Source organism: Pseudopodoces humilis, chromosome 13 (assembly GCF_049639895.1).
Source record: "Pseudopodoces humilis isolate 2021_Gansu_Grassland_sample_001 chromosome 13, ASM4963989v1, whole genome shotgun sequence".
NCBI lineage: Eukaryota > Metazoa > Chordata > Aves > Passeriformes > Paridae > Pseudopodoces > Pseudopodoces humilis.
In genome coordinates this window covers 16,454,960-16,572,080 of record NC_142212.1, presented here as the reverse complement: position 1 = coordinate 16,572,080, position 117,121 = coordinate 16,454,960, and the positions used below count along the sequence as shown (strand labels likewise).

Here is a 117,121-nt window from a genome sequence, read left to right as displayed (position 1 = left end):
CCTTTTCATTCAGATGAAACACAAACTGAAGGCAATGAGGAAATGTGGGCTCCCCCATGACCAGAACAGCATCTGTAACCTCTGAGATGTATCATGCAGGGCTCATTCACTCAAGGACTGTCTCAGTGTGCCTGCAAAGTGTGCAGAGAGAGCCCAGGGCTGGGCAGGGGAGGTGAACAGGATGGGGGAGCTCACACAGGGCTCCTGGCAGCCCCTCTGCAGGATGGAAAGTACCGACACATGGCAGTCATTGGTGCTGGCAAGCACCTGGACTGTGGAAAGTTAATTTGTCAACTTCTCAAATGTAACAGAAGATATTTCAGTGTCCCCAGAATAGAACAGGGAAGTATAAATAGAAAATAAGTAAATGCACACAATGAAAGAGTAAAAGAAGAGCAAATAAGTCTCAGTGTTGACTGTATTGTTATTAATTAGAATAAATAAACAAGATGAAAAACCAGACTTCCTGGCATACCCAAGATTATTCTCTTTTATGATTTAGTAAACAACAAACTCCATTAGAATTGCAGTTCCTGCAGAAAGCAATAAAAGTTGTATTTAGATTGGGAGTTAAAATTTCAGATGAGTATTTGGTAAAGAGGCTGAGAGCTTTAGTGTACCATCTAATCCACACACACAAGCTTTAAGGTGACTTTGGGCAAGTTGTTTCACTTCTGGGACTCTATTTGCTTCTACAAAATGGGGTTAACAGCCTGTCCTCTTTAAAAAACACTTGCCATCTGGAGGTGAAGCCAGCAGTGAGGACTGAAGTCAGGAGTTAGACACTTCTTGAGGAAGGGCTACATGGCTTTGGAGATTTTTGTCGCAGCTCTTTCTCAATATTGATTTTGAGATAGATGAAGGTTCCAAAGTGAGTTTGGCTGCAATTAAGCCTTCAAAGCAATGACACAGCGCTGTCCAATGGGTTCTTTAAGACCCATTTTTTCCTGCCTCTGCTTTTACATCCGATTTTGGTTTTCTTGATCTTTGTTTCTGAACAAGGACAGCTTTCAGAAACATGGCTGAGAAGGTGGCAAAGACAGGTTTGTGCCTTCAGGCACTGCTGGTGAAATCAAAGGAGGATCTTCCTGTGCTCAGCACACAAAGCTGTATGCCAAGGGGATACTTTGTGTGGCAACCTGAGCCTGGGGGCCTCCAAAAGCTCCAGCTGGAAGATCACTTGGAAAAGTGAATTGTGCATCCCCCAGTCACGTGGGGATCAAAACCCAGCTCATGCCCCAAACAGCCCTTCACAAAATAAATACTCTGCGATAATTTTTTTTAAACCCATCATAAAAGCTAATATATATATATACGTATATAGTTTTGTTCCTCAATTGAAGAGAATCCCCAGAATGTGAGCTCAAAAGTTTAACCAGCTGGTATTGATCCCCATGCTTCTGCCCCTGTCTCATCCCATAAGAGCAGCTCAGAGCTGCAGCCAGATCAGAGGCTTTGCTCAGCAAAGGAGGTTCCTGAATGATGTGAAGAATCACACAAACTGCCTTTCATAACTTTAAATTTGCTGTAGGGCATCATGTTGGAAGTTAATGTATGCACTCCTATTGTACATTTTAAGCATTATAAAACCAGCTGATTACACAACCCCATCCTGGTAGCCACACGTGTCTTCAAACATTCCTGCCACCCCTAACATGCATCCCAGATTAGGTAATCTCGGTTTTGTAATTAGTCTCTCACATGGAGACAAGACCTCCCCTCCCAATGCCTGCTCACCCTGGAGCCTTTAAAAAGCACCTCAAAGGCACCCAGTGATGGGAGATCTCTGGATAGGGAGATTTCACCTTCTGACAGCATGCTGGTGACAGAAGAGGCGTGTGCTGCAGCAGTCCCAGGAGCCACCATGCCCCAGGAGCCCCAGCAGACAGATTTCCAGCTGGTGCGAGTCAAGAGCACGTGGTGCCGCATCAAGAAAGGAGAAGCCCTTTCCAACGACGAGGATGAGATCACTCTCTCTGAGGCAAAAATGTGAGTATAGGAAGGAGCCTGTGTTGCTCTGGCTGGCCAAACTGGGCAGTCTTCTTGGTGGGATGGAAAAACCATCTTGGGTGCCATGGCAGCTTCAACCCGCAATGACAGGATGACAGAGATACAGAATACTTCAGGCTGGAAGGGAGCTTTGAAGGCCATCTAGTCCAAACCCCTGCAATAGACAGGGACACCTTCCACTAGACCAGGGTGCTCCAAGCCCCATCCAACCTGACCTGTGTGTACAAACCTGGGAACATGGCCTTGGGAACACATTCAGTATGGCAGAATGGGCGGTTGCGGTGCTCCTTGACACAGCTTGGAGTTACAGAGGGAATTTTATCAACAGCCTCCGTTTTTGTAGACAGGAATGTTCTTTAAACTTCTGAAAAGCTTACACAGGGACATCTGTGGGCTCCACTTGGGCTCCTTTTCTCCACTTCTGTGAAACTGCAATCTGTGTGTGCAAAATCTCACGCTCAGGCATCGGAGACAGATGGGTTTATAGAGGTGGTCGCAGACAAATGAAACGGGTAGGTGGGAAAGATAAACTGTCACTGACAGGAGCAAAACCCTTAACACATCCCTCAAACTGCAGAAGTCACCTAATGCTGCTCCAGATTGAGCAGAGATAAAAATTTCCCCCAGGGATACATACAGCTCTTTGCTGATAGTACATCTCTCCACTTAATTATCTTTTAATTACAGGATACTCCTTTTCATGAGCACATGGAGCCCCATTCATAATGCATATTTTTTAATATAGCTCTCTTCTGCATGTCAGAAGTTTTCCAGCCTTTGTCTTACTCAGATTTTAATGGCACAAGACAAACCCTTTTCTCAGCCAGGTCAGAGGGACCTTCACCAGTGCTGGCAGTGACCGCTCACAAGCATCACCCAGGCAGAGCTGCAGCAGGTAGAGCAGGACTTTGGCAGACCCAAAACCAGCCTGCTGGGCCTCAGCCAACAGCAGGATGAACCCAGGGCCCAAGAACACCCAGAAAAATCCTCAGCTGACATATGCTGCCACCAGGACATGTTCAGCCCCAAATTCACTCTGATTTTCACACAGCAGAGGGGTTGCAGTGGGTTCTGGTTGTGCCCAAAGCTGATTCCACCAAATAATATTCCAAACCATCCTGTCTCTTAGAAGGGTCATACACCAGAGACGACTGCACATGGAGTTAAGTACAGCTATAAGATGGTGGGTTAAAATGTACACTACAATGCTTTTTCTGATATCACATTTGAAAAGCCCAGAAAAACATTTCTGAAAGGTGTCAATCCTCACTGGTTTTCTCTAACAGCTATGGAGTTCAAAGGTTTAGAGACTTTAAGAGTTTAAGACTTAGAGACAATTTGGTAAAGAAAGCAGAGAAGCATCTATTTTGACCTCTAAGTGAATGTTCAGGCATGTGAAAAGAAATTGGGCATGTAGGGAAATCTGATTATCCAATGAATATCACAGCAACTCATTTTTTACCCAAATGCAGCTCAAGAAACAGTCTTATATAAAATACATTTTGCTATTTCCTTCTTTCCTTTTTTGATCCCAAACTTGTTTTTTCCCTGGTTTGCCCATCCCACAGAAAGAAGGGATTGTAGGGTTGTGTTTTTCACTGGTTTAGATAGATAATTAATTTTGGCTTTTATTTACCCTTGAAAACTCCAGTTTGGAAATGTTTTCCAACCCCCAAATAATTTTGTTTCCCTTTCCAGGAGTACTTACTATTTCTATCACACCTATTTTGAAGTAGAGATCTGCTAGCTCAGCTAAAGCACTATAGAAACACTGGTCTGAATGGAGATGTGTGGCTGTTTATAGAGAGGTATAAATTAACTCCTATCACCCAGATACACCACCAGAGGATGCTTCCTCCATAAATATGGAAAATTTTGGCAACCTCTTCTCTTCCCCACTCCCTTTTTGGAAGCTGGAATGATTTGGCTGGCTCCTTATGGGTTTTCAACTTCTAGCATGAAAAACATGTCCCAGCCCTTCTGGACTGTATCTTTTTAATGTAATGTAGGAATCCAGACATTTAACTCTTCACTAAGACCTTGGAGAGCTTCTCCATGAATAAAATTGCTGAGCCTTGATAGCCAAGGAGGTATCCCACCCTCACAGCCCCAAGTTTCTGCAGTGCATGGGCAGGGGACTCCACATTCTTCACCTCCCAGCTACATCCTTAAACTAGTTCAGACATGCAAAAAGGTCAAACTAGGAATACAGTGATTTCAAACCGTGTTTTCTGATCCTTGCCAGAGGCGAGTGCATCTCCGAAGGTGGGATTTCCTGGATAATTGAAGCTCCCATCTACTTTTGCTACAAAGTAGTAGAAACATACAACATTCTGGAACCCTCTAACACCACTCTGCTCTGGGGTCACATCACTGACCCCCAGCAAATAGAGCTCGCCACTGCCAGCAAGAGGAAACTGCGGCGCTTTATCGTCATAGACGAAGTCGTCGACAAACTTTACGGCTCCAAAGTCAGAGAATACTTCGAAGAGAACAACGTCCAGCACAAAATCCTCGCCCTGCCGACCACCGAAGAAACAAAATCCATGGACTTGGTGTTGAACATCTTGCACGAGGTGCAGAACTTCAGCCTCGACCGGCGGACGGAGCCCATCATCGCCATCGGTGGGGGCGTGTGCCTGGACATCGTCGGGCTCGCCGCATCGCTCTACAGGAGACGCACCCCCTACATTCGGGTCCCCACCACCCTCCTCTCCTACGTGGATGCCAGTGTGGGGGCGAAGAATGGGGTGAACTTTCTGCAGTGTAAGAACAAGCTCGGGGGTTACACCCCACCCGTGGCGAGTTTCCTGGATAGATCCTTCATCCAGAGCATCCCACGGAGACACATCTCCAACGGGCTCGGGGAAATTTTAAAGGTATGAACTCTTGCAAGTGCAGTTTTCAAAACTGAAGTCATACAATGGTTTGGGTTGGAAGGGACCTTTGGAGGTCACCAAATCCAAGCCCCCTGCAATGAACAGGGATACCTTTAACTAAGTCAGGTTGCTCAAAGCCCCATCCAATATGCTCTTGAGCATTTCCAGGAATGGGGCATCTACCAGTCCACTGGAAAACTCATTCCAGGGTTTCATTACCCTCCTTGTAAAAAAATTCTTCCTCACAACCAGCCTGAATCTATCTTCTTTCAGTTTAAACTGCTATCCCATGTTCTATCACAACAGGCCGTACTAAAAGTCTATGCTCCTTTTTTTTGCCCCTTTTAAGTATTGGAAAGTAAAATGTCCAGCAGCATCCATGGCACTGTATAAACAACTTAGAGAAATCAAGGTGGGCCATCAAGGGTGCATGGGGATTTTTACTCTCATTACAGCTGCTACATTTGTTAGAACATCCCTTACACTCAGTGTCCACTTCTAACCCTGCAGAGGAAACTCCAAAAATTACAGCCAGACACAGCAAAAACTCACAGGAGACACAGCAAATCCAGGGGAGAAAAGCCTCATCTTTCCATTGAGGCTGATCCATTGCACTCTGTAATGAACTCCTGGCAGAGAATCTGAGGCTCATTATGATGGGGATTAATAATCTGCAAGATCATTTGCACCTACCTCAGTGGGTATGTCGAGTGTGGTCAATCAATCTCCTGTGAGGCAAATTCTACTTCTAAAATTACCTGGAAAGTGCACAGTAAGTGGCTTTATGTCTGGAGAGCTTTGGAAACTTTTGATAAAGCAGAGTTCAAGCTATTAAAGTGTATTAGAGATGAGTTCATCAACAGCAGTTTCCAGTGCTTGCACTGTGAGAAATCCCCAGGATATCTGAAGGTTTCTGGCAGGCACTGTGAAACCCTCAGGTCACCATTCCTCACTTCAGAGGGGGGCTAATGCCTGAGTCAGAGAGGAAAAAAAATATGTACTTTTAACAAGGACATCACTTCTAAACCATCATCTTCTCTACACTGCAGTGTTTTCCTTCCTTCCATTGCCCGAAAAGCAACCCCAAGGATTAGATGAGAGTTGTCCTGGGATTGGCCACCAGCCAGTCCCGAGTTCCTTCCAGGCACACCAATAACCAAAACTCATTCCAAACCACCTGCTGGGCTGTGGGAGCACACAGCAAAGTCCCAGCATGGGCAGAGCTGCACAGCACAGCCCAAATATATTTGTGCTAACCAGGAACTGTGCCTACAGGAACACCTTTTTAGGTTACAGAGGTCCAACTTGTGCATGCACCACATGTATAGGTGCTTCTTTGCTAGTGTACATCTTAGTGCAGTCCAATCTACCGAAACACTCGAGTTTCCAACAGCACATACAAGGATCAGACAATTATCTTTAATTATCTCTTCTATTCTTTGTCCCAGATGGCCCTCATGAAACACAAAGGGCTGTTTGACCTGCTCAAGAACCATGGAAAATACCTGCTGGACACCAAGTTCCAGTCCTGCAATGGCTTTGCTGACCACAGGGATGCTGCACTGCAGACTACCAGGATTGCCATTGAAACCATGCTGGAAGAGCTGGCTCCCAACCTCTGGGAGGATGACCTGGACAGACTGGTGGATTTTGGCCACCTTATTAGCCCAGAGCTGGAAATGGTGAGTGACAGACTTTATATTGCAATACGTACTTCAAAGACAAAATTTTTAAAAATTCAGTAGGCTGCATGAAAACCTTGTGAAAAGGAGTTGAGAGTTTATCAGATTTGCACATGGTCACTCAACACAGCAGCCTGGTGTCAAAGGGACTCCTTCTCCTGCCCCATTTCCCCCACACCTACACCTGTTTCTAATTCAGACCTCACTCCAGTTGTTGCTTCTTACTGGGCACTTTGTGAAGCTCAAAGAAAACCAGATTCCAGTGAAGCCACTAGAAATCACCAACATGAACTGAAACACCACAAAGGCACGGAGGCCACAGCCCATATTGCTGGGGAGAAATTGCCATTGAGGAATGGGGGGGAACACCTACACCTTATCCAATATTCAGAGCTTATCCCTCCATCTCATGGTGCTTTATCAGTGATTTGGATGGGAGGAGAATTAGATCCTGGATCCCTATGGGAGATTTTAGCTGCGATTAATCACGTGTAAAACGGATCATCCTAGCAACCCGTAAATCACAAGATGCCAACATCCAGCAACCGCAGTGAGTCAAATGTCGATTTTCAGGGACACTTTTAGAAATAAACCCCACTTGTTTCCTCTCTGCCACCCCAAACCGTCTCTGCCACCCACCTTTGCTGTGTTGCAGAGGGTTTTGCCATCGCTGATGCACGGGGAAGCTGTGAACGTCGACATGGCATTCATGACGTACGTGGCCCACGCGCGCGGGCTCCTCGACGCCGAGGAGAAGGAGCAGATCCTGCAGTGCATGCAGGGCCTGGAGCTGCCGGTCTGGCACAGCGGCTGCAGCTGGGCCCTCATCCAGAGAGCCCTGCGGGAGCGCCTCAAGCACAGCGGGGGACAGCCCCGCATGCCCCTGCCCACCGGGCTCGGCGTGGCAGGTACTGCCTGAGGCACCCCAGGGAGCACCGAGGGGGCTTTGGTGGGCAGGGACAGCCTGGGAAATGTGCTCTGTGGTTTGCAGTTGTGTTTCTTGTGCTCTTTTTCACATCCTGGTAAACCCATGGAGAGACAGGATCCCTCCTGTGTCTGAGCCTGAGAACCCCGTTAATTAGACCTCAGTCCTTAATTTCATTATGATTGACCAATTCACCTTGCAAAGGGAAATGCAGTGCTCTGGCAGACAAACCAGCAAGGGGAAAAGAGGAAAACAATTCCTCTGCTATACTTGAAAAGATTTGTTAAAGTCCTTGGCAAAAGGAATTCAATGTATTATTGTGCCTAGAACTAATACTTGTAAACTAAGTAATATCTGTTCGGTATCAGGGATGAAATATTCATAAGATTTAAAAATAAAAGCCAACCAACCCCTAACACAAAAGCAATGCATGGGACCAGGTTGTTATCTCTGGCATCTCCTACCCTTTCACACCATTTCCATACAGCTCAGTCTCTACACACAAGACAGAAGGCTCTCTCCAACTGGAGTGACTGCCACAGTCAGTGTGTGCAGGCAGGAAAAGCTCCTCTGGACGTCCTGTTAACTACAACTCTTATTTTCCAGACATATTCAATGACACCAGTGAAGAGACCCTGGAAAGAGCCTATGAGCTGTGGGTTAAGGACTGCAGGACGGTGCCGGAGGAAGAGCTGCAGTCCCAAGGTGATGGTCCTGCCCCAGGCCTGACCTGTTTGCCACTCTAAGGCAGTGGGCAGAACTGAATTTTGAACAAGAAGCACCCGTGAAGATGCATGCACCCCAGAGCTGCGTGGAACAAGCAGAATATTGGCATCTGATGTGATTTACCTTTTTCAATTGCTTTGTTTGAAAGGGAATCTATTATTGCTGAAGAAGTGATTGCTCACAGATGAAACTACAGAGTGTCTGTAGAGCAGATCATAGCAAAGTCTTCTTTCAGGGAAAGTGAGCAGGATTATTCATTTCTTTAGTTAATCCAAGCTAGCAATTGCCATGGCCCTTGCCACTGATATCCCACCATTGCTTGTGCTTGGACCCCTGACACGAGCAGGTGTAGCTGACCCATAGACCTTGGTATGGCACCATGCAAAATTTCTATGCTATACAAAATATTTCAAGTAGGTTATCACCTTCACTGGCCATTCTTTTCTTCTTGGTGTTCTTCTTGTTTTCTCTCATTCAAAAGAGCAGAACCAAGAAGCTCGCCTACCAGCCTTTGCACACTCTGACTAGAGGCACCATCACAAGTCCCTGGCCAGGAAATATCACTGCTGTGAAGCACGTGGGGGCTGTCTCTTGGCACTGTGGCAGCTCTTTGTCTTGGGACTCTGAGGATATGCTGGCAAGTCTCCTCTTGCTGCCCAAATGTTTGTGGTGGTTTCACTTTGTAAACCCTGCAAGCCACCAGTGTGACAAACAGGGCACAACTTGCATCACTGCTGCCTGAGAACAAAGCAGGGCTCCTGGCAATACCCCCTGGTGTCCCCACATCAGCCACAGATACCTGTCAGACCATGGCTCCTTTCTCATCTCAGCCTTTTCTGGTTAGAAAAGGCCAGCTGGGGAAAACCAAGAGAAATTAAAGAACTCCAAGCAAGTTTATCATCTTCAAGCAGCCTCAGAGTCATGCCTCAGGATCCTGGCAGACTCAGAGCAGATTATATAATGGATGCTGATGGTGAAAAATGTAAAAGTAATGCCATCCTTCTCCCTGGAGGTCCAATCAAAGGAATTGCAATCAACAAACAGCCTTTGAATTATTTACAACATTATTTGGTTTTTTTCCCCTGGTGTTTTTTTTCCCACACCAGTTTGTGCTGATGCGCTGGCTTCTGTTTTCCTAAATAAAAGCTGCTAAAATTGAAAAACTTTTGAACTAATGATTGCATTGCTGCCCACAATGTGTGCCTGAGTACCTTTGCACATGCTTGAGAGACAGAGACAGGAGAAGTGTGGCATAGAGCTGACATAATAAATTCCTTTTCCTCTTGAGCCTGGAGAAGCTTAAAATGACATGGAAAGCCCTACTCAGCCTTCCCCAGAGCAGTGCATCTCTCCACTTTCATGCCAGGGTTTCACACAGTTGGTACCATCTTACCCAGGAGCTTTAGAGCACATCCTGAGAGCCACAACTTCTTAGAAATAAACCCATAATTCCCAGAGTTAAATAAACCCAGGGCTGAGGATATCAGTGAACTTATCTCCTTTTCCCAGACCAAACTCAGGCTCATTCAGTGGGTTTCTGACAGCAGCCACTGTGTGGGGAGAGCATCACTGCTTCTCTCAGGGATCCACCAGCACCACCAGCTTTGCTAGAGCAGGCAGGGACAGCAGGAGAGCAGGTGAGGGCCCACGGGTGTCCGAAGGAAGGAGTCAGAGGATGGACAGCAACAGGACAAGAGGACACAGCCAGAAATCTATGCACAGAAAGTTCCACCTGAACCTGGAACAGACTGTCCAGAGAGTGTGTGGAGTCTCCCTCACAGTGGGTATTCCAGAACTGTCTGGGCACAATCCTGGGCTCTGGGATGACCCTGGAGGTTGGACCAGATGACTCACTGTGGTCTCTTCCAACCCGAGACATTCTGTGACCCAAACATTTTGGGAGCATGAGACAGCCCCAGGGACAGCAGTCTGAGGGTAAAAGGTGCTGAGAGCCATTTAATGTTGTGCTTGTGATCACCTGGGCACACTCACAAGTGGTCCTCCTCCTCTCCAGCAGCTGTGTGGGCTGTTTGTCACACCAGATAACCTAGAAATGAATGAAGCACAGGATTATCACCTGCCCAAGTCACTGTCCTGCAGCGGAGTCCTACTCCCATCTACCTCCGTGGAGGAGGTACAATACAAACATCAACTTGAGTTACTCATTTTAAATGTTCAGGGGGAGACTTTCAGGAGCCCAAATGCATTTGGCACTCCATTTCCAGGGAAAGCCAAGGTGCAGCTTCGCAGGATCGAGGTGAACTGAACTAAAAAGAGTTACAAAACCACACATGTACATTAAAAGCCCAGCATCCAGGACTGATGTGTTATGGTGACAGTGACCTGGCTGTGGCTCACCTGCCAGCCATTCCCCCATGCTGGCTTTGCCTCTGCCTTCAGAAGCCACTGGTTGTGTCTGTGACAACATAGCCAAGGAGCTGAAGCACAATTAGGACTGAAAAGTGAACACATGATTATTATTATTTTTCACCCTCCCTTCTGCTGTGGGTGACAGAACACAATCAGCCCCTGACGTGCTTGGTTGCTTGGTAGCAGACAGGCACATTTTTAATTATATATTAAAATATGCTAAAGAACATAAAACAGCTGCGTGACTAATATGTGTGTATCGAGAAAGGCACATGACAGCAGCAAAATTGCTTCAGTGTCTGATAAAAGGTGCCTCTGCCAGGCTTGTCATCAAAAGATCAAGGGAAAGGGGTGGAAAGTATTATTAATAAAACAATGACTTTTTAAAATACCCCTCATTGTTTGAGGTGCATTTTTTAATGTCTAGCATGAATTTAATTCTTTTCCATTTATTCAGCTTTGATTTAGTTCCTGCTTTTTTAAACAGAACTATTATATTAGACCTAAGATCTCTGCTTATTCTCTTATGGTGCATTATTCCAAAGAGAAAAGCAGAAAGTCCCAGCTGGGTCTTTGCAGTGCAAGCTCTTCATGGATTTGTTTGAAGAAAATTACTTTAGTGGTCAGAGAATAAGAAATTATTTTATTATTTACAAGTGCTGAAGTAATTTCTTCTGCAACAACCTGCTCTATAAACTGTTTTTCAGCAGGGAAAAAAAGAAGAGAAATGTTAATGAAGTGCCAACCCAGTCTAAGATTCCGTGGTTCTGGAATGCATAAAGGAGTATCTAAGCTGCAATCTCTCATGCCCAGTGAACAGTACTCAGTGTAAAATGAGAATCACACCAAACTTCTTGAAGACATTAAAAGATTCTGACTAAATGTGTTTGAAGTGGCTAGAGAAACAGTGCTGAACACACGAGCAATGCCCCGTTCCTCAAACAAGGCAGCAGCTGCTCCCCTGCTCTGTGCCTGCCCACCTGGAGCTGATACCTCTGCTGGGAATCACACACTGCATCCAGAGAAAACAATCTGCAAACGGCATCAGTGAATCCCAACTCACCTTGGGTGGCTTGGCTGGGCCGTGCCGGGATGGAGCGCAGGAATCCGCGCCCGGTGGGTCTGTGCTGGGGAGGACACAGCCCCACAAGAGTGTGCTGTTCCCCGCTCTTTAATTCAGCTCTAACTCCTGCTGCTGTCACAGGCACACGGGAGGAAAGCCAGAGGGAGCAGGGAGAGGAGAGGCAAAGCGTTTGAGCAGGACCAGAGCCCCCAGAGCTGTGTGCCCCTTCCACCACACCCAGCTTTGACACAGCATCCTCAATACGTACATCAACCCCAAGGTGACATTTATACATTTTATATATATATATATCTATCTTAAAGAACAATCAATATTTACATGCTTTTCATATAAATATTTTTTATGCCCTGGTCCTTCCTGCTGACCATAGCAGCCTTCTCCTTTCCTTGCACAGCTCTTGGACAGCACTAGCACAAAGGGGTCTGTCACAGGAACCATCACTTCCCTCTATGATGCCAGAGCACAACTCCTGTTAAAGCGTCACTCCCAAGAACTGAGGTGGAAAAGGAGCAGTTTCAAGGAAGGGTGAACCTTGGGTCACAGGCAAAGACCACGGTGTTGTTCAGTGCACCTACATTTGACTTGTGAGCCAGCGTTTTGTCAAGCCTCATTGATTTTAATAACTCAGGAACGCTTTTTCAAGACATTCCCCTGCAACTTTAAACAAGTGTACCTCAAAGGAGCTGGAACAACAGTGTAGAACAACTTCTAGTGCTGGGACCACCCCTAGAAATGAGAGCAAAAGGAGGAGCAGTGCTGAACCCACCGAGGCAGAGCCATCACCACGTCCCTCCTGGCATCAGGAGCTGCCAGGCTCCCAGGTGTGCTGGGAAGGGAAGCACGAGGTGACACGGTGGTGGCAGTGTCCTGCTGTGCCACCACACCACACAGCTGAGCCCTGCAGCATCCTCCAGCCCAGCCACGGGGATTCCCAGTGAACCACAGCACACCAGGCACAGCTGAACTTCCTAAAATCCACTTTCTTATCCTGCACTGAATTTTTCAGGCTTGTCCAACACAACTGAAAAGGCTTCTAAGCAAAGCTGCCACCAATTCTGTACTGACACAGAGCTACTGCCTACAGCCAATATCCCCATGATAGGTGTTCTTCCTGCTCCTCCTGGGTTCTCCAACTCAGCCAAAACCTTGAGCTGCTGCCACCCACAGCAAGAAATTCACTCCAAGCTGACCACAAAAACACAAAAAAAAACCCCAAACTACTGACCACCAAAAGCAAAGTCAAAATACATCTAAGAGCTCAAACTAAAAATACCAATTATATCCTAGGCTGCTAATAAATAGATTTTCAATGCACTACTACTACATTCTAATACTATGCTTAATTTCTAAAGAAATTACATTACAGAACCTGCTGGAAACACTCATGAGCTTTTGCTCAAGTATCTTGTACAAAGAGGGAGTGGGGCTGTTTAGCTGCAGTCCTAGCAGAGTCAGGCATTTTTTTGGGGTTGTTTTTTAAATTGAGCTAGTAATTTGCAATCCAACTGAATAAGGTATTTTTTACTCTAATAGATATCAGACTTTCAAGACACTGGTCAAATTCAGTACTCCTGTTTATACTCAGGGCTCAAGCCCCCTGAGACAACACTCAATAACCCCAATGCTGCTGCAGCAAGGTCCACACGGAGCAGGAACTCAATGCTGTGAGCACAGGAAGCAAAAGGCTGTTGAAGAACAAGACCAGAAGGGATGAGTTCACAGAGACAGGCAGAAATAATGGAGATGGGAAGACACAAGAGCGCAGCTGGTTCCTCACCAGGAGCAGCTGTTTGCACGTTGGCTGAGAGGAGGTTTGGGAGGAGTGAGCAGAGAGGGGATGGGGATCCTGCCATGCCCAGGTCAGCTGGAGAAGGGGGTGAGGTGCTCCCATGTGGCAGTGCTGGGGACAGATGACCTTGCAGGAGTGACAGCAGGGCAAAGGGGGGCTGCTACCCCGAGGCCTCACAGGGCACCTGATGAGCTGCAAGGGGCAGGGAGGGACAGAGGCAAATGACAAGAGCTCACGGGAAGGGAGAAAGGCAATGACATTTTTCCACATTCACCTGTTTCATTCCTTACCCTGGGGACTGTGAGCTCTGGGTCTTTCCACTTTGGCACGTATTTGCAAAGCCCAGGTGGGGTCTGGTCTGGAGCTTCATTCACCTGTGCAACTGACACACAAAACACAGCTGGACAGCTCTGGTGGAACCAAGGATGCCGAACAACACCGGGTCAGGGACATGGACACATCCATGGCCAAATCACAGACAGAAGCACTGCAGGGACTTCAAATGCACAGGAAAACAAGATCCACTCACATGGAAAACGAGTGACTTACACAGATGTATGTGAAAAACCAAATGCTTTAATCCATCTATCAAGAACAACAGTTCAAATTATTTCATTGGATACATTAATATTGATCCATAATTTACAGTGCTATGGACCATACACAAATTATTGCTGCAGTCAACAGCAGATGAATATCAACATTACAGTACCAAGCATCATAGCAAGAGGCAGTAATTAATGTCACTTTTTCAAGAAATATAGGTATTTATACTATTATCAACATCAGCTTCCCCCCCAGTGCATTTTATGTCAAACAACATAAATGTAAGTGCATTATTTTGTGCTTTGTGCTTTCCTTATGTACCTTCTTTTTGCTTTTACAGGTTGCAAGAGTTAAATATTGCTTTATAGGCCAAAAGCAGTAAGAACTTCATGGTACTCTGCACATCCCTGCCTATTGCATGGCTTTGGCAAAGTGAGAATTGGTCAGTTCCCCATCCACCTGCTCAGGGAAGCCACCGCTGCCCAGCGTCACCGTCACCAGACCGGGCAACAACTTCTGTCCATCTCACTCCACCCAGCCCATGCCAAACCCTGCCTGTGACTGCTGCCTCTGTCCTCTGCCACCAACCCCTGCAAAACGTCACAGCCACACCCTCCTCCATGCTCAAACAGGCAAAGGCACCTCCCCTTAGCACCCACTGGGGGTCTGGGTCTCCTAGAGGCGTCCCCACCGCAGTGTCACCATTCCAAGGGTGGGCAGGCTCAGAGGAGGGCTGTAACCTAAAGAAACACGGGGGAAAGAGTGGCATGGACAAGTTAATGTGTTACCCCAGAAAACACAAGATATAGGAGCACACAACACAGCTGCTGCGGCCACAGAGACTCCTGCCAAGGAATCCAGCTCTTGATGGAATGGTTGGCCTTGAATCCTAACTCACCTCCACACAGCATGTAGCCAAAAATCAGAAGTCATGGCTGTCAGTGAGTACCAGTGGTTTCACGTGAGCTTGAAAAATATTCATATACCACAGTCCAGACTCGAATTTCTGAATGCCCGGGGCAGGCACCAAAGCGAAAGCCTCACTCAATACATTCAGTGGTTCTCAGTTACTACACTCCAACACGCACACCCTGATTTGTTGTACCAACGCTGCAGAGCTGCCCCGTTTTCTGGGGAGGGGCAACACAGCCCTGTGTTACAGCTACAAGCAATTCCTACAGCCCAAATTTCCCTGTCACCCCAGCCAAAGAGCAGCACCAGAAGCCTGTACCCCCATACTTGACCAGGAGCTGCCATGCAGGGGCTGGGCATTTCCTGCTCCAGGACCACGGTGACCCCAGCACATCCTGCAGCCTCCTGGGTCCTGCCTGGGCCAGAGCTTCTCCACCCTAGGAAAGACATATTCCCAAAAGGGAATTGGTGAATGAGGGGAAGAGGCATCTTAACAACCCAACTCCAGCTCCTCTTTCAAAAACTGTAAAAGAAAGGAAAAAAGCCACGACCCCGTGGTTGCATCAATGCTAACACATCGCTGGCGGCTCAAGCGGGAAGGGAGGGCTGGACACAGCCACGGGAAGAGTGACAGGAACACAGACCCCGAGTTCCACAGCCCTGCTGAGCCAGAGCCCCCTGTGCTGGAGCACAGGTGCCAGACAGGACACATCAGGAGCCCCCCCCCGGGGAAATGGCTGGGAGAGGGCTCAGCGAGCTGCGCCAGGGGAACTCCCACCACCATCCCCAGCCACCCCATCCCAGTTCACATTTGGTTTCTGAACACTACCTGCTGAACCCAAGGTTTCCTTGGAAAGCCGGCCAAACTGGCACTCAAGTAACTCACCGTTGCACTCATCCTATATAATTTCCAGTGTAGCACAAAGGAGAAAGGGAAGCTCTGGTTTTCTATCCGTAGGCACCATGCTAACCTCAACGCCCTACACACCACCACCCTAAAGCTCTGTCTACGCCACACTTCAGTCAGTGCTAGTCAAGGAAGACTACAACTAGAGTTTAAGGCACTTCATTCTGAACGAGCTACGCCTGCCAGTCAGCTGTAGGCTGCCCTGGAGAATTCCATTCCCTCTGTCTAGCTCGGAACACCACCTGTCACCTCCGTGGAACACCTAGGCTGGATATAATACAAGGAAAACTACCGTTATTGCATAGGACTACACTTGAGTAGATAATGCACCCAACTACTTTTACAACATGGTTGCATGTTAAAAATTAATAACATTGTTATCAAGTAACAGTTATTTGCAGATACAGTAATTTACTCTTTTTTTTTTGTTGTTTTTTTTTTTTCTCTTACGTCAGCTCCAGTGCTGAAATAGAACACGAATTGCTCTAACGGGTATATTAACTACATAGTTATGTTTCCAAGCATATTACTACTTTTTTTCTGTATCACTAAAAATAAATATGTAAGTTCAGTTTCTCTACAGAGTTGTTTTATTACCTAATCTAAATTTTTACTCTACCTTAAATGCGTTTAAAAACATTTTCAAAGTGAGACTGTAATATACAAAATATTCTCAAAATCTCTCTTAAAACACAGAACCCTGCATAAAAGCTTCCTTTCAAGTGTTTACAAAGAACGCAGAAAACTTCCAATGAGTTTTAAAAATGTCAAAAAATCGCTGCAATATTAAGAGGCAAAAATCTTACAAATGAAATACAAATAAATTTAAAACAAAAAGTTGAGGATAACTAAGGAATCCATGCAAATCAAAAGAAACTGTACAATGTAATTAAAAAAAAGAAAATGAGAAAGCCAATTAGATATGTACAACATAATGTGCCCAGCTGATAATATGCATATTTTTTTTTGTCCCGAGAGTGTATCCCAATTTACAGTGCTCCTGCTTGGTTTGCCATTGACAAAGCCATCCACGTGTGTCACGAAACAAAATAAAAATTTAAGAGGAAAAACTTGAACCATGATCAAACGGAAAACCCAGATCAGCTCAGAGTAAAATTAAACAACACTCTGAGACACTCACATCTCCCTGCAGTTTCAGCAACAGCATTTTATATCACAATCAACACAATCAGGATGTCTTAACACTTGGGTTTAGTTTGTTTTCTGAGTGAAGTTGTGTGGGTATTTTCCCTAAACACTTGTCATGTAAGACCAACATTTGAGGGACACTGTATCTTTAAGGCAGCACTATTCAATTAATACAATTACAAGTTGGACTTTTTGTTGTTGTTGTTTCTTTACATTCTTAAACTTTACATTTTGTTTCCAAGTAAATAGGTTGCATTTACAATCCTACAATTGCCCCCTCCCCCCAGTAGAAACAGACTCTTCATCTGTAATTCTATTGCTTTGAGTAGATTTGACCAGTTCAAAGTTCTTGGCGAATCCAGTTCAGAGATTCTGTACATATGCTGTACAATATTTTGGAGGCATTGGTAGTTTTAAAATAGAATATACAAGTTTCTTCACAAAAATTCTAAAAAAAATCCTATATATATAATATATACACACACGCACACACACTGATGAAGCACAAGGGGGGGAAAAAAAATCAAAAAATTCTACAAAAGGTAAATTATTTCATCTACTGATCAAGAACCAAAGCAGTTTATGAAAGGTGTGCCAACAGATGCTAACAAGCATGGTCAGTGTCCTCCATGCTCACGCTGCTCCGCCTGCTACTCGTCTTTGACGCCCCAGGAGACACAGAGGAGAGTAGTGGGTCAGTCACTCCCACGGGGGAGAGGGTATCGTCCATCAGGATATCTTCCAGTTTGGATCCCATTTTGGCAGGAACACCGTAAGTGCCAGCTGGTTCAGTCACGTTTCCCAGGTTGTCACTGAAGGTGATGGTGCCGTCAGTCAGGTCCAGGGTGGTGGTGCAGGACAGGTCTGTGTGGTGTGGCATCATGTCTTGGCTGCAGTTGTCCAGCACAGGCTCCTGTTTGATGACCCTGTTGACCATGTCAGGGGAGCAAAGGCCTGTAGATGGGACAAGGGACAGTCCGTGTGCCCGGGCTTGCATCTCAAGTTCCTGTGAAGGAGAATAACAGGCAAATTAAAAGAAAATCTGCAAGTAAAATCTGTCATCTTATGCTCGTCTTGCGGCTTCCAGTTTCCTTCTCCTGCACACATTTCCTCCCCTTCCCATAGTGACAAGTGCTTGTACCTTGCACACTCCAGCCCTGCAGATTTGCACCTGAACAGCAAAGTCTTGAAGAGGTGGGTGAACACCATCCCACACAGGCCCTTCACACTCCTCCTCAGCACCTACACCAGAGCCAAAACCCAGCACCCTGCAGCACAGACCTGTTCCCCTCAGGCTTCTTCTCAAACCAGTGCCAGGATAGGCAGGTTTGGCATCAGGTAGGGTGAGGAAAACATTTAAAAATAGGGGAAAAAAAAAAAAAAAAAAAAGAAATAGCACAAGCATGTGTTTAGCAATTTTCAAAAAGTCATATGTGAAGGCACAGCATGTCTATGTGATCCTTATCAACCCCTGCTGGGACTCTGGAGGGGACATTTCTCACTCTACAAGTCTGGCAGAGCTGGAAGAGGTCAATCAAAACTGAGCAACAACACTATTCCTGTGCAGGAAAATCACAAGGAAGTCACAGGAAGGTTTCAGACTTCACACAGAGCCAGGATTCTTCAAATTTCCATGGAAAGTTTAAATCCCACCTTCACATTTAATCATACAGAAATGCCCTCTCACAAATACATCAGTAAAAGAGATGTTTTGCTTCTACTTCTTCATTATATTAGGCAATCACAATCTCTGTTGTGATTGTGCTGTTTCTGGATATTCCTGTCACTGAGGCTGATTATTACCCTTTTCCATCATTTCCAGGCTAAAACGAGCTTGTGGCACACTGCAAGATCAGAGGAAGGTGGAATGAGCAAGCACTTCTTCCATCAGCTAATGTGCCAGAATCAGGAGTTCCTTATTCCATGCTTAATCAGAATCAACACAAAAAGGGAAAATACTCGAGGTTATTTGCTTCCAGATGTATTGCCAGTTATTCAAGGGTCTGGGTTTTATGGCATTTTGATTCAAGGAGCCAGAGCAGTTGGGTAATACAAAGCAAGATGAAAGATGTTAAAAAAGTGATCTCACTTAGCTTTGAAACACCACTGCTTGATGCTGCTCTGCAAAAGGCTTCTGTGTTTTTATCATCTCACTCTAGCAGCAGATTGCTCAACCAAGTACAAAACTGTGCTGAGGCTCAACTCGGCCTGTTCTATTTTAAAGCTGTTTACTTCCACGCTTGACTCTCAGGTATTTGCAGCTTCATTATCTCCCTGGTGGATTATCTGGGTTGTTGAGGGGTCTCCTGGCAGGCAACAGCTGCATGCAGAGCTCAGCTGCTCGTGCTGCAGGAGAGCAGCAACACGAGGATATCTGGGATATCGCTCTCTCCACGTTAGGTGATCTTACACCCAATTCTGGTACACTTCTTTAATTACCCTTCTATGGAGAGGGGTGGCTATCCAGAAAAAAAAACCCTGTGTTGGCTTCAAGGTTAAGGTTTCCTATCCAGCTTGAGGTGAAGACAAAGGAATTAGTTAGAGAAATGGAGTTTTCACCCTTAAATTTCTGTGTAGCTCAGAACACTGGGAACCTGAATCTAACAAGGCAACAACCCACAGAGAAAACATATTCATGCCACCTACTGCTTTTCAGTGCTGAGGAGAACTGTTGTACAGTTCTACAGACTTCAAGCAGCAGGGAAGACTCCCAAACAGCTGAACTTAATTTCATGACTATCAACAACGACACGATACATGAAGTCCCAATGTCTCAGGCCTGGCAAACAGAAGAATGTATTACCATATAAATCTTTTTGATGGTATGGTTTGGAACTAGCATTGGCCACGGTAGAACAAAAGCAGACCACTCAGAAGTGCTTTTACTAGAGTGTTAGGATTCTATTTTATTTTTTTTTTTTACCTAAGATATCTTTGTCCTTTCTGGAAAAATCTCTGCACTCAGCACTACCCACCATTACTTTAAATGCTGGTTCCTTCTAACCCACACCCCACGAGTCACCACTATTTGGAATCACACACTGCAACACCAGGAGCATTTGCAGCTCATGTCTCAGCAAACCTGTATTCTGAGCAGCAGGTGCCTGTTGGCATGTTCCAGCTTCTTCTGCCTGTTCTCCAGCTCCTTGGTGCGCTGCTGTTCCCTCTGCAGCTTGCGGATGTAATCCACCGATGCCTTCAGAATCGTGCCCTTGTTCCAGCGCATGTCGCTTTGGAACAACACAGAAGGACAAGGTAAGGCTCTGTTTCACAGCTGTTCCCTTCATACCTGCACCTGTGACTGCACCTTATCCAGACATAACACCCAGCTGCTATTTATTCCGAGTTTGTGGATACAGAAGGCGTTTGCAGTGCACTAGAGGGGGCTGGAGCCCTTTGCTTCAGAGACAGAGAGAGGCTGCTGCATCACCATCTCCTCACATCATCTTACTTTCTCTAAACAGGCAAAAGACACCTTCCAGCAGACTGTCAGCACAAAGATCCACCTGTCCTACACTCAGTAGGTTGTACTGAGACAAGTTGTCTTGGTGGCCTTGGAGGAGGCTGCAGAGCCTCTCAGCAGAGAAGCTGTGAAGCTGCTCCATGAGCAAGTGCCTCAAAACACTGGAAAATCTCCCCAAAATCATCATGGGGCATTGATTCAGATTTAAGTGGACTTTCAAACTCCAGAGCAAGAAAGATTCCTTGCCACTGAATCAGCACTGGGAGAGTGTAAATACAAGCTAAAAGCAGTAAAATCATTGTAGAATTATCGTAAAGAACATCTGGGAAATTACAACAAACACTGACAAATTATCAGTGAACAAGCACACAGTTACACTCTTTATTTTCCTTCTTTCTTCCCTTGGAGGGAAGGGGAATGTGATGGCCTTCAAGGCTTCAAAAAAATCTTCACTCTACCCATCTCCAGCAATTCAAAGTATCACAACTACTCTCCAGATAAACTGCCCTCTGTTTTCACTAAAACAGGGACCAGTTCTGTCTTGTCAAGCTGAAACATCTAATTAATTTTAAAAATCATTTAGCAAGACATGCAACCATCTAAGCAGCCAGACCAGCATAAGGTCTCCCATCCTCACAACTCTGCCTCTGGTAAGGCAGTCAGTCACTTCCAGCACCAAGCCCAGCTTTGAGACAAAAATCAGAATTAATACAAACACAAGCAGGTTCCAAAAGGGGAAAAATGAACGCCTCAAAAAAATCTTCAAAAAAAATAATGGACCCTTTCTGCCATCAAAGAGTGCTAAGAGCAAATAGAAAACATTGGAATTTTGGGGGGAAGTTTTGTAAATTCTCATTCTCCCCTGGGATTATTTCACCTCCTCCCTCCCACAGTCTCCCTGGGCACGTTGTACTTACGGGTCATTTGACTTGGGTATCAAGGTGCCCAGTTCTTTTATACGATCATTAATATTAAATCTTCTTCTTCGTTCAACTTTAGGAAAAACAGCACAAATGTTACAAGTAATATTCACAATTAATTACAACTTATCAAGTGTTTTATCAAAGATTTCTTTAAGCACTACTGAAATGTTTGCCTGAAGCTTAAAATCCAGTGATAATTTATTTTGCTCTCCTACACACAAGCACACTAAGACTGAAGTTCTGTCTGTACTGTAAATTTTGGGACTGCTGAAGTTGCAAAGTCTAAGACTAAATATCAGAATGACTGAAAAGCAAACATTTTTCTAGGGATAAGCACCCCAGACAAATTAAAGAGATGAATATTTAGATATTCGGACTATAATTTCTTTACTCAAGGAAATCCAAGACAGAAAAAGGGACAAAAGGCACAATCTGTTTTTTAAAGTAGTCCTTCATGTGTAACACTTTGAGGATCCAAAAGTCAAATTTAAATACCAATTTTCCTGCATTACCTTTTCATGCTATGGAAAAGGCTTCTGAGTGGCTCAAGGCATGAAACGGTTCCTTTTTTCTACTACTATAAAGTATAAAAAGATAAGTTATGGATCCTTAAATCATAAGATGCTCATTATTTTAAAATGTTTTTTTTTCCAACTTGGAAATGCAAGTTCCATTCAAAAATGAAATTTATAAAATTGCCATACTGAGGACCCACACTATTGTTTAAAGTCACAAATCGACCACATATCTAATATTTTTTAAAAAATTAAAATTATAAAATCAAAATTGTGCAAGGTGGATTTGTTAAAAGCAATTGGGTCACATGTTGAACCCAGCAATTTCATTGATAATAACCACTCATTCACTTGATTTATTGAAAATAAATAAATATGGAGTTAAAATTTAATAGCAGATTTAAGGACACATTTCACATGAATTTGAGGTATTTGATCTGTGGGCATAACACAATGATCTAGTGCTTTATACTACATGCAGTACCTCATCCAGACTTTAAACATCAGTATTTGAACACTCAATACACAAAATCATTCCAAGAATTGGTGCAAAATGTGAGGAACCAAAACTTACTCAAGTTGTGATTGTCTTTCTTTTGCCTCTCCTTAGCCAATGCTCTGGCTTCTGACTCTGTAGGAAAAATACATGCTGTGCATGTGAATGAGGTAATTAGAATTAAAATAATTCAATCACAGCCTTTCAGCCTGTGAAATATCTGCACAGGAAGACTGATGGATATTTGTCACACCAATCATTTCCCCCATTCCAAGGAGCAAGAAAGGCTTGTGGATGCCAAAACACAAGGCTGGGACTGAGCTTCACCTCTGCACCTGCAGAGCATCTCTTCCCACACTTCCCACAGTGACTCCCATGATGGGAATGTTTCCCACGGAGGCCCTGACTCAGCAAGGTATTTGAGGACAGCAAACTGCTGAAATCCAGCATACCTTCTCTCCTACGTCTGCACACGCATCCCAGGGAGCTGGACCTGAGGAACAGCATGCTTAGGGCATTGCTGCCTGCTCAGGATGTGACACAGGCCGGGCTCACAGGCTCTGCTCACCCAAAAATTAAGGCTACATCCTTCTGTGGCACGTGCACACACATCACCACCACATTCAAGGGATAACTCAAGTGACCTATTAAAAATAGTGTATTTTCCAGCTACACTAATTGTTCCTACTGTATGAAGAAAAAAAAAATCAACACCTTTCTTAGCCATCAACTTGGAAAACAATGCTTCTTGCTTTGGGAAAAGCAAAAAGGAAAGTAATGGCAGCCATGCTGCACAAAACTGTCTCCTCAACTCCTCAACTCAAGGTGCCCTTCATCTTACTCCAAACAATTACCTATTCTTTATTATTCTATTATTATTGCTATTATATTCTGGAATAATAATATCATTATCAACTTCAGGATGCAATAGTTCAGGCAACAGCACAACTAAGTATCTTCTTTTCAGTTCTCATTTGATCCTAAGCTTCTCAAACAATTTTAAGTATTTTATCTTTGCTCTACCCCTTTTTGTTTTTTTAAAAGGTGAGGTCCTTAATCCTGGCCCCATTGCATTCAAATCCCCAAACCAGCAAGTACTTTGCAGTTCCACAGAAAGTCAGTGAGGAGCAATGAGTGCATCATCTTTTATTACACATTCCATTGTCAAAATAATCCCTCACTGTAGCCAATAAGTTTTTTTCCTGTATTACTTTATTTTGATCACAAAAAGGCTCACCTAAATTAATTCTGTGTTCAGCTAAGTGTAGCATATAGACATTAAACTTAGTTCTGTTTTGATGCATTTGATGCATTGAGGACTTCCATAAGACCACTTCACTCACAATTTCCCCTCTCTTTCTGCCTTCTTGACCCGAAGTCTGACACAACCACCTGCAGCAAGTCCACCAGTCTCCATATCCAAGTTGGGCTGGGTTTGCAGCCCCTGGAACTTTCTATACTTGGGGCAACAAAACTGCCTGTAATGCAGAACTTTGAGTAGTTCTCCTCCCTTCACACCCTCCTCTTACACAGTTCCATCTCTGTTCAAGCTTTGCCTTTTCCTAGCAGCCAAAAATCATTTTGTGCTCTGTGTGTCTTTTTTTGGTGCCGAGTTCAAATTCTGTGCTGTCCTATAAATGCAAATATCCGCTGGCTCAGAGAGGTGGCATTTCCTCCTGGCCTATTAAAACTGCTCTGCTTAAACTAATTCCTGCCCAGAACCTGCTTTGCAACTGAGTCAGCTTGTGAGTTTTCACAACAGATACCCAGAAAGACGACAGACAAGAAAGAAACCAGGCCCCTACCCTACTGCATGGTCAGTGACTCTCTGCTGGGCTTAAGAACAGGCATTTCTGGGCAATAATCTGAGTTTTCCATCAGTTCTAGAGTGGATCTCCATTTGTTCAGCCTACAGACCACCATACCTTGTAGGTGTACCCTATGTGTGGTTATGTCCTTACAAGTGAGCAGAAATAAAAAATGTGCGAATATGAAACATATTATTTGCTTCAAACTATCTTGCTCCTGTACACATATGCTTGAGAAAAGAGGTTTTTAGTGTCCCACCCTCCTGCCCCTGCCTCCCACAGCTTGTTCAGAGCATTGCTGCAGGAACCAGCATAAAAATTTAAGGAACACTTCATCTTAATTTAGTAATGCATATTCATAGAATCATAGAATGGCTTGGGTAGGAAGGGACCTTAAAGATCATCAAATTCCAATCCCCCAAGTGCCTTATTCTACATTTTAAAAGATCTATATGCCCAGACTTCACATTATAACAGGTTATTTGTTTATTACTGCCCTCCCCTACTGAAGTAAAGTCCCAGTGTGTATCATTCCTTGACATGAATCCCACAGAGACTCCAGATGTGAGATTTTTAAAGTTTGCTGTTGACAGGGCAAGCAGTAAGCCCAAACTAGAAAACAGTTCTGGAAAAGAAGCATGGAAACTTCCTGGAACACAACACAGTGCAGGTGTGACTGTAACAATTAAGGACTTTTTATGAAGTGAATTTGTGACAGTGAATCCACACGCACCCACACATGAACACAGGCTGAACTGTTCACCCATATATTCTTTCTTACAACAGAAATTATGTCCAGTAGCACCTGAATTCAAAACAATGATACTATTACTCCAAGGCGGTATTTTAGATGTATTTACCTGTGAGCTCCCTTTTTATATTAGGAAGATTAGCTGGACATGAGTTGCTGATGTTTAGTCCTGGAGGAGGCATGCTTTGGTTGCCGTAAAGGTCAATCAAATTGCCAGACACAGGCAACTGGAAAAGATAAACAAGGAAAAGGATCATTTGGTTTGCTTTTATGAATGCCTTTGTACAGAAGAACAGAGCCAGGGTATGCTAAGTAAGCTGTGCTCTTTTCCATGTGCAAACAGAGACTGCAAGAAGGTCAGCAAAAGCCACAGATATTCATAGCAATGAGGGATAAAACATCTACACTGGGAAAACTCTGCTCTCACTCCTCTAAAGTATGCAGACTTAAAATATTAAGAGGTAATAGAAGAGGTAAAATGCTGATGATGTTGCTGCACTGTTGCTCCTTATTTTTCACTAAAACTATTACATCTATATCCCTAAAATTTCTCTCATATCTGAAAGAGCCCACAGAACTTTCCCAGAGAAACCCCCCACTTTTTCCAGGGATACGTGAGTGGAAGTACTTTTCAAGTTGTCACATGCTGGAGGAAGAACACTGTATTAATTAATCACATTTTTCATGTGATTTGAAAGCTACCTACACAGAAAACATTTCAGTTTACTTTGTTTTTTTGCCTTACATAACAAGAAAGCACACCAGTAGGAGGAAGATTATTTTTACAGTAAGTTTCCTCAATTACTTGTTCACTCTGCTGTGTTTATTTAGATATTTAAACAAGCAGATTTATTCAGAAATAGGACAGCATTTCAGCAAGATCTATCAAAGCTATCCCTTTATATTGAAACAGTTTTTACGAAGCTTGCAATTATCCTGAGTGGATATATTTTACCCATCTTTTATTTGGTTTTGAAAAGACTGGTATAAAACACTTTGGTATCTTATCTGAGTAGCAACACTTCTTATCATCACTGCTGCTAAGAAAACCAATCCCTCCAAGACACTGATCCTGCAGAGATTAGAGTAGGTATTAACTTTACACCCATGTAAATAATGCTGGTGAATACAATGCAGTGAGTCACAGCCAGGACTATTAAACTCCTACTGATGGGCCTTGCCAGACTGGGGCCTAAGAAAATTTCTCTGCCATATGGAAGCAGATGAAGCAGGAGTTGATATGTAAAGTACCACCAGCTACAAGCTATGCTGATAGTTGTTGAGAACAGATAGATAATGGCCAACAACAAAATCAAAGTCCCCTGACTCAAACTTTAAGACAGAGAAATAAATGTAACTAAAGTCTCACTGTCAATCTTATTTTAAAAAAATTTAAAAAAAAATAAAAAAAGGAAGCTCTAATAATGCTGCTCAGGTCACATCTGTGCTGGTTGTGACCTGCCCACATTAGTGTCAGGGTGACCACTCAATCTCACTGCTCTACAAGGCTGACCCTTGATGTCTTTGGGTCCCCCAAACACATCCCTGACACCGACATGGCGAGAGCGTCACACACTCTTCTGACTTGGATGTGCTCATCCTACTCATGCTCCTAAGCAAGGGGAGAGCACAAAGAGCTTGTTTGTAGCCCAAGGACTTGAAGTTCACAACCAGACATGTGAAATCTAATTAGGAACTTCATGGAATTTTGAAATAGAAAAGATTTTTTGTTAGAAAACTCGAAACTGGCATCTCAGAGCCTGGGTAAAGCTGCCAGGTTGTAATGAAATGTGGAGAACACAGAGCTGCTCTCCTTACTGCAAAATGGGCCCTGATTGTTACAACAGTTTGTGATTGATTTTTTTTCCCCCAAAGGTGTCAAACACTGAGGCAGGAGCAGTGTGAGCAATGATCACAAAAGAGGACAGAGAAGACAGGCAGCAACTGCTGAATGTGCACCAGCACATGGCTGCTAAAGGCTGTCCACAGGAATGCTTATCAGGGAAATTCACATTTTGGGGAGGGAGATGCCAACAGTCTCCAATTAAATCAGTGATCCACGAGCAAAGAGACTGACCAGCTTCTTTCTTTGACCACTTTCCCCAGCATCCAAACTCCACAGGTCAAAGACTCAGTTGAAACATTCTCCTACACACGGTCCACGGTCAGTGTGAGTCCCTGGAGGTCTCTTCTCCAGGCTGGCTGCAGGTCACATCTCTGGGACTAACTTACACTAATTCCTTTCAAACAAAAACATAAAGTGCATGCAACACTCTGGGCCATCTCACATAAAATACCTGCAGCTAGAACTAAGTTAAAATCAAGGCACATCCTCAGTTCACAATTTTATAACAGTTCCCAGAGGAATAAAATCAGTTGACTGAGGTAAACCCAATAATCATTAGTGCAGGGTTTAGGGAACTGGGAAAGGGCAGAGGACCCCTGTGCTGAGGGCACTGGTTTGAGATGCACAAGACAGAAGTGTGATCAGCACACAAGAGCAGCTACTAGCCTTAAATGGGGCCCAAAAAAAGCCCAAAAGGGGATTATTATGTGCCCATTGCAATGACACCTGAGAATTTATTTCAAATGCTTCTTATTTGAAGAAACTGGGAAAAAATACACATTGTTGGCAAACATTTCAGCTCTAAGACAGTCAAGCCTTTCAGCACCATCCTGAAGTACAAGATGGGGAAATGTCAAAACTTCCACAGCCATTTCATAGGGAAGATGGAGTCTCCAACTTTGAGAAAGATATGGAATTTTCTGGAGCTAAGGAAGCTCTTTCCCTGTCTTCTCCAAATTCTAGCATGTTTCCAACCTAAATATGGTTTTCCTTACAGCTTTCTTAGCTATTTCTGGCAAAGAAAGAATTTAAATACAGCATCAGCCAGATCATCCACCTTTACTCTTCCAAAAAGTAAATGAAGAGTGGCTTATGCCAGGTTTAGCATATTATCTCCATTGAAACAGCATGGTTGAAAATGCTTTCACTTGGGAGATTTCATATTTCAAGGTCTTGGCATCACAAATTGCACAAATGCACCAAGTAAAACAAATTTCAATCTTCCTATCACTTTGCATCTGCTTCTTTTTTTTTTCCCTAATAATGGCTTTTATATAACAGAAATTTGAAATATGGTAATTATGACTGCAGATTCATCACAGTGTACATTCATGGGAGTCTGAGGCTTTCATTTCTCCTCCACTACTCTAACAAAACAAGCACCCACATTCTGTCTAAAATCACTGAGACATCAGCTGTGTGATCAACAAGGCTGTTTCTAAGGTACCAGTACACACTGGAATGGGTTCTGCACTCCAGCTTGTGCAGCCCACAGCGCATTGTGATGTTCCCTGACCTACAAGCACACGCTCAGCAGCAGTCCCTGTAACAAAACTCCTCTGCTGAAGAGTTTAAATTCCACAAGAAAGTCACATTTAGAAGTGGAGCTGTCACACAGCTTTCCATGCCAGGCTCTGGCTGGAGTTGATTAGCTGGATGAATTAATTAATTGTCATCTCCACAAGAGCACTTTACACAGTACTCATTAATTCAATTACCAAGTGACATCTAGGCAGAAAACCTTCTCTATAAACTAGTGACCATTTTGTGATACTTTCCACCACAGATATTATTCCACCAAATACCAAAGTTGACAAAGACTCTCACAAGCAGTTGACTGCAACGGGCCATTTTCAATTCAAGGTACCTGGAAACTCCCTTAGCTTGCCCTGCACAGAAATCTCTGATTTTGCTTATCAATTAAGTACTGTTACCAACTGTAACAAACTGCTCCTTTTGTTCTTTGTTGGTTATGGAACAACAACTGCCTTTGTCACCAACTCAGCACAGCTATTTATAGGTTGTGTCTCTTTAGAGACCATTTCCTCTCTTGATTTCTCCTACCTCGACTTAGCTCAGTCTGTAGGCATTAATTCCTCATTAATAAAACATTGCGTGTTTTAAGAGCTAAGCCCTGCCTCAAAAGAAAAGTCTCTGGCTATAATTTCCACCTCATCAGGACTGGTACTAGGCTGATTAAGAAACTGAAATATGCTTTTTTCCCTCCAGTTACTTGAACTTCTCAGTAAAAAAGTCTTAATTTCACTGCTTCGTATCCTTATTTTTCAGACTTCACCACATAAAGTGGTAAAATTCTGAAGTTACACCGTAAATGTGGATCAGGCAGTCTTTACAAGGTTTCTTGCAATGCAGCAGGCACAGCAAAGCACAGGAGGGATGTAGACTACCCTAAACATTGACTACAGGGGCTCCTTGCCTAAAAGAGTGCAGAGTATCCTTCCATCCCTATGTGGAAGTAATGAGCCACTCTGGAGTCCCTGTGAAATGAGAAAAGAAGAAAGCATAAAAATATCCAAGCCCCTTCTGAATTTATGGGTCCCAATCCAATGGAACTTCAGAGAAGGGACTCCAGAAGAACCTCATTAATTAATTAATGGATCCCAATCCAACGGAACTTCAGAGAAGGGACTCCAGAAGAACCTCATCTCTCATTGAAAAAATAAAATTAAAAACTGAAAAACAGATAAACTTTTTGAAAGCTGTCTTTTGACAGTTTCTTGAGGTTTTCTCTCAAATTCGAGGACAGCTGCATTTTGCAAGTTATCTCAGATTAAAGGAAAATGTATTCTCAGTAGCAGGACCGTGCAGCTATTTCCCTGAGCGCTCAGAGGGCACTATTTAGAAAGGCAAGCTGGTGGGCCGCTGCCTGCGTCATCCACCACGTCTCTGACAGGGCTGTGGGAATCTGTGGGAGCACAGGACCGGGTTAACATGACATCAGACAACTACTGTCAGCAAATGTAAACCTGTGCCACAAAATCAGTGCTCTGTGGTAAGCTGTACGTTTTGGCACTAGATGAAACAGAAACAGATGCCAGCACTGGCAGACATCTACTCAGCCAGATCTAACAGCACTTAAGCCTAAGGCAAAAAATTCACTGGAGCTACCCTCCACAGAAGATCAAAATCAGATTATGCCAGAAATATGATTAAATTAATTCCCAAAGCAATGTGAACCAAACCAAAAGAGCCACTTGGAGAACACCTGCGCCGTCCCTCAGCGCTTTCTGCAGCTCTGTGTTCTTGGCTTTTATCACAGGCTTCCCACGTCCCCTGCCTTGTTCAGTTTTCAACCTCCTTTATTCCTTCCCTTTTGTTTGTTTGGAAGATTGCTTTTTAAATTTTTTCCTCTCCTGCTAAATTCTGTAACATCTAGATGGGGACTTCTCCCCACTTGAAATCAGGCAGAGACAAAGCTGTGATGTTAGGGATAACAGAAAAGTGTCTCTGGATACAGATGCTAACACATGGCATATAATTTCTTACTTGAATATGACAACATTCAGGAGCCTGGGATGCCAAAGGTTCCTTCTTTTTTGAAGCCAAAGATAAAGTCCATCACAATTTTCAGTAGCAGTGGGAATGAGCTACTACTGGTAGCAGAGTTTAATCCTCTGCTGCAATCCTCTCACCACTAACTTTGAAATAAGAAAAGCAAAATTGTCCTTTGTATTCTCTCAACCTGACTCGAGCTTGTCTTTTTAAATTCATGTTTTTAATTGCAACTGTATCACCTTAAGCTTCAAAGGGAAACTAATTATTCTCTGTGGAACAAAGCAGTAACTACTTAATTGCAAGGAAGAAAAAGTCCTGCTGCAGTTTTGCTTCCTCTCAAGGAAAACCCATGTACTGGGTTAAGTTAGACTTAACAGGGAAACCAGAAGAAAGGATTGCTGTACCGTGTTTGCCATCTGCAGGGCTGGGTCCACCAAGCCGAGGATTTCTTCATTATAACTGGACTCCAAACTAATGATGTCATCGATCACATCATCCATCTGCAGCAGAAAGGTGGACAAAGAGGAACAGAACAGTTATCAGAACCACTGGGAGCCTGACAAAGCCCTTCAGCCCCACAGCAGAGGTGCCTGTGCAGCTGTGCAGTCCCTCAGCTGTGACTCCTGCTACCCCAGGCAGGATGCTCAGGTCATGGCAGAGCTGAGGCTTCATGGTCCAGCCCCGTCCTCCCAGCAGCAGTTACCCTGCACCACCTGCCCATGGACACTCTGCTCCTCCAGCAGCAGCAGAGGAGGAAGCTGCACGTGGAATTAGTGACTCTAAGGACATGACTCCCTCTCCCCACTGCAGCACTGCTGCCTCCCCTCCAGAAAACGGGACCATAACCTGGTCCCAGGCAGGAACACCGAGCCCTGCACACCTGCAGGGAAGGAGAGGGAGCAAAGATTTGCTGGCCCTTGACAGCAGAATCCATTGGATTTGTGTCCCTCATACACCCTCCCAGCAAGCAGCACCCAGGGGCAGCTCAGAGCCAATTTTAGGTGGTAGAAAATACCTTTTTTCAGGGGCTGGAAGGTGCCTCCATAAACTCCTGCACAGGCAGGAGGAAACAGCCCTTCACAGCACCTACGCAGGTGCTCTGAACTGTCCTGCAGGACTGACTATTTCCTTTTTGCTCATTATAAAAAAGGAGCTTAAATGACAGATATCTACAAAATCAATGCATAACAGTGATGGTAAAAGTAGCAGTACATGGGATTTTTTTATCAGCTCCAGAAAGTGTGATCACAACAAATTACACTGACTGGAAGTGAGGGCAAGAAAGGAACTAACAGTTACAGCCCATACCCGAAGTCTTGTTACTGATTCTGGAAAGAAATAAAAACCCCTTAGTTTTAAGAAAAAGAATGAAAATATAAAAGGGTGATTACTGAGGATGAATTAACACAGATGGATTAAAGTCTTCTCATATAATTTTTTAAAACACAACTGTGATCTGCATAGAAATGTGGACTTAGAGATTATCAGGGCAAAACCACATCCATGCAGTCTTGGAAAACCCAGTTAGAAAAGATTTCCTGATGCAAGACCTTAAAGCATGGTTGATGTGTTCTTATTCTATGGCATTACAGTGCTAGAACAGCATGAGCCTTTTTCCAGGTATCTTCATGCACTTTTGACACTGATGCTAATAAACAATGTTGCTGTATTGTACCTTAAATAAATCATATATTCAACTTCTTAGAGACACTGTGGGGCAAGTTTATTTTTCAACATATCATGAAAGAAACATGCTCATTGGAAAGGGGACCTGTGCTCCACCTCCTGTGTCATCCAGTACCTGCATGCATGATGCTCGTGAGTGTGTATTCAGAGCCGGGCACTCACTCTCAACCCTGCTTTGCTCTTCAAATTTATAAAATCCCTGCAGAAATAAAAAGGAAAAAAAAAAAAAAAAAGAAAAGAAAAGAAAAAAAAAAAAAAAAAGAAGAAGAAAAAGCAAAGCATGGATCTGAGTTCATGGCACAGTCTCAGTCCCAAAAAGAGCACGAATGAAATAGTGTCATGCACACATGTTCCCGATGACACAGCAAAGTGAAGCTGTAAATATCCTCAAGAAAAAAAAAAATGTTTGGGTACAACTGGGACAATAGGATGGAAATATCTGATTTTCGTTTCTTTTGAAACTATGGAGGACAACTATTTCCCTTGCATGTGCAAAATGTGTTCTGTAAGAACTGTTTCTCTGAGCTGTGTAACATTTTGCTCACGGAATGCATCTGTACCAAAAATCTGGCACAAAAGCTTGAAGGGGGAGTGAGGGGACAAGAGGAACTCTACAATTGCCTCCTGCTTTTCATGTTACAAAAATTCTGACATGATTCTTATATTTGTTAATATCTTCCCAACCATTTTCCTTTGCAGCCTGAGCACACATGTAACATCTCAGTTTTTGCCATTAAAGATTAAGACAAGGTTGCAAAGGACTTCTAGACATAGGCTACTGGAGTCTTATATCTGCAGCACTAGAACAGCAATCAGTAACATTTTAGGGCATATTAGCTGGGATTATCTGGCCTTCCAGCTATGCAGGAGACTTGCTCAAATTTTACTGTAAAAATACCTAAAATATCTACAAATAGCTTTATGTTTTTTCAGTTATTTTTGCTATGCTCTTGGCACTTTCTAGACGAACAAGCCATAAATAACATTATTCCAGAAAGCTACAGCTTACAAAGCTGCTTTGTATTCTCCAAAGGTCAATTATTCACTGCGTGCATCAAGCAACAGGGTGGGGAACAAGAAAAGTAGTTTTAATAAGTACAAACTAGCTAAAATAGTTCAAACAAGAGGAAGCTAGAGGGACATGGGTTTTTTGCCAAAAATATCTATTAATCAGGCAGACAGAGAGGAAGCAGTTACATTTTCACAATGAACAGAAAAGATAAACCGAACATCTCAACAGCGAGCAAATGTGGTTTACAACAATTAAAGCAGATTAGAGCTCTGTTTTACTGAAAACATGAAGAGGAGAGTTCCTACCTCTTTCTCACAGTTGGAGTTGAGGGTGAGCATAGCCATGGGGCTGTTGGGTGCGCTGCTCCCCGTTCCAGGTGGCATGACATGGTCCCCAGGCTGGTTTGGACATGGCAAGCTCAGGGCTTGGTTGGCATGTTTATTTGCTAGAGTGGTAGAGAGGTACTGCTTTACCTGCTGCCGCTGGGCCTGCTGAATGTGGTACTTGGTTGGATTCTCAAGGTGAGTCTGCACCTGTACGACACAATTTAAAAAGGATAAAAGGATTTTATTGTTTTACAGCAACCCTGCAGGTGCTCTGGATCTGAGCTATGTATTTGTAACATAAGGACCAGCTATCTGACAAAAAACACAAATCTGTACAGCTCCAAGAAGTCCACAGTACTTCACTAACTTGCATTTGGTGGCAAGAAATCAGTTTACAATTTGGTCTTTCAAAAACTGACTGACTATCAGTACACCAAGAAGTTCCAGCTATTTTTCTGCAACATGAGATTTCTCACTTAAGACCAACGCTTAGGTTTTCAGTTGATACAGATACTCCAGAACAGTCAGTTCTGAGTTCAGACCTTCAGCTATGTGACATTTTTCAGTAAAATATGGAGGAATGATTTATACTGCAGGACTCATTGTACTTGTTAGTAGATAACAATTAAAATCAAGAAGTATGGATGGCTATCCTTAATCCAGTGTCAAATAACAGAGATAAAAGGTCTGCTATTGGTGGTTTAGGATTTGAATGTTTGGGGCTTTTTTAAATTAATGCCTTGGTTAAAATAAATGAAGAAACAAAGACACCTTTTTCTGCCTACAGATTATTTATATCTCAGATATACAGCCTAAATCATATACAAATAAGACAGCCTGTTTATAAACACATCATGCAAATAAGATGCAAGAGAAGAAGTGTTTCAGTTCAGATCAATCACTGTCGTCAGCAACAGCTATTTTGGTATTTAAGATAAGCTTCTCAGTACTTAGGAATTTTTTACATACAAAATATGAAAATCCTCATACAAAACAACTGTTGCACATTCTAAATAAGCAAGAGAAGAAAGGCCATTTTTTCCCCTTAAAAATTTTCCACCATATCCTGGAAATTCTTTGCTGCCTTTCATTGATCATTAACATTATCGGAAGCTAGAAATCAACACAAAATATGGCAATTATATAATAATATAATATATAACTGCTGAGCAATTATTTTGCTTTAAAACAGCTCAATCGAAGTGACTTTTGCTGTTACAAGTGACCATGCATGGCCCCCACTTATTGGTGTGAAAGAAATTAAATAAAGCCACCAAGACACCAGAGGAAAAGGGTTTCCTGTACGCTGTACACCTTCTTAGCAACCAGTTTTAAAACAAATCTCCAGTAACAACTCACCTGATAATGGTTATACTCAAGCATTTCCAGCATGCTACCTAGAGGCTGCAAGAGAAGCAACTGCAATATCCTTTGTCTGTACTACTCCAGTTTGAGGGATCCACATAGGGAAGCACAACAAACCCCAGAAGAAACTTGATGGCCACTGCTCAGACTTTTAGTAACCTACGCTAATTAGCCATGCAAGTGGACAAACAGTTCACACAAGGTCTTTTCTTGGAAGTTATGCAAGTTTAAGTTAAGCTCTAAGTATTGGTGTTTTTTTTTTCCCCTGGCTTTGATGTCATGCTTTTTCATCAATATAAAAGGACCTTTTAAGTGATGGACTATCAAAGTCAGATTGACAGTTCGCTCAAGGCTAATTCGCTATTCAGCTTTAGTTCCAGTCGTACTAACACACAATGGTAGTTTTCTTTAGCAGTAAGGTTAAAAGTTTTTAAGTACAGATAAGAAATAACTGAATAAATGCCCTATGAGCCTAACACATATTCCCTGGCAGTGGGTGCCCTGGATAAATCCACAGGGCTCTGCAGTGCTGTCCTCAGCTTCCCAGCACAATTCAGGACCTGCAGCACAACGTGAAATGCTTGAAAAAGATCTACCCCATCCTCAGCTTCTCTGGTGTGCTTCAAAGCCATCAATTCTGTCTCAATCTAGACTTGCAAGAAGTTTTCCAATTCAGGAATGGCTGACAAAGGGCTAATGCATGTTCCAAGTGCACTTACCAGCACTTGGGCATAGCCCCTATACCCTCCAGAACTTTTTCCTCCTGTCCAACTCCCTGAAGAAGTCTGTACTCAAACACATAAAAACTACCCAACTAGCATTATTTTCTGAAGTCTCAGCTCACAGGGAACCACATTAAGATAGCATTTCTACTAAGTTTAATCTGCTTTGTTGCAACAGACAACACTGTGTTGTGATAAGTACAGCACTTACTTTGTCAGTCCCAAACTGCATTATCAATTTTCCTATCATCAGTGCTAAGAGCTACACTATCCAGGTAAGTCTATTTTTCACAAAATTTTCATCTTCCAAGTAGATGAAGTTGTCAGTAAACAGGTTATTTTTCTAACACTTCTCTTTGAATATGTTATTTTAAAACCAAGCCCTACCTGCCTGACACAATCTGCACGTTCCTTTTCCACCACAGGCATCAGGGACCTCTGCTGTTCTCCATCCCAGGATGCAGCAAAGTCTCTCCTCCCTGCACTCATCACCTGTCCACCCTTCACACTCCCAGGAGAGAGAGCAGCAGAGTTCCAAGATCCACATCTCAACCCTGTATCACCAAATTCTATGTTATTTATAACATATACCAACACATTTAACTGAATCCACTATGTGTCAAGTTTGAAACACACACTGCCTAATTGACAGGATTTTTGTCACAAACTTATTTCACAAGAACATACTCTCCCTGTGACTTTGTTGTGCTATCCTACATTAGAATATTTTATTTTGCTACTCAATTATTATTTTTTTTTAAATGGCCTATGCTGCCCTCAGCATGCCTGGGGAGACGAGTTCTGAGTTCACATGTCACAAGCTCACACAACTCCAGTAGTGAACCAAAGAACACAGAGAACTGCCTTTTCTGTCATTAAGTTGCTCCAAAATGACACAAAGAAGATATTCAAAGACTAAACATTTCTTTAAATCCACAGCTGCTCAAACACACCTTCACATTCAAATAAAAGAACATAAAATCACCCTCAGCATGGAGGAGATGTGATGTAACAGCTCCCACAAGGACAGGGGCTCTCACAGCACTTTACATGTGCTTTTCCTTGGACAGCTGTACCAGTCTGAACTGCTCCTGCCCTGGCTGAGTGTGAGGCCTGGCTACACAGAAGAAACTTGAGTTTGATTCTCGGTTTTGTCACTGGCTGCTCTCTTGAGTTGCCTTAGGAGTTCCATCATGGAAATCTGGTGGAGACTACCCCAATGAACTCCATGCTGTTTGCTGAGAATCTCTCTTTGGCCTAGAGCATCCTGTTCTGCACTCAACATCAAAGGCACCCTAAATGTGCCTTCTTGGGCAAACATCCCACAGTGCCCCAGAGTCACCCTGTAGATCAGCCATAAAGCACTCTTCCTTTTTGACAAAGTATCTCATGAGCAAAGAGCTGCAAAAAAACCCAAAACCCTACAATGAAATTCCACTGCCCTCAACTTGAAACCATGAATAAAAGCTTTGACTTGCAATCTAATTTTGGTTCTCAGCCCCTTCTAGCATTTTGGGTGAAGAATAGTTCTTGTTGTTCATCCGAATTCATGAGACACAAAGTGCAAGATGACAAATTATTGGTTTGGATACACTTCCTAAGAAATGTGACTGAATAAGGACATAAAAGGAAAAATAAACCCACTTGAAACCAAATCCTCTGGATCTCCAGCCCTCTATGTCCAGTAATCTCAACCGAAGATTGATTTTGCTGCACTGTTACTGAGTAAAACATTGGTTTTGGGGCATTTTAGTATTGACAAACAAGAAGTAATGCAAGAATTATTACTATATAATTATATATATTATTATATCTTATTAATGTTATATATTAATAAGAATTATTATTATCCACAGAACTTCAGAAATGAGCTAAGACAAGATGGCAAAAAAGCTAAATTTATCACAGCATAGTAACACAAGAATTTGGCTACAAGAGTAAAACACTGCCTTAGAAGTAGAGCCCCAAAACTGGTTCAGTTCCAGAAGAGCCTTCAATGCCAGCTCAGCAGCATCTCCACTGTCTCCATGGGCTGGCCCCAGCACCAGGCACTTCTGCACTCAGTCTCTCTGTCAGCCACTCAAGCTCCATCTGCTCTTGCCGTGCCGACACTGAGGAGGGTCTCCTTTCTTCAGATGAAGCACATAGAAAGGCAGTAGAAAGAAATAAACTTGACTGCACCCGTGTGTAACCAGCATAGGCCACACAAGCTGGGATAGAAAAGTGTTGGATGGAGCCACCCTGATCACTCAGCACTTGTCCCTCACACTCTGGAATACTCTAGAGAACAACATGATCTGAAGCAGGGTAAAGGCTTTCTCATACCTACACTCATTTTGAAATCTGACTGCTAATTCCAGTGCATACATCCAGTTCAAGTATCTGAGTAGCTGCCTGTTTTCTTCCACATTATGGAAAGAACAGTAATAACCCATATAAATAGAGCAGATTTCCAAACCCTTGGCCCTGGCATCAATCAAACAAACATTTAATCAATGGCTTTCACTAGCTTTAAGCACACACACCATATCAGTGGGAATTTTAGGTGCATTTCAGATGACATTCTTCAAAATTATATTACACATCAGTGACAGAACCTCTGAGTAGACCCACACACTTCCTTCAGTTTCCGAAAGTAAAAATATTTCCCGTTAAGTGATCAGGGGCTCAGGAATTTAAACACAAAGCACAGCTGTGTGCTTAAGTACAAAGCACATGGGTCAAGTAGTTCCTCTGCACGAAGCCAACACAAACAACTGAAACAATACTGCTGATACTTGCTCCTTTTGTCGAGTCTTGCTGGGACTCACTCAGACTTAATTCACTAACGACTTGCTAATGATGGCCAGAACTTGGAACAGTGCTGAACTGACCAAATTCCTTCTGGAGAAGCACCTAGGAGAGCTCACTTGGGCAGGCACAGGCCACAGCAGCCTAATGGCTTGGCAAATGTGTTTTGCACGGTGTAAGCCAGAAACTAAACGGCTAACAATAAAAACTAACAGGGGACTTACACCAGAATAAAAATATTTAATGAACTGTGGCATTACTATCACTCATCCTCTAGGAAAGCTTCAAGGTCATAGAGTCATAGAAATATTTAGGTTGGAAAAGACCTTTAAGATCATCAAGTTCAATCATAGCTGGAAGTCAATTCATTGCTGTAGGCTCAAGCTTTGAGTCACTGGTACATCTGGATGAAGGTAACCAGGCTCAGTCAGTTGGTCTGGGTTACTTACACTGTCCTGAATTTGTCCTTGCTCAGGTTTGATTTCTCTGCAATGGGTAACTTCTGGAAGCAAGCACAAGCCCAGCAGGTCTTGTACTGAGAGTATTTCTTGAAGGTGGAACACCAAGTATTCCTTTTTCCCATCTCAGTTACTACTTCAAATCACATCACCTTACTTGTCACATCTCCAAGTACTGCTGCTTTCAAAGCAAAGTTAAAGATGCCCCAAAATCCTCTGTTGGTGCAGTACAAGTGACCAAAGGCCATTACAATGCCAGCAGCTCCAGGCTGCCCCACGGTTCTGGCCCCCATGAGCTGGGAAGGAGCATATTCCTGTTCCCAAAACCAAACAGAAGGTTTTTCTCACCAAAAATATCCCTGAAGCTTCCTGTGACAGTAAAGCTGGAGCACTAAATGCTTTATTTAGGCAGGGACATACCAGAAATGTTCAGAGGACAGTAAACCAAGGGGGAGGAAGACTCTTCTTCCCACCCCACTCCCCCTTTTTCTTTTTCTCTTTTTTTTAATTAAAAAGACCATTTGTTTCAAGCAAATTGCCTTAGGACTTACAGTTTACAATTACAAATAAAATACTTTTGGGTCAGTTTTCTCAGTTCAATAGAACTTTTTGTTGCCTGGACAGCTAAATGTCATGGGATTTTTAAGAAAGGTTAAAATTCTCTGTCATTTAACAATTAATGGTACCCAAAGAAAAACTATACAAAACCACATCCACTGATGTGTTCTGCAAGGGCTCCAGACTTCAACTGTATCCACTGCACAACCATGCTTGTTAACCATGCTAGTCCTGGGCTTGAAAGCTGCTTCAACCCATCACTTCAAAGTATAAACAACAGCAGGAGCAAGTTATTTTCTAGGACTGTGAATAAAAATAGGGAGTTGTATAAATAAGCGTCTGTTCTCTGTCGCTAGGGAAAAAAAAACATTGAGGAGAATGACATCTAAGAAAGATAATCAATTAATGCCACTTACAGTAAGAGTGATTTATTCTTCTAAAGTTTTCCAGTACAGGTTCAAGATTCTGTTAATCATATTCACCACAGGTTGGTCACTAAGTCTGAAAATCCTAAAGACCATAAAACCCCTTCAATTAACGTCATGAAATATTGATCATGTGTTTCACTGCAATGCCAGGAAGTATCCTCCCACCATGAAACTTGGAGCAATCCAAATAACCAGCTAGACAATGGTTTAACTCATCCTCAAAGACATCTACTCACATGCTGCATTCAAACATTAAACAACAACATCACATTTTCCCCTCTACAGACGTCAGCGGCCTGAAGTAGCTTCACATGCGAAGTTCAGCCCTCTTGCTTTCTGAGATCTTCCCAGTCCTCCAAGATGGAACCTCATTCCCAATGTCATCAAAATTAAATTGATCGGGTTGTGATTCCCCATAGGGCCACTGTGAATTTAGTAATAGATAAACCTTTTCTGTAACTTCTCCAGCTGCCATTCTCCTCTTAATGCCAAGTTTTCTAGACTACATTTGCTCCCCTTCCTTTTAGCCCATTACCCAGGAAAAATGGACAGAACAACATTGACCAGAAAGCCCAAGAGCAAGAAAAAGATGAAAAGTAAGATGTACTGACTGGGGAATTACAGCCACGGTGAGCTGATTCCATCATTTTATCTTAGGACACAGCAAACACAAGGAAACTACATCAGTTAGCACAACAAAGCTCTCTGGTCACCTAATTCACCCCAAACCCCTCTGAACTTGAAAACCAAAGCAGACAGGAGAAAATTGCTTAAGATCTGGCATCATGATTGCAGTCTAAGTGGATCCAACACGTGTCTTCAAGCACAAAGTTATGAAAAAGAAAAGGCACATTGTACAGGATTATCATCATTTACACAACCAGGGATTGTTCAGTCCATCACCAAAAATTCCTCTGTGTAATGTGACTTTTCATCCAAGGGAAAGCCATGAAGCAAACAAGAACAAAGTTTTTGTAGATTAGTATTTAAACACTGTGCTTTAGCTATAGAAGCATGACAATAGCATCTAAGGAAATTAAATAGTTTAGCCAAATGTACTCATGGAGATAGGAATTGATGCAATTTACAAGTCAGTGGCCTGTTTGCTGCCATTCTACAAGCGTGGCTTTCAGAATTAGGTCCTTTGAAGTCCTGCTACTTTTCTGCTAGGAAACCAGTATTTCAGCTGTTTACTTCCCAACACATATCCCTTAATTTTTTATTTCATACAGTTTCTGAGAAGATACCAAAAAACACTGCAACATTTTAGGATACACAAGCAACTGACTCCGTAAAATGCCAAGCACAAATATTTTGCAATGATTTTACCTACCCCAGGTGCTTCAGGGTGTAAGTATTTTGATTTCAAAGGCAACAACAGCAGCCACACAATTACATCTGACACACAAGTTTGAGTTATGGTACTACCATGGTGAAAAGCTTAATTCAAGCACCACATACCGAGGTTCACTTCTGCCACCCCTCTTTCTCTCAGAAGGAAGCAGAGCAGCACTTGCATCAGCACTAGAGGGTTTGAGATTACTCACAGTAGGACACCGATGACTGCTCCTCACAGAATTGTCAAAGATAGACATAAAGTTGCTTCCAAAATCTCTTGCAAGACTTGGCATAGAGATGTGAATTCAAGAGGGAGCACAGTCATAGGACTGCAGATATTTCAGCTGCCTGAAAGCCCAAAACCAGATAAGGCAGATGGTCTGAAGCCATCTATTCTGCCAGCTTCCCCTTGCAAAGCCTTCCATAGCCCGAGCACAATCCCCCACCCTTGCTACAGCCCAAGCAGCACCAATACATGACTGACCAGACCACGCTAACACAGATCACTGCTGGCTTGAAAGAGTCACATTAGAGGGGTAAAAGAATTTGTCCAACCTTATCTTCCTTCGGGGGTTGCCAAGCAGAGCGTTAGCCAGGCCAGCTCGGAGCGGCAGTCACGCACTGGCAGCCTGGGCAGGACTGTCAGTGACATTTCCCAGGGGTGACTGACCCTGGCACTGCTCCAGCCCACAGTAACCCCTGCTAGACCTGAGGGACAGAGCATGGCAGCTCCCAGGCCTCCAGTGCACTCTAAGACAGCTGAAAAATGGGTGTTTTAATGACATCACTGCATTTCCAATAGCAGAGAAGAGGTGCAGAATGCCCATCTCGTTCCCAGAGGGCCCTTGACAGGCCCAATTGCTGCTTAAACCACATCAACCTTCACATGTGCACAGGATTTGGAGATTCTGGGCCTATTTCTGGAGCCCAGATCCAAGAAAGCATGCACTCTGCTATACAAAAGGAGGAACATGAATTTTCTCTCAGCTCTTGAGAAGCCCTGAGTACACAGTTTCCACAAGGCAGAAGAGGCATCCTTCTCCATACCTGGTTTTGCTCAAGTTGTTCATCTATCACTCATTTGTCAATGTGAAGAACACAAACTGGACTGGGTAAAAATAATGGCATCTTTCATACAAAATGAATAATGGAGAAAACTGCAATCAGTTTTATAAAAGATGGTGGCTAAAGTAACCGGAGCTAAGCTTGAATGAGTAGAAGACTTAAATAAAAGTCCTTATTATCACCTTCCTAGAGATGTAGTTACCCACGTGCAGAATGGCACAGGTTGTTTGCTTGTCCAAACTTTAAGAAATAAAATTCAAGTAGCTTCATGATTTTAATGCAGTAAATCTACTTTGCCCCTGCATTAACTTCTCTTAATGTGCCATGCAATACTGATTTCCAGAGGTGAAAATTAACTTAAAATTGTCTGTTTTGCCCGAACCGTAAATAAAAAGTGTAAGAGTGGGAAAAGCACCCAATCTGTTGCCTTCATCAATCTTAAAACCTCATACCCTCAAAACCTGGCCCCATTTGTCACTATAAGGTTTGTGAAGGGCTGCTCAAACTTATAGCAAAAGGACACACACCTCTGCCAAGATAACTTCAAGTGCTGAGTGTAATTGCTGGCATTTTGGGGCTAAACAAGAAGGGAGTTTAATTCACAAGTCTTTCATATCCACAGCATTAGCCTGTGAGAATGAATTGGTGTTCAGAATATTGCCTGTGGGCTATGAAGTATTTATTTACAAAACTTCAACATTCAGCACTGAAACACAAGAGATGTAAAGACGTCACCAGATAAAAATCTATCAAACACCCAAATGCCACACACAGAAACAGGAGTATCCTTGTCTTTATTAAATAAAAGCCATTTGTAAACTCAAATGCAACTCTTGGGTTATTACAGAAAAGAATCTCCTCTTTTTGGGGGCACAGTGTACATCAGCAGGACGTCACAGAATCACTTGGGTTGAAGGAACCTTTAAAGGTCATCATGCCCGACCTCTACACCTTGTTGCTTACTTGCCCAAAGACATCTACACTTCTGACCTACTTGTCTGGAAAAGATCAAGTGAAAGACTGCTCCATTCATTGTTCACATAATTCCAGGACACGTTGGGTTGCTCTCAAGGTCACTTACACAGCATGCCACCAATCACGACCACAGTGAGAAAATACAAACACACCAAACCCAACCAGTGCTTGCTACAACAGCTTTCAACAGCAACTGGAAAGTTTCCCTACCAAAACTTTCAAAGAAGCATACCAAAATATAAGTGAAAGTAATTCTGAAACGATCACTTATTTTAACAAAGCACTTGGCAACACACTGCCTACAAGCACAAAGGACACTAGTCCTGGAACACAACTGTTTGGAGGGGATCTGCTTTACAGCAAACACACAGAGCCACCAGAAGAAGCAAGAGAATATGAAGATGGTGTTAATTCAAACCAGTTTTACACTGCTAACATGCCCTGAGCTTCTACATGTTACAGCTTATAAAGAATTAGAAGGACTTAGCTGGGCTCTATACCACTTTGCCTGCAGCTGATGATGTCTCATGTCAACCCCAATATGGAAGGCTTGAATAAGCAGAAGAATAAAGCACTCCAAATACATCCATTTTATTCACACCACTAATATGATCATTAGACACAGACTAAAATAATAATAAATCGCTGACTTCACTTACATGAAGGAAATGCAAGCTGGCTTACCACTGAACTCCTTGGTTTTTATCCTTCTGCTCAACGAGCTGTGCTATTATTTATGACTGTATTAAAACCTACTGAGTTATAATAAAATAGTTTCAGTGCCTCAGAGTGCTTGATCATCATGTTTCCTAAGGTAAAATAATCCAAGTCACCTTCATGCAAACCCAACTAACTGGCTCTGATCTGAAGCATTCTGCTAAATACCAGAACAAGGATTTTTTTGAGGACTTTGGCAAGCCACAAAGGTGGGTCACTCCTTGTGTGGAGTAGCATGACACTGCTCTGGAGGAGAATTAGCCTGGGGGGCAAAACCGATGCCACACAGAACATTCAAACTGAAAGTCAACACTGTCAGGGTAACTTCTGAATGATGGTGACCCTTCCTTGGCAGTGGAGGGCTGAAGTCCAACGCCTCCATTAAGCAACATCGCATCTTCTCTTTCCTGACATGTCACTCACAAAGTAGATGACAGAGAAGACATCACAGTAGCCACAGAAGATTAAAAGTAACAAGAGTAAGAAATTAAATTAGGACCTAGCCTCTGCACCCCATGATCTTATTCCCACAGGAGTCATACAGTAGCTATCATCTGGCTCCTAGAAAAAAACAAGAGCTCATTTATTAAACAAGGATCCTACAATTTAAGCCTTTAAGATCTCAAGGTTTACATGCATGGAGTCATGGCATCACAATCTATTTTATACCTACAAAAACAAGATACATCCCCTCGGCTGATTTTGTAACCTTCCCCACACCTGCCCCTCCATGTCTTCCTGAGATGAGCTGTTGAAAACCTTCCTCCTCATGTTATTTCACATACGGCAGGCAAATAATTATTTACCCTGTGAAATGAGAAGCTGCTGTCCATATAAATGACACTCAAAGAGGCCAAAGGATGGGGCACTGGCAGGACCATCAACTGAACGAGTGAAATCTTTGACAAAACCCCAGTCAGCTGTCAGGAGCCCTCTTTATATTGCAGCTGCAATGAAGAACTGAACTCGGGTTCATTACGTCAAGGGATGTTGCACAAGTGTGTTCCTTATCACAAAAATTTTAGGACTGAAAAATAGGTTATATAAAGAGATAGTCTGAAATTCTGCTGTGGTGTTTATCCAACATATGCAGAAAACCTGTCAGAGCAGGTTGTGAGCAGCATGTGAGCAAATATAAAACCTCCACCTTGCAAGGGACTACAAGCTCTTGATTCTCTCCTGTGTGAAGTCCTGTCAAGGTAAGGGTTAGTGCTTTTTCTGCAGGACTGGAAACACATTTTAATACATGACACCAAAAAAATTCCACCTTTCCAAACATCTTACAGAAAACTCTTTTTAATGATTTCATCTAAACTTCAAAAAAGCACAAGCCATCGACTCACCAGGGGAGGCACATTCACAAAACACAAAGAGTGTGTGTTATCATTCCAGTTCTCCAAAGGTTAGCTGCAAATATGAAGCACCAAGAAATTCAGAAGTAACAGTTTGTCAGAAGATCAAAATGTCTTTTGAGAAAGAAATTCAGGGCCTCCAGGCTTGGTCTCAGAAGAATCCTATTTTAAACCGCACTTGACCCACACTATCGTAACCCTTGAAGTGCTATTGCAAGAACAGCTTGATGTTCACAAGGGGAAACAGGCAAAGTATCCTTCCCTAAAGTTGTATTTATGCACAAAATCAGGCATCTCCTTTTAACACTGAAAAATACAAACATCATGGCATGTATTTCACAACATACCTCGCACCACTGATTGACAACACACAAGGTTATAGCTGCTCAAGAAACTGTATGGGAACATAACAGAATTCAAGTCAAACAGATGCTGGAGCGAGGGATGTAATTAGAGACTAGATGGGGATTAACTAGATCTCAGCTCAAGACTTCTCCACCTCCCTTGCCCTTTTTTAAACCTCAAGTATAAACCCATTTTAGCATATCACTACTTTACAGGATGGAATAAATTTTTTTAGAGATCTAATTGCTTAAAAAATACAAATAAGCTCACACTATAGATATTATTTTCAATGAGGTTTGAAGAGATGAAAAGTGAAAGCTTAAGATATTTTAACATCTGCTGGAGCCAAGGAGATGCCGGTACATCCACCATAGCCAACAACATGGTCTGAGCTGTGAACAGAACACTCTGATGCGTGTCAAGCCCTTGCTGCCAGACCAGCTCTAGTCTGCTCTCACAGACTGAACTCCCTAGAGTGGCTGAATAACATCAGGTCTCCTCATTTAATTTCCTCTGACAAGAATCTAATTAATGCTCATCAACAGCAGTGGGCAAAAATAAGCTAATATGGTAATACATGTGGGCAACTGGGAATTGACTTCAAAATCGTGTTGCTGCTCCGCACTAAAGGCAGAGTCAGCCCCAGAAGGTGCCAGGGCTGATGTCCAACTGCTTGTTCTTGCCCTGCCACAACAGCTCCCTGTGACACAGGTACACCTGACACAGGTACAGATGTTTGCAGGACTACACCAACCCAGGCAATCAAAACCACTCAATTGATTTTTAAAAAGTCACCTTTCTATGGCAGGGGGGGGTTGGACTAGATGATGTTTAAGGTTCTTTCCAACCCAAGTCATTCTAGGATTCCATGACTGAGTAACAGCCAGAACTGCTTCTGATTTAGCCCATTAAGTTGCCTGTTGACTATGTATAGTTGGCAGCAATAGCTGTCTGGGCATGTTTTCTGGAATTGCAGCTACCAGAGAAGAAAATGCAAAGCTGAACTATGTTCCTCTAACAGTTATCTGCCATTGTTCCCTGGGTCCAGTAGCAGTCAGCACATTCCTCACTCTGCATCCAAGGAGGAGCATCCAGACTCTGTGCTCACATCATGCAGAGCCATTGAGACCCAACTCAGTCCTTCCAGCCTTTAACCAAAGCAGATAAATGGAATTAATGCATTTCCTTGGGGAAGGTGCAAGTTCAGAGAGAAGGGTTTTCTAAGGATAATCCTGCAGAAGCCCTGGCTGGAAGCTTTCTCTTCATGTCTTAGATCAAACACTGCAGGGAAAGGCAGAAGGCAATTTGGAACAGTGACCCACAGAGGAAGTGGCACTTTGCACAGAGTAACCACTGATTACATAAGCAGCACTCCAGAGCAGAAGGAATCACTTTTTGTCCCTCAAATAGCCAGTGTACAAAAAGGATAAACTCTTTTGAAAAGACAAAGGAGCATGATTAAATAGTATTTTTCCTTTTAAACAGCTAACCATACAGGGCTGAACCCTTAAGGAATATATGAACTTTGATGTGAATGGAGCCCATTAAGTGCCCTGCAATGAATGGTGCCTGTGGTTCAGAATTCATTTCCTTTTCGAAAGCAAAGAGCATGGAAGGCTTACGTTTGCTACACACAACTGCTGACTCATTCAAGGTCATTTTATTCCCTCCCTAAACAAACTGTTTCTTTGAGACACAGGTATTTCAGCAAAAAAAGGTTTTGGTGGCAGTCAGGAAGCAGAACTGTGGAATAGACAAACTAATATATAGAAAAAATGCTTTCAGACAGCTCAATGGACAAGTTTTCAATCAGTAACTTATGATAATATAGATGATTGCCACAGTTTTTTAAACGTAAGTTTCATCTCAGAATTTTCTGTTGAAAAAGACAAAAATTAACTTAAAAGCACTGTTGTAATTAATTTTAAAGTAGTTTCTGAAACGTTAACATTGTTCAACAGAACAGCCCTACTTTTCATGAGGCTGTAGCAGAAGTAACAGCATGTCTTTCTCCCCCAGTAAAAACAAGCTGCCTCCCCAAAACAGGTTTATCACTTAGGTGCTATCAGGACAGAGATGCTGGTTAAGGGCAATGACACTCTGGATCACTGATACTGGTAAACTGGAGTAAGTTCTTCCTGACAATATTACTCCCAGGGCTGCCCAAAAAGAAAATCCACAGATTGCTGCCAGAAAAGAAATCCACACATCTATAGAAAAAACACAAGCAGAGAAGTCACAGCCTGAGGAAGTTAGAAGTAATTTTAAAATTTTAAAGTACAGTGTGTTGCCTTCAGGTAGGTCCTTGGCATGAGCTTTATGAAGAGCTGAGAGAGGCAGACAGGCTCTCTGCTACACTTCAGCCTTCAAATGTCTGCAAGGAAGGGACTATTTTCTGAGAATTTCCAGTAGTTGCTTTTTCATATTTTCCTCTGACAGAACAGAAAGATTTAATTCACGGCCAACCATGATGGCCACAAACTAAATTCTGATGGTTTCAACCAGGAACTTCTGGGTGACTTTTAGGAAGGCAGCCTGAAATACAGGCTTTGATTCACCTTGCTTAACATCCAAGTTTCCTCTCAGATTAATGGACCAGTTTTGACTGCAGGTCAGGATAACTTCAGGTGCCTGGCTGCTGCAGGTGGCGCCGGACATTCCGGATCTGCGGCACTGGGTGACCCACGGTACTCCTGGTGAGCAGATCTGCCCCTCTCTGCTGTCAGAAGGAGAGGATGGACACACAAATAGACACAAGGAGCACATTGTTCCAAGACAAAACCAGCTCTTAGAAACTTTGGTTTCTTGAGAGCCACAAGACACTCTCCTGCTGATGTCAGTGTGTCCGCTGGGAGACGGGACACGGATTCCAGCCAGGTCAGTAACACAAACACCGTCAGAAACCAGGGACCCACAGAAGAGCGGTGCCCAAAAACAGCTGATGCCTTCTGTGCTCTGCAAGCCACCTTTATTCAGAAACACACTCATATTTGTTACTGTCTCCACGAGAGCATCAAATACTTCTCTAAATGATTTTTCTTTCACTTGCTGACATTTTCTACAAAATCCAGGATTTGTAGGACAAAGCAGGAAGGGGGTAGAATTTAATGCAGAACAATTGTGTCTTACATAGCTTCGAGGATTGGGGATGCTCAATGGAAAACACTGTCTTTTAACCTTTTTTCAATATTCTAGTCTTCCCTTCTGAAAAAGTTTATTACCTCTTCTGGACACCAGCAGCAGTTTTATTTAAAACAGGCAGCCTGCCTTAGTTTTTGAAAGCAGTAACTATCACATAGAGCATTTTACCTAATTTATGGCTTAAAGGCACATCTGGGAAAATAAAATACAGTAACACAACCAAACAATATGATTAGAATAATGTGTCAAAACAGGCTTAACACCTGAGTATTCGCCTTCATCAGTTAGGAACAGTCTAGAATGATGAATTCCCTGAGAGCTTTCCCAAGGAATATACAGTCTTGGAAACCGTAATGCCATCTGCTGAGAAATTATGGAAGTGCAGCACCATGAATTACTGTTTAATTATTGTAACATTTACGTGGAAGTGCCTGCTGCTGGGGATCAACTCAAAAACAATCTGTTTGCACTATATAACTTACACAAAAATTTTCAAACAACTGACTGGAACTTCCAGTTCCAGTACTGATATTCAGTAAGTCTCGGACACAAAGTCACAGAGGCCCAAGATAAATATTGTTCCAGTATGTTATAACAGTATGATGTGTAAAACCCAAACTATTAATTTGGCATGGACATTCTAACTTTACAAAACCTGGTACTGGAGTTTTGTTTGTTGGAGGTTATTTTGGTGTTTCTTTAAAAGACACTTGACCTTCTGTACCACATTGTTACCAGCTGGAAAAAAACTTAGTTTAAAATAAATTTAAACTATCAGATTTTATTAACAGGTCTCAAAATAATAAACAAGTAGGTAACTGGCATCCAGTGGCAGAACTTCCAGTGACAACCTGCAGGGTTGAGCTGTTACCCCAATACCCCAGAGGACTCCCTGCAACCTGCAGGAGCAAGTTATTTTCATCATTGGCAGAGTTGTATTTCCACAGAGGCTATCACATTTAATTTCTTATTTGACTAATCTGCCAAACATATAAAAGCAGACACATAGTTTTGCTGGGTCACAGAAGCCCCTATGGAACACAAGATCCCCCAGAATACGCACTTCCCCAGGAGATGGAAAAGAGATGGATGGAAGACCAGCACAAGGTTGTTCTTTCTGATTTGTACTGAAACAATCAAATACTGATCAAATTCTGCTCCAAATGATACTGAGGCGTTCTATGTTCCAATAGTCTTACAGAGGATTCCATCAGCAGAAGGCCAGCACTGCCTGCTTTTCCTCTAGCCCACAACAGTTTCAGAAGTGTTGCAACCTAAGACTGACATTAATTATTAAAGGAAGATTTACAGTAAGTTCATTCTTTAATTCAGGCAGACTGACCCAACCAGATCCACTAGCCAGCAACTGTTGCTGAAACAAACTCCAAGTAGAAACTGAGATGGACACTGTCTCCCAGACAGTGCAAAGACAGCAGTGCTGATCAGGGTACCCTGATCCTCTCCTTTAATTTCCAAGTAATGCTATTCCCATCTATAAAGAAAAAGAGAGACTGGTGTATGGTTTCCTAAGCAAATACAAATTTGATGAGTTCTGTCCTCAGCTTGGGGAAAATTACCACAACAAGCACTAAAGAGATGGGTTAATAAAATGCATCATTTTGCTCAAGGCACATAGCTGGCATTCATTTCTGAGAGATAAAGGGTTAAAACAGTTGCCCATTTCCTCAACTGGACAACTACTACGATTGTAAAGTCCTTATTCAGCTGAATTCCATCAGGCCATGCTTTCTTAACACAATCTGACACATACCTCTTCAAGATCTTGGATTTTTTTCCCCTCTTCTCTGCCTCTCAGTAGACACCAGAAATAAATGCACCCAAAAAGCCAAATGGAAATCCAAACAAAGTAATATTTAATTATCAAGATGGGGAAACTGATGACCAGACAGAACAATTTCTTTTTATAAAAAAAAAACCAAACAACAAAATCCACTTGCCAGGTCCTTTGCAGACAACACAATACTGGGTTTTGTTTCAAGTTCATAACTTGGCTCTTAAAGTAGTTGATAATGAACCAGCAGGCATTATTTTAAATCAACCAGTTTTATTAAATGAGCCAGAAAGGAAAGAGGCAGGGCTAATTACCAACATTCCTTGATGAATTACCTAGCGGTGTGTGGTAAATCTCCAGGCGTCTTTGTCTTTATCCCCAAATTTATCCCTTACTTATTTCTCAAGAGGTTAAAGGACATGGGGCTAATTAAGGAACCAATCCAATGACAGACAGAATCATTCAAGGTAAGGCTGGTTTTCACTCTTTCAAGATTTTGCATCTCTGCCTGGTACTTCTTAATCTAATTTTTTTTTTAAAAAAAATTACTGCTGGGGAGGGGGGGAGGAAAAGTGCTAATCTTGTCACGGTCAGGCAGGTTGAAATTGCCATGCAGTGCTGGGCAAAATGCTACATATTTGTAATTTAGCCAATAAGAAATTCCTTAAGCCTCTCTTGAATGGCAGGAATGCCTCCAGCTTGTCACTTTGAATTCATTCACTACACAGGTTCAGCATCTTGGAGAATAATGCTGCCAAACCAGCTGAAGAACTGAAATATTTGTGAGTATACCTAATACCCAAAGATTACTTTAAGCAGATCTGAGTTTTCACATTTAAAATTTAACACCTATCAAAGGTGTCAGCGGAGGCTCCCCTGGGTCTCCCCGCAGTCCCCACATTTTCCAGCACTGTGTGTGGCTCTGGGCAGCATTTTCTGCTAAATTAAACCATGGCTTCAGCAAACACGACTGCAGCGACCAACACTCACCCTCTTCTTCCAGCCTTGGCTCCAGGAGTAAGGTGGTTATTAAATTCATGCTGCCTGACAAAGGACTTGGTACAAGCTGCTAAAACCTGTTAGCTGGGGGCTGTGGAGCCTCATCAATGCTCTTAACGCTCACAACTGTGGGCACCTACAAATCTTAATCTGCACAAGATTAACTCATCTTCTGCAGGTCCAAAACAGCCATTGACACGTGGTGAACCACCATTTTCCCAAGGTCTGGTAACTCAGCCAGCAGATAATATGTCTAGACCATAAAAAAAAGAGTGCTTTGAAGCTGTAACAGACCGAACTTAGCAAGCTCTTCTTAATTTTGTGGATGTTACCCTGCCAGCGGGAAGACAGCAAATCCTCAAGACCACCAACTAGGATATAAACCAGCAAGAATTTCCAAGGATCAATCAGAGCTTGGACCTCCAGATATCTGTATCATTTTCTCTGAATATATCCTGATTTTCTCTGTGCCAAATACGTTACTTCTAACTTCCAGGTAACTACAGTAAACTTGTAAGGGCAAGAGCTCTGTGATGAGGAGCAGTTTCTCAGCTATTTTCCCACTCTGCTCACATCATTTTCCCAAGAAATCCTCTCACCAGCAGCAGCACAGTTTGTCTCACAACTTTGGGAGCTGCATTTTTGTGTCATAGTGACCATAGCTGAAGAAACAAGATGGAAAGATCAGACATCTTCATCAGCACAATCACTTCTCTCAAGAGTCAAGCAACACACGTGTTTGCATGCATAGGAAAAGGGCATTTGGGACGAAGGGTGAGAGCACTGTTTTGCACTAGCAGTCAACCATCAGATACTTGTACACAGAAGTATGTTGCCCCCTTGAATTCCATGCATTTTTAATGTCTAATACCCTTGGTGTTAAGCAAGAGTTTACATTTTACCTCTATTACTGATGCAGACCTCAAGCACCAGTATTTGTTTTAAACTAGCTTTCAACCCACTGAGCAAGCAAAAGATTTAAGGCCTGAGAGATACTTTTACTTACATGAAGGCTGAAGAGACAAGGCAGACTTTAGTGGTTCTGTAGTTAAATGCAAGTTCTTCTTTATGAAGAATTTGCTGATGGCTTAAAGTGTGTCACCAAGGGTAAGTAACCTTAGTTTAAATATTTTATCTGCAGCTCACCAAGACCAGTCTGGCAAATCACTGTTCTTGATTGCAAATACACACCACGATTACCTAACACACCAGCACACACTACTATCTACCATTATCAGGTGAGATTAAATTAACTTTGAATCAGATAAGCATGTCCACAAACACACGTTTGCTGGGCAGGCACTACCACACATTTATCTTCCCATCCCATTGTTCCCTTTCATCAGAATTGTGAGATAAATCCTCTACACAATGAAGTCTTATGGTAATTATTACACCAAGAACATTGCTGCCAGCTGCTGAGCCTTTCCTGCCAGGCAGAGCTTCCACAGGTCACTCTCTGGAACAAGCACACTGGCAAAAGAATAGGAGGAGGTATTTTTTTGATATATGTCCAATAGTCATTAACATCAAACAGAAGAAATGCTTGGCATTTCAAAAATGAAGAAATACAGGGTTTCTGATGCAGAGAGATTATTGTGGTGGCACATTTAAAGTCTGAATGAATAATGACATGAGGGTGAAGGAGAGAGGCAAGGCTGGCTCCCTGCACTCCTGTCCACCCAGAAAAAGTGGGAATAGGGAAAGATGAGCACAAACGCAGCAATGGGATGGCACTGGGTAAAAGACAACCACACCCACTCTGGTATCAGCAGTCATCAGCCCACAGTACTGCCTCGAGGTGGGCAAAGATGTTGGAATAATAAAGCAGAAAAGGGAATCCAGTACACAATATATGGCTTTGAAAAGGCTTCACCTTGCTTACAACAAGAAAGAAAAGCCATGATGAAATTCTGGCACCAAAAGGGCAATTAACATCTCCCATGAAGACACAAACCCAGGCAGTGTAGCAGGGGGAAACTGAAGTGAGGGCTCTAGTGGCAGACAAATTTTTAAATATTTAGCATATTATAAGCATAGTTGTATGGAAATAGACAATTTAAAGTGACTTAATGACAAATATTAAAGATTAGTTTGTGGCCTATGCTTCCATACATGTTTTATATGCATATATATAAAACATACATGTATATATTTTGGGGTGAACTGCCCAGTAAGCAAGGGCTAGCAGTATATGCACAAGAGATTTTTGTCCAGAAAGCAGAGACCTCAACATGTAGATCCCCAAAGCAGGACCACCTTCTCCAGATTCCCTGGAGCAAGGGAACTGTTTTCTTATTCTCCAGAAATAAGCTGAAAGGGGATGAAATGGACCTGCTGGTGAGGAGACCTGTTTTCACCTTATTACATGCAAAGCATTTATGCAGCACTCCAAAGATATCTGTACCACTGCAGGTTCCCACTGCAGCCCTCAAGGCTGTTCTTGGCAGTATCTCCCATCTGTGCCAAATAGAAGTCACTTTTCTCAAACACCAATGGCAGACAAAGAAGGAGGAAGAGGTATGAGAAGTCCAGCAGATTTCTGTCTTGCTATGCATTTGGTGTGATAACACTCAGGAGGAAGGAGATGTGAAGCAAGCACACTCCTGGGAGCATTTGCATCCAGCAGCAGGGACAGGAACCCACAGCACATCCACAGTTTAGGTTCCACCAACCCATGACCTGGTGCATCACATCAGAAACATGACAGCAAGTGTCACATCCACGCACCAACTGAGAAATGCCAACGAGTGACATGGAGGGACAGAGGGAAGAAATGTTCACCCTTAATTTTCCACCTTCCATCTGCTTAGTGAGACATGCAGAGGGCTGGGTGTCAGCTGCCCACCAGTAATGTTTTCAATCCTGCAAGAACTGGTAATATTTTCAGTGGAACTGATTTGCAATTCTGTGGGCCGGTGCTGGCCCTGAGCCTCTTTTGCTGCCTCCTGAGCATGCTCCTGTGCTCCTTCTCCCATGAAGGAGCACTCCAGACACAGTTCCTGCAATGCCACATTGTCTTTTGGGCAGGCAGGATCAAAGGATTTAGGGGATTGTGTCATACTTGTTCTATACAGTAAGCTTGATCCAGAAATCAGGCAAAGCAATACAAGTCACACAGCACAGCTACAATTCAGTTTTTGGTGTCTCTACACGCACAGACAGATGAGGCTCTACTTCTCTGGGTTTCTGCAGTTCACCTCCAGGATCATGGTCAATTCTGCATATAAGACAAGAGGATTTACCAAAAACATAGAAGAGAGGAATCATCAAAGGAAAGCCTTAATCAACATGTTGGTTCTACTTCAATCAGCAGAATTTCTCAAAGACTAACCCAAGAACAAGCAGAGGATCCTGCAGTCTTTCTTCTGGGAATAAGGCCTGATGGCTGGTCATTTCAGCCTGTAGTGTCATTCCTTGTTTTTTTACTCCTGGATATTTTAGGTGTTGTAGACAAAGGAAACCCCTTTTCCTATTTTGTCTCTTAAAAGCATGTAGATGATGGTGAGCTCCAAACCCAGACTGCTACAGTGCAGCTTTGGAGAAGACACCCGAGGGACATCATGTACAACTCTGGTCATACAAGTCAGTGTTTCTGTCTGCTGAACATTGACATTCTAAAACCAGCTACCTGGATTGACATAGAAGACTGGAAACTATCCTGCAGATGAGGCCAGGCTATCACAAGCCATCACAAAGGCAGGGAGCTGTCCTGCTGCTACCAGGAACTCTGGAGACCACTCACTTCACAAGAACCCTGATAGCTGCTTGGTAGGAAAGGAGCACAGAGTGGGGAAGAGAGAGGGCATAAACACCGTGAAAAGCAGAACCCAGCAACTCTATCACATCAGCAGGAGATGCTCCCTAAATAACTGCTAACACACAGCTGCTCAGACTACAGAAAAAACAGTAATTCAGTGATTTCCAGTAAAATGGGAAGGGATGAAGTCCAAGACAGCTCTGGGGAAGCTGATGAACAGACCAGGCTCACTAGAGACCAAGAGGATATTCTCTAAAAGCCAAGGATTTCACCTTGAACAAATTCATCCCCACCAGGTATGGGATTAACTGCAGCAGTGTTTTGTGAATGGATGACTGAGGAGCACCAGGTCTAATCTATCACCAGGCTCAGGGACTGCAAGCAGAAACCTGAGCATCTCCTCAAGCCCTGGGCAACAGAAATGCAGCAACCAGTTCCCAGAGACCAGCACTGGAATGCTGAAACTGAGATCTGACATGGTTCAGCTCCAGCAGGTAAGGGCTCCCACCAGACAATGGTGACAAAGGCAACTTCAATCACCAACAAGAAGAACAGCTCCTTAATATTAACTGAGTGTACAAAACTAAAATACACCTGGATAGAAGATGAAGTAGGAGGTCATCTTAAGATGAACTCTTTGCAAAGATGCTAATCCTTTCAAATAAAAATTAATTAATTAATTAAAAACATAAGCTTACTTTGTACCTCAGGAATGTGTCCTGATGTTTTATGGCTTGAAACTACTCCAGTAACTAACTTTTTATGTTACATTCCTATTTCCAAGGCAGAGAAAGAAGGTGAATTACAGCAGAAGCAAAGAATTCCCTGGTGACATCTCTCTGTAGTGTTGGAGATGGATGAAAAGGTGTTTAAAGATAAACCAGCCCATGAATCCAACTGCAGCTCTGCAAAAGGATAACCACAAGCTGTAACAAATCTTCCTCCTGCTATTAGAGTTGAAGAGATACTGTTCCAAAAGCATCACTTACTCCCAGTCCATCTCTTAATTAGGCAGCATAAAGCAATGCAAAATTTGAATTCCAGCAGGTCATCTCCTACCTTGCCAAGCCACATTATTTGGCAGAGGAGTGATGCAATGAGAAGTCATTACTCAAGAAAATGAAATCCCATTTATTCACATGGCCTTGAGCATACTGTGTTATGCAATTCGGAGATGCCTATGCAACGTGACATAGATTAGTACATATTTCTCTTTCTGTATTGTTTCTAAATGGACATCTTGAAAACCAGTATAAAATCCAAGCTCATTAACACCTCTGGCTTCTTTTTAAACCAGTCATTCCGAATTACCATCCTCAGATATGCAAGTATTATTCTCCTTCTCACACTGTGAGATATGGGTGAAAGGGCAAGTCACACACCATAATTAAAACCACAAAACACTGACAAACTCAACAGGCTTAGAGTGGGATTTTTTGATGCGAAGTACCAAAACAAACAAACAAACAAACAACAACAAAACCAGCTGCTAGATTTGGTCTTGTTTGTGAAGTAACATTGAAAAAGATTACTTTTTTTAAAAGTTGCCTTGCAGGCTAACATCTCTGAAAGTGTAAAAATCCCCTTTTTGTCGATCTCATTCTTTAAGGTCACTAAATCCAGACCATCTGGATAGTAAAGTTAGCAACTTAGTTCCCTATTTATCCATTAAAACTTCTGCACAGCTCATATGGAAAATCTGTCTACAGCCAAAAAACAACTGAAGTGTATAAAGCAGCTGCAGGGAAATGATGTCACTGAAGCCAGAGCTGGCTGTCAGCACACTGGCACCAGGAAGATCCTGAGTTATTGTTAATCTCAGCATTTGAGCCAAATATCCCATTTGGAAAAACAACAACAAAAAAAAAAAAAAAAACACAAAAAAAAAAAAACACCCTCAGTGGTAATTTTCAGGAAGATCATGACTTCAGACCTGGCATTTTGTACTAATTCTTTTTGTACAGAACTAGTCCACTGTTATGACTAAGGATAAAAGGGTGAATCTTTCACTTCACCAAAAACACAAGCCGCAAAACTACCCAAAACAGTTTTGCTGTTTTTCTCAGTTTTGCAATTTTTTTCTCCTCTCACAGCCAAAGACCAAAAGGACTTGGTTTTGATAATTTTGACTATTATGGAAATGTAGGTGATGAGAAGATAGACTTCATTTTGGTCCAGCTGGCTGCTCATATTTCCACAACTATCACCTTCAAAATGGTAATCCATTGCCAAAAGGTACCTAACTTTTTTTCTTTTTACAAGCTGCTTACGCACACGTTCTCTTAATTTTTTTATTCTACAGGGTCATGCAGTCTTATTTGGGCTAAAGGCAAGTGGAGGAGAGGTGTCCTACATCTTTCCAGGAGATCCTTCTCCATCAGAGGGAAATGGGGGACAAATACCACTTTTGGAACCCTAAGGGATGAGGGTTCAGATAAAAGCCCTTTGGGTGAAGTTTCCTAGCAATGCTCCAGCACACAGATCCTGTGACAAGCCAGGTCCCAGGAACTCCACTTGCAAAAACTGAGCATCATCTTTTGGCTGCAGTGATTTTTGAAGTTTGTCCCTCAGAAATGAAGGGCTGCCTTCCCTCCTCTCACATACAAAGAGGTATTTGCAAATGAACAATAATGACAACTGCTAAAAGCTTCTTCAAGATGTTACACTCCCTCCTTATCAATAAAATATCATCAAAAAGCAAATGCATTCCTACGAGTTTCCACTGTATTTAAAAAATACCATAAAACTCATGTTGTAACAGATCAAGATGAAGGATGTAAAAAATGTAATATATGCTTATTTATCTAGGTGTATTACAAAAAATAAACCTTTTTCATAGCACCTACACATCTGCTGGAGCTGAATTATAACTACAGCCATAACCTGGAAACAAGCTGAAGAAATTGTTATACACATACATTGTGAGTAATACATAAACATTAGACAAAACAATTCTTCCCAGATAATTTCAGACTCCTTACTACAGACATATGCTCATGTGCTCAAAGACTATTATATTTAATTTTTAATGGAAATGTGTGTGTATGGAGAGAGAGAATTCAAAATTCAACTGCTGCCTTTTTGCTCCTCTATCACATACTGGACTATGACTCTACTATCCCAAATCAGTATTAGTTTTAGTGCTGGTAACACAACACCATAAAGCAGATTAAATAAATAAAATTACTTGTATTTTCCCCATAAACCTGTTACACAGACCACCTCGAAATCCTGAGCCAGCAAGCCTATTTTAAAATTGAATTTTTGACTGAATATCATTGGTATACAACAGCAACAAGCAAAACATGAGCGGTTTGTCACCAAGCTCAACTAATTTACGTGATAAGAATATGCTCACTGACTAAACAACAAACTGTAATAAAAAGATCCAGCAATAACTCAGAACAAACTCTACAAAACTGGTGAAAGTCATATTTTCATGAAATATGTCAGCAAACTTCTCCAAAACATTTGACATTGTTTTACTCACACATTTCACGGTGCTTCAGCCTACTTGAATTTAAGCAGTGCGTGAAATTATCTCTTTTCTTATAGCTGTTCACTTTTTTCCCTGAGTAATTAGCAAGCTACATCCCCTTTGACAGAGGGACACTAACAAGCTCCTACAGTTTCCAGAGGGACAAGGAATCCAAAGCTACTAATAGCAAACAAGTCATTTAAACAAAAAAAGGATTACAAAGACTCGTTGCAAGTAGCTGGAAACTCACCCATATTTCAGATTAAGGCTTTCTGAGGAGCTCTTTTGTAAAGAGTTTTGACTCCATCTTACAAAACTGTTTCATTGTTTTCCTTTAAAAACCAAAACATTCATTTGTTATCTACTAACAATTTCTTTGTATTGAAAGTAATTAAGTACTAGAAAGATGGAGAAGCGTTTTCCAAAGGGAAAATGATGGAAAACTTAGTTTGTTACAAAACCTCCCTCCAGAGGTCTCAAAGTTGAAAGAAAACAAAAGTTACACAAACTTTTTAAAAAAGTTTTTCCATTCTTCGCTACCAGGTCAACAAAACAAGCTGCAAACTAAGCCAGAGCTCAGCTTATTTGTAAAACTCGGTTGCCGAAAATGCCAAGAAGCACGTCCCTGTTAAATAAAGCGCGTTTTGAGGAGTTCCTGAGCGGAAAGGTGCGTACCTTGAGGACCTCCATGGGCACCTGGGTGGCGGGGGGCAGGCTGGTGGGGACGCTGACGTTGATGGCAGGTGTCTGGCTCACGGGCACTCGCTGCTGCATGAACTGGGCTGCCTGCTGCTTCTGCTGCTGCTCCCGACGCTCCTGCTCCTGCATCTGCTCACGCATGAGCTGCTGTCGGAGCAGGATTCGTGAGGTCATGCTGGAGGAGCTTAAGGGAGGCTTGGAAGCGCCAGGATGCTCGGAATTGCTGTGGGAAGACCAGAGAAAGACAGCTCAGCTTCCACGAAGCGGGATGGAGGTACCGGTGGCTGGAGCTGGTGGAGATAGAGGGGAACGTGGGGCGCGATGGGTGAGGATCCGCGGCACCGCGAGAGGGGAACTCGGAGCCGACCCACTTCAGGTGCTTAGCGGCCACTTTAGGCTGCCTTAACTTGACTGCAGCCAAACCATTCCCCCAACACCAACACCCAGCTGTAAAGAGCCATTTGCTCTTTCAAATTTTACAGCAACCACCCATAAGAAAAACAAATGCTTTTATGGACAGTAGTAGGCACATATATTCCTTTTTTTTTTTTTTTTTAAGAAAAAAATAATAAAGAGCTGAAGCAAGTCTAATGATTGGTATGGACAATACTCCAGTCCAACAATGTAGCTCAAAGTAAAGTAAATCCACCTCGGTCATGAAAACACGACAAAACGTAATTCACTTATTTCCTGCATAATACTGCCTTAGGGTTGGACTTGATGGCAGTGACTTTTCAGAGTTAGATAACAGACCTCTACAAAAAACCCAACTCTCACCCCAGGTCTACCAGCATCTTCTGAGCACTGTCAGATACAAAACCAGGCAAAATAAACATTAACAGCTTTATTCCAGTCATACTTTAGAAAGAGCAACAGGCTGGCCCACTCCAGCACACAGCACAGATCTACCACCTATGAGATATTTCTAAGCCAATGGCAAGCAGAGCATGAGACAGACTGTGGGACTTCACCATGGACTGCAGGGACACTTTCTGGAGCAACTCATCATTTTCCTTGCACACAGAACCAAAATCCATGGGCCATGCCTAGGCCAGCCAGCAGTGACCCTCCTGGCTCTAGGAGGAAGCTGCTCTTGAAATCCCTACCTCTGGCTCCAGTGCTGATACCTGCAGGATGCTGGCAGGACACACAAGCCTGGGAGCCAGCATCCCTTCCAGGGCTTGCTCAGAAACTGCGGGCGCCGAGCGCTGCTGGTGCTCGGACAGCCAGAACCGGCACTGCTGGAAGTTTTCTGGCTTTGTTTAGGACTGATGTTGAACACAGTGCACAGAAGAAACAAAAAAAGGAAGAACCCATGCTTACTGTCCCAAGAGATCAAACTCTGCTCTTCCAGAGCACACATTTTGGGGGCAGGGAGGCAGGGGACCATCTTGCTATTTAAGACCTGTCATGTTGAAACATTCACAGAGACACTGATCCTTTTGATAAAACAAGAGAAAACCTTTGTGGTGAAACTAATGCAGCTGCGGAATAATCGTACTAATTAGCTGCTCAAGACAAGTCATTGACTGTGATACTTGTAAAAAACACTCCCTTTTCAATTAAGGGTGAAGCATTCTCACATCTAAATCCAGCAGCTTGTTTTCTGGCTGCACATCTGAACCACTTTCACATTTCCAAACCCAAGAAGAGATGCTTTATTTCCATGACCAGGATAGTTACAGATCATTGGTCTCCCAATTGTTTTGATTATACATTCCTACCAGGAATGTCTGAACATGCACCCCCAAAATGTTTACTTATTTATGAAATATATACATGTATTACTGAAGTACTCATATTTTCTTTCTGCCTACTAATAACACCGTGCATCCCACCTCAGAGACCTCTGTAATACATGAGGAAAAAGAAGACACCCCAATGCTGCTTTCAGGGAAGGATCCATTCTCTTCATGTTGGAAAAAGGCCAATTTTGTACCACACTTGTCAGCATTCTCATTTGTGTGCTACTGGCAATTTTTACAGATATCTAATGTTGCAAAATTGGTAACCCAGCAGTTCCTCCCACCTTCTTTCATTTTGAACTGTTTCTCCGCCTACCAAAGCCAAGTGTGCTGGAAACCATCTCAGAAGAACCTTCCCATATACAAAAATGTTGGGGAAAGAGAGGGAGCAGGAAGGAGAAATTATTTCCACGGCATTTCAAACAGCTCCTGCCAGCAACCTCATCTTGCTCACACAATTTTTTTACCTACTTGCACCAAGTGTCCTTCCAGATTCCTGCAGGTGATTCAGGACTCTACTGTTGATCAAAAATTGTAAACAAAAGCTTCAATTATTATGTCTTTTAACGAGACCAATGTCCCAGAAAATGCTGTTCTGCCAAATTCTTCCCCAAAGGGCAAAGATGCTCCCAGGCTTTATTTCTTCTGCAATTCTGCTCAGTATTTTACATGGCAAAGAGGCAGATGAGCCCTGAACGCAGAGAGGGTGGACAGCGACGTGCTGCCAGACTGCAGCTACTGCCACAGAATCATGGAATTGTTTTAGGTTTGGAAGAGATCTCCAGGATCATCAGGCCCAACCATTAACCCAGCACTGCCAAGCCCACCACTAAACCATGTCCCCAAGTGCCACATCTACGTGTCTTTTAAATACCTCTAGCAACAGTGACTCAACCATCTCCCTGACAGGCTGCTCCAGTGCTTGACAACTCTTTCAGTGAAGAAATTCATCATAACGTTCAACCTAAACTTCCTCTGCCACAACTCAAGGCCATCTCCTCCTATCCTCCTACCCATTATCAACTGGGAGAGAGAGATGGGCACCCAACCATCACACCATCAGTGCAGGTGAGTTCAAATAATGCACTTTCTGGGATAAAAGCTGCTGCACAACACCTGCCTGCCTAACCAGATACTTCTGCCACAAGCACTGGGAAGAAACATGGACAGATTTCCTGTTATTTATTCCCAGGTGCCTGTAAAGCTCCTCCTGTGTGCGTGACGGTCTCTCCACACCAGCATTCCTTCCACCCACCATGAGTGGCACTGATTAAACATGCAAAACACTTTTGAAACTTTGGTATCTCATCCTCTAAGTCTGTCCCATGCATCACACAGGTCAATCTCCATCCAGCTTCCCTCCTCCACCATGTCTGCTCATCTTATCAAGCACAGAATAAAAGGAACCGAAGATGGTTTGGGTTTCATGACCATGTACCTCCACAGAGCAAACAGAAGGGTTGTCAGAAACTCACTTTTTCAACTGAAAAAGCGATTAAAAACTTGTTCTTTCAAAAGCTTCATCCAGAGAGTCTTGAAAATGGTTATTTTTAAAGCTTCTTGACCTTTACATGCTGGTGCACAGACAGATCTCCTGTGACCAAGCTGGGTGCCATGTACCACAGAACAATCCAGAGTGGACACGTGGATCCAAAACTCCCCTACATGAACTGATTCACCCCCAGATTACGTGGAGCCAGGAGCAGAGCCCACACACAGCTAATACACGATGCAATTCAGATACTTCCTGCAAACAGTTTATGGAAACCATCTAATTGCAATAAATGAAACCGACTCATCCTTTTAATTGACACATGATTAAACCAGTTATCCATTAGCACTCTAATAAGCACAGTGTAATACAGACTGGGAGTTATTAGTTATGTGTCATGTGCCGATCCAATTAATCATGAAGTGATAATGCTTTATTAAATAAGTTTAAATTACATATCCTTTGCACAGATGCCTGGGAAATGTTAGCTACTGCATACATGAGTTATTATGCAGGTGGCCATTGCATAACAAAAGGTAAATGATCACATTAAAATCAAGTTTGATTTTGTTACAATCAACCCACAGAGACCAAAAGCTTCCCAGATGTTTACTGATTAATTTATCTGTCTCCTCAGACAAAAAGACAAACTCATCTTTTGCTGGACAGTCTTGTTTCCAGATTCTATAAATTGATCAAACAAATGGTCTGGTTCACATATACTAGTTATCAGTTATCTGATGTACAAGCATTATTTTGCACTACCTATACATTGATTTAAAAACTTCTCTGGAGACTTTGAACTGGAAAAAAAAAAAAAACTTTGCTTTTTAACTGCTTTAGAAACTTAAACTATTTTTGAACATTTTTTAAGAAGGAAAATGTCTCCAATGTAATGTTTCTTAGACAAATTAGACAAAGAGCCTTCAAAGCAAATTGTTCTAGGCAGGATGGACTACCCTGCTCTTAATTCAGAAATGACACGTAAGAGGGAGGCTGCTGCTCTTCTCCCTCCATTCATGCCAACTGTTACTGGGTTAGTCCGCAGAGAAATCAGCCAAGAAAAGCAGATTTAGCACCTCAAAAAATCCACTGAGCTGCACCAGATCTCAGAGGTAAGAAGTAACATCGGAATTGAAATGCTTTTGTTTATGTCTTGCACTCTTATCCCATTCATAATTATTCACAGGGAAAATAAAGGCATCCACATTTGAGTTGTAATATTGGCAACCTCTCATCTCCTTGCTTTAAAGATTAAGTTTGTTCCATACTATAATGGTGGATACTTAAAATACTTGACCTCCAGAAGACATTTTGAGAGACCACCACTCAGCTCCCAACACCATTCAGAAAATCACTGGAGTTTCTCCAAAATTAAAAGTTGATTTATACAAATTCTGTTTTCAATCTCTATCAAGCAGTCAAACCTCAAGAACCTTTTTGTTCCCCCTACTGTACAACTGGCTGAAGCAACAATGCCCATATTAGCTTCTGACCTGCCAGCCAGCAATGCTGTTTGCCTCAGAAAAGTGACAGAAAAGCAAAGAATAGCAAAAGAAAAAAATAAATCCAAGGAGGAGCCAGACGGCACACACCACCTCCCCCAAAAAATGTCAAACACAAAATGCAGAAAGTCCACAAACAACAAAAAAAACCCTACACGCTCCCTCTTCCCCTTCAGCCAAGGTAAGGGATTCCAACTACTACAGCATTTTCCCTGGAGCACTTTGTACTTCATTCCTAACATTTAATAATTCATTGTGGGTTACAGCGACGCTCTGCTCACCGCGCCAACTGCCTGGCGCTGCATGAAGTATCAATGCAAAAAAAACAAGCCCAAGATTTGGCATCCTCCTATGTCCTGGCTTGCCAAGGACAAAGCAGTTGCAAAAATGGTGTGGAGACCTCTATCAGCCTTTATAGTAAAGCCAGGACTACATTTCAGGCTTGTACAGGAAAGGTTTCTGCACTTGAAGTTTACATGTTTAAAGAGACAGGCTGCCTGCCCCTGCTCCACCATCAAGGTAAACGTTTTCTGTGCCTCCTAAATGCTTCTGTATGCTGACCTGCACTGCACCCACAGAACAGCCCAAAAAGCACCCACCCATCTGCCTGGATGCTCTGAGTGCACCTGGCTGGGTAGAGAAGGCAAAACCCTGCAACATGCATCCACCACACACACCTACTACACCAAGCAGCTAAGGGTTGAATTTCAAATCAAATTAATTTGTTGGACCAACCTGCTCTGAAAAAAAATAAAAACAAAACAGAAAAAACCCCCCACACATACACAAAATCTCTCCAACAAAATCCAACCCCACAAACAAAACTATTCAATCCTCAGCTGATAAATTTTTTAAGTTGTTGTACACCATGTAGTAGTTTTCCATTTTTCTTCCTGTCTTTAAAACACACCTTCACAAGTGGCTGAACATAATGCTTTCTGAACTTAATGAAAACCGCTCTCATGACCCAGGAGCACTCAGTAAATAATTATTAAGCTCTGGAGGTGGCTTTTGCATGAGTGTTGACTTAATAAAATGCCGTAAGTTGATCTGCTTGAATGCCCATTTACTTGGGGACACAGCTTGCAGTATAGCCTGGGAAGCTTGATCTCAACCAGATTAAGGAACAAGGTAAAATCAAGAGGTTCAATCCAGAAGCTGCAAAGGTCACATTTTACAATCATTCACTACCATTGCTGATAAAAGGGAGATGAAAAATTACAAACCTAAAGTATCCTCAAAGACTTCCCTTTTACAACAGTGATAATACACCAAGTTTTTTTTTACACCAAAACTGAACCTCTGTTAGCCCAAATTTGCGTTTTTGCCATGAAGTTTCAGAACAAGAGACATATATAGGGATATATATATTTAAACACAGCATCTTCCCCTCCTGAAAGTCACCATCAGTACCTGAGCCAGTCAGCCCAGCTGCTGTGGCTCTGTGGCCAGTCCCAAGCACAGCACCATCAATTCCCAGAGCACAGCCTCCACCGCACCAAACCGACCCCGCAATAATCCACTCGCGGTGCCCTGGCAAAGCATCACTCACAGACAGAGGCTGTCAAAGGAGCAGGGCATGAACATCTCAACAGCTTCCATCTTTCCCCCCCCCAAATTTTGTGTCCGAGGGTTTTTGCTGAGCACCCCCGGGTGAAAGTCAAGCGGCGTCCGGGCCGGCTGTGTCTCCAGGGGAGGCTCCAGATAAGGACCTGGCAACTCCAATCCCCAGGGAGCAGCACGGCGGGCAGCGGCTCCGGCACCGCAGACCTGTGCAATCCAGCACCTACCGAGGAGAAAACAACGGCCTGGAGGCTGTACGGCCTGGGGGTAGCACCAAAGGATCCCGAAACAGCCCAGGAGTTTGGAGTCAGCATCTTGCTGCATCCTGTCTCACCTGCATGGGAGCGCCGCACAGCCTCCTGGTGGGCACGGATGCGCAGCATCCTGGATCCGCAGGATTTGGGGTGAATTCCCGACACTGCCGTGGGCTGAGCCGATCCCAGGGGCTGCACCACCCTCACGGCCCCGCAAGGAATGGGAGAAGCCGAAGACACGGGCTGGCATTGAAAGCATTTCTCCCATTCATTAATTAAAAAGGGGTGTGATCAGGCCATTAACACCATCAGTGGATAAGGGCTGTCTGTAACAGCAACGTTTTCTCACGATCTTTATCACCAAAAGGATGAAGGGAGAGGGTGGGTGCAAGAAAAATTTGTTTTCTGGGATGTAACTTCTTTGCATTCAAGGCTCACCTAGGCGAACTTCCACCTAGGAACCACTGGACATGCATCTCTCAAGAGCCTGAACTCCATCTGTAGTGGTACAGAGTCGATGTGAGAGCGCACGCACCATCATTTCCCCTCTGCTCAAACAGGCTGAAACCCTCAAAAAAGCAGTATAAAATTACTTCAAGCTACCAAAAGTGTCCCATGAAGGGCTAAAGAAATTTAAAATGTAGCGGACTGAGTTACCCGATATTGGTTTGATGCTTTTCCTCAAACTTTTGAAGTTTCCATCACAAACTTAGAGAAAATATTACCAAAAAATAAAAGAGGGAAAAAAGTCATAAAGCAGATTTGTCTTTCCTTTAGAAGTCTGACCTTGTTAAAGGCTTTCTGAACCACTTTTCAGACACCACATCTATGGGCACTTCCCTCTCTAAAGGGCTCTACACAAATTTACAAAACAAAAAGCCCGATTGCTAAAACAACCAAGAGGTGATAAAAGCAAAAGAGAGGAGATAACGCTCCACCAGCAATCTCTGTCGTTTTTGATTTTGTAATGCAGAATTTACCTTTTTTTTATCTGGGTAAACAGAGACGATAGATAACACTGTCGCTGAGAGGGAAGATGACGTATGACCACCACACTTTTTGATACTTTACAACTACACAGAGCCCAGGTCTGGCTTCACAACACCTTTCTATCATATCTTGGTTTAAAAATTATCACATCCACAACTGGATATTTATTCACAGAGGCAGTTTTCAGCAGAAGACAAGGCTCAACACCATGTTGTGTCCACAGCTTGTATCCAAAATTCACATGCCCAGACTCCTTCCCAGCTAAAAAGCCATGGTGCCCCTCAAGGCTTACCAGGACCAGCAATTCCCAGCCTAAAGCCTTCCATTCATCCAAGGTTTTCTGCTTACTGACTCCACTGTTACAGCACTATTCAGTGCTTTCCAAAGAGGATGAGGCAGCTGGAAGCCTCATCTCCTGCAGATGACACACTCACTCTGGCATGCTGAGCAAACAGGATCTTGAGGAGCAAAAGGGAAAGTGCTTATGGAAGATTTACTTTAAATGATTAAGAATCCCAAACAGTCATGATGAATACCACACAGCGAATTCTGCGCTCGGTATGTCGGCGTTATCAGCACACAGGACTTGCTCACAACACTAAATACAACATGCAAGGGAACAAACAACCCCTAGCACATCACTGCAATAATTTTAACATTAAACCAGTCTTGGACAGATATTATGCAAACTCTCACTTCAGTCTCCAGCCACACTGTTCATTAAGGGACCTGATCAGATCAGCAAAGGTCTTTAGCAACCCTTCTTTCTAACAAAGCAACTCTCCAGGCTGCAGATTCCTCAGCGTCCCCATGCTTGGAACGAACTTCAATTTGAGAGTCCCTTAAGCATTGCTCATATTTCTTCTACCTTTTTATCTATTTGTGGAAAAGTTACTGCGGCAAAGAGGATTGTGTGACTGTGCAAGCTGAACTGCTTGGGGTGGGGGTAAATATGCCCTTATTCAGCAACAAGTTACTTTACCAACCATTTGGATATTTACACTGCAATTATGATTTGCAATTGCAGGACAGATGTGCCAGACTTGCTGCCTTGGGTTTTCACAGCACAGACAGGAAGGTGGGATAAGCTCCAGCTGTCCATGTAAGGAAGCATTAGTGATGTTTACAAACTTGCTAGTTGAGGTGAAGCCAAATGGAAGAATTGCCTAACTGCAAACAACTAAAGACAGGTGGCCTTCAATTCCCTTGCTTAGGCCACTCAATGCCCCCAAAACATCCCTGACACAGGAGAATCCCAAACCAAGGCTCCTGGAGGAAGCAAACCTCCTCAGTTCTTCAGGGATCACTGCTATGCTGTCAGCAGCATCCTCAGTACAGGCACACCCAGTAAACAGCCTTTCTGTCACCAGGTACCCCTCCCAAATCCCAAATTCAGAGTCCCCAAGTTTGGTACAGTTTCTGTGTGCTTACAACCTCAGAGTGTGCACTGTAGGGCAGGATGGCTGGGGCAGGACAGTGCAAATGTTATTTGGAGGGACCTTTTCACCTACCATCCAACAGCTGTTAATTGTTATAAATTTGTGACATTTGCAGGAGCTAGTCTTCCACAGAAATACTCAGCATTGATTTAAAGCCTTCAGCACTGAGGAACTGCATCTCCAAGGACTACTATTACAGTAATTCCTCCTCTTCCCTCACCAAAATAATTCTGCATCTTGTTTCAAGCCAGAAACTGCTCATGAACTTCAAAAAGGGAATTAGGAAAATAATTACCTAAACACGGGGTCACATGTAAATAAAAGAAATATCACATGACAAAACCATGGTACAGAATGAAGTCTCATTCAAAATAAAAACACACAAACAACATTTATACTTCTTGATTTCACAAAGTCAAAAATATATACAAAAAGATCCACCCTAATTTATTTATAGGTCTTTTAACACCTCAAATATGGCCCTGCTAATACACAGCCTTAATTTAATTTTGCAATCACCCTTCTGCTCTTCATGTCTTATGTTGCATCTAAAATGCACTAGCACATCTCAAAGAAGAGACATCAGGAAAAATCTTCAAAAATAACCTTATTCAACCAAATACAATCTCAAAAATTAACACAGCTGCTGAGTTTCTAGAAAATGGGATTTTCTCAAGTAAAACTGTTGAGCACAGCCCATGTTTTGCACGGTTTAGTGACAACTGAGCCATGCTGTCCGTGTCACTTGCGGCAGGAACACCGCTTCTTACTTTTGAATATACATTACAGCCTTTGTTTTACTTTTGAAAAAAAAGCAGCCAACTCAAAACTATTTACAAGCCTTTCTGTTAGACCCTCCTAATCTGTTCTTCACTGCCAGAAGCACAGCACTTGAATGGCTATTTCTGTTCAAAGCTATATTTGTTGTGGAACTACTGCAAACTCCTGAATCATGTAAACAGAGGCAGGAGCCAAAAAATGTTTCACTGGACTTCAAGTTCACATCTGCCTTAGTTACTAGGACAAAAAAATAAAGGCAGGGCTTAGCTTACAACCAATAAATCCTGCAAAGACTAAGGTTAATCATGCATTCCTGCAACAGGGTTTTGTTTAATCTGGTTTACTTAGCATTTGTGACCTTGGCAAAGTACCTGTTGGAGCACCCACCATTGTTGTGGAGCAGCATTTCACACCTTCTGTTATTTTAGGCTTCAGCAGGCGACTGTACAGTGCTACATTAGTCAGCTAGGTTCATAAACACGCAGCAAAGTCACCTGGAAATGATGTGCAGCTCCAGACTTGTTGGAGCCCAGCAGCCAACTGTATTGCTGTCCCTAAAAAGCAGTATTGTAGCAGTGCTCAGTCAGGACCTGCAGCTGCACCTTTGGGTGAAACAAATGCTTGGCAAACATGCTGCTGGAGCAAAGTGACCCTGCCATTTCTTCAGCTTCTTGGCTCAGGAATGTCAGTGCTACAAAGCATGACTTCACCTCAGCCTACCAATGTGGAAGAAACCTTCACCATCTCTGCACTCACCACCTTCAATTCCTCATGATCCTCCTCCAGCAGGAACAATCCCCAATACTCCCAACATGCTGGAAACAAAAGGCAGCCCAACATTCCCAATGAGCTGGAAACCATGAAAACCCCCAAAACAACAATGAAAACCCCCAGAGACGTTTGATCCTGACTTCCCACAGGTTACACAGATCTACCACTTTGGGCAGGGACCAATTCTGCCCAGTGGTCTTTGGCACTGAACTGTAGCAGAGCTTCTGCATGCAGAAGGACAGGCAGCATGTGTTTGGATAAGAACGGGACATCACAGGTGGATTAAGGAAAACAAAAAGTTTCCTTCATAACCCACATAGGAAATCTGGATTCAACTGTAGTGGTTGTTTTTTTTTTTTTTTTGTCATACAACCACTATTGGATTCTGATATTTAGTGGCTGCCTGATACTTAGTTGCCATATATCTATACACTGAAAATATTTTTCCCTTCCTTTTAGGGAGGCTGATGCAAACCCACAGTCAGAAACTGCAACTGGCTTTACAAGTATTCAGGGGAAAAAAAAAAAATCTTTTTTTCTTACAAACTCTAGAACAAACAAGATGATTTTCTATTATTTCTTGTTTTTAAGAGCAGATAATGCAAGTATAAATGGATAACAGCTTTTATTATCTACCTTACTACAGTTTGTTTTTGTACAAATCTTGAACTTCATCTTAAACTAAGATAGTCTATCTTAAAAGCGTTATACTTCTGTTTCACTTCCCTTCATACAGTTATAACCTGGCTGCAGAATTCCTAACCTTAAAGGAAGGATATATATTTATTTTTGCCTTGAACTGACACTACAGACTAAAATTGCCAGTATTAAAGCCAGTATTATCCTGCACACACTTCCAGAGTAGTGAAAATGAACACCAGCAGTCAATACCAGAGTTATTCAATTAACACTTGCACAGCCAAAGCACTTAGCAATCCTATACACAAGCTACCAAAAAACCCCACAAAACAAAAACAGCCAAAAAAAGCAACCCTCGTGCCTGGGCTAGGGAAAGGCAGCTTCTGTAGGATTTCTCATTTGACCAGCTCCCAGCCATCTCCCTTTCCACACTAGATGGAGCTTTGTCCCCTCTTCCCCAGCTGTCTGGCAGTGCCCTGAGCTGGGATAAAAAGAGTAAAGAGGCAAAGGGTGAAACAGCAGTGTCACCCCAAATAAACGGCCTGCAGCAGTGGCCTCAGGAGCAGCAAGAAAGCAGTGAGGACCTGAGGTCTGGCCGTGCCCTCCTGGCTCTCTGAATTTAACGCAGCCCTGTTTTGCCGTTTTCGAAGAATGGAAGATTTCAACAATTCCAAGTCCCAATTCCATGCTGAGCTCCTACCACCCTTCATCATAGCTGTAAGGCACTGCCCGAGCTCACACCACAGTCAAATTACACTTCTTTTCCTCCTCTTACAGCATTTAAGCTTATTACCAGATTACACACCTGAATTGCTCACTGGTTTTCTTGTATCCCTCTTCATATTCCCAGTTATTTTCTTTCAAAATAAGCTCTTCAATCTCTTCTCTAGTAACCTGAAACATCTGTCCCAAATGCCTCTGCTCAGGCTCCAGCCTTGGATTCACCAACACTTCAGGGAAGAAACTCATGGATAGAATTCCCCTTGATTTGTATCTGTTGGATTCGGTCTGTATTGTTTCAGATCACAGGTCAAGAGAAACAGCTCATCCTTCTGGTGAGCTGCCACAACTCCATTAGGATCTTTCAAAGCACAACAGGATATGGTACATCATCAGTATTTCTCTGATGAATTTAAACTCAATGGGACTGAGAGGAGCCCAGGGGAATGAGTCACTCCCGATGTCACAAGTGGCCAGCACTGCAAAGCACAAAAAGCAGCAGCCTCAGGCTGTATCAGACAGGGCAGTGCCAGAAAGGATGGAGAAGCACCGGTGTGCAAAACCTGTGTGCGCCTTGTGGGCAAGGGCTCCTGCTTGGGTAAACGTGCTCAAGAACAAGGAGCTAAAATTGAGGGGACAAGGGAAACAAGCCCACGTTATAGTGGGAAGCTAAAGAAAAGTTTGGAGGTTGACAGGAGTGAGTGTTGCTGTCTATAAATACAGCAGAGGAACAAACACCCAGGAGAGAACAACCCTGGCACGTCACCAAGCGATATAAACCAGCCATGAACAAGATTAAATTGGTATCAACAGTCTCATTCTGAGAAGTTCAGACCTGAAACCATTTCCAGCTGGAGGACTGGCGAAGGAACAACGTGCTCCTTTGCAAATAAAGACTGGTTGCCTAATCAAAGTAGGTCACTGTGGAATAAAGCAGCCAGTAATGAATTGCAGGACACAGAATCACAGAATCAATGAGGTTGGAGAAGACCTTTAAGATAATCAAGTCCAACTTTTGACCAACCACCACCTTATGAACCAGAGCAGAGCATTGAGTGCCACATCCAGCCATTTCCTGAACACAGAAGATGCCCTGCAGCCAGAGGCTCCCAAAGGGACAGATGCAGAGCAAAGCAAACTCTTGGGCAGAGCAGATGGATCTGAAGTAGTGCTGGAATACTGCACACAAACAGGAGCTCTTGTTCTCACATACACTGTGCTGAATTAAAGCGCTAAGTAATACCTCAAAAAATGCACCTCCTCCTTTCTAAATTAAAGATTAGATGTTCCCCCAAAACAAACAAACTCAAGGAATATATATGAGAAAAAGAGACATCCTAAAGCAGGCAGAAGGCACACAGAGCAGGTTTCATCCAGAGCAGACTTAAAAAGGATACCTTTTGAAGACAAGACAGCAGCTGGAGGGTCCAACAGCCACACATAATGACTTCCAGCAGAGGGCTTTAGAGCAGAGCCCCTTGGGGACACACAGCCTGGGCAGTACAGACAGGAGCAGAAACCACATCTCTAAATCCCAGAATGCTGCATCCTCGGTAGCCAACAGCCATGTCCTGTTATCCTACTCAGCACCGACAAGCTACACAAGACAAAACTGAAGGTGAACCTGCCAGGCTCTTACAACACCTGCTCGCATGCTTAGCAGAGAAGAACCTTTCAGTTTGTTATAGCAGCATGAAAACCCAAACCTTTGACAGCCTGTAGCTGTTCAACATCCTGAACATGCCATCCAAAATTTCCACTGAAGTTCAAGAGCAGAGCAGAATGAAAACACCTTCACTGACCATGTTATTTACAGCCTGGGAATAAAGAACTCCAGCCTCCGGTGCGCTTTTAATACAGGCTAATTTATTCTGAAAAAAGTAATAATTAAGTACACAAAACCAAAGTATGGAACCTGAAAAACACCTTCCTGTCTGGCAGAGTAAGTGCTTTCTAAGGACACTTACACTAGCTCCTGCTGCTAAAATAATTTATTAAAAATAACTGAGGAAAAGCAAAGATGATCTCAAAAACGCACAGCAATACTAAGCTAAAAAGGTTGCACTGAAAAAAAACCTAAAGCAGATCAAATGCATTAATATATTCTTATGATTAAAGTAAGTCCATATCCAAGTTGTTTGAAACTGAAGTCTTTAGTATTTGAGTGATTATGTAAGTTTTTTAAAATCTTACAAGTGTTTAGTACCACTAAAAAGCCAGCACATTAAATCTTTACAGACTGGGATTGAGAAATTCCCTGAAACAAGAGGAGAAAAGCCCTAGGCAAAAAAAACATAATAATCAATTTTCTCCACCCATCCCACCACATGCCTCTGCAGAACCAGCATCAGGTAAATTGGGGATTGCAGAGTCAGCCAGAATAAAGCAGTTCCCAGGCCAAAGGGCTTTCAAACAGGTCCAAGACCTTGGTACTGTGGTGGCCCTGGACAGAAAATGCAGATGAAGCATTAGCAAATGCCAGAAGGGAGGTGCTGACACCAAAACCAGCCTGACAGTTACTTCTTCAGGTAAACTGTACCACTCCTTATGAAAAACCTCAATACACTGCAATTAGAAATAAAAAGGCAATAAAAGGCTACTGTGATTGCAGTGAATGTAAAAGGTGATTGTTTGAGAGGGTGAAAAGCCCTTTCCATGTCCACATGGAAATAACAGCTGGAGATGGCAGCTGAATCGCCTCAGCCTTATGAAGAAACTGATTTTAAGCACAAAAACTCCCCAATTTGTCATTTTCTCATTGCATTATTCAAAAGTAGCATCATTTTATCAACCTCTCAAATAATTCTGTCCAAGAAGGAATACACAAGGGATTTTCTATAAGGTTTTCCATAATCACTAGAGCATCAAGAGAAAAAATGATGTTGGCAGAAAACTGAAAGGTTTTCTACACCAAGTCCCTCTTTATAATTTTTCATTTGAGATTAAATGCAATAAAGTTCCTTAGGACTAAAAAAATCAAATATGCAAATCTAAGGTGGATCCCAACCTGCAGGCATTTTTGTATCAGTTAACATTTCACATGCAAAAAAACGTAAACTGTGAAGTTCAAGCCAGAACAAAGTTCTTTCCTCATTTCAATTAAATATATGAATATAACTTTTTTTCTTAAAATAGTTTGAGCAACCTGGTCTAGTGGAAAGTGTCCCTGCCCATGGCAGGGGGGTTGGAACTGGATGATCTTTAAGGTCTCCTCCAACCCAAACCAATCTATTTTTCCATGATTCCCAGTGGTGTTGGGAAGCTACAAATGCATGGGAAGAAGACAAGGAGATGAAAAACAAAACAAAGTGCCTACAGAAAACAGATTTAATACTGTATTTCCGCATGGCAACAAAAAAACATGCTGCTTGGAAACACCCTTCCATTTCTGTTTAACATAATGGTGGTGGGAATTCCTGCCAAAGTAAACTTCAAGAATTTGTTTGCCATGGAGGAAAACCAAGAAAACTGGAGTTCTATGTGCAGAATCCTGTTTCAAGAGGGTGAAGGCTTCTTTGTTCCCTTTAATACCAGGTCACTTCAAACTTTTGTGCCTACATATTTTATTATGCTTGCACAATCTTCAAAACAATAAAAAAAACCAAACTAGAAGATGAAAAATTTTAATAACCCATTCCTAAAAACCAAAAAAGCCTTCCAACATGCCATGTGTAAAAATACCACCAAGTCTGACATCTTTCTTATTCTATCAATCTACTTCCAAAAGTTTGGCATCTTTGAAAACAAAATATTATTCCACACAGTGAAGAGAGAAGGTTTGTTGCTTTTTTCAAATGTTTGCATAAAATACAGGAAGAAAAATACATATTTACAACATCAATGCAAATTACATAATCTGTCCTCTTAGATGGCAGTTTCTGACCATTAAGAACCGTAAATACAGATTTATTATTATAAAGACCTTTTATTCAGTTATTATGATAAATCTTATGTTTCTGTAAGCAGCACGATAAAGCAGCTCAATCACTCCTGTCTTGCTTTTCTGTTATCTCAGTATCATTTCTGACTCTAGAAAAATAATTGCAACTTTCTGGGTTGTGGCTTAGCTGCCCCAACACGTCCCTGTGCACTAACAAGAGTTTTCCTTCTGCACTTCCATGGTTTTCAGTTTGTATTTTCAGCACACAGACAAGTGGGCAAACAGCAATTCCTGATTGTTCCTAATTTGTTCTTTATTCAACGTTACCATTTCTCATGGTATTTGTCATAGCAACCTCAGGATCTAAACTCAATTTGCAAATCAGACTCTTAACTGCTGCAGGAGTGGAGAGAAAAAGAAGCTGATTTGGATTATTACACAGTAACTCTCATGGATCATTTAATTCCAGCATTAAATTCAGACACACATTCAGTGCATCACAACCAAACTTAGGTGGAACACGGTCCCAAACTGAAGGAAATCAATAGGAACATTTCATTCTGATTTCCCACAGAATCTTGGGGCACACCACAGCATTTTGAGCCAAAAACCTGCCTGCCCTTGCCACACCTGAGGAAACTGTCCTCGCAGGCAGTGTGGATCCCACCACGTACAGAGTCAGCTCTGCAGTCTGAGGCATCTGCCACAGAGCAAACCCTGACCCAGCTGGCTGCACATGAAAGCACATGCAAGAAGTCTTGTGCACGCTTGTTCAGCTGGTTTGAAAAAGAAAAAGAAATGAGTGAGAAAATATTGGAGTTATTTGTGGTTCCAAGTCAGGTAATTTCTCTATTTTATTCCTACCTGGGCCAGGAGGAGAGAAGGAAAACTAAAACTAAATGGTTGTATACCACTGCTTCTTCTCCATCTCCACCAGCCAGCTCCAGGAGCTGATGTGCAGGCACAACCCCAGGCTGGCACCAGGAGGGACAACTCCTCTGTGGAGCTCTGCTGCAGCTCAGGGAAGAAAAAGGACCAAGGACTTACCCAGGGGATTCATCCTTTCACGTTTCAATCCAAGGCAAGGCAAGAATTCCCTGGGAGCTGAGCTCCTGGTGGCCACAGAACCAAGACTAAACAGAAAGGTCTCAGTAAGCACTGCCTTCCAGAAACTGCACTTCCACTCCTACCATCCACCTCCTAACCCCGCTGCTGCATTTGTGGCTGCCTTTGTTAGAACACTTCTGCAAATGAAAACAGATGAGTAACTATTGCTGCTTTAGCAAACTCCCAAGCCCATGGTCACTAATAATAGCTTTGTTCCTTTTATTACTAAACAAAACCAAAAAAAAAAAGTTTAAATGCTTGTATAAAATGCACATTGCTGAATGTTTTCTTTCATTGACCCAGGGCCGTTTCCCCATATGAGCTTAGGCCCAGGACTCTCGAACAGTTTCTGTGATCAACACAATGTGGAGCGATCTCAGGCTGTTCCAAGGGGCTTTCCTCACAAAAAAAAATTAAAAATCGTGTTTTGTGCTCCTTCATTTTAGACATTGAGAGTTCAACCAAAAACTAAATCTCAACAGAGACGTGTCTGCACAAACAGGAAGGCAGAGGCAGGTCTGAGCTCCCTGGCAGGAGAACTGATGGATTCAGGGAGGCAGAGGTGCCAGGACTCCCTGACTGTGCCAGGAGCAAACAGGTGGGACACAGGGAAAGGGCAGCATGTGGAGAAGAGAAAGTGGAGAAGGGCAACAAGAGAGGAAGAAAACAGAGAGGGGATGAAGCCATTGCTGTGAAGTGACAGTGGGAGCATGACTGCAGGAAAGCCTGGTCTTGTATTAGAAAAAAGAAAAGAGAAAAGCCACAAGAACTACCTTTTGGTACAAAATTCTGCTTTTCCTCTCTGCAATCAAATAAATTACAGGAACTTCTGAAAGCAATAAAAATAACAGGGTCCCAAATCACCCCAACTCTGCCACGCTTTATTTGATGAAGCCTCTCACCACCCACCCACCCCCTTTGGCCTGGGGTCTGCTGTAGCCTCCTGCTCCTCCATGCTCATGCCGATGGCCAAGCACAGGCCATGGCTCTCTCCTTGCTTTTTTTTGGGGTGCAGGTTTTACACCAATCATGGATTGAACTGCAGCACCAAGCCCAAGGCCTCCGTTTTCCTTTAATGGTGCTGGAAAATGACTCTGAGCCACTGAGCTTTGGCTGCCCACGCTGGAAGGTGAGTATACATCAAGAAAAAAAAACAAAAGATGCTGAATATTCAAAAGTCAAGCCACAGCATTTTCACATCCTAAAGCTTCTAGGGGTTTATAGCTTATTAATTTCTGTTATTGGGCTGACTGCTGCTGCATGATCCCAAGCATTGCATGGCAAATGGTTTTTTTTCACAGGAAGTAACCAAGCCAAGGGTAGCAAAAGCATCCTCTTGTTCTTGTGTGAGCCCTATTTTATCATTTTTTTTCCTTAGTTTATTTGAACAATAGCACCATGAAACAGCCTACAATAATGACTGTTACAAAATAGGAAGCTGAATTATTAGGCAAGCTCTGTCTGCGTAACTCAATCAGCCTAGGGAGGATATGACAGGCACAACCAAGACAAAGGACTGGACTCTGTGACCCCAGGCATCCTTCAGGATTCTGAGTTATTAAGAGATGAAGTTTGCTTTTGCTTCTTGATTAGAGGCACCATTCCTGTAACTGCAGCAGCAAAGCACTGGCATTTCCCAAGAAAGTGGATCACCAAGTGCGCAGACAAAAAACAAACACTTTGGAGAGGTTGGCTAAGAACTTTACTTGAAAATAAGGTTCAAAATGGGAATGCCAAGTTTAGTATTTAACCTTTCCAGCACAGAGGGGATACACACAGCAGGAGAGGTAAATTATGAGGCAGTCTTTAAGCAAACACCCAACAACAGGTTTTGCAAACCAACAAAAAATAGCTGGTTAAAGTGGTCTTTAGCAGCTGAAAGGTTCAACAGCACAGAAGTTCCACAGTTCTGCCAGGAGCATCATCAGGACCAGCTCTGGAGGATATATTTTGGACCAGACAACCAGTAACCAAGGGCAGCCACCCACCACCCTGTCATTACAACAACCCTACAGAAACTATGAAAATCAGGTCTAAGTGCTCGGCTGAGCAACACTTTGGAGCCAACAGCTACACCAGCGACTGAGCAAGAGCAATACAGGAACCTGCAAGTGAATCATTAACGAGCAATGATTTCTCCATTACTCACTGTGGATATAGAGCTACTGCGGGTAAGATTTGTTTCTAAAAAAAGGGAACAGCCACCAACATGAGCACTAACACATTCATCAAAGCCCAGCACGACATGGGAAGGAAAGAGGAAGGCACAGCTATCGGGCAGGCTTTGTCCAAAAGGGATGCTCATTGAGAAGGAGAGCAGATGTGCTGGGAGCAGCATCTCACACCATCCCCTTCCACAGGGGTCACACTCAGGGGCTCAGGTCAATTGGGTGTTGATTTTGCATCACACCAAGAAATTATTAACTCATTCTACAAAAGCCATACAACTGTCAGGCTGCTGATAGAAATCAATAACCAACTACTAAAACGTCAACAGTTTGACCTCTAGGCAAGTGTTTCCATACCCCTTCACCCACGTCCTACAGTAAATGCTGCCAGTACATCTTCCCCAAGCATTTGCAGTCTGTGCTACTGAGAATAAGCAACAGGAGAACTGAGCCGACATTCTCAGCCAATCTTTAGGCAAGATTAGCAAGTAATTAAAGCTGTTGTATGAGGAATTTTAAGTGCTCTACAACTTCATGCCAAACAAGAGCTAGTCAAGCACTGGAATTTATTTTTTGCAATTCTGTTCCACACAGAAACAGAGACAAATTTAAAGAAAAGATTTTTTGAAGCAAAGATTCAACCAATTACCAAAACATCTATTATAGTTTAAATACTAATATATCTGAAAGAAAATCTGCATCAAAAAGGGACGTGCAAAGCATTATGATTGCTTCCTACCAGAACATTTCAATTTCAACCGAACTGGGGCGTTTCAATCACTTTTTGTTCTTTTTTTGGTAAAACATAATTAATGGTAACGGTAATTGCACCCTAGCCACTTTGGGTGCAGCACATCCTGGGAACACTTTTGAAGGCCAGAACTGAATCTCAGCCCCAAAAGCAAATGAGAGCTTTGCCATACCTTAACTACAACCAGGTCCACCAGGACAGGTAGCAGAGAATGCAGCTTTTGTCCCAACAGATGATCATTTAGTCCCAGCTAAAAAGTCTTCATTAAGTTGCCAGGAAAACAAGATGGAGTAACAGAGAAAGCCACACATTTCATCAGGGTAAGAGTTACAAGATGTTCAAGACGAAAAGCTTAGTTTTAAGCACAACAGAAAATAAGGCAGATTTGGGGAACTGTCACCCCCAGCAACAATTGCACAGCTTGCATGGGTCTGACAATAAGGGTTGAAAATAATGATTTTCATAAACACACTCACTGGAGCAGAAAAAAATGTTACAATGAACAAAGCAAGTAAGCAAAGTTAAATAAGGTAAGTGAAGCCTGAGGTACAGTTTCAGACTGATCTGCTGTTCACATAAAGAATGCTCTAGTTGAAGATTAGGGGTGAGAAATAAGAAGTCATTAGCTCTTCTTCAAGGTTCATGATTCAAATCTGACAAAACACACACTTCAGTGTTTCCAAGCTTAAAGAAAATTCCAGCAGGGTCACAGAAGTCGCTATTTTTAGCTGGCTTAATCTCTGTGCACTCAAACACAGCTTTTGTACATGCACATATTTTGCTAGCACTTAAATAAAGAAAAAAAAAAAAGAACAAACTTCTGCTACCAAAAACTTAATCATCCACAAGTTCTGAAAATGCAAATGATCTTTCCTCTTAATATTAGCTGCTTTTGAGTGAGCAGCACTGAAAAACAGCCTATAGCTTTTCCAGCCAAAAACCACTACCGGAAAAAAAAACCCCCAGGTCCTGGAAAATATTCAGTGACAAAACCGAGAAAGAAGAATGTGGGAAGTTACCAGCAATTAATTTCTTCAATAGGAAGCAAACTCTTCCCACCCACAATGTACCTATCAGTACAGCTGAGAATGTTCTGAAACCTGGAACATCCAGGCCGTGAAGTGCATTGGGAAGTGCCCAGTGCAGGAGCCCCACAGCCCTGGCATTGCTGACCCCTCTGACAAAAAAGAAATACATTAAAAATCAGTCTTGGTTCCTTGGCTGGCTCCTCACTGCCAAGATGGTTTAGAGCTGCGGCTGTTAGAAGGGCAAAGCAAAGGGGTCAGACAAAGGAGGTTGGTCCAGAAGACCTTTGGGGGTCCCTTCCAATCCAAATATTTCTGCTCCAGAAAAAGTGACATTCAATCCTTGTCTCTTAATTTACTTATCATATACTTAAAAATATTTTGTTCATTCATGTCAGAAAAGTTTCAGCCACAAGACCAAGAATGACGTGGCCCAGGCACTGCATCACCCACTGGAAAGATTAATGAGAACATTTATAGTTGCAACAAGACTCTTGATACTCTTCACTAACTCCTCTGTGCATGTATTGCTACACAGGCTCTACACAAGTCACTTACTCTCTGGGCCCTTGTTGTTAAATTCTTTATTAATCCTTGTAAGTTTGTCTGTTGACCTACTGTAAGTTTAAGAGATTCAGAGATTGAATGTCCATACCAGCCAAACTCTTTTAATAGAATTAACTAGAGATATCGTGTAAGCTTTTAATAATGTTGACAACTACTAAAATTCAGTTAGCTGAGCCAACAAGAACCACTGAAACCTTACACATGTTCTCCTCTCCTCATCAAGCACAGAACTTCAGGTGGAGGCAGGAAATTTCCTGATTGCCTTCTTAAACACTAATGGATCAATTCTGGCTGCACTGAGTGGCTGAATTCCCCTTCTTCCCTTGAAACAAGGGTCAGCCTTCAGCATTTTTCTTGCTCAAACCCAACACATGCACACAGGTTGTTCAGCACACTGCTATTCCCCAACAGTGCCAAGGTCCCAGAGCACTTTTTAGCACCTTTAAGCAAGTTTAGGAAAAGATTATGGCTTGTAGAAGCACCTTCTTTACTGAACATCAATTCCAGTGACAAACCCACAATACTAAGTTAATAGTTACTCAGAACTGAAAACAGAAGTACTTGACCAGTGTATACACATTGAAAAAAAAAATAATCATAATCAGTCAGAATCTCTCTTTGCTAGTTTTCTGTAAGTGACAGGAATCTTCTAGCAGTCATAATTCATAACCAGCCATCATTTCTCTTAAGGTACACCCCAAGGAAACTTGATGTACATCCAAACTTTTGCAAGCTTGCTCCTTTCTGTTGGATGCATCTTTCATTCTCCCTGAGAGTGCAAATCATGTTCTGGAAAGGCTACAGCATGCCAGGGATTCTTAAAATAGAAAGGCTGTAGCTGGTGATACTGCAAATATAAATACAGCTATTGGTATAGCGGAGGGAGTAATAGCAGTGACATGGACCCAAAGCAGCTCAGTGGCCAAACTCTGCTGGCAGGCAGCCCATGACTTCCCAAAACACAAGCAGGAGAAAAGGGAACTGCCATTTAACTGCCTGAATGGGTATAATGCACACCAAATGAGTTGTGGCAAATTCACAGCACAATCTATCTAACCCTTGGGCCTCAACATCTCTAAATTTAGGTGTTTCAGTGCAGGAAGGGAGGCAGGAGAGCTACAAAAATGCTTTAGTAAGGTAGCAGAGCAAGCTGTTTGCAGGTCTGTGTAATTTTGACCTTGCTGTACTAAAAAAAAAGCATTTGCAGTTGGCAGCTGGGGCATCGTGTCCAAGTGCCACTTTGGTGTGAGCAGGGAAAAGCACAACCCTGGCTTTCTGTAATTGCAGCCTTAAGAGAAAGATACAAACACCAAAACAAGAACATCAAAGAAAAAAACTGACTGAGAAAGGCTTATCCACCAAACTAGCAAAGCCTGTGAACCCTAAAGTCTGCTTAAAAATATTAAATGTCAAAGTTACCAAAGCGCACCACCAGTCAGAACTGTGGCCAAGTCTAATATAATAATGTCATGTTTATTTTTGTCCCTGACTCCAGACTAGGTGCTCCAGCTATATTTGTGCTTCTTGTAGCACTTTTAAGGAAACACACACACTGACTGAGCAGAGCAGTAGAGGGTGTATTAGATGATCTATTCCAGACAGCAGCCTTGCTGCATCACCAAGTTAATAAGCAATTTCAGTCAACAGAAATACCAGAGCATATCTTAAGAAAAACTTTCTCCAAGTATTTTTTAATGACTGTTTCTATTGGACTAAGGACAAACAATATTCCATAAATTTTAGAATAGTTTAGTAAGCCTTGTTTGATAAACTAAAATAAAAATATTTCAAAAACTTCATCTAATAGGTGACTAAGCCTTCAGACATGTGAAGATCTGGCCAGTGCTCAGAGCCACTCAAGCACAGAGTCCATCTGGCAGTGTCATTCAAGCCACAAGACACTGCAGCACAGACATCTCGACACAGCAAGTCTTCCCAAAACTTCTGAAGAAAACACTCATGATCTCTCCAGCTTCTGCACAGCACAGAGCACTGGTGGGGACAGGGGAGACCCCAGTGCCCCAGCACTTGTCTGTGATTTCAGCTTCACTGTCACTTACTAGAGCACAATTATTAATTTCTATGTAGAGAACAGACAAGCTAGTGAATCCTACAGAAGCCCCCACTTCTCCCATCACCTCCTCAAGTCAGGCTTTGAGCTTCAAGACAAAGTTGCCTGCCTGCCTCTATCCTCTTTTTCTCCTTCCAGCTTGGTCTTTCTTACCCCTCACCCCACACTTAGGATGACAGGCTGCAGACACCATGAGCACCCACAAAGAAAAGTCACTGTTTAAAGATCCTGGGCCAGAACTCCAAGACTCAAAGGAGACAGCCCAGACCACCCTTGGTCAATCCTGACAATATTTGGTACAGCTCCTTTGGCTAAATATAAAGAAAACCAGGACAGATGACTGCAGGATGCATCCACAAAGTACTTGTTAAGAGCAGCTGATGAACAAACACATTCGGCCGAGACACCAAAAGTTATATTCTTATAATAACAAAAAGCAATGTGCTTGCAGCCACGACGATCACAGGGCAAGAGCAGTTCAAGAGTTTGCAAGGAGACTGATTCTTTACATCAACAGCAACACTTGGAGGGGAAAGCACAAGCTTTTAGCAGACAAATTCTTCATTAGGCTTCCCAGTGCTCACAGCACTCACACCACCACCTCCAGGCTCCAAAACACACCTTTTTGCTTTTGGTATTTCTTGCACAAGACAGAAGCAGGGCACTGGACACAGCCATTTCACTCCTGTGATCTCTGCATGGTTACATTCCAATTCCAGCATCTACAGTGTCACATGATTAAGGAAAACTACCAAACTATCAGAAAACACTTTGCCTGATGGCTGACCAAATCTAAAATACCATGAAGTGTACTGCTGTTCCAACAGCAAGTCAACATATGGATCATCTTTAGCAACACAGCTTTTTTCACACGCTACTGGTTGCATAAACCAAGAAAAATGCTGCTAATGTGGAAGAACCGAGATGTTTCTATGGTTAAGTTCTTAAGACATTAATTGATTCATTTTCACTGCATTTTTCAGGAGCCCCATTCTTAGATGCAAAGCTGACACTGCTTAAATTCAATTAGTCTTGGGGAGGGTGGGGGTGGGTGGACAGGAAATAAGTTTATGAACAGAACAGGAAAATGCAACTTCCAATACAGTTTTCTTTTGCTGTATGAAGGGAACATGCAAATTCAAGGCTGAATTCCTCCTCTTCCATGACAGAAGCACAGCAAGGCTTTAACATCACTGGCATTATGCAGGACAGCCCTCTTGCTAAATCCTGGTTATCCCCACTTCTAGCTACAGAAGCAAACAGTTCTGAGCAAACAGGCAAAAATAAATCACTGAGATGACAGCTACAAAGCACACATTATGGTTAGTCTGGGTCATAGACATAAGGATTAATGGATAGCAAACAGGGAATAAAAGGAAAAAAGTGATAGAGAGGTAAGAATCACTTGTCACCCTTATCCTGAACACAGAACAAACTCATGTCCTGCCACAAGTGCTTGCTCTCCATCCTAGTCTCATCTCAAAAGTGAACAGTTGGCAAAATCCTTACAATTTCCACTTGGTAACAAAAAGTTCTTAATACAGAGAGCAGCCTCTCCTCATCCTGCAAGGTGAATTTGTTACTACTACTACTCTGTTTCTGTATTATTTTCCTATCCTTTGCACCCCGAATGAAGTTCACAAAACAAGAGTTGTGGGGCTCACCCTTGGGTTTGTGCTGTACAAAACACCATACAGCAGAGAAGTATAGCTGGGCTTCCTTTATACTGTGAAAACACAAAGAACCAAGATCTGGCTATTACGTACAAAACTACAGAAATTTCATTTCTTCAATAGTACAAGGAGAGGGCAGAGAATAAAGTGAAAAGAAGAAAATATAATACGAAAGGAAGAATGTAGCACAAGAGGCCTTCTCCTTCAGGAGAAAAGGGCACAGGAAAATGCAAGAAAAAAGAGATGCAGAGAAGAAGCTGTCGGGACAGTCAGTGTGTGAGAAGCAATCCCAAGGGATGTGGCACAGGTGCAGTCTGAAGCATCTGCAGCATGAGAAAGGTGGGAGCTAAGGCAGGTGAGGTAAGAGGCAAAAAAAGGCCAGGAAAGCGTGGAGAGCACAGCTGAGTAGCACTGTAGTAAAGACGGAAGAATACTTGTCAGCGTGTCTGCAGAGATAAACAGATGGGACAGGAGATGAGTATTTACAGGCCCAGAAAGAAGTCAACCATCAGATCTTAAAAAAGGGGAAGCAATGTAGAAAAAAAAAATAAAACTGAAGAATTGAGAAAATAAGGACAAGAAACCCCAAAGGCTTTTGTTTTGTTCTGTTTAAGGGAAGGACAAGTGTTGTGTAACAAAATCTAAATAGCAGCTCCACGAAGTGAGCTACTCAAGAGTTCACTCCCCGTGCATGGGACCATGAGAAGAGCACTTCCCAGCCCCAGCCATGAGCAGACAGTACAGAAACTTCCCTTCTCAGGAACCTGAAGGATGAGAAGCAGCCTGCTGTTGCTGTTATTGTCTGCCAGGTCTCTCCAACTCAAAGCTCCAGCACTGACTATTGAGTTATCCCTACCTGTCAAAGAGTATCACTGCCAGTAGCTTAAGGCCATAATTATCAGTAATTGCAACTAATCCAGCTCTGGATGCATGGAGGGAAAAGTTGTTCATGTTCTGAAATATTTTGCAATAAATTTTTATTTTATAAGCTCACAGGAGAGTTTTACTTGATGGCACTAACATCAGATAAAATAACTACAGGACTTGGCAAGGACAAGGATCCTGTTCTTACTGCTGCTCATCTCCATCACCTGAGGGTAAAGCTGCTCCCTTCTCTCTTTCTATTCCCCCCTTTGCAAAGCAGGAATGATGATAAAGGCCTTTTCTATAAGGCATTTTTTGAACTAGAAAACACAGCCGCTGTTGTCCAAGCGCAAACAATGGTCCCTGTTCTAAAGGAAATGGAGAGGGGCCAAATGCTTGGATGTATAATCCAAGCAGGGCTGCACCAAGGGAGTGCAGTCTGGCAGAAGGTACATGGCAGGCCCAGAGATGCTCAGCAGTGCTGGTTTCAGGGGAGGAAACACCCCCCTCTCCCTGACTGCTCTCCCCCTTCCTCCTTGCACCACCCAGAACAACTCTCCATGCACAGAACGCTGCACAGCTCAAGCAGCTCAGCACCAACCGGGTCTAAGTTCCAGACACATATATAAAAATAATTACAAAAAATGCTGGGATGCTGGAAAATTTGCTTTCATATTCACAGCATGTTCCTTTTGCCTCTGCAGTTTTCTTCTGATGCCTCTGCCCAGATGCGAACCGAAACTGGTTAAGTAACTGCAGTTCACCCTTGATGACGCAGAGTTTCTAATGAGGGACTTCCCAAGAAAATAATACCCAGACTTTGAGTAATAATTATTCATACATGTTATAAATAAACACAGCTCCTAATATTTTTAATTAGATGGTTTCCACTCTCAAGTTATGTTCCCTTTAAATATTTATGTTGTGAAAAGAAACCATACAAGCATTTATCCAGTGATGGAGGAGTGGACTTACATCAAAATGGACTTACTGGAGACCTTATTACAGCTTTTTTTTCTGACTGGTAAAAAACTGATGAAGACCAAAACTATTAATACACTCTATTGCAGACATTTGAACAAAAGTAATTGTTTAAATGGGTGAAGGTTTGCCCATCTGCATTAAAAGTTACAATAAGATTTAAAAGTATTAAACAAAGCAGCTGCTGAATGACTTGTGTCTGCAATTCCTGACAGCTTCCTGTACTCAGAGGCTTCTATTTTGCCACATTCCCTTGAGCACACTAGGTATTTTGCCCACTGTTCCACTACCTGAAAACAGTTTATCAAAGTCACAGAACATAAAGCTCTGCATTTCCCCCTCCACATTAGCATATCAGGAGGGTTATGCATATCCACTCATACATACACCAAATCTCTATCTGCTACTTAATTACTTGTTTGTGCTGCCACAGAGCACAGGAGCAGTCAACATCAATCAGCATCTTGTACAAACAGCACCACACAAATAGCAAACATGACCACTCATGTCCTGAAAAACTTTAATTATAGAAGACAGACAACATAAGAAACATGAGGGGAGACAGAAGAGTGCCAGGAGACAGCAGCAGGCCTTACAATAGATGCTGGCCAAAGGGTTTGTTTGTCTTTTTTAATAATGGCAAAAAAAGCCCAGACCACTTCCTACTGTGGATCTCTTTTTCCCTTTGAAGGAAGGAGAAATATCTTTTCCAAATGAAATGGTCAACCCATTTTGATACAACAAGGCCAACACAAAGTTTTACTTGAAACAGCATTGTAGCTGGGAGTCCTCCCTCTCCTTCCTCCTCAAGTGCTGCTCTGATGACCCTTCCCCTTCATTTTCCTTGAATGAAGTTGTCACAGAAGTGTTGCACCAGAAAGTATCTCAACATCACCTTTACCTGCCAAGTTTTCCCCTGCAGTGCAAGCTGAAGATCTCGAGGGAAAGAGTGGCAAAAAATAAGCTATCAATTCTCTTTCTATTAAGAGTGCCTTGTTAAACAACAACCCAAAGAAACTGGAGAGATAGGGCAAAGAAAGACCCTGAGGAAAGAAAGGCAGGTAAGCAGATTCAGCCAGACACCTGCTGCAAAAGCTTTGAGATGACTCACCCCGTGTGCTGCTCCCCTCTCCAGCTTAGCTCAACACTGGATCAGAGAGATGTGCTACACATCAGGAAAAAAGGGTGGAGTTGACAGAACATTTCCTGGGCAATCACAGGAGCAATAAGCAGCCTGTTTGTCCACGCAGTGCAATTACAGGAACATCAACACTGCTCAGACACACTCAGCACACCAGAGAGCCCTGAGAACTGCTCCATCAGCCTCAGCTGCCCGAGTGCAAGAGGCTGGATAGAATCTGTGCCTGGCATAGCAAGCTCCGGAGTACACGGCATCCACTGGGAACAGTGCAGAGGCTCCTCCGTGCCACCAAGAGCTGTAAAAACATGCCACCCACTCTCTGACATCTCTCAACTTACAGCACAGTTCCCCAATAAATTCACTACAAGTGGCTCACAAAGATAACAATCATGGAACATGATCTGTTGGACACAGCAAAAGCTTTGGGAAGGGGAAGCAGATGTGCTGTAACAGAAGACAAATCTGGAACAGTGACTTCCAAGGCAAGAAGGGAGAAGGTGAAGAACACGTAGGAAATTATGGCAGCCAGTTCCCTTCACTAACAGACAAAACCATCTCCATGCTGAAAGAGCAAGTATGAGAAGAAATGGATGGGGAGCATCCTGGGGAAAAGATGGACATGGAAGGATAAGGAAAGTTCTCACAGCTAAAGATATATTTGACATACTTAATTTCAAGCCAGAAAGAATGGGCAAGAGACAGATTCTAAAGGCTTTGAGTTCCTCTTTGTGCTGCATAAAAGACCTAAGGATCTTGTAGGGATGCAGTCCCACTTATTCCATCAGAAGGGCCAAAGGCATATACACAACAAAGAGAGGAACTGAAGCCAGAGCGAGGAGGTTAAGCAGAAACTCACCTTGACATCAGCTCCCAGCCAGCTGCTGACGTCTGCCCTAGAAACCCTTCTGAAAAAGCTCCCTCCAGGCCAGAATGTCTCGCTCCCCTGCTGTCTTGTCCCTGTGCAACAAGACTCCCAATACCCCATCACCTCCCCTCACACATCCAGCCAATACCTACACATCCTGTGCTATTCATCTTTCTCATCTTCTCTTCATCCTCATAGCAGAGCTATTACCTGCAACACTCCTAATCACAGTTAATTGGTTGCCTGCTATATGGAAGAGATCCATAATCTTCAAGGCATCTCCCAAACAAACCGGAGCAGAAGAGATTTCCCCCTCTGCTCAAGGCATTTGGCAAGAGCACAGCAGCAGACATTACACCAAGTAGCCTTTTTGTTTCCACTCCCTGAGTCACAACCCTATGCATCAAAGATTGATTTCACACCTATCTGGGATGAATGAGCTTTCCTAAACGTTTATGACATGCTTAAGAATAAAAAAAAAAAAAAAAAAAGGCAGCAAGGGGAAGGTATGACTCACTAAGTATTTGCTAATCTATAGCTGATCTGCAGAAGTTATTACATTTGTATCATGTTTCAGAAATAAACGTGCAGATTTCAACACTTATCTCAGACCTGCAGCACGGCACTTTAGGGTTATGGGTTACCACAGCTGCTGCATGGACAAACCACACACAGTGGCCTTCTCTAGGAGACATAAAAATACCAAAGTCCACAGATCAGTCAGAAATTAAAGGCTAACTTAAAATTACATACTCATAAATTCAAGGCTTTTCTCTTGGACTCTGCTGAAATCCCTACTGTCTTCTATTAGGTATAAATGGCAGCACAAACTCAGCAGATTCAAGTTCATTTTATTTCTTTATAAACACCAAAATTCTTCTCAGGTTTCCAGAAGGACCATGTTGTCTCTTCCCATCCTTAAAGGTATTTGGCACAAGAAAAGGCAACGCCTGTACCAGAGCTGAACAGATAAACTGTCTCCCTTGGCTGGCTGAATCACTGCCTTAAATTAAGCACAAGAACATGGAAAATCCCAAGCTTTCCTTTGCCTCCCCATATTCCTATTCCTACTCCCTTTTTCAAGGGGGAAGTCCTACACAACTTCAGGAATCAGTTTTGCCCCCAGGTACAGACAAATAAAGTACACAACAGCAGGCTCCAGATTCTCTGGCCCAGCTGTGTTTTCTTCTCCCAACAGCAGACCCTAAAGTTACTCTCAGGAGATGAATCCATGCAGAATCCAGCCACGCAGGTGGTCTTTATGCAAGGAAAGGGACAGTAACACTTAGAGCCAGACTTGGAGTGGTAGTTCCTTGTTTAGGGAATTCTGCCCAGCACAGATTTTTTTGCATCGCAAAAGTTGAAGCCTGTGAAAAGCTGAGCAGAAAGAAATGGCACCTACAGAAAAAGCTTTAAATTGCTGAAAAATCCATTTTTCATTGAAACCACTGGGGTGGGGAAGGGACAACTCCTAGGGAAGTTTGACCTACCACAGCTGGTGGTGCCAATGAACTGAACTCCGAATTAGGAAGATGAGAATTGGCAATACAGACCACACCACCAATCCCAGCAACCTTCACAGCAGCTACTGTCAAATTCACTAAAAGAAAGTACAAAACCGAGTTATTAGGAAAGCTTGTCCCCTGTTACTCTCTAAGAACAGAGCTGTGTCCACTCTAGCAGATGCTCACTTGCCTCAGAATGAGGCACATCCAACTCTGCCAATCCCTCAACAACAACCCAACAGCAGCGATGTTCACAGGACACAGGCTAAGGGTTCCCTCTCCCAAGCAAAGCCACACACATTATTCCACACACTTTCACAGAAACTCTTGGTTTTTTTCCTTTATCATCCAAAGATTTAGGATTGTGCTGTCCCACATACAAGAAACGATGCAATCTTAGCAATGAAACTTAAAACACGCACAAAAATAGAGATGTAAAACCTCAACGTGTCTCTAAAGTTATATCCATTGATAAATTACTGGACATCAAAGCAGACAGAAGACAAGTAATTCTGCAGTGTTCACACCTGATGCAGAATCCCCATGTTTCACTGCCACCTGCCAGATGTGATGGGACACACAAAGTACATCATGGCAAATCCAATTATGTCCCTTAACTTCCATCAAAACAATGTGGGTTTTCCGTCTGGTTGGGGGTTTTCTTGTTTCTTTTGGTTTGTTAGTTTTAGGGTTTTTTTATACTTTTCCCCCATTTGTTTCCCCTTTACTTCAGCAGACCCAAACCCTTTTTGCTAGTTTTGATGCTTTCTTTTCTGCTAGTTTTGATGCTTTCTTTTCTGCTAGTTTTGATGCTTTCTTTTCCCCAGCCATATTTTTACTGTGTGTGGGCACTTGAATTCTCTTTGATTACAAAAGAATTAATCACTCAACTACCTTAAAAACCATGTTTCTTTTCAGTATGTTGTTCCTATTGTATTTCTTTTATGTTCCCCTTCAATGGCTACTAACATACCAAGCCCAGCTCTTTGTTTTTCTTTAAATGAAGCCGATCTCCTGACAGCACTGGCAACAGAGACATTGCCTCAACAGAGGAACCAACAGTTACTCTTAACATGGTAATGAATGAGACAATCTCCATTAACCCTGGCTAATAACCACAGTTTCACACCCTACAAAAGTCCTGCTGCTTGGCAAAAGAGGAACAGGCAACCTTCAATTAACTCTTTCTTTCTTGTTTAAATATAGTTTCCTGAGCTTACTGGTGACCAAATCCCATTTAACTGATAAGAGCATTTTATTTTGGTGGGAAAACTCCAATAATTCGGCTTTCATTCAAATAAAATCTGAAACTGACTTCAGGTTCTCTTATGGGCTTAATGTCACTAGGGAGGAATCAGATCTTTTGCCAAGACACTAAATTTTCCTCCCCACCAGGTAAATTCTCTCTGGGTAACAGCTGGAAAAGAGCTGGATGACTGTCACACACGAATCTGACAACTGAAAACAAGCAGATTAATCTGTTATTCCCATTCTTGCCAGCAAGTGTTGCTGTTTACCAAGGGAAAGCAAGAATGGGGGGGAAAAAAAAAAAGCACAAGAAAAAAAAAAGTATTGCTAAATTTTCTTATTGTGTTTGTACCCAAATCTTTCCATGCAGAATTCTGATTCATCAGTTGAAACTCAATGGGGCTTCAGAAGAACGTGCTTTCAATAGCTTCTGAAAGCAGAAAGCTTGCAGACTTTTCTCAAAAAAAAGAACATGCATATGATCTTCTGCAGTGTTGATAAGCACATAACAAATGCCCAGGGAGAAAATTTGTGTGGGGAGATATCTGCAGAAACTATTCTTAGTAACAGAGTTCTGCATCTGTTAAACTAACTCTGTTGGCACTGCACTGAAAATTTATATTCACGAACACGTGTTCCAAATGTTGTGAAAAAGATACTATTTTAAATCCTGATTTATGTAACCTGAAACATCTCTGAGAGCTCATGGAGGTATTTTCAATGCGTACCAAGGAGGAGCAGAGCCTGGTGGTCCCCAGCACAGTGAGGACTCAAACAAGAGCCAGCGGTGCAAGAGCAGGAGCCCTCAAGTTAGAATCACAGCAAAAAGCAGAGCAAAACCCCACCACCCACAGAAACAGGTTATACAATCACAGGCCCTAAACGTGGATGAAAACTAAGGCTTTAAAACTGGGGGTTTGCTGTTTAAACCGCTGTCACTCAGCACGGGGAACTGATCTTCAGCAAAACATTTAAGCAAATCCTCAATATTCAGTATACCATGACATTCCATTTTCTGATTGTGCAGGAACATAGGATTCCCAGGCAAGCAATAAAGCCCTTAAGAGGCCTGCAGATGAAAATAATGTAGTGTAAGCCTCATGTGTGACAGTGAATAATATGGGGACTTCATCTGAAGACAATGAATCCCCAGTTTTATAGACAATTATATTGATCAAACTTCAATACTTCTTTTATCCATCTTATTTCACTCTGCAAACTACTTTTGGTAGGGGAAAAGTTCATTATAGACGTTTTGTTCCCTTCTGTCATCAACCATGTTTTTAAGTCCTGCCATTTTATTTTTGGACACTCTGAGAAGCTGGGTAGAACAGCACACTCTCCCCAACACACTGACAGTGCCTCCAAAGCTAGAGCAAGAAGAAATCATGGCAAACTGCCCATTTTTGGTAACTCCTTTGTGGTTATGCCTCTAAGTGCCAAACAGAACTGGACCCCTGGATGCAGCTGTAAATAATTGCTGCCGAATGGAATAAGACCATTCACCTCTAAACCAATAGCTGAAATCTCATCAAACAGCTGAGAATGGTCTCTGTGCTTGACAGCACCTGAAGACCACTGTGACACCTTCCTGCAATTTTAAGTGAACATATGAGAGACTCAAAGTTTGAAACATTTTGGAGAGAGTAAGAAAGAGAGAGAAAAAAAATAAAGCCTGAAAGTTGCAGGGACTCCAGAAAAACTGTTTTTTACTTGGTTAAACAGCCAAAAGCAGTATTAGATTGTACCACCCACGCCAGTTTTGCTCATAGCCCCTTCCTCCTGACTCTCAGAGGCCATATTCTGGTACCCATTTTGAAAAGCAGCCTCTCTCTTTAACCATCTTCTATTAAAATACTTTTTCTTAAAGCTGATGATACAGATAGGCCCTACAGTAGTCACAGAGAAGGTATTTTTTCCTGCTAAGCCATCCTCATGGCAACAGCCAGAAATACCCTTCAGTAACCCCTACGTGTCAACAAGCTCCATTCCAGCCTAGGCTGTTTGGTATAGCAGTTCTTTCACAAGTCTCTGGTGGGACTGTAAATTCTGGCAGTGTCAAATACATTTCCTTTTATTACAAAACCATTTTGAAGCCATCAGAAAGATTTCTCATTTGTAAACTAGCACTTCTATATTTAGGATGTTACTTGGATTACAGATTTATTTTTTCTTCCTGACACTGCAGAAATGAAGGAAAATAAAAGGCAGGAACACTAGCAGAGGCGAGCAGGCAACTTTTCAAATACTGGAAAAGGATTTAAGTTCTTGGAGTAGGGGACTGTTCCTCTGGATTTGAAGGAAAGGCCAAATTCCCAGCTCCCAGACAAAACACTGTCCCTGATCTCACCCCTCTGTAAAATGGAAACTCTTCCTCCAGCCAGGCTCACCTGCAGTGTGACTTGTGGTTTGCTTCAGAAAGCAAAGGGTCAAGGTGTTACAGGAATGTGAAAACTTAAAGGTTCATTGAGTATCCAGTCAGGAGAGGACCACTCACTTCCACAACTCCCTATTTCTGCTCTGCTGAAAGCACAAACACAACCTACTGACCACACAGCCAAGCCAAGGGAAGCAGGTCCCCCTCAAAAGGCATCTGCTCCCCAGAGACAGGAGCCTTTTAGAAACACTGGACTAAGCTGTTTTAACACATGCACTGAAGTACATCATGATATAGACTTTGTGAGTCAAATAAAATATGACAAACAGTTTGTGAAAGTACAGATTTCAGTTTTTCAGCTCAACTAAGACACTGGGTGAACAAGTCTCCTGTACTTGCAAAGATGAACACAGAACACAGCCTGGCATGAGAGACTGCTATATAAATTCCAAACCAAACTAACAAACAAGACTGACAGGATAATGACTAATACTCCATGTAAAGCAAAACTCTTTCTTATGGACTTGGGAGATTTTGGTGTCTTGGACTGGATTCTCCAAACTCCGGTGAGTTTGTTTTCACCAATTCTGAAATAACTGGCTTGATTCCCTTCTCAGGGTAAAGTATATTCAAGATTTTGATTCTTTGACTAGAACCTGCTCTGCTGCTAAAACTAACACCAAGGCCTACCCAAACGGCTCGGTACAAATAAACTGGGGGAGGGCTGCATACATAACTTCCCAGATCTCTGGATAGACTTTTTTGGGGGAGGAGGGCACTGTTCCAATAGTTTCTTAAAATTACGGCAGCAGAACAGAGTGTGAAGCTGGGTGGCAAGGAGCTGCCAACACATCAAGCACTTGCAATGATTCATTAGTCCACACTTTGACGAGTTGTTCCTGGGCTTGAAACAAGGAGAGAAAGAAGGAACGAGACATCCAACCTGATAGAGCTTGGCTGAGGGGTACCCAGACCCCAGGTGCTGGGCAAGTGCATGGGAGGGGCAGAGGAACATTCTGTCCTGTTCAGCACCCTGTCTCCAGGGGGAAAGGACACAAGCCCACCTGCTCTCTGTGCTCTGCTCCCCCCCAGCATCCACAGTCATTAACTGAGGGACAGAGGAACCCCGGCCCAGCTGCCTTCAGTGGCTGGCTTGCCCATGAAACTGCCCAAACTTTTTGAGCCTTCCAGTACAATCTACTTCCACAGCCTCCCTAACAACCAAATCCATGTGTTCACTACCTGTTTAAGCTGATTCCTTTCCCTACAAGCCTGTATTATTTAATGTGCTTGCTTTTATTTTAATCCAGGTAGATATCTCATGAAATGATGGAAACGTGGTTTGCATCTTGAAGTGATATACATTAGCTGGTAGAGGAAAGAATAAACCAAGAGAGCAGCCATTGGCAAGGGACCACTTTGATGGTTGGCCACATTTGTATTCAATCATCATCTAATATCTCTGCCTGTGTATTTTCTTTGAATGAAAACATTACTATAATTTCCTATTTATCGAACTCTAATCTCTGTCTGTTTTTCCTATTAAAGCTTTTTCCAGGCTTCCATCCTCCCTTTCCCCAGAGAAAGGGTCTTTGAAAAGTTTTTATCAAATTTAATGTGCAATTTAGCCTGCTCCAGCTAATTCCAGATGGCCTCCAGAGTGTTGAAGTTATGTACTCATGATTTTCCAATGGAGAAGAAATCAGTGGAAGCAAGACAGAATTTCCAAAGCAAGAACCTTGCAAGTACCTCAGGAATTACAACATTTCATTTCTTCTAATAAAATCACACGGATTTGGATCCAGTTAAGAGATACCAAACTCCCAATGACTTCACCCTTGTCTCCAACCCAAACAGCTTTTTCATGGAAAGAGGGCCACAGCACATGCAGGTATTCAGACTGCTGGCACACCTTACTGGAATCTCTTGCCTGAAAATCCAGCCATTAGCATATGGAAGAACTGGAGCAAGTCCTTCTATTTTTATCATGCACCATCTTTTCTGAGTTATAGTGTTCTCTGCATTAAAGGTATTTGGCAAAAGACAAAAAAGACAGAAAACTGTGAATTAGGATTACAGCGCAGAGTTTAGCCTGGTCATCAGTATGATGGTACAGTTTTCTCTACAGAACCCTCATTCAAATTTTGTGCTGCACAGTACAAATATTCCCACAAGAGGAGCTCCTGAATAGCATTATCAAGCAGCTCTTATAGGACAGCCTGGAAAATCAGGAGACAAATGTGTCTCCACATTGCTGTCTAATACCAGAAGCATCAGTAAAGCAAATATTCTGCTTTTACAATGGGTTTTGTTACTTCACAGCAGGCATTACTTCCTTGGCACGTCACACCTTACCTGAGACCCCACACCTGCCCAAGGCCCTGCTGCTATGAATCTCTGGGCTGTAAAGAACCACCACAAATACCCAAGGGGACAGGGCTGGGATGCTCTGTCCCAGGTTCCTGATGCTCGAGAAGGAAAGCTGGAGGCTGGTCACCAACAATGCCACATTTCTCCAACAACACCTGCTCGGTGCTTTACCCCACTTACAAAGGAAGATCCTCAAAGGTACTTACTTCCAAGTGTATCTACCCAGACCAAGACCATCAAGAGCTCTCTCCTGGGCAGGACACGGAGCAGGGCTCTGCCAGCAGCGAGGCAGTGGGTGCGCTAGGACTCCATCCCATCACGCTGACAGCTCTGCCTCATTGTTTCCCCCTGCAGCCATCTGCTTCTTGTGTCTTATTCTCAGATGGCAGCGCTGCTGTGAAGCAGCCCACCACCTCCCCTCATGCTCACACAGCACCTACCAGCAGCACGGGATGCTGCGTCCTGAGCAGGGACCCGAAGTGTTAGAGTAGAATAAGTCATAACACATGGAACTAAAGCTGTTTACAGAAGATGGTGGTGTTGGAGCTTCCCAGATATACTGCTGACAAAATAATATCACATTTCATCACTATCTCCCTGATGTGTGTCAACAGCAGAGGAGCCCTCTTCAACCAATACAGCTGAAAGCACCATGTATCAAAAGTGGTAGATCTATATTCAAAGCTGCTGAGAAGAAACAAGGTTTATATCCTGATTAATTGTTCAGGGTGAAAATATGGGCTCTGACATAATGTAATAGCTATTTTGGCACAACTTTTGAGGAGCATGAGTAAGCAGCCTCTCCTAATTGATGTGCAGATCCTGGAGTGGGTAGTAACTGCATAATAGCTTCATGTTGTCTTCTGAAAGTTAACACAGATGTGAGCCCTGTCAAACTAGTCCTCAGTTACCAGCAGCAGCTACTCACTGGAAGAATTTAACCCCATTTCATGCTTTATCTACATTTTCTGTCTTCCATGGAAAACGGGTTAACACAGGACAACTTGGCCATCACAGCCTCAGTCAACACAAATGGCTCCAGGCCTGCATGGTGGCAGGAGGACTCCAGCAGTCCATCGAAATCCCTTGGCTAAACAACTTCCCAGCCAGCAGCAGAGCAGACAGAGCAGCCACATGTGTGGTTAGACAACAGCCAGCGTGTTCTAAGACGTGTTTAGCTTAGTCTGTAGTCAGAGGGGTTAGTGTTAACCTGCATTACGTGGTATTTGCTATGAACCAGGACTTTGCACACAGATAACTCCTGCTGTAGAGCTGACAGCAGTAAATTATTACACAGAATTAACTCAACTATGCTTGAGCTGTAAGATGATTAGCTCGGTGAGCCTGTATTTTTAGGTCATGGTTCCTATGGAGTAAGCATAAAGCTCAAGAAGAGAGCCCTGGCAGGTTAACAGACCACTGGCATATGCTTCTTGTTCATTTCAAAAATTTGGTATGTCAAGAATCAGACACAAAGCCCTCAAACTGGATTCATTGGTAAAGGTGTCACTGGCTCCAAGTGTGGTACTTGTCACAACTTTCTACTGGAATGCTGGTTTTAATACAGCAAAATTCAACTGCATACAAAGAAACAACCACAGGCCAGCAACCATGCAACTCACACAAGACTTCTACCATGTTTTTGTAAGGTCAGCAACACGATTTTAAGTTCCATCCAACCCAGCATAACTGCAAATTGCCACAGCAAGAGGAGTCTGGCCCACAGTCTGATTCTCAATCCTCTCTTGGGTTGGGTCTTGTAACTGCATGGCCATAGCCCAAGTAAGTTCTGTCAGCAGATGGAAAACTTTTTGGTTTTGAGCATGTGTGGTCCCTTCCCATTGAATCAGTGAGATAAACCAACTCTCCTTACAGTCATTTAGGAGCCCAAATCCTTCTCAGCACTGGGCACAGCCATACCTTGCAGAGATCAGGTGTAGCACAAAACCACACCCACATAGTGCAGAGTCCTTCTGACACTCGTGAGGTGAACTTTTACCCCACATTACTGCCTTGGAAATCAAGTAGCTAAGTAAGTGATAAGTAGCTATTTTTTACCTTAAATCACTCAAATGATAACAAAGACAAAGACTCTGATTTCACATACCTAAGTTAGAGAGGAGATGGTTGGAAAAACACCAAGCCTTCTGCATCTTTGCCTCCAGCATTTTCTGAAGTAGACAATGACAATTGGTAAAAGTGCACTTTCATGTGAGAATTCACATTACAGGGCAAAAGCATGATAGACAGCATTGCTCTGAAAATGTTCATGTTCTGAACTGGATCTGATACACAGTCTCTGGTTCCCATGCCAAAAAGAGATGTGTAATCAGCATTTTGTGCATGCAATGTCCAGTGTAAAAGGGGAAACCTGCACTTTATCCTTGCAGTCATCCAGAACTCCTGGGCAGCAGAAACTGCAGTTTTCCAGGCTGTACCACTACCTTATATCCAAAGACAAGTCAGGCTGTATGAACTGGTGTGATGCCAGCAGTCCAGCGCCAAAAAGTGCAGGAATTACCAGCTGGCACATACTCCACACATCATACATGCAATAAACTGACACTTTCTGAGGAAAATTAAACACATCTGTACTCAGTGCTGGGAGTGATTAAACAGTCACCTTGTCAAAGGAGCTGGGGACTTTTCTTTATAACATTAATGGCTGTGGTAGGATGTAAAATACAGCCACAGCAGCATGAAGAGCTATACCAACTAAATCACAAAGACCAGGCCAATTTGTGTGGAGCAACTCTGCTGCCTGCAGGTGCAATTCTCCTTCATGTACCACCTTCTGTGCCTTTCTCCAACAATAAACTGCAGAATATGCTGGAGTTGGGGTTCAGACTTCCATTAGAACAGAAAAGGGGATCTTCATCTTTATACACCTCTCCCAGCCCCTGAAAATGCCTCACACCTTTTGGTAGTTGTACAGTCACAGCCATCCCACGTCCAGATTTCAGAAAAAGCTGTACAATAAAACCCCACCGCAACAAAAACTCAGAGTGCATCATGACAAATACCAGCTCCACTACTAACTCCCAATTTAATTCAGAACATCCCTTAACCTTGCAAATGCAGAGGCAAGAGTGTGCCTTTAACACACTTCTCATTAAGAACTCAGCTCCCTGTAAACTGCATATAATCAAATTTCTGCACTATCCTGTTTCAGTTTCTCATTACTGCATATCTTTCATGTTTTAATTCACATGACATTAGATTTGCTGCACTAAATGAGCACCTTCTGAACTCCAGAATAATATGGAGGTTAATTACTAAACCAGATTTTTAAGTGAGAGTAAAACTCTATTAATGCCTAAAGCAATGCTAAACTTGACAACTTAATTGAAGTTAAGCATTGCAGAGTTAAACTGCCCCAACAGCTTTACTCAAGCTGCAGCTCACACATTAAGACCTCCCAGGATGCCACATTTTATGCAGATGACAGGGGACAGGACTCCTGATCCAGAATCTTGCATTTGCAGCGAGCCACTCAAGTGACATTTTGTGATGGCTTTGTAAGCAGATGTCCAGACCTCTCCCTCACCTGCTTCCCTCCACACCACTGAGCCTTTGAATAAACATGGGGAGACAATGAAAAGCAATGGATAGAATGAGCTCTCACTTCATGATAGAAGCAAAAACTGCTGTCAAGATCTGCCAACATTCACATGCTGCTAATTCTGTCACCAAAGCACTGAACAGCTAACCATGCCATAAGTACCCTGAGAGTACAGCTAGTGCTGCTCACTGTTAACCATCCCCAGTCACTCTAACCTACACGAGAAAAGCCCGAAAGGATTGCATAAATGCTTGTATCATCCTCATCTAAAACTGTAAAGTAAGAAGGACCACTGAATCTACAGGGTCTTGGGTTCCTTTGGAGCTTCTAGATGGCATTAAGAAATCTTATCTCTTCCCCAAAAAATGCTGCTTTGGGAAATCACCTGTAACTTTCTGCTTATTTCTCAACAGTTATTGGAAATGAAAAAGGAACGAAGTCTGGAACAGTAAACATGGCTTATTTTCTATACTTGATGTTTTGCTATTGCCAGTCAACTGCAATTATCCAAACATGTCAGAGCTGGAAAATACACAGAAATGAAGGCAGCCTCAGAAAACACAGACTGGAGACTGAACATGGTCACCTTGATGGCTGATAGCAAGTAAATGAAGTGAGACTGCTGTGGCAGGGCATAGCGCTGTACTCTTGCTTGTTATTCACAGTGCCATTGAAGATTTTTATTTAATTGCTACACTTCATTTTACCCTGGAAGACATCTCCAAAATAAACTTTTCCAGCAATTTAAATGAAATTTTCTTTATGCTAAAGAACATGTTCTTTAAAATCTCCGGTTTGTTGGTCCCTGAAGCTGCCAAAAACAATGTGCATGAAACTGAAGCGTAGTTCTACAGAGTGAAGACAAGATCAGCCTCAGCTAAAGATTAGATTCTCAATTCCATGTGATATGTATTTAATGCAGCTTGGCCAAAGTGCATTGTATGCTGTCCTGATGAACAGCTATAGGTTACAGAAAGCCACTTTGCGCACAGCTCACCGAGGAACCGATTCTAGAATTATCCCAAAGCAAGAAATGGCCAAAGTTCATGTTTACTATTTTGGAAGTAATTTCAACTTCAGTGTATGAATTCATAGCAGACAAGTTAGTGCTGGTGCATCAAAGAACAGGAATATTTTAGTCAACAGCCTGCTGGAATTATTATACACGTTGAACAGTCCAGATAACATCGCGAGTGCTGAGCATCTGTCAAATGCTCTGCACAAACAACATCAAGGCACAGTTGTGCAGCACTGGGCACAACCTCTGCTCTGAGGCTGAACTGCTCATTAAATGCAAGGTTATGTTGCAGGGTGCTTTGCATCCATCCACAATGGGCAACGGCAGAGCTAAAAACTAATCTGTGTCAAACAGGGCTGAATTAAAATGAGGAAGAAAACTTTTCATCCCTTGAGTCATGACTGAAGGATGCAGAAGTTCTGCCCACCAGCTCTTAAGCTTGAGCTGTACAATCCATTGTTTTTAGGGCAAAACCCAATAGTTTAGGTAAGAAATGCAGTCCCTTGTTTTACTTCAACAGGCAAAGCTGAGGGAGTGCAGCTTGGGGAGGAGATGTGCAGCCTCCTGCATAGTCCATCTTGTGTGCACTGTGACACAGAAGTCAGAAAACAGTTTATATCCAATTCAAAAAATAACCCAAAACTCAAGAAAAAAAAGCTCCACACTTTTTTCACTGTGAGGGTCATCAGTACTGGAAGAAATCATCCAGAGAAGTTGTGAAGTCTCTGTATTTGGAGATGCTCAAAAGCCAGCATGACATGGCTCTGAGCAGTGGAGCTGGACAAGCTGATGTGCAGAGGTGTCACCTCAGTGACTCAGAGTCTGTCTAGCCACTGGGAAAAGCTTCAGACTGTTGGAAGTAACTGTATTGCAAACTTTCAGATCCTGCCCATGTGACACCCAGCTTCAGATTTGACAATATTGTGGCTGGCTTTGAGAACAATCCAGTTTTGGACCTAGAAATCTGTGGTCATATCAAGCTCCTTTTCCAGGGAAGCCACACAAGCACTCACTGTCACAGCAGGCAAACACACATGTGGGGGCTGAAGGAACTGTTCTGTGATATAAGCATGTGCAGATCTAAATACTCATCTCAAACATTATCATCAGGACATCAGAAACTAAATGGGCAGTTAAGTCTTTCGGGGGAAAAAAAAAAGAAAAAAGAAAAACCAGCTGATAGTGCTCATCCTCTGCTAAACAGACTATATTGAAATTCAGTTAATTCTGCATCTCATGTTGAAAAGATTATGAAATTATCTTTTTCTAGTGGGATTTTTCACTTTTCTAAGTAGTATTTCAATGAAAGTGGAACATATTAAAATCACAGTGTCAGGCTTGAAAGTACATCAGATTTAGGATCTTGCCATATGCTGAACACTCTTCTCCCAATCCAACAATACGGATTTGAGCTGAAACTGAAGCACACATAGTCCTGGAGCAGCACAGCTCACATGCTTAAGGCTTGATGGATCCCTCCTGTGTTTGTTACAGGCCTGGGGCTGCAACAAGATGAAACCTGTGAGTACAAAACCAATTGGATTATTTAGGATTCTGAAATAAAGACTACACAGAAGTGTTGTATTGAACAAAGGTCTGATTGAGGCAGATCTTTAAACATATGCTTAACTTCAGCTGGCATTTAACTCCGATCTCTTTCAAAGAAGCCTCATCCTGAACACTGGATGCTTTCTTAGCTTGCAGCTCCCACTACTCCAAGGATTAAAAGTACATTTAGGGGGGAGGACAGTCTGTGCAGGCATTTGTTCAGGAAAAATGCTTTTGGGACACACTATACATCATTTTAATATTACAATTACTTCTACAACGTCAAACAAGCCCAAATTCTAAATTTTTTAGCTCCAGCACATCAGACACCTCCCTAAATTTTAACTCAAATTCTCATCTTCTAACAAGATGCCAGGAAACAGAAAAGAGCCTGTTCCCAAAAACTTTGATAAAATTCAGTTAAATTATCCAGATGGTTTTCATTCCACAGAAAATACAAAACAGCAGTCTGCAAAGCATAGCATTTTCTAAATACACAAAATAAAGAGAAAACAATGCACAAGTAGAAAGTGCAAATGCTGAGCCCATTATATTTTTGTTCCAGCAGAAATGCAGCATAATCAATACAATCTTGCACTTCTAGAGGACCCATCTTTCTGTTGCCAGGGGTGCTCTGCAGCTGTAAGCGCCACCAAATAAACTGCACACAGCTCAACCACTTCATTTTTCCTGTGCTACAAGCAGAAAGGAGGAACTGCATTCCCACCCACTTAACCTCCAAAACCCAGCATTCCCTACAGCACAAGAAGCCAGAGAGCACCTGCTGAACAACCTATGTACTTTGAATGACTCTGCAAGCAGCCAAATTTAGCAAATTTGCTATTTTCTCCAAAGCACAGCCTGATTCTGCAGCTCTTAAATACAGGGAAAACTGTCTTAGATTAAATAGTGATTTCAGATTTAGAGTTTCAAGAGCTGTGAAAGTCCTTACCACAGAAAATAAACCCACTGAGAAGAGATGAGGACAGATACTGCAATTTTCTGTGCTGTGCTATTTAATAAATCTCAAAGCAAAGGAATTAAATTACAGATATGGAAACAAGCATCTATATAATTATATGACAACACCTGGAATCATTCAAATCCACCACCAGCAGAATCAGAAAACTGATCAGCAAGAGATGAGCCACAAAAATAATCTCTCTGCAGTTAGAGATGGATATTCATCCCTTTTACATGGCATGTCACTAAAATGTTTCATAGCAACAGGGCAGCAGGGGATGGGACTGGTTATCACACAAACACCATCCTGCCCCCCAAAAATGAGAGAAAACAGGCCACTGAGCAAACTCAGTACTTAAAACTGAGTTTCTCAAAGGGGAAGAAATCCCTGAAGTATTTCTTTAGATCATGAGTGTGTTTTCTCATGCAGAGCTGCTGGCTGTCCTCATCCCCAGCCCTGCTGAGCTGCAGCACAGCTCAGTGATGCTCTCACAGCCTTGGGGAGAGCAGAATCCTTCCAGCTCCCCTCTGTGCCTTCCTAAAACTTCCTAAACCAGCTCTTCAGGCTGCCCAGGAAAAGCTCTGAGGATGGAAACAGTGGGATCACCAGCTGGTAAATAAAGCCACCATCAGGCGTCCCAGGTCGAAGCTCACTGCAAGAGCCACCTTTTCTCAGCAGCTTCCTTTCACAGAGCTGGTGCCCAGCACAAGCCTGAGCACAGCAGAGCAGCAGTCAGGAACACAGAATCACTGGACCTGTTCCTCTGCACGTCTGTTCATAGTCTCAAGTGGTGCTGCAAGGCAAAAAGCCAAATGTGCCCCCAGTTTCAAAGAGAAGTCCCTGAAGATCCTACCTGAGGAACACACGCCCCAGACAGGGCCAGAGACCACTGCAGGCACAGACAGGGAAACTTTGCCTTATGGACATCTTTGCACCCCAGCACAACTCTTACAAGCACCTTCATTAGAAAGGCTAAGTGAGGGATAATTATGACTCCTCCACAAAGCAGGACTGCTTTGGAAAGACAGCAATTACTGCCTGCTCAGGGGATCTCTTCCAGAAAGCAGGAGGCTGCTGTAAAGGCAGGGTGGCCAGTTCCTTGTAAAACACCAAAAAAGCTGCAAGGAAGACTCCCTCCCCAGCTCTGAAAATGTCCAGCAGCAGCACCAGACCCCCTCCAGCCAACCCTGGTTTTGTTGTAGGGGCAGCTCCAGCACCTTTGAGATCCTCTTAAAAGGCAGACCCATTTCACACTTTTCTACATTACTTGACACACTTGAAAAACACAAAGTCCTTGTTAGCCCACGGCATCTCCAGGGCTAACAGCCCCTACAGCACAGTTTTGTACAGTATCAAAAACTGCATTAGCTGGGAACCAAATTATCACTTGCACAGTAGTTTTGCAATTAGATTGAAACTGTAAATTGTGCAACAAGCTAAATTACAAAACAAGTTTGTGATACAGACGTAATCTTAATTCAGCTCCTGCCCTACTCACTTTACTTCTTTGTAACTTGTTTCTACACAGATTCAAACTCCTTTTGCTATACCACAAATAACTTCACATTCCTAAAAAATTAAGCACTCCGAAGAACTAGCGTATGTTTGTTGTCACTCTTAATATCCTTTGCCTGAAGCTTCTTCACCAACGCACACAAAACTCTGAGAGGCCTTCTGGGCATCAGAGTCCATACCACCCTTCAACTTCCTTGCCTTCCTGCAACATTTCAGGATTCCTTCCCTTCATCCAACTCTCTCTGCCCCAAATATCACCACTCTTACTTTGAGCAGGTCCCCCTATGTCATGCTGTGACCTCAACTACAGAAATCTGGACCTTTTAGCTGGAGCTGAAAGCCATCTAATTTCTGAGCACATCTTACTTGCTTCCTGGTAGAGCTTCTCCACTTGCTACAAGTAACTATTTTCTGGAGCAAAGTCAGAACAGCCCCATGCAAATATTGTCTCCCTTGTGTTACACCAAGTCACTCCTGCCCCTACCAGGCTCAAACAACACTATACAAGGCAAAATGGAGCAGCTTCTGCAAAAAAAAAAGACACCTCACAACACGCATGGTTTATTGGTTTGGGCACTTCCAAGGCCGGCAGACACTTTCAATCCTGTCTCTTGAGTCACAGTCAGGACTGGAACTCCAAACTTCTACGTGCTGAGTGGACAAAGCTGGGGCAGGGGGATGTCATACTACCTGCTCTTCCTCATTTCTGTAAGAGCACACCTGCCCTGGGCACGTCACTCCAAGGAGGATTTAGCAACAGCTCCCCTGGACCCAACAGCCAGCTCGGAGAGCCAGCGTTCAGCACCACCAGCAGCCTTCCCCAGCCAACTCAGGCAGTCCCAAACTCCAGGCCAGTGTTCACCAGCCCACTTTGAAGCCACCCTCAGTTCTTTAAGGAACCCAGACACCCACCTCATGGGGCTTTTTTAAATTCCACTAGGCAACAGAACACATAAAAATTAGATGACGCAAGGCTAACCCCAAGTTCCCCTAATGAACCCAGCCCCAAGTGTCCAACAGGATGTGACAGGTGGAGGGGCAGGCGAGCCCAGCCGAGGATGAGGTCACAAAATGAGCAGTTTGCACAGCACACTACTAATCTTAAATTCCAAACTCATTATGCACTAGCCTAACAAACAAAGGAGCAGCTTAGCAGATTTACAATGTACCTTCTCCAAGGGTGGAATAATTATTTATCTGATAGCAACCTTCATGATACAACAGCAATAAATAAATAAATGATCCCAGCAACTCTTGTGAACCATGCCTGTGGCTTCAATAGACAGACTGACAGATGGAATGTGCCTTTAGCTGGTTGAGCTTGGGCAGTTGTAAATATTTGCTACAAATAAAATAAAGCTTGCTAGACTGAGCAGAAACCCAAACACAGTAGTTAATGGCATCCCAGGGGACACAGTGCAAGAGACCCCACCCCCCTGAACTCCTCCCAGTTTCCAATGAACAGCCCCTAATTTTTTTTCCCTTTGCTTTTCTCTAAGATCATCCCCTCCTGCATGTGTACACATGTCAATACCACTCTGATTTCATTCTCTCAAGTTGCAACTCTTATTCAGGCTGAAGTTCACAAACATTATAGATAGGGTTTGTATTCCTAATTTGGCTTTACAGCTGCATATTACCATGCAGCGACACATCCAGAAAAATCACTTCCAAAGTCATACTTTATACAAGCTTTCTCCTTTATTTAGATAAAAACCCAAAGAATCCTGAAAGGAAATAGTACATGTGCAGAAAACATGCTCAGCTAGGCTCTCCCACTCAGATCTCTCAGATCCTTTTTCACTTCCATGGCATTATTCCGACCTCCCAGTTTGAAGCTCCAGAACCACATGTTCCCCTTGCCCATATTCCCAATTTCTCACCATCTGACAGCTTCCAAAGTCTGCTCCCATCTTCTCACCCTGAAATAGTACCTCCAGCCCAAGTTTTCTAGCTGGCTGCTTCTCCTCCAGAAAGGATCACAGTAGCTCCTGTTTTATGTGTTTATATGTTACAAACAGGAGGGCTGGCAGTAAGATTAGTAACAATCATGGATTGCTCCAGCCTCCATCCTACAAAGCATCCCTCACTTGGGACATTCTGGTTGTTCCCACTTCTTGTTACTTTTCTCCCACCTCCAGACCCCAATTCCCCTGCACTATTTGATTCCCCTATTCCTCCAGTAGTTTCTGTTGTCACATATTTTCAAAGAAAAGAGCCAGCATCTCAGAATTTGGGTTACAGGCAAGCTTCAACAGTACAATATATTATCATCATGCTGCTTTAAACACATTACAACTGGCAAGATTCCAGCACCTAAATATCTCAGAGATTACCAACATCTTTCCAGGAACCCAAAAATACCAATATTCACCTGGATTTTCTCAGAATTCACCCCAAATAAATTCTTTAATATAACAGCAGGCCAAACCAGGCACATAATTTTTGCACACAAAGATTGCTTTTGAGGGTTTGAACAGACACAGACATCCTTCCAATCCTCCACAATTTCAGTGCTCTCTTCAGAAGCAGCCTCACAGGGTGATCAGAGAAGACCCCCAGCATGCTCTCCCCAACCACACCAGCCCAAACAGCAGGTTCAGGTGGGTTTAGGCCCATTTTGTGCCAGAAAAGCAGCACAAAGGAAGGTGCAACGTACCTGTGAATCTAGATCAGTGTTTTTTGGGGAGCAGTTGAGGAGAATGAATCCAAGTCTTCCCAGAGGTGGCAGCTGCAGCATCGTCTCCAATGCAACCGTTTCCCTGAGCTGTAATATCCCTATGAAATACCAACTGCAGGACTGGGCTCCAGCCACCTGACACCACACCTGAGGTGCTCTAGAGCAAGAGAAAGAGGGTCTGAAAAAAAGGCACTTGTTTGTTCTTGATGCTCATTTCTGCAAGGAACACGGAATTCATAAACCCCACATCTGCAAATATATGTCTGCCTGCATTGTAAAGGAGTAATCTTCATGGGAACTGATTTAAAAAAAAACTTGTTTACGGTTAGAGGCTGCTAATTACAACATTAAAATACTAGCCCGAACCCCACATTACACTTGCATTCTGTTTTACATAGCAGTACACGTAACAATCATCACAGCAAGCTGCTCTGTTGGCTCATGCTGGAAGAAGTAATTATATATCACAGCAACACAATTTTGCCCTTCAACCTGCCAGTCCAGTCCATGCAGCAGCTGCGAGCAGCAGGTCAGGGTGGGGGGAGCCTACAGAGTGTTTCTACATAATCACTTACCACTGAAGGAAAAAAAAAAGCTGAAAACCACCAGCCCCTGGCTTGCATGCTTGGCAGAAAGCTGCTAACACAAACATTACAGCAGCCCTTGCAGCAGGGATGTTACCAGAAAAAATGAGCTCAATCCAAAAGCACTGTTAGTGTTGAAGTATTAGCTGAGAGTTGTAGCAGACGCCTTCCTGGGTAATTGTCACCATTTCTGTGCTTGTACCAGTGATGCCCACACTATCCTGTTTCACCTGGACACTGCTGTGAGCTCTCTGAAACACTTATTCTCAGGTGAAGCCCACAGGCAACAGTGACTAAGGCCTATGCAAGTCACAAGCTGAATTTCTGGGCAAAGATACTGAGACAGAGCCTTTCAAAAGGCACCCCAAAACTCTGAGTGCCCAGCCACAGCAAGCAGAGCCTCAGGGTGCCTGACACTGAAAACTGCACTTAACTTCTGCCTCAGATGGACTGGAGAACAGGCTGACCTCTTCCCAGACTTTGCCTCCAGAGAACCTGAATATTTCAATCTTGACACTCCAAACAGCATCAGGTTTTTCACAGCTGTTGCAGATAAATCCATGGCATAGTTATATTGTGAATATGCAATAAAATTCATTTTCCTTTGCTGTTTTCTTTCCTCCAGTATGAAATGAAGTGTGAAACTACACACAAGCCACTAGTTGTGCTGTTACTGTTTAACTAGAGATTATTAAAAATAAATCATGACAGTTCTCCTATAATATGATAGTGATGCAACAGTTAACTGTCTAGCAAAATCTACCATGCCAGGCTGCTTAATCATGTTGTCTTTGTTTCAGCAAAAAGTTATATTAAAATACAGTGATTTTTTTAAAAAACAAAAATGTTACAGCCTGTGTATTTCAAAAACTTTTTGAATCCAAAATAGAACGAGACAGACAATAATGGCCAAGAGCCTGACCAGCTTAATGGAAGTTGGACTCTCATTTTGTTCCCAACACTGAAACAGCAGATTGTTCACAGAAGACAATTAACAGCCAACACACAATTTCAGGTTTTTTTAGAAGAAAAGTAAACAGAAAATTACTCCTTCTGTTTAATTTTCAAAGTCTTTAAAGCATCTTGCTTTTAAAAGCAAATGTAGAGAGGATGACAGCATCATTAAGCATCAGAACAGGTTTCTCCTGTACCCTCATTTTTAAACAGCTGTACTGATTTCTTCCCAATCAACTTTTAATCAGAGAACGTGGTTAAGAGACCGAATTTGCTTGTAAAATAGCACATCTGCAAATCTCTTCTGCTCTTGCTTCCCAGTTTTCTTCTAGATCCTGACCAGACTGTACAGCAGGAATTAGTCATGCTGCCTACCACCGTGCTGGAAAGGACCTCTGATACATTGCCCTAAGTGCTAAATAAAAACATACACAATGCACAAGAGGCTCTGCAATGACTTGTTAATGACAATGGCTAGGTTCACAGCAGCCCCACAAATTCTAAACCAGAAGCTTGTGAAATGACCTCCCACTCTACATGGGGAAATGAGCAGTACCAGGGGCAGCCCAGCTCCCCATCAGCAGGGCTCCACAGGCTTATTTTCAGTCTTTTAAGAGACAGGATCTATTGATTCAAATTATCACCTGGAATCTGTAAACCAACAGCAGCCAGCTAGGGAAGTTTCCTGCTCACCAGAAAAATATGGATTTATTTCAAGCAGAATGCATATGTACTTACACACAACTAATGCAGCCAGCAGGCTGATAAATAAAAAGCAAACACATGTGCTTGCTAAAAGATGCTCAGTCAGTGCAGCCAGCCTCAAAATATCTGTGCCCTCTCTGATCAGCTTGGCAGCCACACAAAACCCTACCGAGGAAAGCAGGCCAGGGAAGCAAAAAGGTGACGCTCAATAGCTCCTATCAAAGCAAATGCTGAACTGAATTTCATGGGCTATTTCTGTTTCCTTGCTAAATAGCAAAGGCCTACTGCAAATAACAAAGTGAGAGTTTTGCAGGAGAGGAAAAGGTCACCCAGGATCTCTCACCATGGAAAATGCTGTGCTACAGACAGGGAGCAGCACCAGTTCTCTGTGTAAAGAACTATACGGAAATACCACTTATTGTCTCCACATGTTTATACAACAGACACTCCAACAGCAGCCTTTCCTTTCAAGACTGTTTTCAAAAATAAAAGAAGTACAAAAAGATGTGGTGAGGGTTTCCTTCCCAGTGCAGCGAATTTGAGGTGCAGAATAAACATGGAATTATTGACTCACTCACAAAAATGTTACCGGAGAGATTTCAGAGACATACTTCTGGCTTAGCTCTACTCCCACTGACGTTGGTTCAGACTTTTACCACTGATTTCAGGCAGTGCTGGCCTACGTAGCACTTCCAGCTCAGCTATTATTACCTTTTAGTTTAAAATATGTAATGTTCCCCTGTAACAGACGGAAAAATATTTCAGGAACTTTTTAAATCTGTTCCTCCAAGATACATTTTTATTTTTTTTAATCACACTGAGACACGGTTCCTGGATGCAAGAACATGTGACCTGTTCTAAATAAAGGATATTTTCCACTTCTTGCACAACTGGAACAGATATAAGCAGTAGCTTGAACAAACTGCATTGCAGAACCCAACCAGAATATAAAACACTTGAATAAGATCCATAAATAGCAGTAATATGAAAAGACTACCTCCAATAAGGCACAAATTCAATGTTAAGCCTAATGTAATCAAGTTCAAATTCAATCACGCTGCAAAGTTCATTTACAAAATTAAATTTGATCATCTGCAGGCTAAGGCACTAGGGCACTTTAGAAGAGTCCTCTTTGGCTCCAGAGTAAGCACACATTTCAAAAATGTGTGTCTATTTGGCGAAATTAGTATTTCCTCAACAATCATTGCGTATTAAAAGGGGAGCTTTAACTGAATGAAGACTTCAGTGTTGAGCACCAGATAAGAGGAAAAAACCAAAAAGGAACACTTTACAGAGGATCCTAACTGGAGAGAAATGAGGGACCAGATGATATAAGTAAAATACTGAAGGTTTGCACAAAGGAAAAGGTCTTCAGGAATGAGAAGAATTTTATAAAGACATCACTGCTTTAATAATGACGAACTCTACATCTCAATGTTATTGCTCATAAAACAAAAATAAGCTTCCTAAGAAACTACCATGCAAATTAAATCCATTTCCTAATATTTTCTTCCACTAAAAATACTTCAGTAACTACATCATTCGGGTGCTTTTTAACCAGTCTGAAAATATAGGCAACAGAAAAGGGCACAAATAGCAGTAATTTATCTGCAGGTTTTATTAAGAGCATGGCAGTAAATTACAACAGCTGACAATAATTTGCTGGTGCTTATAATGTCACACCGACCATCCAAATGGACACACACTGCAGACAACAAAAAAAATACAGAAAAAAATCAATTTGAAAGAGAAAGTTTTGCTGCATCTGCCACACCTGGCTTGGTTCAGAGTGCCCTGTGCAATGGCAGGTTGTATAGCCTTTACCTCCAGATACCGGTTTGATATCCAAAATATTGCCAAATGATTTAAAGAATCCACATTTGTGATGTAACTCAAGCCTCCAGTGCCCTGCTGACTGCATGCAGACACGTCAGGATCTGTGTTTACCTTTGGTAACAAAACTCCATCGATTTCATTGTACACTGCTTGTACCAGGAAACAAACCTTATTTGCTTGTTCATTACATAAACACATACATATTTAAGTGTATGTACTTGTAGATTAAAACTATTATACTTTGTGAATATGGCAGGAGAGGAATAAAATATGGATATGAGGGGGAAAAAATAGATCTCATTGTCTTACTGGGTAGCCTGAAAGCCCATTTTCCTCCCACAGACAAAAGTGACTCTGGAGAAACCAAAGCAACTGAAACATCATCTCAGTTTTCAAAGACATTGGACCACGGCAAATTCCAGAGATCCCATGAATGCAGGTATTACTTTGCCCAAGAATCTAAGTTCTCATGAGTCAGGAGGGTTTGGGAAGTATGGGTTTGACTGATCTATCTCAGCCCCATGTATCCTCTCAATCCCCTGTGATTAAAGCTTTTGCTGGGCTTACATTTTAACTTGGCCTCTAGCATTCAATTGTGGCTTGGCCTAAGTTAGTACAGTATTTACTCCAAAAGGCTTTTATTATTGGACCCCTTGCGGCTTTGGATTGCAGACTTGAATTATGAAACAGGGATGGAGTAACTGTGAGGGCACAGCAGAGAGGAGAAATCTTTAACTGGATGTCACATATTGGAAAACGAGCAATCTGGGAGGAAGCAAATAGAGTTTCACTGAGAGGAGGACAGCAGTATCAGCAGGGCTGAGTTAAACAGGCCAACAAAACTGTTTCTTCTTGGTTCAGAGCACTGCCATTCTTACCTATTTCTGAGCAGGATAAAATTTTCTCTGTACTCACAATTTCAGCTGCTATGAGTAAGCCAAGGATGCTTCTCAACTCTTACGGTTAAAAAGATCAGAGAAAGCCCAGAATGTTGCTAGGAAATCAGCAGTTCTCACCAGGGAAAAGAGCAGATTGCTGTTTAGACTCAGCTCCTCACATCAGCTCTGGTTTGCCTGCTCCCCAGGCACCCTTCCAGAGCCAGGCTGCGGAGAGGGTAAGAAAGCAATTCCCATGGCCACAGTCCCACAACTACACCACGCTGACCTGCTGCTATTCTACTCACTGCTATGCAATTACTGCTGATTTACATCCACAAGAGAAAGCAGCAGGGTGATGCTGATACCCTCGATAATCATCAGTCAGACTGGTTCCAGGCCTGAGCAAAGCTGAAGGACTACAGAAGTCCTCTGAGATACGATCGTGAAACAAACAGGTTTGTGAGCAACTTCTGCCTCCTGTTATCATCAAGTTTTATCAGCCTGGCTTCAGGGACAGGTTTATATGGACCCGGCAGGGCCCCTGACTCCTTTGCATCTTCATCTCCCACAATACCAGGAAGACAGCTGAGACTCTCCCTCGAGGTACGAGCTGTACGTGAGCTGGGCAGGCTCCACACTGAGGTTAACATGTCAGTTCACTATCTGCCAGAAAAACCATGGATTGTTATTCCACCCTCGGGGCTCCCTCTTCCCATACACATGGGTACTTGTGGAGAGACACGAGGCAGACTGGGACAAGTTGGTCGCTCCTCCAAAAAGCTGTCCTGGAAACATCAGGACAGATGGTCTGAGGCACCACCAGGATGTCAGAATGACAGACCCCTTTAAACCCAAAGGGCAGGCAGTTCTGTCTGCAGGAATACCAGATGAACTGGGGAAATCCACCCCAGGGAAGTTTGAAGTGACAACATTTAGAAGCCAGTAAAACACTCCAATGCTTCATTAGAGAGTTTATTCACTTCTCCCTGAGAAATACAAGGCTGAATTTGGGTCCCAAAGCATCAAGTCACAGGAACTCAAAGCAGTTGCAGCATCTGTGCAAGGTCAAATGCAGACCTGCCACCTAAGCTCCAGTGCAGACCTGCTATCCATGCTCACACCAGGAAAGCACACACAAACTGCTGACTACAGAGAGGACAACCACAAAGGGACAACTCCTGCACACCAGTTAGGACATGCAGCTGGTACAAACAGGGCTACTGGGCCACAGCACAGGAGTGATGACTGCTGCACTCCACTGGCAACACAAGCACTAAACCCAAAGCCCTGTGTGCCTCTCAGCTGCCTCCATCTCAGCAGGAACCCATCAGTGCTGGTGAACCCCATCTGCTCTGCACATTAGCCTGGCTCTCAGATAATTACCTGGGTAATGGCAATTTCCCTGCATAACCTTAGGGAGCAAAGGAGTTCAGGCAACTTCAGTTTGGTTGGATGGCCTGTCAGGCTGTACATCACCACCACGATGTGCACCATTCCTGAGCCATACCAAGGGTTCAGGGTGAGGCAGGGCTGCCGTGAAAACAGGCCACAGGAGGTGGCCCCACATCTGTCAGTCCTTGTGACAGCAACAGAATTTTTAATGCCTTTTACTACAAACCTTCAGTGTTTCTGAAACATTCAGAAAATGATCAAAAAGTCATTTATTTACTTTTAAGTCTGACAGGCTGTAGAATCCAAACTCATTCTAGTACTTTTTTTTTAATATTTACATTCTTATCTATTTTCCCATTACACAGAGATGTACGAAGAGCAGCTTTCAAAACTAAAATGTGAATACAGAGACAGGCTAACAACAGACCTCATTACAAACACGATACACTTGCAGCAATGACCTTATATTCAGCAGAGTGCTGCTAAGGAGAGTGTTGAGGTGAGATGGAGGGTTCCTTGAATGAAAAAACAGAGGGAGAAACGTGCCATAGCAGACAAGGTGGATGCTCAAGGCGCGGGAGAGCATTGACTTTCTTCTTCCAGCAGCAGGACGGACAACGGGTCGCTAACAGCCCACAAGGGAGGGAAACACATACAGACCGCCTTATTTCTCTTTACAGGGCGTATCTACGCGATGCAGCCGCACCAGATAAGCAAACAGAGTCTATTTCAAGGAAAAACCACTCTAGGAAGAAAGTGACCTACCTAGCAAAAGTTTCCAATCCCCAAGCAACTGTAAGTAACAAACCCGCTCTCAGGCTCAAAAAAAAACAAACAAAACGAAACTACCGCACAATCAAGAACAACCTTAGATGCTACAAGACCTTGCAGCTGCTGCAAGACCCTCCGCAGCTCCGCGCTCGGGGCGGGGGGCTCGGCAGCGGCGCTCACCGGGGCAGGCGCGGCCCCGGCCTCGCCCCCGCTCCCGGCGGGGCTGCCCCGGGTGACAGCCGGGCCCGCACGGCCAACAATGCCCTTTACATAACGCGGGCCCGGCCCGCCCTCCGCCAACAACGCCGCTATTATGGCAGGAGCGCTCGGCTGCGCAGCGGCGGCCGCGGGGATGCTCCGCGCCCGGCCGGGACCCGCGCCCCCACCTGCTCTTGAGGGGCTGGCTCTTCAGCTCGTAGTACGTCTTGGGCTCCTCGTGGAACTCCTCGCCCACCTCGAAGTCCGGCACGATCCCCGACTCCGCCTGCATCGTCGCCGCGGCCGCTGCGAGAGGGAGAGACGGGAGGTTACGGCTGCGGCGCCGAGCGAGCCCCGCCGCGCCGCCCGCCCCGCTCCGCTCCGCTCCGCCGGCTGGGCTCACACACAGCGCCGCCCGCCCCGCCTGGGACTTGTAGTCCGCCCCGGGGCCGGCCCGGCCGCCTCCGCCCGCCGCGCACTACAAGTCCCGCCGCGCCGCGCCGCGCCGGGAGGGCCGGGCCGGGCCGCCGCTGTCAGCCCGAGCGCGGGGCCGCCCGCCCCGTCCATCCCGCCCATTCCCAGCCATTCCCGGCCCATTCCCGTTCCCGGCCCGGCCGTGCGCGCCACCTGCCGCCCCCTCCCTGCGCCGCCCCCCCCCCCCGCCGTGACGTCACGCGGCTATGACGGCACAGGTGCTGCGCGTGACGTCACACTGCCCGCAGCCCCCCCGGCCGGGGCTTCGGCCTCCGCACAGCGCTGCGCGTGTCCCTGAAATCACAGAATAATGGCATGGTTTGGGTCCGAGGGGACCTTTATAGCCCGTCTATTCATGTGTCCGCCATGGGCAGAGACATCTTCCGCTATCCCAGGCCGGTCCGTCCAGCCTGGCCTTGGACACTTCCAGGGATGCAGCAGCCACAGCTTCTCTGTGCCAGGGCCTCCCCACCCTCACAGCAAAGAATTTCCTCCTCATATACAGTATAAACCTGCTCTCTGTGATTTTGAATCCATTCTCCCTTGTTCTGTCACCACAGGCTCTTGTGAGAAGTTCCTCTCTGTCTTTCTTGTAGGCTCCCTTCAGGGAGGGACCAGCACAGAGGGTTCTTTATTTCCCCTTGGGGATGTCCGGCGCAGGCAGCAGGTGTCCAGCTGCAAACAGCGTCCTTGCACTGCTGCACAGCCAGGAATCAGCCTTGCCAGGGCTTCAGTTAGGAGAGAGGGCGTGAGGGGTTTCAGTACCCACAGCAGAGACCAAGTGGTGATAGTATGGGACATTAATTGTAACTTCCTTTGATGGGTACAAAAGCAATGAGCATTTGTGTCCCAGGACTTTGCACTTCTCCAGTTAAGTTCTCAGCACGAGAACTGACAGCTCTAAGTGGCTTCCTTTGAACTTTATCTGCCTTTATAAAATAGAGTCCAAAGCTCATAAACGTGGCAAGGAAAGTAAAATTGAACATTTGAAGCCAGCTGGGTTATTTCCAGTTATTTCCAGCAGAAATATTTTAATGGCGTCTCATCTTCCAGTTTGGCTCCTGGCATGTTGGGGACAGTAAGAGCAGATAATGTCAGAACATGGAAGTGGGAAGAGCCTCTGCCACACACCATTGTACCCACACAGGCACCAGTCCCAGGGAGAGCCGAAGAGGGAGGGAGGGTGGCACGGGAGGATTTGGATGGTGTCAGGGATCAGAGATGTCCTGTGCCTGCTCAGCCCCTGTGAGTGATGGTGTTGATCCTTCCTTAGTTCAAAGATGTTCAAAGATCCTGGAGGTGGAGGGTCCAGTTCAGAACTTGTTAAATGATACTGTTTGGCCTTCGTTGTTTTCTTCAGTTTGGTGGGTGGTGCTGCAGGAAGACGGATTTCAGGAATGAGGCTCTGTCCCTGTGCTCAGGAGGGCCCTTCTACCAGCACTGACTGTGACTCAGGACATCTCAAATCTCCCTTTACAACACGGAGGGCAAGAAACCTTCCTCAGCTCTATCCCGTCCCCTTACCTGCTGTCACATTAGGATGACAGGGACCCTCCTCAGTACAGAAATTCCATAGAGAATTTCATTCATGGCATTTTCCCAGAGCTTTGACCTCACTTAAAGAAGTCATAGAACAAATCAAATGCCAACAGTAGCCTTTATTTTTAAGACTGTTTTCAAAAATAAAAAAAAACTACAAAAAGATGTGATGAGGGTTTCCTTCCCAGTGCAGCGAATTTGAGGTGCAGAATAAACATGGAATTATTGACTCACAAAAATTATTTTTATCAATAATCAATATCAATTTATCAATAATCAGCTGATAACTGATGCCTAATAATTCTGGTGCCATCATATCACAGCTAAAATCACGCCACTCATGTTGTGCCAGTGGAACACCAGCGACTCTAACACACCAGATAAACCACAAAAAGTGTCTTTTCCATACATGCTTTTCCTCCATCACAGCTGCCAAAGCTGCTCAGTGCTGCACCGGGGACTGCTCACACCTGGGCAGCCAGGACTCCTGCTCATTTCAGGCAATGTGAGATTTGATAAAATAAACCCAAGAATTTTAGCTTGCTTCAGAAGTTTAAGTCTCAGATTATTATGCAGCTGCCAAACTCTAAGCAATGACTTAATAGAAAGAGTAATTACTTTAATGAATCAGATACAACAAATTGGATAATGCCCTGAAGAATGTTCTTTTGAGCCCACATTGGCAGATGGCTGGCATGGCTCGACAGAG

General features: G+C 43.1%; 1 protein-coding gene across 10 annotated transcripts; it reads right to left on the bottom strand.

Moving 5' to 3' along the window:
• Positions 1-14,021: 14,021 nt before the first annotated feature.
• MITF (melanocyte inducing transcription factor) lies at positions 14,022-114,801 on the bottom strand. Of its 10 annotated transcripts, XM_088061723.1 has the most exons (11): positions 114,588-114,689; positions 107,061-107,238; positions 59,280-59,526; positions 33,301-33,528; positions 32,099-32,182; positions 30,702-30,797; positions 25,045-25,162; positions 22,455-22,529; positions 21,360-21,435; positions 20,062-20,209; positions 14,022-17,985 (listed from the first exon to the last, which is right to left on the bottom strand). In XM_088061723.1, the coding sequence occupies exons 3-11, from the start codon at positions 59,475-59,477 to the stop codon at positions 17,584-17,586; spliced, it is 1,425 nt and encodes a 474-aa protein (XP_087917849.1). In that variant the 5' UTR covers positions 59,478-59,526; positions 107,061-107,238; positions 114,588-114,689; the 3' UTR covers positions 14,022-17,583. The 10 variants fall into 10 exon arrangements, with proteins under 10 accessions (XP_087917849.1, XP_005522047.1, XP_005522048.1 ...); XM_005521990.3 differs by lacking the exon at positions 107,061-107,238 and having other exon boundaries at positions 114,588-114,801; XM_005521991.3 differs by lacking the exon at positions 107,061-107,238 and having other exon boundaries at positions 22,455-22,511; positions 114,588-114,800.
• Between the last annotated feature and the right edge of the window lie 2,320 nt (positions 114,802-117,121).

Coding starts and splice junctions, on each gene's coding strand:
- MITF (XM_014251711.2), bottom strand. CDS start 71,450: ATGAGTTTCTTCCCTGAAGTGTTGGTGAATCCAAGGCTGGAGCCTGAG. Junction 59,527..71,286: donor AAAACCAGTGAGCAATTCAG/GTGTGTAATCTG, acceptor GTCTTCCCACAG/CAATTCCGAGCATCCTGGCG. Junction 33,529..59,279: donor TGCCCATGGAGGTCCTCAAG/GTACGCACCTTT, acceptor TGTGTCGTACAG/GTGCAGACTCACCTTGAGAA.